Here is a 113053-nt window from a genome sequence, read left to right as displayed (position 1 = left end):
GCGTACCACTGCGGCGTGGGGGGGATTGGTGCTTGGCCGCTGCGCAACTCACGGCTGGCAGAGTCCTGGGCCGCCGGCCTACCACCTGCGGTGACGTGACCAGCCTCGGCAATCCGAAGGACCGAGAAAGCTCTCTGTCGACACCTTTCGTTCACCTAGTCCAGTTCATTCATTTCCTCTCTCATTCATTCATGGCGAGGCGCCCGAGGACAGATAGGGCGGCCCCTCCGGTTCTGCTGCTGCGCACCTACCCAGGACAACCTGGCTAACCCTAGGACAGGCCCCCAGGCTGACGGTTGTCCCAGATGGGCCAGAGCACATCGCTCCCACTTAGCCTTTCTTGGTTTTGAAACCGCGTGTTGCTAGCTAGTGTTGATTCAGGAAATAAGGTCATGATTGCCCTGCATAGATACAAAGGAAAGAAGTGATTTCTTCCGGCTCTCAATCGCATAAGGAGAAAAGACTGGCGTTCTAAAGGGAAGCTTTACCAAATGCGGAGGTGTAGTTTATTAACCTTACAGGATCTATGGAGGCGGGGTACTTGAGGATGGGGAGATGGGGTATGCATCTGGAACAGCAGGGCTTTTCTGATGTGGAAGCTACAACACTCTCTAGTCAGAGGAGGGAACTCCCCCAGGGATAGGACACCTCTACCCCTGAGGAAACTTGGCCAGGGCTATTTGGTTCTTTCAAGATCACTGTCTGGAAGCCTATTAAGCATTCAGGGTCAAACAAAGGAGGGAGAACTTTTCCCAGAACTGGTTTGAGGCCCAAGACTCACCTGTCTGACATAGAACAACTCAAAGGCTCTAAAAGTGCAGGGCGCGATGGAGAAGGCAAGGTTACCCTGTCTTTGAAGGGTGAAAAGGTCACTTGGCATTGCCCAGGACCTTGAAGCCTAGTAGCATCCACTACTCCGAATCTTCCCCTGGGGTGTCCTAGGAACCAGGAATGGAAAAGAAGGCAAACATTATCAACAGAAGTCTGCGAACAAACCGAGCTGCTGGTATACACAGTCAGCTAACCCACATTGAAGAATCCCTGCGCGTGAGCTACTTCTTTCTGTCTGCCTGGCGGGACAGGCATGCAACTCCTCAAATGCAGATGGGGGCAGAGACCAAGTTCCTGTCTGCAGCCCTTTCCAAGGGAGCCGGAGGAAGCCAGATGTTGACTCACACTGCAGGGGGCAGGGCAGCACCTCTGGTTCCTCTGACACTGACACCTCACCGCACTCCCCAGCACACACAAACACTGAGCAGAGCTGGGCCAAGCTGCACCCTGCACACACCCAAAAGAGACTTTTGTTTCCTCTCTCCCATTGACGTCAATGGTGGCTGCATTGTTCTGGAAACTAGAGTACACAGCTCATCCACCTGGCAGAGTCTCCTCCTTGCACAGCTTTTTCTTGTCTTGCTCCACATTTGGCCTGCAATGTAATGTCACAGTTCCTCCCTAAATTTAGCCTTTTCTATTTCCACCAGTAAATCTTTTAGAACGACATATAAATCAATTCTTTTGGAAACTCAATACTGTGGGGACTCTAGAACTCTTTGGAATCTAATTTGTCTTTGGTTTCTCATTCGGTTGGATTCTACTTTTTTTGTTGCTGGAAACTTTCATATACTCCACAAATATTTTTTAACACCTGAAATTGGAGAGAAATGCAAAAATGAATCTTCCTCCTCTTCTTCATCTTCCTCTTTCCTCCTCCTCCTCCTTCGTCTTCTATTTTTAAGACAGTGTCTTATTCCACACTAGCCTGAGTTATAGATTGTTGTGAGCTAGCATATGGGTGCTGGAGACCAAAACCTGAGCCGCTGTAAGAGCAATAAATAGTCTTAAAAGCTAAATTATCTCTTCAGCCCTGAAGACACAGTTTTAAAAGAAGCTTCCTCCCAGGCTAACACTATGTGCTATCATACCATGCAAGAAGAGCATCCGCTTCCCTGGTTATAAGGATAGCCAATGGGCTTGACTGAGATATGAGCTGTGTCTTTTGGTGGGGGATGGGTAGTCATGTGGATGACAGTTCTCAGAGCAGGTGCTGTAGATCAAGCCTGTGCCTTGGGAACTTGGGAAATGAATTGTGGATCAAGGTTTTCTGAGACTCTTTCCAGGGCTTGAGATTCTTTCCAGGGTTTTGTGGCCACTTGTACCCCTCACAGTTTTGAAGGAGGCCACAGGAAGACAGCCTGTCACAAGACAACTGTGTTCAGGGTGATGCACTACCTATGAGATAACACCCAATGTCCGAGACAATGCCCTGTATCATTTACTTTTATTTTCTTAAAATTTTTATGTGTATGTACATTTTGACTGCGTGTATGTCTGTACAGCATGTGTACATCTGGAACCCTCAGAGGTTCTACAACCTCCAAAAAATAACACCAACAGCCAAGGGCTAAGTGCTCAAACACCACAGCCAGTGGGAAATAAATCACATTCAAACTATAAAATGTCCTGTGTCTGAGACGATTGGTTCCTGGACCCAGAGTAGTCCCCCACATCCCAGGACGTCCTCTATACTCAAAGTGAAATCCTGCTATAATTTGGGTCTGGAATGTCCTCAAACACCTGTACATTAAAAAATCCTAGGTCACCAACATGATATTGCTGGGAAATGGTGAAACCTTGAAGGAGTGGGTCCTAGTAGGAGGTTTTGGGTCATTGGAGAAATGCCCTTAAAGGGACAGTGAAACAACTGCCTCTTAATCTTCCTCTCGCATCAGTCATGAAGTCAACTATTTCCCACATGCTGGTACAGTGATCACTTGCCCTTGCTATAGGCCAAATGCAGCAATGATAATCAATTATGAACTGAAGCCTTCGGGACTATGGGCCCAAATAACCTTTGTCTCTTTATAAGCCAACTGTCTTGTGAATTTCTTGCAGTGATGAAGCTAGCATACACTCTGTGTCCAAAGTGACACTGTAGCTAAGGTGAATGGCACACTTGAGGTGACCTGCATGTCTGAGGTGATCCTCTATATCTGAGGTGATTCTCCATATTTGAGGTGATCCTCTATATCTGAGGTGGTTCTCTATCATTGCGGTGATCTTCCATGTCTGAGGTGATCTTTATGTCTATGGTAATCTCCATGTCTAAGGTGATGCTCCATGTCTGAAGGGATCCTCCATGTCTGAGGTGATCCTCCATGACTGAAGTGATCCCCTATGTCTAAGGTGATCATATCTGAAGTGATACTCTATGTCTATGGTGATCCTTCATGACTGAGGTGATCCTCTATGACTAAGGTGATCATATCTGAGGTGATCCTCCATGTCTATGGTGATCCTCCATGTGTGAGGTGATCCTCCATGTCTATGGTGATCCTCCATGTCTGAGGTGATCCTCTATGTCTGAGGTGATCTCATTGTTTATTATCTTCATGTTTGAAGTGGTCTTCATACATCAGGGTCTTTTTCCCTTACAAGGAGAAGACTTTCCTATCAGTTAAGGGCTAATCTCATTGCTCTTCTAAGCCATAGGTTTCTCCTGGAAGTCCCTCTTGCTCTATCCTCTTCTATTCATGTATCCCCAAGAAAGTCACCTCAGTCTCCTTCTCGCATTGTTAGTGGCACCAAATGGCAGCTTCTCTGCTCTCCTCCCCTCCCCCAACAGATATCCTGGAGTAGCATCAGGAACTGAGGCCTTTCATGCCCTGAGGAAAATCAAAGTTAGTCACCAACAGGGTACTTGATCCTGGGTGACACAGAAGAAAGCAGGAGGCCGAGGCTGGAGATTCGTATTTCTCCATTGAGACTGCTGTGATCATTAGGGACACACCTTGACTGCACAAAACTGTGACTGCCCCATGTGACGGCACTAACATGTCGTCTCTTACTTAATCCTCACAGCTGTGTGAGGTGTATGCTTATCCCCACTGCTCCTCCATGCAAGGCACTCCCAACTCTCAATGTGACAGGGATCATGTCTCTGATAACCTTTGTCTGCAGCACCGGCTCATGATCACCCTCACTGCCCCACCCTTACAGAGCCTGGGAAAGGAAAAGGCACGGGTTATGAAGGACCAAAGTCCAAGCTCCAACGATCTGCCTCTGGAACATTCTCCCCAGCAGGAAGCTTCATTGTGATGCAGCTCACAACGTGTCCCCTGAATTCTTCTGCTTTCCTTGTAAACCTATAAAGGTTAGAGAGGAAGTTTTCCTCATGGGTTGTGACCCCTGACTCATCTCTCTAGCCATGTCAGGCTGGCATGAATCTTCTAGCAGGACGAGCTGCAGGGTCACTGTGAGCCTTGCCTGGTTCTCTGCTTACAAGCATACCCTTTAGTGAGGTCTTTTCCAAGCTCGCTGAGTACCGTGTGGTTTGGGGGTTGTCATCTTCTGCTGACTTCTTAAAGCCCAACATGGAAAAACACCACTAACTCTTCCCAGACCAAGGCTTGCAGAAAATAACAAATGGGTCTCACTGAGCTGCCCTCAAAAGAACACCAAAATGAAACACTGGAGATTAGACAGGCTTCTGTAAATATCTTTTTAACCAAGATCTCAGTCTGGAATTGAACCACTTACCATGCAAGGCTGATCTGTTTTCAATACTGCGACATAATATCTGAGAGAGGCTACTTTGTAAAGAAAAGAAGCTTATGTAACCCACAGATTTGGAGGCCGAAAGTCCAAGATCAGGTGGCCCTTGGATTATGGCTTTGGCAGGAACCTAGTATTGGACGGCACTGTGGCAGAAGCACACTGGAGAAGGAGAGATTACATCACCAGAAATGAAGACAGGGGGACAATAAAAAGCCATGGCGCTTACTCCAGAACTAACCAAATATGTCCCATGCACTCTATTTGGATCCTCTGCAGACTCAGTGATCTAAGGACCTCCCACTGCCTCCACCTCTTAAACAGTGCACAGCACCTCCTGATGTAACCACTCTGAGGACCTAGCTCCCTACCTAGCATGGAACGTTAAGGGATGAGCCACACTGTAAGACACAAAGCACACCCAAAGCACACCTGCCCCTGTGGGATCATAATCACCAGGGATCATTAAACTACTACGCCTTGCTGGTCAAATCTGGCTCAAGGCCAGCTTTGGCATAGCCTGCGAGTTGAAGGGAAAGGGGAGAGGGACGAAAGTCCCAGGATGCTACTGCGACCCTACAAAGAAAGCCCGTTAGCGGAGACTGTTTACTATCTGATCCTTCGCAGGAAAGGTTGTCTGATCTCTGTAATAACCGAGCAGTTGGTAACACTACAGTTATTAGACTTTTCACCTCTAGATGGCTGTAATGGGGGTGGGGCAAAGAGGGACTGAGGAGTGACAGTGGCAATAGCAGTGAAGAAGGTGGCTTGTGTCTGATGCTGGACCTGGACAAATGGGAAAGGAAAGGCCTTAGGACAGTTAATCTCCCATTTAAGACAAATTTTGAAAACCTTAGGGCTCTAAGGAAGCTCAGGAAATTTTAATCTCCTATAGTACTGGGTAGATTATTGGAAAATCAGACCTAGAACTAGGGGCCTGGGATTAGAGACCCAAATCCCAGCCCTGACTGGCATCCAGTGTTCAAATGAGGCCCTGACCTTGTGATATAGACCCTGTAGAGAGGTGGGCTAAGAGTCTCACCCCTTCAAGTCTCCTGAAGCCTCAATCCACCCCGAGCCATTGCTTCTCCAGAGGACACTGCTCTCGCCTGATCCTTCCAGCACAGCAGGTGCCTGTAGGGTGGTATTTGGCTTAAGGTTCTAACCTTCCTTCCCTCACCACTCAGGTTACAGGCCTCCAGCCAGGAGCAGTTCAGAGCCTTCCAGAGCTTAAGCTCTGCTCTGGCAGAAGCTTGTCCAGTAGCCATAGTGCTGCGGAGCAGGCTTCTCCTGGGCTGGGAGGCCTTGCAGGCACACATAAGGACAAGGGATCTTCACTGAGCCATGGGGGGCGGGGTAGGGGGAGGGCAGGGCTCAACCCGCATTTCCTTCGGCTCTCCTCTGAGTTGTGGAGTGTGCTGTCTGCAGTGTCTGGCAGAGGCACCAGGAACTAAGTTCCACTCACTTCTGATAGGACTCCAACAGAGTGGTTGGTAGTAAATGTTTAACAACTGGCTAGAGGGGAGGCAGAACAAGAAAGCCAAAGGTTTACAGCATGTATCTATTTCAATGGTGAAAGAAAAAGAAAGAAAGAAAGAAAGAAAGAAAGAAAGAAAGAAAGAAAGAAAGAAAGAAAGAAAGAAAAAAAGAAAGAAAGACCCATGATGGCCATATCTAAGCTGCCACTATGACCCATTAGCAAAGTGGTGACAATCAAAACCATACAGATGGAGAGACCCTCAGTCCCCAGCCCTGGCTCAGATCTGCATGGCCATCAGAGCACATCACTAACAAGTAATCTGTTCAGTTGCACTGAGGAACCAGCTTTCTCCGATTCATTAGCTACAAAGCAATCTTCCCAAGTTCTGTTAAGAAGAATGAAAGTGGGACCCTTGTCATGAAATTCTCTCAGTCAAGGGCTCCTCACCAGACACCTCTCAAGGTCATGGAGACCTTGTGCTCCTCAGACTCAGGCTTCTCTGGAATGCAGGCACAACAGCAGAACGATAGCTTTGAATGTGTGGCAGTGGCAAGGAGTGGATACCACTTCTGTCCTTGGGGGACACAATATATCCTCTCAACGCAACAGAGGCTGATGGAGCCCCTGTCTCAGGGCAGTGGTTCTGGGGGGTGCAGTGGGTTTTGATGGAAGCCATTGGCTGTTTCCTTTATCCACTTTCTGCACTTCCGACGCATTAGCTGAGTACCAAGAGTCACAAGTCTGGTCCAACCTAGCCATTCTGGCCTGGCCTCAGACGGTTGACCTTAGGGGTCAAAGATCAGGAGTCTTGGAACACCTTGTTCTGTTTGCCGTTCTAGGTGCCAAGAGAGCAAGGCTTGTGGAATGCCTCCACTTGGAACGCCTCCCTTGAAGGCTATATTGGGCTGAGAACCCCAGGTTTGACAGCTATTCTTCTAAAATGAATTTACCTTACAGTGAGGTGGGTGGGCCACCTGTCTCTGTGTGGTATACAGTTAAAAAGCAAACCAGAAAAAGAAACCCTAATTTTACATCCTTCCTCTGTAAAATACAAGGAAACATGATTTCTTCTTTATATTTTCTGGATTTTTAAAACCACAAACAAACAAACAAACAAACACCCCCCAAACTAAAAACCAACCAACCAAAACCAAAAAACCACTACCACAAAAACAACAAAACCCAAGCCCCAAATCAAAGCCTCTAGAATTGGTGAACATAGAATGATGGGCATGGGTTTAGGAAATCAAAATGTCAGATAAGAGAGACAACTCTATAAACAAAACCAGGAAGACCACATGGAGGTCCTGCAAAACAGTAAGGAAGGCATTGCTCTTCCTCCCAACTCACCCTGTGAAAACGCACATTTTCTAGCATAGGTATAAGGACAAATATTCAGTGCATAGTTAAGGATTGTGCTGGTTTAGAGCGGTGGCCGTGGGTTCTGCCCCAAGATCCATCACTTCACCAGCCCTGGGGAGGTGTCTGGGTTTCCAGTGCCAGGCGTGACTTCCCTCTTGTGGAGTGAGTCTTAAGGTCAATTAGAGAGCTGTCGATTATCATCCTAGTAATTAAGTTATATCACCTCGTTGCCAGTGGCTTTGTCTAGACTGAGCCAGGTGTCTCTAGGTTCTTAGTGTCTTATTCAGACAATTAAAAAAATAGAGTGAAGTACCAAGAAGTATTTAAAGAGACAGTAGAAAGTACTCTATGTGGGTACTAGAATGCCCAAAAGCAATGGCTATTGGCCCAGACTTCTTTTACGGGGCCTAAGAGAAGGAGGAAGAGGAGTAGGAGGAGGAGGAGTAGGAGGAGGAGGAGGAGGAGGAGGAGGAGTTGGCATCTGAAGGCTGTAGTGTGGGTGGTTCTTTTCGTTGACTGACAGGTTTAGATTATGTAAGTCTTTATTATACTTCTCCTTTCCCACAGTGCATATGGGGCTCCTTAATTCATTTTAAGGACAGAACCCCAATGACTTAAGTGCTAATCACTAGGCTTCAGTTTTTTATTTTATTTTGTTTTGTTTTGTTTTTTGATTGTGTGTGTGTGTGTGTGTTTGCCTGGTGTGTCTGTGCACAATGTGCATGCAATGCCCGTGGAGGACAGAAGAGGGCCTCAGATCCAAAAGGATTGGAGTTACAGACAGTTGTAGGCTACCATGTGGGTGCTAGGAACTGAATGTGGGTCCTCTACAAGAACAGCGAGTGCTCTTAACCATTTAGCCATCTCTCTACCCCACTGGGCCCGGCATCTTAAGCACCACATCCTCCCAGTGCCACTACACAGAGGGCCAAGCTTCTTACACAGGAGACCTTGGTGGGCATGCTCAGACCATAGCCAAACCACAGAACCATTGTATCAATGTGTGTGTGTGTGTGTGTCCTTTCTTTCTCTACTCTTTTCTTCCTATGTTTCCTGCTGCTTTTCAGCCTCTGCTCAGGTCAAAGGCCAGGTCATATTTATATAAACTCAGAGATGAACTCTCCTTTAAAATAGTCTGTGCTGGCTAGGATGGAACTTACCATGAAGTGGTGCTCACTTGGGCCTGCAAGTCTGGCTACTCTTGCTTGAAATTGTCCCTCTGTGGCTAGGGGGGTTTCTCTAGCCAAAGCTACCCCAGTGATACCTACAAGAGCCATCTCTGTCTATCCCTAGATATCCTGGCCTTTCAGATGTATTGCCCTGTGTGTGTGTGTGTGTGTGTGTGTGTGTGTGTGTGAGAGAGAGAGAGAGAGAGGGGAGGGGCAGGGAGAGCTAGCTAGCACGAGGACTCCAATCTCCACTATCATTAAATGACTGACCCACTTTCTGTAACAACGTTTTTGTAGCAATTCAACCCTTTGTTCCGTTTGTATAGGAGCCCTGTGGCTGGTCTCCAGCTGTTCTGGGTGTGTTTTAGCTCCACAGAGGAGTCTTTGGAGGTCAGAAGAAAGCTTTGGTGTGGCTCTCCAGTGACATCTCACCTTTTATCTTTCTGGAAAAAGTTGAAGACTGTGGCTTCTTTTTTTCAGATTTCAACGTCTCTGCAGGCACAAAGTCAACAGTGGACAATGGGAATACCTTGAAAGCAGAGCCCCCAGCTGCTAATGGGTTCTTTCTGGCCAGCTGGGAACCAGCTCCTGTCCCTACCCTATCCCCAGTGCAATCACCATGCAGACAGCAGGCTCATTCTCAAGCCCCGCATAGCCTACATCGACGACAAGGGGACTAATCAGGGTAGACCGAGTATTTGTGGAGAGCATTGTAAGTCTCACCAAGTTGAATGCTTTTGCTTTTTTGTGTTTGTTTGCTTATAACATTTCACCGCACTCAATAAAAGCAGCCGTTCCACGCTCCTCCTTCATGAGGACTCCCAAGAGTCCCAAGAATGAGCCTGGCCCCATTCAGCAGCTTCTTGCATGGTGCAGACCTGTTTTGTTTTGTTTTTCCCTCAATGCCAGCATTATGCCCCATCTGTCCTAAATTTATAACAATTGCAAAGCACAAATAAAATGTATCTGTTTGGCTCGAACAAAGAGAATGGCCTATATTGCTAAATGAATATTGAGAAAACATGCCTGACTCTCTGTCTCAGGAAAGACCAGATATGGGCATCGCTTCCCTCATTATGGGGTCATCTTGGGAGCGATGTTCCAACTGGTCAAGAGTCAATAACTTCTGGAAAGCCCAGGCTCTGGGGCCATACCTATCCAGTCCCAGACAAGACCTGCTGTCAGCTCTGACTGTTCTCCTCTACACAATAGAAATGATCCTGGCAGCTCTTTGGAGGGTTTGTGTGTGTGCCGCATGTGTGTATGTGTATTTGTATGAGTGTAGGTGTGCATGCACACATGGGCATGGGCATGCAGAGGCCAGAGGTTGACATCAAGTCTCTTCATCCGTCACTCTCCACTTTGTCTATCTAGCCAGGGTCTCTCACTAAACCTGGGGTTTTGCTGGTCCAGCTAGTGTAGCTAGCTGGTGGGTTCATAGCATCCCCTGCAGAAGGACCACCACCTCTGCTTCACGCTGGTGTGGATGCTGCGGGTCCAAACCTCTGGTCCTCACACCTGTACAGCAAGTGCTTCATCCACGGAGCATCTCTCCAACCTTGATTTTCTTTTTTTGTTTTTTGTTTTTTTTTTTTTTTTAATTAAAAAAAAAATCACCGAGCCAGATGGTGGTGTCATGTGCTTTCAATCCCAGCACTCCAGAGGCATAGGTAAACTGATCTCTGTGAGTTCAAAGCCAGCCTGTTCTAGTTCCAGGACATCCAGGGCTACATAAAGAAACCCTGTCTCAAAAAAAGAGAAAGTCACCGTGGTAAAACATAGCACGGACTTGAGCCCCCCTTCTTCTACTTTTTAAGCACAGAGCATTTTGTACAGCAGAGATTTGGTTCCACTAGCTGGGGACCAAACACTAACAGCATCCGCTGTCAGGACCGCCCACATTCAAACTACACCACCACCCTAAGGGATGAGAAGTGGAATCTCAGTATGGTTTGATTTGCTTTTCTTTCACATGTTTATGCGCGTGCGCAAGTGACGGTAAGCACTTGCCACGGGGCACATAGGGAGGTCACAGGGCGACTTCTGAGAGCCAGGTCTGTCCTTCCTTGTGAGCCCTTATTGAGGCAGAATTTGTCTTTCTTTTTGCTACTGTGCTGTCTACTCCTGACTAGTTGGCATAGGAGGTTCTTCTGTCTCTACTTCCTGTCTAGTCCTGGGAGTGGTGGGATGCATGCTCCCACATCTAGCTTTTTATGATGTTGCTGGGGCTCAAATTCAGGTTTTGAGGATTGTGCATGGTTCACCCATCAAATCATCTCCCGGCTCCTTGATTTGCATTTCCCTAGTTACTTAACCCTACCATCTTTTCATGGACTTGGTCACTTTTGCACGTCTTCTTCGGAGGAATGTCTATTTGCACCCTTTGCCTGTTGTTACCTGGGGTGCTTTCTTGACTTGTCTTATCCTGGGGTTCTGAGGATTAAATGAGACAATTCCTGACCTCCTTCTAGTGTGGCTTCTGGGACCCGGTGGCTACTGCCGGCCAGTAGTAAGAGCTGAAACTGCCTTTGTAGCAAACACTGCTCGACAAAATTGGAAGGCAGGAATTTCCAGTCAGTTCCTACCCCTGCTCACTCTACCTTTCCAGGGGGTCACATGCAGCTCAACTTTCATTTCCTACTTTTGGGGGTTCAGGTTAGCACTGCTTAGCTTGGCCTCTGCATATAACTGGGTCACACGGGGGAGCATGGAGTGTTAGTTCAAGGTCTCACTTACTAGAGACAGAACACATTGGGCCTCTCAAAAACACGGTTAAACTTTCTAAACAGTCTGAGAATACTTCAGCCTATTCCTCTGCTCAACACAGTATACATGTTTGATAAGAAAAAAAAAAGAAAAGGAAGAAATCAAACTAAAGAATTCCTGAATTGCTTGTCCCAGGAAGCTCATGGTGACTCCCATATCATCTGTCTCTGGAAGACCACTTACCCAGGAGAGATTTTTCATGACTCCCTTCCGATGGGGACTGTCCTCATCCCCACGCTCTGCTTCCAGGATGTGGGGTTGCCCAAGCATCCCTGGCCTCTCTTCTCTGGCCTACCTACAAGACTCCTTCTCCTTTCCTTTCATGCGTGGGCTGGGCTCTGAGGCTCCCAAAGAACCCTGTATATCAGTTCCAGATCATGCTCTAAATGCCCTTTCTCCAATGCTCTATTCTTGGAATCAAACCAGTGTCATTGCCGAATGGAAACAACACTGGCCCAGATGCAGGAAATGACCCCCCCACACACACACACACAGTATTCAGTGCAGATGCAAAGGCAGTGCTATGCCTAGGAAGGAAGCTAAAGTTCCATCTTTATCATAGCTGGTGGCCATTTGAGAATGCTCTGTCACCATGGTCAAGGTCTGTCCCGGAGCTGTCAGGTCTTAAAGGCTCCTACTTTGGTCAAAACTCACATCCAGCTGTCTGACCCATTCCTCTTTGTATTCTGTGGATCCTAGATGTGGTCCTGAGTGCCAATGGCCTGGCTCTTGCTCTCTGTGCAATACCAGCTGGATTACCAGCAGCCCCTGTAGTACTTCATCTAGACTCTGGGCCAAGAAGGTCCCTTGTCATCTGTTTTGACCCTTGTCATCTGTTACGTAGGAGATTGGGCTAGATTCTGGAATAACCATCTATTGCTCGCTGTCTTGAAGAAGGAAAAAGGCTGCCTGGGGTGGGACACCTCCAGAGGCCTGGCCTATTTGGGAGAATCAGGGACATTTGCCTAGATATTATTTTCCCAGTCAAAGGGCTATATTGCTTCTCCAGTTGGGAATGTGGCCTTGGAGGTGAGAATTAGGCCTTCCTGGAACTTCATTTCCCAGGAATTAATTTCTTATCTGATTCTCAGCCAGTTCTGTTCTTTGGCTGCAAGAGTCTATGCTGTCACTGAGGTCTCCAAACTCTCTGTAGGGAACATCCTCAGCAGAATGGGAGATTCCAAAGTCCTTCCAACTAGTGGAGATGGTGCCCCCTGCTGGTAAGCCAACCTAACCTCACCACAATGAAGGTTGCCTGTGGTCTTTACAGCAATGGGAGACTGTCTGGGCTCCCTTTCCTGCACCCTTGCTGAGTGAACTCTCAAGCCTCATTTTAGGGTCTGCTTTCTGAGACCACTTCTGGGTAGAAACTTCTGGAAAGTGTGCTTTAGTTCGACCAATTTCTTGAATACAGGCTGCCTGGGGCAGTAGAACTAAGAAAGAGAACTTTGGTCAGGTCTCCCCAGAGAGGAGAGACGACAGAGGCCCACACTCCTAGCAGCTCTGGGAGCAAGGGCTGTGATCTGACAGAGAATATGGTGACATGTACAGCATCTGTTAGGCCACTGTGTAAAACTTCTTCTTTCAGCCCCTCACCCATCTAGTCAGCTGACATGTCTAGGGTGCCCTAACGGGACATCCAGGGTCCCAGCTGCCACCTGGGAGCTTGCATTCTGGATAGATAGGACAGTACAGGTTGTGAGACAGCCAAGGCAGCTACTGGAGCATCTGGTCAAGGATGTCTGGGTGGGACCACGAGGTTAGCAGGGCTGAGTCGCAGGCATATGGGCGTGGAGGGTGTGTGTATCAAGGCAAGAGGGTCTGGGTAGCCAAGGTCCAGGCAAATGTGTAGGGTACATGGGAAGGCAGGAAGACTAGGAGCTCCCCATGGTGCCTGAGGTCCCTCAGGCCTTGGCATTGGCCTGGAATGCATCTTCTGATTCTTGCCTGCCAAGATTTCCTACTCTAGCAGAAACTGTCAAGTTCACGATGCCCTGATTGACCCGTATGTCTTGTCCTCTATAATTATCTGGAAGGGCAAATAGCGCTTAGTTAACCCGACTTTGGACACTGGCCTTCCAGACTTTTCTGGTAAGTGTTGGCTTAGGACTTAAGCAGCAGAAGGGTTTTTCCCTTTATTTGAGAAATAGGATAAAATGTCTTTGTCCCTTCCCCCCACAAAGCAAAGTGCTCTGGGATCATTAGTTTTAACTGTTTTCTGACACAGTCTACAGTTGTCTGGGAAGAGAGCATCAGCGTGGAATTGTTTAGATTAGGTTAGTCTGTGTGTGTGTGTGTGGGGGGGGTATCTTGATTACATTAGTTGATATAGGAAGAACCAGCCCATCATGGGTGGTACCATTCCATAGGCAAGGGATGATGTATAGGGGTAGAGAAATGAGTTGGGCAGGAGTCTGTGTGTATTAATCCTTGCTCTTTGCACCAGACTATGGACAGGTCACATCGAGTTACAGATGTGCAAACAGTTCTCTCAATCCTCTGTCACTATGATCTCACTGTGATAGACTATCACCTGGAGCTGTAAGCCAAATGAACTCTTTCTCCTGTGTCTTGCTTCTGTCTGAGTGTTTTATCATAGCAACAGAAAAAGAAACCCAGGCGTGTGCCAAAACAAATGATGCGTCTCCAAGGGTTTAAGCTACTCTATCAGATTCCCAGTCTTGGGCTCCTAGCAGCAGAGTCAGATGGCGCTACCCTGGGCCTTGACCCTTCCCTGGGCAGCTGGTGGGGGTGGGGTTTCCTTTCATGCTTCCACTTGCAGTGAGGTGGCAGGGCTCCCCCCAAGCATCGGAAGTGGAAATCCTTCACTACCTAGTAAGATGGCTGAGGACTTCAAAGGCCAGACTTGTTTGCTGCGGCACAGTGGAAGGCTACTGTTTCTGGTGACAGCTGTCTCCCGAATTCCAGGCTCTCTCCCGTGTTGGATAAACTTCAGACCCAGAAATGAACTTGAAAAAAGGCAGTCATCCCACAATGGGAAATCAGAGGGTCTGTGATCCCGTTTCCTACAAAGACATCCTTATTTATTTCTTGGCCCTCTCCGACAATTTCAGACTTCAAAACATTAATAGTTAATATTATTGTCTTAGTCTGAGTTTCTATTCCTGCACAACATGATCAAGAAGCAAGTTGGGGAGGAAAGGGTTTATTCAGCTTATACTTCTGTGTTGCTGTTCATCACCAAAGGAAGTCAGGACTGAAACTCAAGCAGGTCAGGGAGCAGGAGCTGATGCAGAGGCCATGGAGGGATGTTTCTTACTGGCTTGCTTCCCCTGGCTTGCTCAGCTTGCTCTCTTACAGAACCCAACCCCAGAGATGGTACCACCCACAAGGGGCCCTCCCTCCTTGATCACTAATTGAGAAAATACCCCACAGATGGATCTCATGGAGGCACTTCCCCAATGGAAGCTCCTTTCTCTGTGATAATTATAAAGAAAAAAATTGAAGCCGGGTGGTGGTGGCGCATGCCTGTAATCCCAGCACTCTGGGAGGCAGAGGCAGGCAGATTTCTGAGTTCGAGGCTAGCCTGGTCTACAGAGTGAGTTCCAGGACAGCCAGGGCTATACAGAGAAACCCTGTCTCGAAAAAACCAAATCCACAAAACAAAAAAAAACAAAAAAAAAAATGAAGGTATAATGAAGTATTTAGAACAATGGTCCTACAACCACAACACTGGGAAGTAATCTCCAAAAGCCTGAAACTACTGGACAGAGTTTTTCATTCATTCACTCACTCATTCATTCATTCATTCTGTCTGTCTGTCTGTCTGTCTGTCTCTCTCTCTCTCACACACACACATATGGGGGGGAGCATTACTGTGGCCACATTATATAAGGAACATTATAACTTTCCCTTTTTATTAAAACCATGGTACACTTCTAAATTATAGCCAGATTATTAAGAACCCTTTGAAAGAACATCTCTAATAATAATTTAACCACTATTCAACAAATAGCTACCATGTGCCTGTGAAGGTGAAGGTTGTCTGTGTGCTGTTTAGCTTTATGAGGTTCTTTTGTTTGTTTTTGTCAACTTGACACAAGCTAGAGTCACCTAAGAGGAAACCTCAACTGAGAAATGCCTTTTCAGATAGGCCTGTAGGCAAGTTTGTGTGTGTGTGTGTGGGGGCATTTTCTTGATTAATGATTGACATGAAAGGGCCCAGCCCATTATGGGCAGTGCCACCCCTGGGCAGGTAGTATATGAAAGGTAGTTGAGCCAGCCACAGAGAGCAAGGCAGTAAGCGACATTTCTCCATGGCTCTGCCTCAGTTCCTGCCTTCAGGTTCCTGCCTTGAGCTCCTGCCTTGACTTTCCCCAGTGGTGGACTTCCTCTCCAAGTTGCTTTTGGTCATGGCCTTTATCACAGTAAGGGAAAGCAAGCTGGGCCAAGCTCTGAAACCACTCTGGAGTTAAAGAACTCTGGCACGTGGGCATGCCTGTGAGGGAGTTTCTAGATCTAGTTGATGGAGGTGGGAAGACTGGCCCTGAATGTGGGCAGAAGCATCCCATACCCCTGGATCCTGGACTGAGTAAGGACGATGGCAGTGGAACAGCAGCATCTCTGCCCACATCCACCGTGGGCACAGTGTGAGCAGCTGCCTCGGGGCCCACACTGTCCTTGCCACGAGGGACAGCACGCTGAAAGAGCGAGCCAAAACGAACTCTCACTTTAAGTTGTTTGTGTCAGATGTTTCATGGCAACGTCAAGTATCTAAAGTGCCTTCGTGTGTCTGAGGTGTTGGGGTGCAGATTGAACAAAGCAAGCGGGCCTCCGTGTCCATGCAGTTAACTTTTTGGGGGCCACTGAGGAAGACAAAAAGCGAGTGCCAAGAGTATTGCCTTTCTGGGCAGTGATGGCGCACGCCTGTAATCCCAGCACTTGAGAGGCAGAGGCAGGTGGATTTCTGAGTTCAAGGCCAGCCTGGTCTACAGAGTGAGTTCCAGGACAGCCAGGGCTGTACAGAGAAACCCTGTCTTGAAAAACCAAAAAAAAAAAAAAAAAAAAAAAAAAAAAAAAAACAACAACCAAAAAAACAAAACAAAACCAAAAAAAACCCCCAAAAACAAAAAACAAACAAACAAACAAAAAAGCTAGTATTGCTTTGCATTATCTTCTTGTTAAGACATATTTTGCTGTAAAGCCACAGTGTCCAAATGTGATCTCCTTTTAAACAATATCTATCTATCTATCTATCTATCTATCTATCTATCTATCTATCTTCATCTATGGTGTTCTGCGGTAACAATATTTATTTAGTTATAAAGAGAATTTAATAACTTTTTGTTTAGCTTGTGTTGACTTAACATACACTGGAGTCACCTGAGGAGAGGAGATCTCAACTGAAGAACTGCCTCCATTAGACTAGACTATGGCATGTCTGCAGGGCGTTTACAGGATTCATGACTGACGGGCAGTGCCATTCCTGGACAAGTTGGTGTGGACTGTATAAAAAGCAAGCCGAGCAAGGCATGGAGGGCAAGCCAATACGAAGCGTCTTCTGTGACCCTGCTTCAGTTCTCATGCAAGCATTCTTAGAAGTCTGCCTTGTACAAAAAGAAACAGGTCCTCACACATCCGTATGTGTCTGTATACGCACGTACAGATATAAAAGACTGGCTCTTTGTTCTGCTGAAATGATGTTTTCAAACACGTGGTGAGATCCAGTGCTATCTCAGTAGAAGCTTCACTACAATATCTTTTGATTACTTGATTTAAATCTTCATTCAAAAATGAGTCTCCTCGTAAAAATATATCCTTCTTTTTGAAGTTTGACGATTCAACAGGTGGGTTGAATGTCATTGCTGCCCTGCTGTAAGTTTCAAAAAGTTCAACTGTAGATCTTCAGAGGGTGCCCCAGCAACCAGATGTGCTGCAAATCTTCACACAATGGGATGGTAATGTCTCTGAAGTGTGTGTAGCTCCCACCGTGCAGTGATCTGGCTCCTCCAGCTCAGCTGAAACACCCCGCTGCCCTGAGACTCATTATTAAGCAAGAGATCTGTTCTGGGAAAAGTCTGCATTGGTATCCTGGTAGTTGCTAAAAGGCCAGTGCTTGAACTTGGATGAACCTGCGTATAATGTGAAAAGTGTCTTGTAGAGGTGTGTGTAGCATTTCATCTGGTCAATATTTAAAACGCCATCTTGTCCAAAAAGAATATGTAAAGCAGTTTGAACACAGTGGAGATTTTCTTGATAACTTAGATCACCAGACTCAATGAGGGTTCAAAGAACCACTAATAGATCCTCAAAAAATTCAGCTCCACATTTATAAGATGTGCAAACTTGGCAAGACTTTCTAGAACTGCTGGCAGAAGAGATGACCTCTGGGCCTTCTTCAGTATTCTGAAGTAGGTCACAAACACAATGTTCAGAGTCTGTGCAGTTTCAGCTTTCCCTCAGCGCTCTCCAAAGTTTCAGCCTCCCGAACGAAGTTCCTGCTCCAGTTTCTCTTCTGCTTTCTCCCGCTTTCTTTGCTCGCTTGGTAGAGATTTCCTCTTTTCCTTGGAAGCCATGAGCCTTTTTGGTTTGTTAATGTCCTCTGTATCTTTTTTCACCTCTACTTCCTTGATCTGAAGGCACAAACATGCTTTTTTAGCATCTCTGGTCTACTAACTTTGTAATTTCTGCCTTTTATAAAACTGGAGATGATTTTAATTACACCAAGAAGCTTGCTCTCATTTATCCTGTTTAAAGAGTTTCTTTACTGCTTTGCAATGCACTTCAGATACTGGTTTTGACCCACCGTTCACTAGAGGGACAATCAGTACAATGATGTTGTGAAAGCTACACTGGGGCGGGGCGACCAGCGGCTCACACGGCTCGTCACGCCACCTCAGCCAGCCCTTGGTCAGCCTTTAAGGACGCCATGTTGTCCTTCCTCAGCTTCCTTTGCTTCCAGACTTCAACTATTCGCTCCAGATTTTCCAATAAACTTTGTATTGGCTGATCAGGCCTTCTTCAAATTCTCTTAACTTCGGGGATTTTTTAAGAATCTTGGTAGGTTTTCCTGCTTTGGTCAGGGACCGGATTTTATAGGAGGGAGTGATGTCCTTAAACAGCTCCATCAGTGAGATGATAACCAACTTTCAGACAGTGACAGTCACCTCAGAATCCTGCTCCATCAGCATGGACGCAACTCTTTCAGTTTTTTTTTTTAATATGACTTTCCGGATCTGATAGAATAGCAGGTGCCAAGGTTGCAATTTGTATTTTCTTGTCCTGTAGTTTCTTCTTTCTCTTGATCACATGCTCTTCCTCCTCCCCCTCCTCTTCTTCTCCCTCTTCTTCTTCTTCTTCTTCATCATCATCTTCTTCTTCTGCTTTATCATCATCTTCTTCTTCCTCTTCCTCTTCTTCTTCTTCCTCTTCCTCTTCTTCTTCCTCTTCCTCTTCTTCTTCTTCATCATCATCATCTTCTTCTTTTTCTTCTTTGCATTTATTTTTTCATTCTTTTTTATTGAAAAAGGAAGTAAAAACATTTTATGATAAAATTGAAAACTTGGAAAGCATTTCTAACAAAGTTGAAGAAATATATAGAAAAACACGTTAAAATTGACAATTTTCATGGAAAATTAAATAGTGAAATGGTAGACATAAAATACCTTGCTAAATTAATTGAAAAAGGAAGTAGAAATATTTTATGATAGAATTGAAGATTAACATGGAAAATATTTCTTTTTTATTTATTTATTTATTTATTTATTTATTTATTTGATTTTTTTTTTTTTTTTTTGATTTTGGTTTTTTCGAGACAGGGTTTCTCTGTTTAGCCCTGGCTGTCCTGAAACTCACTTTGTAGACCAGGCTGGCCTCGAACTCAGAAATCAGCCTGCCTCTGCCTCCCAGAGTGCTGGGATTACAGGCATGTGCCACCACTGCCTGGCTATGGAAAATATTTAGAATTTTTCTAAAAATTCTAGAATATACAGAATATACAGAAAATTGTAGAATATACAGAATAACATGTTAAAAATAGAAGATTATCATGGAAAATTAGATAAAATAGTAGGCATAAAATATTTCTAAGTTGATTGAAAGTGGAATTATAAACATTTTCTGATAAAATTGAAGATTTACATGAAAAATATTTCTGATGAAATTGAAGAAATATATAGAAAAACATGTTAAAATTGAAGATTATCATGGAAAGTTATACAGATAAAATGGTAGGCATAAAATATTTCTAAGTTGATTAAAAGTGGAATTATAAACATTTTCTGGTAAAATTGAAGATTTACATGGAAAATATCTCTGATAAAATTGAAGAAATATATAGAAAAACACATTAAGATTGACTATTTCATGGAAAATTATACAGATAAAATGGCAGACACAAAAATATTTCTAAGTTGATGCCAGGCAGTGGTGGCACATGCCTTTAATCCCAGCACTTGGAGGCAGAGGCAGGCAGATTTCTGAGTTTGAGGCCAGCCTGTTCTACAGAGTGAGTTCCAGGACAGCCCGAACTACACAGAGAAACTCTGTCTCAGAAAGGCAAAAAAAAAAAAAAAAAAAAAAAAAAAAAAAAAAAAAAAAAAAAAAAAAAAATTTCTAAGTTGATTCAAAGTGAAATTATAAACATTTTCTGATAAAATTGAAGATTTACATGGAAAATATTTCTGATAAAATTTTAAAAATATATAGAAAACATGTTAAAATTGAAGATTATCATGGAAAATAATACAGCTAAAATGGTAGACATAAAAAACATTACTAAATTAATTGAAAGGAATTACAAATATTTTCTGATAAAATCGAAGATTTACATGAGAAATGTTTCTGTTAATCTGTGTCTTTTTATTGGGCAATTGAGTCCATTGATGTTAAGAGATATTAAGGAATAGTGATTGTTGCTTCCTGTTATTTTTTATGTTATTTTTATGTTTGTGTGGTTACTTTCTTTTGGGTTTGTTAGAAAAAGATTACTTTCTTGCTTTTTCTAGGGTGTAGTTTCCCTCCTTGTCATTGGTGTTTTCTATATATTATCCTTTGTAGGACTGGATTTGTGGAAAGATATTGTGTAAATTTGGTTTTATCATGGACTATCTTGGTTTCTCCATCTATGGTGATTGAGAGTTTTGCTGGATATAGTAGTCTGGGCTGGCATTTGTGTTCTCTTAGGGTCTATATGAGATCTGCCCAGGATCTTCTAGCTTTCATCATCTCCAGTGAGAAGTCTGGTGTAATTCTGATAGTCTGCCTTTATACGTTACTTGACCTTTTTTCCTTACTGCTTTTACTATTTTTTTGTTTGTTTGTTTAGTGCATTTTGGTGTTTTGATTATTATATGCCAGAAGGACTTTCTGGTCTGATCCAGTCTGTTTGGAGTTCTGGAGGCCTCTTGTATGTTCATGAGCATCTCTTTCTTTAGGTTAGGGAAGTTTTTCTTGTATAATTTTGTTGAAGACATTTACTGGCCCTTTAAGTTGTAAATCCTCGCTCTCTTCTATAATATATATATATATATATATATATATATATATATATATATATATATATATATATATATAATCCTTAGGTTTGGTGTTCTCATTGTGTCCTGGATTTCCATGGGTTACAAGCTTTTTGCATTTTGCATTTTCCTTGATTGCTGAGTCAATGTTTTTTATGGTGTCTTCAGCACCTGAGATTCTTTCTTCTATCTCTTATATTCTGTTGTTATTATATATAATATAATATATAATATATTATTATATTCTATGACTCCTGGTTTCTTTCCAAGGTTTTCTGTCTCCAGAGTTGTCTCCCTTTGGATCACATGCTCTTCTAGGGTCAGCTCTTGCCTGGGGTCTTTAATGACCTCTTCCTCAACATCCAGCTCTTCTTCAGCCTCCTCTCCTTGCTGGATGTCAGCGACTGGCTTCTCCCGAGTCTGTGGGATTATGCCACGCTTATCCTTGGTAGGAAGCAGGTGAATCAGCTTCTTCTCTGGCCCAGTTTGCAGACGCCTTGGCACTTTTTCATAGTTCTCTATCACACTCTGATCCTTTCCTTTCTTGATGCGAATGGGTTCACTAGAAGAAAGATCTCTTGTGAAAAAAGGAGGCGAAAAGATGCTTTTTTTTTTTTTAGAAATAATTCATTTTTTAAAAAAGATTTATTTATTGTTATATGTAAGCACACTGTAGCTGCCTTCAGACACTCCAGAAGAGGGCATCAGATCTCATTACAGATGGTTGTGAATCACCATGTGGTTGCTGGGATTTGAACTTAGGACCTTTGAAAGAGCAGTCAGTGCTCTTAACTGCTGAGCCATCTCTCCAACTCGAAAAGATGCTTTTTGTCTTAATTCTTTCATCAGCTGTAAGTAATCCTCATCGTCACTCCTAAAGGAAGGGCTTCTTCCTCTTCTCTTCCTTCTCCATGCTTTTAACTAGCCGTTTGTTCTTTGGGTCCTTCCAAGGCAATGGGTTTTTTAGACACAGCATCTTTACAGCTTATCTTAGTATCCTCTGTTCTTTTCGGTACTCCTTGATAATACTTTGCTGTTTAAATTGCTTATTTTTTTCAGTTTGTTTTCACGTTTCACTTTACTAGTTTTTATCCACTTGAGAAAGCTTGGGACCTGCTTTTTATTTCTTCTTGCCTTCATTCTTAGGCCTGCAAGGAGTACCACGGACAAGATCACCCAGACAGAGTGACATACAAGAACCCGGTGGAAAAGACACACGTGCCCAAAGTGCAACAATATTTGCTTTTGAACCAGAACAATATTTAATTTTATTTTTTATATTTGTTTTTTGGTGGTGTTTGGAGACAGGGTTTCTCTGTGTAGCCCTGGGTGTCCTGGAACTCACTCTGTAGACCAGGCTGGCCTTGAACTCAGAAATCTGCCTGCCTCTGCCTCCCAAGTGCTGGGATTAAAGACGTGTGCCACCACTGCCCGGTTATTTTTATTATTTTTAATTATGGTAGATGCGTGTGTCTTCAGGTGGGCATGTGCCCATGAGTGCAGTTAGTCACGTAGGCCAGCGGCATTGGATCCCCGAGATCTGGAATTACAGGCTGATGTGAGCTATCTAACATAAGTGCTAGGAACTGGAAATGCAACAAATACTCTTAAACCCCTGAGTCGTCTCTCCAGGACAAACATGGTCTACTTTTGACATTCAGAAAATGACAAGGATGTATCTATATGAAGACCAAGAATACAAAAAGCCTAGGTGGGCTCATGTTGGTTGAGGTTGGCTCTTGACCAAAGAATGGAGGAACAGCCATGGCCTGGGTTGCTATGCCAACAGACCCATGTATCCCAGGCTGTGGTTTGTTTACTTTTGTTGATCAGCCCATGTGTCATTTATTTGCTATCCATCTCCCCATCTGGCTTCTACAAGGAACATGTGCATAGAAACAGCCACCGTGACCTTGGAACATGATCTGGAAAGTGGAAAGAGTGATCCCTCCACTGGCAAGTTTGGGCAAGTCTCAGAGACCATATCTGCATGGGCCCTGACACACAGCAAGGGCCAAATAAGCAGCGAGTATTTATTATGTGGTAGCCATTCATGCGTGAACCATGCCACAAATATTTGCTGAGTTCCTGAAGCATGGGCAGTGTGTCCTGTCCTAACCTCTGATGAGTGCCTTAAGGGCTGGGTCTTGTTACTGTTTGAAGCTCTGCCTTTTGCCAGGGTCCTGCCAAAGTCTCACTCTGTGTCCTGGAGGAGGTTGGCTCTGCTTTGCTGAACACACCTTTCCACTGTCTACCCAGTGCAAATGAGTTCCATGGGCTAGCTGTAGACCAGAGACAATGGGCCACACTGAGCCTATTAGGATGCTCTAGCTTGCAGAGTATGACAACCTGCAGAGCTGTTGCTATAACCAGGTTTGGGGGCTCAATTTTGCAAGCTAGGCATCTAAAGTCAAAGTGTTGATGGGTTGGTATAATTCTGAGGATGGTCTCCTTGTCATATCTATCTATCTATTTATCTATCTATCTATGTATCTATCTATCCATGTATGTATGTATGTATGTATCTATCTATCTATCTATCTATGTATCTATGTATCTACGTATCTATCTATCTATCTATCTATCTATCTATATCTACCTTCTTCCTTATATTATCATCAATGTGTGTGTGTGTGTGAATGTGTATGTTTGTGTGTCTGTCTGTCTGTCTATGTGTTTGTGTGCCTGTATCCATGACCTAATCTTAAGAGGACACCAATCAGACTAGATTTGGATTCAGGTCTACTCTAGTGACCATTTAATTATAATCAACTCTTAAAGTTCCTGTCTCCAAACTGAGGCACCTTCCAAGCCTTAAACAATGTAGTCGTTTCCACATCTTAATTTTTAAATCAAGCACGATCCCCCAAAGCCCTGCAATACCTGAGTACCAAGCGGGGGTCGTCAGAAGGGCAGAAAGCAGCCTTCATCCCTGAGCCATCTCTCACATGCCCACGGGTCAATCTGATCTAGGGACCTGAGGCTGAGGTTCCTTTCCAGATTACAGACTGCATCAACTTTACAATTAAAGCTAACCAGAGAGTAGTCAATCTAAGTAACTACTGACAGTTAAAGAGATAATAAGCAAAATATGATACAGAGGAATATTATTCTGCCATAGAACACGGAAATCAGCAATGAGCACAAACCTAAGAAAACATCCGGTTAAGTGAAATAAGTCAGGCATAGACAACAAATGTCACATGATCTCATTTACACAAGGAACTTAAAGTTGAACTCACAGAATCAGAGAGCAAACAGGTGCTGGTAGAGGCTATAGGAGGGGTCTGACTTTCCATTAAATAAGGTGAAAAGAGACTTCACATTTATTTTATAGTATAGTGGCTATAGATCATAACAACATGTTGCATATCAAATTATCGCTGAGAGACTAGATCTTAATAGCCTCATCATAAAAAAGGACACCTATGGGAGGCAGTGACATCGTGATTATCTGAATTGAAACATTTTACCATATACACAAATAACAAAATATTATATTGTACTTTACAAAGCTATATGGCTTTTATTTGTGAAATCTACCCTAGTAAACAAAAGAAAAAAATAAATGCATGAATGACATAGTAAAAAATAAAACAAACAAAATATTTGCATTGAGAGAAAAGTGGGTGGCCAACCCTACACTTCAGTCCTCCTAGGAAGGCTGGAAGCTTTCCCCTATCTAGCTCCTCTCCTCAGAAGAGAGTAGGTCTTTCCCTCCCCACCCCCCCTCCTTTTCCCCTTCCCCCTCCCTCCCCCTCCCTCTCCCCCTCCTCCCTTCCCTCCTCTCCCCTTTCTCCTCCTCCCCTCCCTCCCCTCTCTCCTTTCCCTTTTCTCCCTCTCCCCCTCCCTCATCTCCCCTTTCTCCTCCTCCCCCTCCCTCCCCTCCCTCCTCTCCCCTTTCTCCCTCCCCCTCCTTCCCCTCCCCCTCTCCCTGCTTCTCCCCCTCTGCCTCCCTCCAGCTTCCACAAGACTGTAGTGAATCTCAGTAATGGAGGTGTCAACATCTGGGACTAAGTTAGTAGTGGGGACCTTGCTTTGTACCCCCAACCTGGGAAGCGGGAGCTGCAGTGACAGGCTAGGTTTCTTACTTGTGAAAGATGCCTGCTTCTGCTGCAAGCTGTGCTCCATGCACACACTTTGGTTGTCACATCCAGGGCTTGGGGGCTTAGAGAACAAAAGCCGCAGGGTATTCAGTTTTGAATTTCAACTAAAAGAATGAAAAAAACCGTCAGCCATACATTTATGGTAACCTGTTTTATCTGAAATTCAGATGGATCCTGTAGGCTGTAGACAGACAGTACATAGGTTTATCTTCTCTGCATAACTCCTGCTCCCTTCCTTGCTACCCAAATCCAGGCCCTTGCCCAAGCCTGACCCACATCCTGGGCTCTCAGCAGATGTGAGTGAGGTTTAGTGTCCTCAGGTCTTTGTCTCTGGGAATGTTTGCTGCCCAGCTGGGGGAGGTAGGGCCTGGAAGCCACTTTGCTTTGTGGCTTCTGTTTCCTGGGGTGAGTCACAGCCATCCTTATTTCCTTCATTCACCCAGAAACTGCTCCTGTTGAAAGCCCCCCTCCCCCGTTGCCGGGCTTTTGAGTTAGAAACCCTTTTCCCATTCTGAGTTACCTTCTTCTATGAATGACTCTTGATAGGTCCCTGCCTCATCTCAGGGGGTGATTTAGGCTAGTAGCCCCTACTCTGCTGATCCCCCCAAGACTGCCTATCTCTGCATCCCTTCCCTGGGGAGGTCCTGGGTTCCAGATATCTTTCTTGAAGCCAGGAATTGGTTACATCTTCTGGGACCTGCTTTCTTGGTGACCAGAATGTTGCCCACTCTTTCTTCAGTATGGAGCGGTGGGCTGGACCAGAGGCAGGGGTGAGGCTCTGGAAGATGGAACTATACTCCTCCAAGTTGTCTCCCCTAGGTCAGTCCCCACACGAGGTTGGTTGACAATACTTCCTGTCCTGGATCTACTCAGAGACTTTGAAACCCAGATAGGCTGGAGGCCTTCTGGTGGCTGGCTCTCCTAAAGAGCAGCCAAAAACTGTACTCTGGGCCTCCACGGGGTGCGGTGGGGTGGGGGGTCTTGGGGTCCACTTACTGTCCTGCCCTCCACAAGCAGGGAGAGGATAAAGAATCACCTTCCCTTTGTTGTACGGCTTGGGCTCCAGGTCCTCTGTAGAATTCCCAAGGTCAGAGGTGCCTTCCAGGTGATACCTGTGCTCCTACCATCTGGTCCAGCATCACAGACAAGCCAGTTTCTGGCCCCAGCTTTCATTCCACACCTACATCAGGATTTTGCCCAGAGTGAACTTCCTAGGGAAGGAGCTAGGTGGGTCTGTTCTTAGGGGCAGTGTTTAGAGACAGGACCTCCGCTCTCTGAATTCTGCCCACCCAGAGACCAGCTCCAGCTACCCATGAGAGGGTTCTTAAAGAAGTCTCACGCCGGGCATGGTGTCTCACACCGGGCATGGTGGCGCATGCCTGTAATCCCAGCACTTGGGAGGCAGAGGCAAGCGGCTTTCTGAGTTCGAGGCCAGCCTGGTCTACAGAGTGAGTTCCAGAACAGCCAGGGCTACACAGAGAAACCCTGTCTCAAAAAAAAAAAAAAAATCCAAAACAAACAAACAAACAGACAAAAGTTTCTGGCTCTCAGGGTGTGGTCATGGTAGGCAGATCAGGGGCTACATTCTAGTTGACGTTCCACCAATTTGGAGGGAGGAAGTCCAGATCTCCAGCACAACAGCACCACCTGATCCTGAAAAGGCATCTCCTACATAGCCTCGGGTGGCGGTGCATGAGGAGGTGGTGGTGGTGGTGGTGGTGGTGGTGGTGGTGGTGGTGGTGGTGTGTGTGTAGCAGGAAGCTGCAGCATCCTAGCCTTAAGGGCCTAGCTACTTCTCAGCTTTGTGCCCGCCCTGGTAAACTAAGGGCACAGAAAATGTGGAAGAACACAAACCTTTCCCTTGGCATCATTTTTAAGATTACCTAAGGCAGGGGTTGCTGGGCAGAGAACCAGAATGAAGGGATGAAAGGAGTCAAGTCCGTTTTTCAAGTTTTTGTGAAGTGTTATTTTCCTGGTGGGCGTTACCTTAAACGCTCTCTTTAGAAACAAAGGGTCGCTCTTTTCTCACCCGGAACGGCCAAGTCTCCCGGGCAGTGTTGTGCAGCGCCCTGCAGTGCGCGGGGCTGGCGGAGCAGGTTCAGGTTCAGCTACAGAGGCGGAGCTCGCGTGTCCTCCTAGCAGCTAGAGAGGCCGGAGGGGATGGGCGGGACCGGGCGCGCGTCCGTTGCCAAGGCCGCGCGGCCCTAGAGACAGAGTGCTGGTGGCACGCGCAGGCGCGGTGGCGAGTTGCGGTGCACTGTGGGATGGGAGACCGGCGCGCCGGGACGGCGGGCATCTCGGGGCACCGGGCAGAGGCGCGGCGCGCGAGGAGGGGCGCGAGCGGTCGCGGGCGGCAGCGCCATGAACGCGGCAGTGGTGCGGCGGACGCAGGAGGCTCTGGGCAAGGTGATCCGGAGGCCGCCGCTCACCGAGAAGTTGCTCAACAAGCCACCGTTCCGCTACCTGCACGACATCATCACCGAGGTAGGCGCGGGCTGGTGTGGGTCAAATCAGGGTCCGGTTGAGGTGGGGTGAAGTTAGGGGTAAAGTGCGGGATGGGTTAAGGGTCCGGGTAGGAGCGGGACAGGTGGAGGGTTGGGGTAGGGTGTGGACAGGGTAAGGGTCGGTGTTGAAGGTTAGGATTAGGTGCGGGACCGAGTGAGTGTCGGGGTGAGAGTCCGGGCGGGGTGAGGGTCGAGGTAGGATGCGCGTCAGAGTAGGATTCGTTTTGGGGTGAGAGTCAGAATTAAGGTCGGGTCAAGGTGAGTGACCAGGTAACGTGAGGGTCGCGTTGAGGGACCGGGTAGTGTGAGGGGTGTTGTAAGATGCTCATCCGGGTTCGGGTCAGACTGAGGATTAGTCTCAGATGAAGATGAGGATCAGGGTCAATGGTGAGGTCTGTGTGACAGTCAGGATCCGAGTGCTGATTGGATTGAGAGTGAGGTGGTGGAGTGGAGGTGCAGGTCCTGGTGAGGTTAGGTTCCAGTTGGAGTCAGGGTAGTGTATCGGATCCTGGTCAAGTAGTTTGGGTGGAGATAGAAGGCCTGGGTCAGGAGATCCGTGAGTTAGGGGGTTGGAGCCAGAAGGAGAGGCTGGGAAGAGGTGAAGGCCAGGGCTGACATCGGTATATGAGGGTGAGCCCCGGGACAGGGCCTAGGCCCGGGATCTAGGCCCAGGGTCAAGTTGCTGGTAGGAGCTGGAGGTATGCTGGAGTTCTGGAATTGGGTTGTGCTTATACTTAAGGCCTGGGTAGGGTGGAGGTCCTTGTCTGGGGCCTGGTAAGAGCTTTCAAAGGCTAAGGTGCCTTCCATGTTAGGTTCCCAGGCCCACTAGGTCTTGGGACCTGGCTTACTTTACCACCTCTTTGAAGGAGTCTTTCTGTGCTCCCTCAAGAAACACTCATATTTCCCCCCCCCCAACCCCATCCCCACACTTACCATTGTGTGTCTTTAGAACATGTCTTCCATTTGTTAGTGAATCTCCTGGGAGCCAGTTGGATGAGGTAAATAACATTGTACAACAGTCACAATTGTGTGGAGTCTGTCAGGGCTCTTGGTAACCCCAGAGAGCCACTGCAGGGGGTGTGCACAGTTGGCATGGTACTCCAGAGGGTGCTGTGGAACTTGGCATGTGGTTGGGACTTAGAAGCCAGTCTCCAGAACTCAAAGTCTCCCCGGGTGTTGACCCTCAGACTTTCTTGTCTCAGTAGGTTGAGCACCTTCTACCTTCTCCTCACTCATTTGACCCTCCCACCTTAGCTTGTAGGTGGTGTCTTGGAACCGGGCCCTGTCTGTTCATCTTAGGTGTGTCCATGCTCTGGGACCCACCCACATCCCAAGGGGCTCTGCTGCCTGGTAGTCTCCTCTTCCAGACTGTGAGGCATTCGTAGCCTATCCTGGCAGGTCTGAGGAAGGGACTGGCTGTGTGGAGAGCCCTGTGAAGCAGGCAGTTGTCACTTTTCATCAGTGAAGGAGTCAAGAAGAGTTAGGCATCATGGCGCCGGCCTATCCCAGTGGAGACTGCTAAGTGTTTTTATTCTATTAGTACCCATGGCTTACTGGGAGTGCACCTCATCCTCAAACCACTCAGGATTGGAGTGGGGCCTGTGGGAGGGAAGAGAAATGTTGAACTGGGAGTTGACTGTTGACCAGGTAGACAGGTGAGTGAGGGCTGCTTTCCTTTTAGACTTTACTGAAGCCAGTGGTGAAGCCAGTCTGTTCTGGTCTGAACACAAGTACGTTAGCTGTCACCTCCTTGATGAGGGTGTCAGAGTTGACATACTTGGAAGTTTTTTCAGAGCAGAGGTAGAGAGCCTCTCCGATGGTTCTTTACTCTCCCTGAATATTGCATTCAAGTCTCTTTCGTGAGTTAGCCACAGCTGTTTCTTCATTAAGCCTCCATTCAGACATGAATGTCTCTTGTCACAGCTGCTGCTCACAGTTTAGACTGCCAGCATCCTGGGAAAACCTGAGCAAAGGCAGTGTCAGGAATGTCAGATCGGGATGCCCTGGTGGTCGTGTGCCAGCCAGCTCTCTCCTCAAAATGACCCAGCACAAACCCAGCCCAGCTCAGCTATGTGTCTCTCCTGTAGTTTGTTGTGAGAGGGACTCTTCTAGATTAATTAATAACTAGAACGATGCAGCCAAAGTAGCTGTAGCCCCATCCCAGAGGAGGTGACGTTCACGTGGGGATGTCTTGCTGCTGATGTTTTTAAAGCCTGCCTCCTGTACCCCTGGTAACATGTCACTATGTACTACAAGTCTGGTCACATGAGTCCTCTCTAAGCATCACAGTTACATTTTTGGTGTCTCCTCCCCACCCCCCCCCCCATTACCTGTCTTACTGATTTTTTAGTAATGTGCACTTTCGAGAATTCAGGACCCTGGCTGGATGTAGGGACGTGGAGGAACAGAAAATTATTGTCCTGTAGGGGTAACTAGGGCTATAGGTTACTTGGGGGAGGCACTGTGGGAAGACAAGAAATATGATTGGATGGGGGAACACTCCATTATGGTAGAAATGAGGGACTCTTCTGGAACGTCTGGTTCCAGATACCCAGGCTAAGTAGCTTCTTTTCTTTCTGGAGTTCATTCCCCTGGCTTGGTCTGAGTGCACTGGAGAAGGGTTGCGTGGCCAGGCCCTCTGCTGGATAAAAGCTGTTTGTGTCTCCTTGGAGTGCTTCGGTTTCTGGTCCTAAGTTGCAGCAAAGGGACTGAAGTCAGGGCATCGTGGCCTCAGGTTCAGGCTCCTGCCACCCCACGTGACTTTCATCCCTCCAATGGAAGCTGTGGGCCTGGACTGGGTGGTTTTCTTTGGTTTGATGTGTGCTTCCCAGCTCTTCCCTGCCAGTCCCTGGCCTCACTGGGCTGCTGTTCCAGCATCCCTTGACCCTCCCTTCCCTACTGTGAACCACTAGCATCTGCTCACTGATGGTAGTCTCATAGCTGGCTGTTCTCTGAGGCCCAGGCCCTGCATTTAGTAGGCATCAAACCATTTTTGAGGAAGGAGATGAAGCGATTAGAGCTGTAGGTGTGACTGGGTCCTGACCTCTCTTGAGAGCGGGGTTCAGTGGATGAGGTCAGTGAAGGGGCTTCGGAGTGAGGTGTGTTTGATGCTCCCTCTCTGTGTTTGGCAGGTGATTAGGATAACTGGCTTCATGAAGGGCCTCTACACAGATGCTGAGATGAAGTCAGAGAACGTCAAGGTAGGTCTGCTGTGCGTGCCCTGTCTCCTCATGCTTGCCTTGCAGAATAGAGCACATTTTACAGGCTGTACACTCCTGAGTGTGTGTGTGTGTGTGTGTGTGTGATGCCTACACTGCTAGGTGTGTGGGATGGAAGGCTGGCTGACTCCTCAGTTATGTGTACCCACTCTTGGTTCATTTTCTCAAGTGTGGCAACTGTGTGCTGTGCTAGACTTATTTACTGAACGGCAGAATGGGGGCTGAAGAGATAGCTGGTGAAGTGCTTGCCATGCAAACATGCAGACCTGAGTTAGAGGCCCCAGCACCCATGTGAGAAGCTGACTGGGACAGTGTGTACTGGTAATCCCAGAGCTGGAGAGTACTTGTTAACCAGATAGCCTAGGAAGTAGGTGCACTTTAGGACCTAGAGACCTTGTCTCAAAACACCAAATAGATGGTGTCCCGAGGAATGATTGATACCTAAAGTGGATCACTGGCCTTCACATAAACACACATATACATGTGTGCATGTGCAACAATCCCCACCTTTACAGCCACATGTATATGCACGCACATATATCTGTACACATATACATACAGAAATGTAAAAACAGCAATATTCCAGCCAGGCGTGGGCATGCATAGCTGTAAGCCCAACATGCAGCGGACTAAGCCCAGGGTTATCCTGCAAGACCAGGGCCAGCAGGGACTGCACAGGGAGTGCTTGGCCAGTCAAGGCTGCAAGACCCCAGTCAGAAAGCCACCGTAAATCAGGATCAGTGTCCAGGATGGGGGTGCACTAGCTCTCCAGAGACGGACGCATGAGAGTCTTGAGTTTGAAGCCAGCCTAGGCCACACAGACCATGTCTCAGAAACAAAAAGCCCCAAACGGATTGTTTTATAGGTTAATGCCATCCCATTAGTGGCATCGAAAGCTTGAATGAGTAATTTTTTTGGTAAGAAAATGGAAGTTCAGAAAGGTTGCGAAAAGTCAGAAATTCTGAATTTGTCATACATCTAAAAGTAGTTTTTCATATAAAAAGGCACCATTCTGGGCTTGTTGAATATACTGAGCCCATTGAATATATTGAATATTTTGGGCCTATTGAATATATTGTATATACAAACTCAAAGTATTTAAAATCATAATTTTATTTTAAAACATTTTTATTTTTTTTAAACTCTCACACATTTATGCAGTGTATTTGATCACATCCACCCACCAGTGCTTCCCTCCAACTTCTCTGGTGTTTCCTACACCATCTCCTACCCATGTTCTTGGCTTCCTTCTTAAAAAGAAAAGAAAACAAAACAAAACTATGTGTGCATGTCCATGTGTATGCTAATGTGTGAGTGCAGTGTCTGAGGAGTTCAACGTATGACATTATGTCCCCTGACCTAGAGTTATAGGTGCCTATGAGCCTGGTGTGGTGCTGAAACTTGGGTCCTCTGTGACAGCACCGTGCACTTTTAATTACCATAAGAGCCATTTATCCAACCCCAAAGTATTTATTTTAATGTTTATCTTCTATGTGGAAATATTTCAGGATAAAGATGCAAAAATTAGCTTCTTACAGAAGGCCATAGATGTGGTCATGATGGTGTCAGGAGAACCCTTGGCAGCAAAACCAGCTAGAATCGTGGCCGGGCACGAACCTGAAAGAACCAATGAGCTGCTTCAGTTGATTGGCAAGTGCTGCCTCAACAAGGTAGGTGGAGGCTGGCCCTGTGAAGTCCTTCCTGGTCGGCAGAGAGTCCTGGGCTGGCAGAGCAGGTGTGGAAGGCTCTCTCAGTTCACGTTTGTGAAGCTGGTGAGGCAGGGGTGTGAGTGGGTGGGACTGCTGTGGAGAGCTGCTCCGCCCCCTGGGGAGTGGCGAGGGATGCCGGAGCCAGAAGCTGCTTTTGAGGGGGCTTGAGGTGGTTTTCTGTTGTGTAAATCCAGATAACAGTTATCTCAGTCAATGTAAGTTTTGTAGTTATTATATGTATTGTAAACTAATAAATTTATTAGTGATGTGTGGCCATCACTGTGGTCCACTCTTCATTTGCAAAATTCACTTTTTGTACCCATCCCGTCCCCCTCCTCCCGCCCTAGTAACGACCTTCCCCTTTCCGCTGCTGCTGTATGGCTGTCCATGTAGGAGGCAGTATGGCACTAGCATGGATCCTCAGAGTTCACCACAGTGTATCAAGGGCCAGCTTTCTCCCTGCTTGGGCAGCGATACTCTGCTGTGTGTATAGACCACATTGTTTATCTATGTTGCCACTCAGCGCAGAGTGCCACTGTCCCTTTAGACCAGCTTCTAATTCTGTTGGTGTAAGCCCAGGAGTGCTGTGGCTGGGTCATGCTGATCAGTTGTGTGTGACATTGGGAGGAGCACCATGCTGTTTTCTGGAGCATAGCACACTCTGACATTGGGGAGCACCACGCTGTTTCCCGGAGCACAGCATACTCTGCATCCCCAGCAGTTCACAGGTTCCACCGCTCTCTCATCATAGTCACAATTTTAACATTTCTTTTGTGATAGCTGTACTAATTGATGTACGCTCATTACATCCTGGAATTCTGTTTGGTGACATTTGCAGTGCAGTGTGGGTCACTAGAGCCACATGCATGTCCACACTGACATTTGGATAGAAGGGTAGCAGGATCATAGCTTGGGTATCATTAGTAATGGCTCTCAAGCGTTGTGCTTTGTCACTAACATTTTTGCTTAATAGTTTATCTCCCAATGTGCCTCCTGATAGGAAGAACTCTGTTCTCTGAGCTGCCCTTGAGTGCCCTGTTCGCAGTGCTTGTCCTTGTTAACATCATTTCTCCTTCCCTGGCATGGCCAACCAGCTCTCCAGTGACGAGGCAGTGAAGAGAGTCTTAGCTGGGGAGAAGGGGGACTCGAGAGGGCGGGCCCAGCGGCCGTCGAAAGCACAAGAGCCCGACAACAAGGTTGTGAAGGAGGAAGAGTCCAGAATACACAGAGAGGTGAGCTGTAGGATGCACGCCTTTGACCCAGCGAGTCTGTGTAACTAAGGCCAGACATTAAAAGTGACGGCCATGACCGTGTGCTTTTTCTTCAGGATAAACGAAGCTCTGAGGTCAAGGAGAGAAGCGCAAGTGCCGAGCACAGACAGAAGGAGGAGCTGAAGGAGGACAGCAAGCCTCGGGAGAAGGACAGGGACAAGGAGAAGGCCAAGGAGGCCGACAGAGACCGGCACAGAGACCCTGACAGGGACAGAAACAGAGACGGAGAGCGAGAGAAGGCCAGAGCCCGGGCCAAGCAGGACAGGGACAGAAGCAACAAAGATCGGGACAGAGAGGCAGAGAGGGACAGGGAGAGGGACAGGAGGAGCGAGGGTGGGAAAGAAAAAGAGAGGGTGAAGGACCGAGACAGAGACCGAGACAGAGACAGAGACCGCGACCGCGACCGAGACCGCGAGAAGGGAAAAGACCGGGAACGGCGGAAGTCGAAGAATGGGGAGCACAGCCGGGATCCTGACCGGGAGAGAAGCAGAGATGCAGACAAGCTGGAGAAAAAGGCACGGTCACGGCTCAGACTCCCTTTTTTTCTTTTAGATTTATTTCATTACTTTTATGTTTGTGTGTGTGCTTGAATGAATGTATGTGCACCATGTATGTGCGGGAGGCTCTGGAGGCCAGAGGAGGCATTGCATCCCCTGGTGCTGCAGTTCAAGGAGGTCCTGAGCTACTGTGTGTGCTGGGAACTGAACACAGGCCCTCTGCAGCAGCAGCCAGTGCTCCTAAGCCTGGCCGTCCCTCCAGCCCCGAGGCTCGTTCATGGACAGTGTGCTGTGCTCTGTAAACTGGCAGCTGCCTGCCTTTGCTTTTTAAAATACTTTTTATTTTTTATTTTTTTTCTATTTGTTTGTATGTGTGAAAGTATGTCATGTATGCTAGAGGCACATGGGTGACTATGCATGCTAGTCACCCATGAGCTGTGTATGTGTGAATGGATGTCACACATGAGCTGTGTATGTGTGAATGGATGTCATGTATGCTAGAGGCACACGGGTGACTGAGCTGCCTGGTGTGGATCTGAGGACTGAACTCTGCTTTACAAGAGTTAGCAGGGACTCCAACCACAGCACCATCTCTCCAGCTCCTGAACCTGTTGTCTTACTTAGGGTTGCTGTTGCTGAGATAAAACGCCATGACCAAAATGCAAATTGAGGACGAGAGAGTTTATTTGGCTTACATTTCCGGATCACAGTCGTCCATCATTGGGGGAAGTTAGGACGGGAACTCAAGCAGGGCAGGAACCTGGAGGCAGGAGCTGATGCAGAGGCCATGGTGGGTGCTGCTTACAGGCTCGCTTCCCATGGCTTGCTCAGCCCTCTTTCTTATACAACCCTGGTGCCCAGGGATGGCACCACTCACAAAGTTCTGGGCCCTCGCCATTGATCACTAATTGAGAAAATGCCTTATAGCTGGGTCTTGTGGAGGTGTGTTCTCAACTGAGGCTCCTTCCTCTCTGATGACTTTAACTTGTGTCAAGTTGACACACAAAACCATCCAGGACATCTGTCATCCTTAAATAAGCTTTGGAAAACTTGGAATTGTGAATTGTGGCTGTGTTTGATTTCTTGAAGTAATAATCTAAGGAGAGAGCAGTTTCTTGCCAGGTGTCTCTTTGAAGAAATGTATGTAAACTGTACTTGTTGTTCTCTGTGGGTGCGTGAAGTGTGTGCAGGTGTGTGTGCAGGTGTGTGTGTGTGTGTGCTTGTGCATGTCACAGTATGGAGGCTAGGGGACGACTTTGTGGGGTTGGCTCTCTTTTAACCTGTCGACTGCGTTCTGAAGATCAAACTCACATTGCTGGGTTTGCATGAAAAATGCTTTTCATCTTGTTGGCCCAGTTCTTAAAAACTTTAAGTGTTTTTGTCACTTATTAATAGTGGCTCCACCATTTAACTCAGTATTCTTCAGTAAGTTTTCAAACATATTTAAAATATCCTCAAGCACACACTCTGATTGGTACTTATGCTCATGATTGAATTCCTGGACTAATAGAGAACTGGCACATAGGAGATATGTGGTAGACGTTAGGTGAAGACATAGGAGGCATGCAGTGGACGTTAGGTGAAGACATAGGAGGCATGCAGTGGACGTTAGGTGAAGACATAGGTATGCAGTGGACGTTAGGTGAAGACATAGGAGGCATGCAGTGGACGTTAGGTGAAGACATAGGAGGCATGCGGTGGACGTTAGGTGAAGACGTAGGAGGTATGCAGTGGACGTTAGGTGAAGACATAGGTATGCAGTGGACGTTAGGTGAAGACATAGGAGGCATGCGGTGGACGTTAGGTGAAGACGTAGGAGGTATGCAGTGGACGTTAGGTGAAGACATAGGTATGCAGTGGACGTTAGGTGAAGACATAGGAGGCATGCGGTGGACGTTAGGTGAAGACGTAGGAGGTATGCAGTGGATGTTAGGTGAAGACATAGGTATGCAGTAGACGTTAGGTGAAGACATAGGAGGTATGCAGTGGATGTTAGGTGAAGACGTAGGAGGTATGCAGTGGACATTAGGTGAAGACATAGGAGGTATGCAGTGGACGTTAGGTGAAGCAGACATCAAGCATCCAGGCAGTGGATGGTGCTGTTCCATGTCTCGGGTCTTTGAATGGTGTTGATCAATTGGTAGTGGCTATGAAGTGTCTAGAGTACTGGAAGGTGAGTCCAGCGAGGAGGCCGGCCAGGAACTGCTGTCACATCTGTCCTTAGAGAGAGGAGGCTGGCCAGACATCTTTGGTTCTCAAAGTTGACAGTTCCCTGCCAGGCCTCTAGAGAAAGTAGCTAGGAGCAGGAGCTTTCGCTGAGGCCTTGCTCTGACTTACTAGATGATTCAAAGGCCCTTCACCTGCTGTCATGTGTGCATTGTGTCATATTCCATATACACAGCTGGCATCAGCTGTGTATATGGGCTTCTTAGGGCACAGACATGACTGAGCTTATTAAGGATTAGAGCTCCTTTCAAAGGTCTTCACTCATTCTAAGTGTCAGAAGACTTTCACCTTCCTATAATTCCTGCAATGGCATTTCAGGTAAAATTAAGGTTGGCCAGGGATTCCTCTGGCTTCCCACTGCTTCCTGAGTCTGGTGACTTTGGGACCAGCCCTGTGGATGGGTGGCACACCAGCCACTTTTCCCATTGCTGTGAAAAATACCTAACAAGAAACCGTTTTCAGGATGGTTTCCTCTGGCTTGAGTTCCAGGGTGTACTCAGCTATGGTAAAGAGGGCGTGACAGCAGGCTCTAGAGATGTGGTTGAGAAGCAGCTCACCTCCTTTTGTTCTCTTTCTGGGACCCCAGCTCATGAACCAGTGCTCGCGACAGTTAGTATGTCTTCCCAGTTCATGTAAATCTGGATAATCCTTCATTGCATGTCCAGAGGTTCCTTTCCCAGGTGACTCTAGAGCCCAGTGGAGATCAGCCATCCTAGGTCCAGACTCCCTTTCCAGATAACCTGGTGGCCCAGTATGCACATAGCCTCCTAGAGGGCCTGAGAGCTGCCTGCTCTGCAGCTGCTGGCCAGAGGGCAGTCGAGATCTGGGCTGGTTCTAAACCCGACTGTGGCAGTCTCTTGCTCTGGGTTGCATCTTGGTGTGGATGTTAGTGAGAGGGGTGGGCTCTGTAGGATCAGCCATGAGGGTATCCTGTCCCTGCCTGTCTGTCCCTGCCTGTCTGTGACTGTCAGCATGTTCCCATCTTGAGGGATGGTGTAGTGAGATTGCTGTGGTTTCATTGGTAGTTATGTTTAGCATTCTGCCGGGCACTTGGGTGTTTGCTATTTAAGTCACATTTTAACCTCCCTCACACATCCCCGAGTAATGTACTCAGTGTTGTAATGTACCTGTGTCATAGTAACCTGCGTTCCTTCATGACTTTTGGAAATCATCTATATCTTATCATTGCCTCTTTTTAGTGACCTAAGAAAATAGTTTTCATTGAGCTGTGTTTTTAGAGGCACTAGTGTATTCTGGTGTATTTTAACTGTGAGGCAGTCCCTCATAGGGATAACCTTCCTCAGGCCTGACTCTAGATCAAGCCTCTCCACATCATGCTCACTGGAGCTGCAGCTGCTGTGAGTGGCTCACAGAGGAAGGCGGTTCCAGTGAGGACTGTTGGGTAAGAACCAAGAACATGATGGTTTTGTTTCAAAGGATAGGCTCCACAGACATGGGAAGTTCAGTTTGCTGAGGGCTCGGTGTAGTTCTGTCTGTCTGGATCTTCTAGTGAGCTCTGCGGGGCTGGGAAACCAACACTGAAGTTTACTGTGGCCAGAAGTTCCTGCAGGTGTGAGCTACTTCAAGACTCCTCACAAAGGACCCCCCTCCCCGCCCCCCCCCCCCCCCCAGTGTTTGCTAAGTCACTCCAACTCTTGCCAGTTCCCAGCCCTGCCCTCTTACTGTCTGTCTAGGACGAGCAGAGAGGGCCTCAAGCTGCCCTGTGGGCAGACAGGTGCAGGTGTGCATGCAGTGAGCAGGGCCCCGGGGTAGCTTAGAGCCTCGCGGCTGGCTCAGCCTTTGCTGGGCTGGCCACCTCCTCATTGCCCCTCTGTGAGGCTGGCCTGAACTCAGCAATCATGTTGGCCCGTTTCCATACCTTCACCTTGGACTTAGTGATGGCACTCTGTCTCCTTCTGTCCCGATCTTTCAGAGACCAGATTTAAGGAATAAGATGGTATTTACAGTACTCCTCTGGTTCCTGACAATGTTTTCACTTTTGCTATGAGGAATCCTTCCATTCCGAAGTTGCTCCATTACCAGGAGACACTCAGAAGTCAGGACTGGGCTTACAGTCACACCACCTTTCTCTTCTGATCTTGGGTGACCTGGCCCTACCTACTGGAGAGTGTTTCTAGATCTCCTGTAACTTTCTTGGAATACTCTTGGGACTTGTAGGCAGAATAACATGGCTATCAGACCTAGAGTGGCAGTGTACTCCTGTCTGAGAGATTATCTTGTTTGTCCCTTGATGATATGTACAGTATCTTAGTGGTTTTATTTCATTGTTAATATTACAGATTTTTAGCAGTTCTAAAGTGTAAAAAGGATTCTTCTTCTTTTATAGTCCTCAAGCTCAGGGGAGACATCTAAGAAGTCAGATGGATCTTTCAAAGATGTCAAAGCAGAGATGGAGGTACAGTTTAAAAAAACGGTTGGTCTGTCTGTCTCTCTGTCTGTCTGTCAGTCTCTGTTTGCTTTTCTGTTCTGTGATAAAACACTGACCAAACCAACTTAAGGGAGCTGAAGGTTCATTTGGCTTGTACTTCCATATCACAATCTGTCAAGGAAGTCTAGAGGCAGGAACCGGAACCAGACTATAAAGGAACACTGACTCTTGCCCTATTCTCAGGCTCTCAGTCAGCTGGGTTTCTATAGACTCCGCCTTCCTGCCAGAGGTGGCACTGCCCACATCAACCAGCAATCCAGAAAGTGCCCCACAGACATGCTTACAGACCACCTGATGGAGGTGATTTCTTTCTTTTCTTTTTGGAAACAGGATTTCTCTATGTAGCCCTGGCTGTCCAGGAACTTGCTCTGTAGACCAGGATAATCTCAAACTCAGAGACCAGCCCATCTCTGCTTCCTGAGTGCTGGGATTAAAGGTGTGCACCATCACATCTGCCTCTTGATGGAGGCAATTCTTTGTTTGATTTTTTTGGATTTGGTTTTTTTCGAGACAGGGTTTCTCTGTGTAGCCCTGGCTGTCCTGGGACTCACCCTGTAGACCAGGCTGGCCTCGAACTCAGAAATCCGTCTGCCTCCGCCTCCCAGAGTGCTGGGATTGCAGGCGTGCACCACCACCGCCTGGTGATGGAGGCAATTCTTAAATCAAGGGTTCCTTTTCTCTTGTTTCTCTAGTTTGTGGCAAGTTGGCAATAAAAGCCAGTATAGTGTGTGTATATGTGTGTGTGTGTGTGTGATGTATGTGTGTGTGCATGTGTGTGTACACCAATGCATGTGTGTGTGATATGTGTGTGAGTGTGAGATGTATGTGTGTGTATGTGTTGTGTGTGCATGTGTGTGTACATCAACGCATGTGTGTGCATGTGTGTGTACACCAATGCATGTGTGTATGTGTGTGTGATATATGTGTGTGTATGTGTATGATGTATGTGTGTGTGCACCAATACATGGGTGTATGTGTGTACAAATGCATGAGTGTATATGAATGCACATGTGTGTGTATGTTATGTATGTGTATGTAATATAAGTGTGTGTATGCGTGTATATGATGTGGGCGCGCGCGCGTGTGTGTGTGTGTGTGTGTGTGTGCATGTAAACATAGCCATTTGCCATGTTTGTGTGAAGATTGGAAGACATTCTTGGTGTCAGTCTTCCGCCTCCAGCTTAGTTGAGACAGGGTCTTTGTTGTTTTTCTGGTGTATACCCCAAGCTAACTGGCTCAAGTTTCCTGGAGTTCTCCTGTCTTCACCTCCCAGCTCTCTGTAGGAGTAGTGGAGTAATAGATACCTGTGCTGGGCTTCCAGCTCTTATGTGGATCTGGAGTTCCAAACTCAGGTCCTTAGGTTTACATGGTTTTTTAGTTACTTTCTGTTACTATGGTAAAAATCCCCTGACAAAAGAAACATAAGGGAGAAAGGGTTTAGTTCGGCTCACAGGCCATCAGCATGGTAGACAGTCACAGGCGCTGAGGGAACGGATCATAGTTTTCAGGTGAGTGAAATGGCTCTGTGAAGAATGGGAGCTGGGGTGTCTTTCCGTGTCATTGATCTAAGTCAGATCCCACAGACATCCCTAGGAGCCCATTTCCCAGATGACTGCACATGTATAAAGTTGGCAAATTGAGATAGCTGAAGGATCACTTGCAGCCAGAGTCCTCTTCCACAGCCCTGGAGAACAGTTTCCGAGCTGTCCTTTTCAGCTTGTGTTGTAGCTGTGAGTTCTCTCTCCTCTGGTCTGCTGGGAGGAGAGCTGTGCTCTGATATGTCTGCTTTTTCACCTTCTAGACAGGTTTGATGGTTTTCTCTGGGCATTTCCAGGGTCATGCACAGCTTTGGGTGACAAGCATATAAGTGTTTGTTATCTGGGGAGAGGGTGGGGTGGCTTCTGGGGAGAGCCAGGTGGGTCTGGGACTCCGTAATATATCTCCTATAGCTGGTATGATCATGGCTTTTAATATCCTAGAAGTTCTGACTTAAAGAGTTCTGTACAAATCCATTGTACTGACATCTTGATCAGTGATGGTCTGCATCTAAGATGGTGGCCCTCTAGGGCTATGTTGCTAAGTAACACTGTGGCATCTCAGTCTGTGCAAATGCTAAACCCTGAGGTATTGAGCCAGCAAGGAAATTACCTACCACATAGCACAGTTCAACAAGTGTCTTGTCTTTGAGCCATGGGACGGTGTAGCAGCTGTGCTCTGAATAGTCCTATCACTGTATCTCCCGGGAGTGGCACAGACAGATCTCACTGCAGGTCAAGGAGGGGAGGTGTCCTCTACCTCCCACCTCAGGTGGGGGTGTGGACACACCCACTGGTACAGTCCCTCAATCCGAAGGCTGTATCCTGTTCACACTCTTCCTGTAGAGCATGGGAAGTAAGTTCTGTTCGAACTGATGTGCACTGTGCCAACTAGCTCTTTGCCTTCTCTTTAAGGTTGACATTTCTGTGGGAGCACCCAGGTCCTCGACGTTAAAAGCATCAAAACGGCGATCCAAGAATTCGCTGGAAGGTACTGCCAAGCTGCCTGTGCACGTGGCTGCGATGTAGGCTGCTCTTTCTGGGTTTGGCCAGAGTGTCGTAGATGGGAACCCTGGGGAGCACAGCCCTGCCACACCTGGGGAGGAGTCAGCTCTGCAGCTGGAGATGGTGGCTTTTGCCCATGCTCACAGAGGGGCGTGTGTGTATGTGTGCAGGCTCAGCGCAGGAGAACCTGTTAAAACCTAAAGGGCGGATTGAACTTCCTTTTCAGAATTACTGGTCAGTCTTCTTGATCTCATTGATTCTTCCGCTCTGGTAGAAAGAGTTTGACCCTGTTGCAGATCAGACACGGAGAGCCCAGAGGCAGATGCCATAGCATTGAAAGACAGAATCCTATTGAGGGCTGAGCGCTCAGGACAGGGAGAGCCTTGGGGAGCCTCTGGCAGTCGCTAGTGTTGGAGGCTTACTAACGTCACTGAAGTGCAAAGTGGCTTTGGCTGAGCATTTAGTAGTTCTAGAAAAATCCCCTTCTTCCTAACCTGTGACATCATAAGCGGCAGGAGTATGGCTCCTGGGGTGGTTATGTCAGCAATCGCTTCTCGCCCAGCTCGTGGTGCTGTGGTGACATTTTGTGCCTTTTTGGCCTCTTTCTTTGTGCGCTGTCTGTGGGAGACGCCCACAAGAACAGTTGCTGACAAGAGTTGAGGGTGATGTTAGGCCTCAGCCACAGGGCTCTGTGGCCCCTCACCTAGTCCCTTCCCAGTGCTTCCGATCCCCATGGGAGTGATTCCTGGTGAGACAGCGCTTCCCTCTGATGCACCGATGCACCTGTTCCAGCGCCTGACTCTGGAGTACGGTGCAGGGTTTGTCTTCCTGCAGCCCTTGTTAGGATGTCTGCAGTGTTTAAGTGTTCTCCTCTGGTTTCTTCTGTCTCCATGGGTGTGGTTTTTTACCTGCCTGAGGGCTTAATTCTAGCTCCTTGTTGGTTGGGTGTTATGTCCAGAGGTCTGAGGCTGGTTTCATCAGGCATTTTTATTATTTAATCTTTTAATTTTTATTATTTAATATTTTAGATTGGTTTATGGTGTAGCTGAGGCTCTGGATTGCTGAGGGTGGCATCCTGAGTAACTGCCTTTCCTGGGCCTCCAGGACCCCATGTTTGTGTTAACTCCTGCCTCCTCCACTGTTCTTTTAAAAGAAGTTTTATTTAAACTGTTTTTTTTGTTTGTTTGGTTTGGTTTTAGAGACAAGGTCTTACTATGTAGCCCTTGCTAGCCTTGAATTCAGAGATACCTCTGTCTCTGTCCTCTAAGTACATACATTCAAGGTGTACCTGGGGTGTTTTATTTGTTTTTTCTTCCCAATAATTTTTTAAAAACTCATTTTATTACTCACACTTGCTCTTTCTCATACAGTGAGCAGGATGCCTTGCCAGGTCTTTATGACTTGAGTCAACTCTGAGTCAACTCTGACTTGAGTCAACTCTGCCTTCTGTAATTTGGGAAGTTGGCCGCCTGTGTGTGTGTGTGTGTGTGTGTGTGTGTGAGATATGCTGGTGTTGTCTTTTAGTTGAGGTGATTGTTGATACCTTGTGCTGTTTTAATTTTATTTTCCTCCTCAACCTGCTTTTTCTTGGTTGCTTTGTTTGAGACAGGGTCTTCCTGTGTAGCCAGCTTCAAACACTCTTTGGAGTTCAGCAGGCCTCGCCAACCTCCTGAGAGCTGGGATCACATGCGTACACTATCACATCCTTGCTTTCTAATATTTGCTAGTTTGTAGATGCTTATGTGTGTCTGTGTGTGTGTGTGTGCGTGGTGTGTGTGTGTGTGTGTGTGTGTGTGTGCACACGTGAGTGCATGTGAGAGACACTGTCTTTCTTTCCCTCTTCCTCTCCCTTCTCTGTGATCCTTCTTTCAGTGATACCCCAAGAGAATTCACCGTCAGGGACTTAGAAGAATTAAGACTATAAGTTTCACCGAGCTCTTCCTAGTCTCACTAAGCAGCCACTGGCTCACTGGAGGCCCTTTTCTCACTCAGCAAGGTTGGCACCGCACTAGACATTCTGCCTTTCTTGAGTGGGTCATCATTTGAACAAATGTCCTGATTCTGAGGTGCCTAAGACACAGGGTGTGGGTGTTTGGTTCACATCACGAGTCTTGCGACCACTATAAAGAATAGGGATTCTGACACGTGTGTCTGGTATGAACAGAACCCTAGACCCTTCTGGACTCCCTATAACACTTAGAAGACTTACAAGAGAATATTATACGTATGAACTCAGAAGCAGTTCACTATATCAGAACTTACTGAATTCATCTTAGTCCACTTGCTTGGTAAGTGCAGCATTTGTAACTTTAACACTTATTTCCGTTGTGCAATTTCATGTCAGGAAGAAGGGACTCTAGAGCCAATGAAAATAACCCTTCCCCTGAAAAAGAACATAAGGCTTCCTACCGTAAAGCTAAGAAGGACCATAGCATGAAGCAGCTTGGTAAGATCTCATGAGCAGTAGTGAGGCTGGGGAGTGTCTGAATGGAACTGACTAGTCATTGTCTGGTCCTTTGCTTCTGGGTGATCTCTGACTGTGGAGGGTGGCCACTCAGGGCTTGCCCCTTCATGACCTCAGGCCGCAGCCCCAGAGCGTCTCCCAGGCTGCAGTAGATGGGGCAGGACTGTGGGCTTCTGTCAGGGCTACCCCAGTGAGTGCCAGGCCCTACTCTAAGTTAGCCATGGGCTGAGGTTGCCCTTTTGAACCTTCCTCTCATTCCTGGGCAGAATTCAAAGTATAAAGAGACTGCTGGCATGTAAGCCTGTGTTCATGTTTCCTTTTGAAGGAAAATAAACCCAGGAGAAGTAGGAATGAGAGACTCAGGCAACAAGGTCCTCACTGAGTCAGGCATCGGCTCAGCTGCCTGGGGAGAGAGAGGCCTGGAGTAGGCTTGCCTGTATGTATGGCAGAAGCCCCGGTGTAGACTAGAGTGAGGAAGGGACAGTGGTTGGAGAAGGGACCATATCAGCTGGCAGGGCCCTGAGGAACTGTCTTCTTGGCTATGTGGGCAGCAGGCATGAGCGGAAGGCCCTGGTGGCGTTTTCACAGAGTGGAGATGAGATTTGGCTCTGGAAGGGACATGGAGGATGGAAGACTTTGAGTGCTTGTAGCACTGAGAGATGATGATGACCGAAGATAGAGAAGAAACAGCAGCTCAGCCCAGAGCCACGATGGGAACAGGGAGAGTTAGGTAGATTTGCTCTTACAGACAGTGGACTGGATGCCACCAGGTAGGAAAGAACGGACTCAAAGGGAAGAAGAGCCTTCTGGGAGACTTGGGGTGGAGGTGCTGGTTGGAGGGTTAGGTGTCAGTGCCAAGAGCTCTGGGACAGTTGAGTTTGAGATACATGGAACAAGTGGAGGTGTGCCTGTCTGTATGCATGTCAGGGAGAATCTTGGAAACAGGAGGCGAGAGCACAGGTGAACACTCAGTCTGCAGTAATGGTCACAGTGTGGCCTTTAGTTAGTCATAAACCCAGGTGCCTGGAGGAGCAGAGAGCCTACCAAGGCTCAGATTGGAAGGTGGGGGACAAGAGGAAAGTTGGAGAGGGTGTCCTGAATGCCAAAGGAAGGGCATGTTGGGGAGGAGAGGGGATCTTGTCCGGCCTTCTGAGGGGTGTCCTGGGCAGCTGAGCGTTGAGTACTGAGAGGGCAGGCAGTTTGTTGGTGACCCTGGTAGTAGGCCTCGTAAACATCCTAACTAAAGCAGCCCAAATACAAAACTCCTCACAGCATTTTAATCTGCTGTTAACTGTTTTATGTCAGGAAGGAAAGAGGATAATATTTCAGCTAAGATTTTAGACTCCATAGTGTCGGGACTAAATGACGAACCAGATCAGGAAACGACCACTTCAGAAATAGGTAAGAGAAATGCATCCTTCAGTTTGATTCCTCACGGGTATGATACGGAACCGTCCGTGTCAGTCTCTAAGAGAGAAGCTGTTCTTCAGTCTAAATTCTTCACCATTTTGATACAGAATATTTACATGTCAGTATAGTCATGGGTTTTTTGTACTCTAAACACTTTTTAAATGTTTGTCATATTTTTTCCCTGTATACTGAGGATCAGATATGACTTCCTGTTCAGTTTGGTTTGCTAAGTTATGTGATAATTTTACTAAATCAATCTTTAAGGAATCCCTCCTCCCACCCCATTTCTTTCTTTTTCTTTTCTTTCTCTCTTTTTTTTTTTTTTTTTTTTTTTTTTTTTTTTTTTTTTTTTTTGAGACAGCATCTCATTCTATAGCCCACGCTGGTCTCAAACTTACAGTAATCCTCCTGCCTCAGATGCTGAGATTGCAGGTATATGCCATGCCCCAGCTTGCCTTTCATATATTACAGGTACATAATAATTATACTGTTTCCAGGTACAATGTATATGCATAACATGTAAGGTGTATGTCAAGACAGTTTGTGCGTCTTGACACTGATATTCAATAAGCTTACGTGGATGGGTTACATTTTTATATCCCTATTGGCTCTCCTTTGTTTCATTATGAACTCTACCATCAAGGCTTTAAAAAGTGGGTCACTGAGATTTCAGCAGGTAAAGATACCTTTGGCCTGGCAATCTGAATGTGATCCCTGGAACCCACATTGTAGAAAGAGAAAATGACTCCCAGAAGTCAGTCCCTGGCCTTGGCATGTGTGCCATGGCCTACACAGACACGCATGTGCACACCAGACTATGACTATAAAATAGTCTGTAAGGCCTTAAAGAGCATGCCCATGGCTTGTGACACTCGGCCCAGTGAAAGCTGGCGAGGAAGAAGTGTGCAGGTTCACACTCACCCTCACTGTGGGGCACTGTTAAAGCGCTGCTTTAACCGCACTCTAGAAATAGAAGCTCAAGACTTTTCTGGGCTTCATCTGCCTTGTATGACCTGGGTTTGTAGAGTCTGCTTTTCTTTTGTGTGTATGGTCTATGTTTGTGCACATGAGTGCATGTTGAGGGCAGAGTCCACATATGGTATCTCCTGGAGTGTTTTATTCTGGGGAGAGCTTCTCCTGTCTGTTTAGTTGAGACTCCTCATCCAAGACCAGTGGGTGAGCCCCCACTCTTCTGGGGCTCCAGCCTTTTGGGGGGATGGATCCCCGAGCTGTGCTCTTAGGCCCTTGTGTTCCTCTTTGCATGTGGGCGTGGAGATACCTGCTCTGAGAGTGGGCAAGCCGTAATCTCTTTAGCTGACAGCTTAGTGGAACCATCGATATAAAATAAATTAAAATCACTCTTAGGCTTGTGTTGAATAGTTTATAAGCCTTGTCTACAGGTGGGAAAACATCAGTTCTGACCATAAGAAGTATATACTATACTGTTGAGTGTTTAGTAGATGAGATGCCCCTGTAGGGTGAGCAGAGTGTAACTCCCATATTGGCCTCTAGTGGGGTGATTAGGGTTAGGCTCCTGTGCTGTGGCTGGGCCATAGGACTGATACTGTGGGTTTAGGTAACCGTGGTGAGGAGCAGAACGTGGGCTCTGGAGTGCCCAGGCACCTCTTCCCTGAGCCTTCTGCCATTGAGTCCTGATTTTTTTTAAGTCTCAGCCAGGAACTAGCCCTGTCTGCACTCATGGTCAGTAGCACTGTCATGGTCATACAGCACAGTTGGTTTGGAGTTGAGAATTTACTGTCAGCTGTCAGTTCTTCAGTGTCTTACATGAGTATGGTTTCCAGATCCACTGTCCTTGTATCAGCTGAAGAGAGAAACCCATCACCTGTCTGCCTGTCTGTCTGTCTGTCTGTCTCTGCCCCTCCCTTCCTTCCTTTCTCTTCTTTTTCATTTTCTTTTTGAGATAGGGTCTCACTATGTAGCCCAGGCTGGCTGTGGATGCACCATCCTCTGCCTCTGTCTGCAGGCTCTGAGATAGCCAGTGCCATCCTGCCTGGCCTGTATTTTTAGAGAAAGCAGCCATCTGCCGGCTGACCAGTCCTGGACATGACGGGCGGGCACTACTGTGGGTTTGCCAGAGGAGAGTGTGTGGGTGTGTTTCCAGTGTGATGAGATCAGCAGGAGTCCACCCGTGTCTCCTCAGCCATGCACCTGCTTCCTGCATGCTACTCTGCTGTAATGTGCGCTTGGGCTGTGTTGTTTGCTGGTCTAGAGTTGGACGTTTCCTGGTTTTCCTGTGCTTCGAGCCATCCTTCCTTTTGCTCACTTTACCTCACTCATTTTGTTTAGTTGTCGTTACCTCACTCATTTTGTTTAGTTGTCGTTACCTCACTCATTTTGTTTAGTTGTTGTTACCTCACTCATTTTGTTTAGTTGTTGTTACCTCACTCATTTTGTTTAGTTGTTGTTACCTCACTCATTTTGTTTAGTTGTTGTTACCTCACTCATTTTGTTTAGTTGTTGTTACCTCACTCATTTTGTTTAGTTGTTGTTACCTCACTCATTTTGTTTAGTTGTTGTTATCAAAAATACAGCCACGTACAGCAGTGCAGTTCCCACTGCCCTGGCCCTGTGCTGCTTTACTTTTAGCTTTGGAGTTTTAAATGATTACAGCATACAATAAAAACATTAGATAATCTTCTATAAACAGTTCAACAGGCAGTTCCCAAGCCTCATACACCAGCATAGACATTCTCTACATAGCCACATTGGATGGAATTATTCTCTGTTTATTATTTGAAATCTAAACTGTGTTCTAATTATTTAAAAACTTACCCACTGTTTGAAAATGTGGTTGTGCCATCCGATTTGACAGTAGCCTGCCTTATGAGCTGACATCTGTGCGAAGCTCTAACACAGCACCAACATAGTAAAGACTGCTTCAGAATATGGGACAGTGTGGCTCAGGGGTGACGTGCTAGCTGTGGAGGCCTGACTGGAAGTTCAGCCCTCAGGACCTATGTATAGGCATAGAGCTGACTCCACGGCGTGGTCTCTGACTTCCACATGCTTGCTCGCACTCATGGGTCTCATCGCGTCACCCAGTAGCAGATGAAACCTACTTATAAACTCTAAAGAGGGCGAGCAGGAACCAGTCACCATAGGAGTGCTTGTTATCTCATCACAGGTGGGGGGGGGGCAGGAGGATCTGGGGTTCAAGGCCAGCCTGACTGCATGTTGTGTTTAGGAGCAACTTGGGCTACATCAAACAATGTCTTATAAACAAGACAACATAATCTCCCCCCTACCCCCCCAAACAAAAGTAGACAAAACTCAACAGAACAAGTCCAGTAGAGCTGGAGAAGGGTAAAATTGTGTGAATTATCTGAGCTCAGAGGTGCAGCTCAGAGGTAGGATGCTGGGTAGTCCACATACCACTCCCCCAAATCAATAAATTACTAAAGGCAGACAGACAGACAGAACAGAACAGACAGTGCGGTGGCTTCCCACGGACAGACAGTAGTTAGTTTGCACTTCCCAGGAGGGTGCTGGCTTTTGTAGAACAGAAATGCTTGCACTTGCACGGCTGCTGCGACAGCTTGGACTTGACACAAGGTCACATTCCAGCACAGCCTGCGGGAGGCTCGTGAAGGTAGCAGGCGGTAGATGCTCTGCCGTAGATGCTGGCCTTGCTCTTAGGTCTTAAGAGTTTCATGCTCATCCTTTGACTGTATTTTATAAAACATTTGCAGTACTTAGTTACTTCAGTAGACTGTTAGGCCAGTATTTTATAACTTGGAGGACATTTTCTTGATAAAACCACACACCACTACTTTCTTTAGCTCTTCCTAGCTCATTTAACAGTTAATGGCGGGTTGTGGTGTGAATTATTTCTTTGAATGGTTTTAAGAAGTTACATGGTTGGGTTTTCGGGACGCAGACTGTTTTCTTCCCTGGGCCCTTGAGTGACGAGTCACTTTTAGAGTTGAACCCACTGCCGTATGTAGCCTGCCCCATGAGTACTTCTTTTTCCCGTTTGCTCTTAATATTGGAAGTATTTTATTTCCCACACATTATGAACTTTTTTCCATTTTTGAGACTTGAGAGTTAGTAATCAGCAGAAAGAGTTTGGAACTCTTTAATGTATCAAGAGATGTGTACACGTCAAAAGAATTTTCATTTCTCTTTCTTTCCTGACATGCCAGGTGAGTGAGGCTTAGTTTAGGCCTGGCTGGTGGGAGCTGGTGTAAGTGGGTCTGGGGATGCAGGGCCCGTCTGTTTGGCTGGGGAGTTCCTGGTCTCAGCTGGCCTGAGGTCCTGGCCAGGTTCCTGGTGCTCTCCTCCTGCACCAGTCCTGGAGCCACACATTCTTACAAGCTGCCCTTGTCGTCATCCTTAGCATGTGTCAGTGTGGGAGAACACAGATGTGTAAGTGCTGGGCAGTCCTTTAGTCATAAGCCCTTCAGGGTGCAGTCTCGTGCCCAGCTTTGAACTCTTTACATCAGGATTCGAGAAGCCAATACTAACTGAACTAGTATTTCAGATGATAACTCAGCTAGTCTGTGGCGGGAGAGCACTGAGCCAGAGCCAGCAGTAAAGCAGAAAGGTAAGAAAAACCCCTTCGCAGCTCTTGGTGGGAGGAGACCCAGCAGCGACAGGAAGCCGGCTGCTGGGTGCCAGTGTCCTCTCGAGGGGCAGCCAGGGCTAAGTATACCCTGAGTGACAAGGGACTCACTCCTGTCTCTCCCAGAAAGACCATTGCTTGGAAGCACAGGCAAGACACTCTTAGGCCCTAGTGTGAAGTGTTGGCATTTGTGACCTTGGGGTGTCACAAATGATCTCTGAAATAGGTTCTAAGACCACCACTCAGAGCCCTGCAGGGCTGTCCTGCTCGGGGGCTTTAGACAGCCAAAAATGTACTGTCGTTGATCATCTGTGGTGGCTCCAGTCTCCGGATGAACATTTTCTTTGGCCTCTCTTCACCTTACAAAGGACTATGGTCGAACACCCTGAGGTATTCCCACAGCCCGGGAGCCTCCACAGGCCGGCCTTATGCTACTGAGTGTAGCCAGGTGAGGGATGATGTTTGTCAACTAGTTTAAATACAAAGTGTTGAGAGTTACTCTTTGTCAGGACCAAGGCCTGGAATGCATGGGAAGTAGGGTGGCAGGGGCTGCCTGTCCTGGACATGGGACAGGAGTGAGGTGAGGCTGCGGGCATGAGAAAAAAACATTAGATGGGAGATGCTGGAGGAGGGGTGGGGGACTGAGAGTGACCTGGGAAACAGGAGAGCCTCCTCCCAGCCTTCCTGGCTAGAGGGTGGCCCCGGTGAGGCTCACGACTGGCGTGGCATAGCAGGAGAATGAAAAGCAAACTGTGGGCATGGCAGGGCGAGCAGAGGGCGCAGCTGGGTCCTTCCAGACTTCTCGTGGTCATGTGGGCAGGGAGAGCAGAGGGCCTAGCCGGTCCTTCCGGATTGTGTTAGATTTCAGAAGGTCTGTGTTCACTGAGGCTTGAAGACCAGAATCGAGATGAACAGAGCCCAGCCCAACCTGCAGGAGACAGCAGGTCTATGGGCAACAAGGACCTGAGGATTCCCTTGTGCCCTCTTCCTGGGTTAAGAGGAGCCCCTCATGCTTGTTGCCTAGAGCACTGTTCTGGGTCCCTACCGCTGTCTCTGGTGCCCTGCAGTTTCATACTGACTTAGTGTCTAGTCCCTGACCAACTACCCTACTTTGTGTTGTGACATTGGGATTTCTTGGGGCCTGCAGAGAAAGGATCCTAGATCACTTTTCTTTTCTTTGGCCTCAAGAACTCCTGCCTCCCGCAGATTGCTCTGTGTAGGGGCTCTGCTGTGGTGCTCATGAGGGAATGCCCGGAGTTGTCCTGTGGCACAGGGCTGCTTGCATATGGAAACTTGAATGTGTACTGCTCTCTCTAGCAGGGGGCCCCTCCTCTCAGCATGTTGTCCTTTTGTAAACGCGTTCCTGGGTGTTAAGTGTGTCACAAGGATTTTGTACCTTCAGTTTTGTTGTCTGGGAGTGCTGGTGTTGGGACCCAAGGGACTTCTGGATGTTTGGCAGGCTGTGCCACTCCCATATCCCCAGCCTTCAGCTTTGACCTTGAATCTACCCTGTGGCACTTTTGACTGCATGGGCCTGTTTGTGAGCAGAGTGCAGCATGTGAGGAGAAGGCCCCTGGTGAAGGTGCAGTCCAGGCTGTGGGAAGCTGGTGGAGTAGTGGTGTCAGTTCTGGACGGGGGTGGGGGTGGGGGGATGGGGGAGTGGGGGGAGGGTGGGGGGTTGGGCAGGCTGGTCGTGCTGGCCCAGCATGCTCCTTGTGGCTTTGTAACTTCAGCATCATTTCACTTTGCTCTGTGGCCTAGAGTCCTTCACAGCCCTTTACTTTTTTCTGTCTTTTGTTTTCGTTTTATTTTTTGAGACAGGTTTCTCTGTGGGTAGCCCTGGCTGTCAGGGATGAGCCTGCCTCTGCCTCTCGAGTGCTGGTGTGGGCCACTGCGACCAGGCCACAGTCTCACTGTAATAGGCAGTGTTTATGGTTCAGGTTGACCATAACCCACTGGTGGTGGGATGCTAGAGAAAGGCCGGGGGATCCCTGTCCCTGGCAGCTGTATCTCCCGATTGCTCGGTGACTACCGTGCTGTGGTTCCCTTCCATAAAGGCTCATTTCCTGATGCTTCCTCTTCTTTTCTAGGTGACTCCCCCATCGACGCAGGTGAGAGCAGTTCTGACGTGGTGGTTCTTGTCATGCATGATGGCATGTCAAATGGGGTCTCAGCCCTGTGCTTTAAAAATGCCCTAGTGAAAGCCTTTTGCTTTAAAGAAATATACCTGAAGAATCTATTTTGCTGTATTTTAAGTTTCAATCTTGTATGTGGGTCATACACGTTTCTGTGTTTGAATTTTGAAAAGGCCACATTTCAGGGTTCTTTCTAGTGCATAATGTTTATTTCTAATGTTCAAATTCTAATTTATCTTTACTGTTTTCTGAAGTATTAATTTATTTTACTTTAAGTAGTAGAGTGAATTCTATTGTCTTAGTAATTTTGATTTGAGACTTGCTGGTTTAGTCTTTTTATTAAAATGAAAAAAGCCTGTGTTTTAGTCAGATGATCTTGCACACTTCCAGTCTCAGCACTGGGGAGGTAGGGTCAGGGAGACCTGCATGAGAGAGATCCAGGCCGGTCAGGGCTACATAGCAACTTTGTCTTAAAATTCAAACAAATTGGGCTGGAGAGATGGCTCAGCGATTAAGAGCGCTGACTGCTCTCCCGAAGGTCCTGAGTTCAAATCCCAGCAACCACATGGTGGTTCACAACCATCCATAATGAGATCCGATGGCCTCTTCTGGAGTGTCTGAAGACAGCTACAGTGTACTTACATATAGTAATAAAGAAATCTTTTTTTTTTTTTTAAAAACAAAACAAATTTATATATTGCCTATAAAAAGAATACAGCACCCAGTGTAATCATAGGTAATTTAGAAATGGAGTCCAGGAGGGCAAAGTGAAAGCATTTGATGAATGATCGGTGTTTTCATAACTGAAGCGCGCACACACCTGGGCCCGTGTGTGAGTGGCTGGGATTTGTCACTGTGCTGCATGGGGACGTACAGCATGGAAGTGGCTATAGCTTCTGAGTGGCTGCCACACTCGTGTGTGTGTGTGTGTGTGTGTGTGTGTGTGTGTGTTCCTTCCCTCAGGCTCAGCTGGATCACCCCTTATTCCTTGACTGGTCGACCAGTTTGTATTAGCAGAGCTTGAATGTGCCCATGTCCCCAAATGTCCACGTTTAGATATCTGACATCTGTCAGTTTTAACCTTACCAGTGATGGATGGAAAGTGTTCATTTACATTTTCAATCCTTTGATTGATGCCTTTTCAAATATTTGTATTTGAATTTGTTGATATTTATATTTGAGTAATTTATTTTTGTTACTATTGAATTCTTTTTGAATTGCTGATTGGATTGTCACTTGTTCAGAAGTTGAAGCTGGACCTAATGGCCAAGATAAACCAGAGGTGACAGAGAATGCCGAAGTCCCCAGTGAGCTTCCCTCCAGCCTCAGGTGTGTCCTCTGCGGGGTTCGGGAGTGTGTTCATGCCTAGGACAAGCCGTGTGGTGTCCAGCCATAGCATAGTGCCAATACCTAGTGCTAAGTTGCAAGGGATTATTTGTACAAAGTAAGCGAAAACTATTTGTATAGTTTTCTTGTACCTGAGTTAGAGCATTGTCCAGTCTGGGGAAGTTTCTAGTAATGGGAAGTTCTGTGGTACTCTGATGAATGGCAGCTGTGCTCGGTTAATGACACTGGTGTCCCTCTGCAGAGTGTTCGATGTCATGCCCACAGTGGCGTTGGAGTGAATACTAGTGCTGACTGACTGTCTTGTCTACTTCGAGATTTGTGTGTGTTTCATATTGTTTTTTTCCTTCCACTATTTCTCTAGAAGAATACCTCGGCCAGGGAGTGCACGGCCAGCACCTCCCAGGGTCAAACGACAAGAGAGCACAGAGACACTGGCGGGAGACAGGTGGGGCTGCCTGGCCAGGAGGTTATAGGCACACTGGAGCCATGTTTTTTAGTGCATGGGTCGTGGGATGCTGGGGTCTTGGGCCTGTGCTGAGACTTGGTACGGTGTAGTACTCAGTTAGTACTCAGCACTGAGAATGCTTGCTTTATAGAAAGATAGAGCTAGGTCACTGCCTTAAACCACAGAGCAGGATGCATTCCAGACTGGCAGAAGGGAGAAGTATGTGTGTTTATGTATAGGATACCTCAGAAGGATGGGCCATTGCTGTACTGTTTCCCTGACCTCTGTCTAGATAGAAAACTGCCAAAGCATAAAAAGGAAAAGAGTCGAAGGTGTAATTGTACTAAAGTGAAATGGCAGATACTCCAAGGCTGTAAACACCGCAGAGGTATTGCATATGTAGCTGGGCCTATAGAGCGCCCCAAGAAAGGGGGACATCCCAGGTCATGTGGCCTACAGGGTCCGCATGTGCCACCCTTGGTCTCCCTTAGAGCCAATGCCAGTGGACAGGGTGGCCCCAAGGGCCTTTGTGGAGCAGAAGTGCCAGCAAGACTGGGGTGCCCCGGGGCTCTGGGCAGCATGGAGGCTGTTGTGCGGGAGGTGATATTCTCTCTGTTCTGACTGTTCCCTGAGATTTCCCTTCACCTGTCTGGGGCAATGGCAGTCCAGCTCCTTTTTGAGAACTGTGGTGTTTCCAGATGCAAGGGGCTGACGACATCTGGTGGCTGGTGGGTCACTTCTAATGTAATGACTCTTGTTGCTTAGGTCAGGAAGTGGTAAAACTGTCTCCAGCGTGATCATCGACTCCCAGAACTCCGACAATGAGGACGACGAGCAGTTTGTGGTGGAAGCTGCCCCTCAGCTCTCGGAGATCGCAGAAATTGAAATGGTTAGTTCCCCGAGGCTCCTGTTCTTAGCAATGTGTGAACATGAGGACTTCAGCTTTTCAGTTTTGGAGACACAGTTTTCCTAATTTTTCAGTGAGCTGTCTAGTTTCTTTATGTTTTTGTTACTTATTTACTTATATTTAGAGGTGACAGAGGCATTGAACGTTCAGCTCCCCTGGTATTTTTCCTTTCCACTCAGGTGCCGTCAGGGGACCTGGAGGATGAGGAGAAGCATGGTGAGTATGGCCCTGCTCTTGTTAGTGTGTGCGTGGGCCTCTGAGTGTTCTCTGAAGATACAAGTGGCCATCCTGGCCGTCCTGTGCCTTGCCATACAGCCGGGTTCTAGGAGGGTCACTGTTGCCGCTGCCACAGAGGAGCCACAGAGGAGCCACGGAGGAGCCACGGGGCCAGAGATGAGAATGGGCTCCAGGCATGTGGTGTGTGGTCTGCCCAGGACACACGCATGACCATGAGAATAGAATTGTCACATAGCCCAGCTGCCCTAAACGCTCCATCCTCCTGCCTCAGCTTCCTGAACACTGGAATTATAGGCATATGCCACATCCAGCTCAGTTTTGGTTTTTTCATGTAAATATTCCTGTGACTTTAAGATTAAATGTTCACAGCCAGCTACATTAAGAGGTATACGTTTGTTTTGTTTTGTTTTGTTTTGTTTAAGGCAGGGTCCCATTGTGTGGCTCTAGCTAGCCTAGACTTCACTGTGGAGACCCACTTTTGACCATTCTCTGTCTTGTGAATGCTGAGATTATAAGTGTGCACCGCCCCACCTAGCGTTGAGGTGTAAGGCCTTGTTCTTTCTCCTTATATTCTCTATTCCTCTCCCTAATAGGTGCAGGAGAAAATATAAGTAATGATTCCATTTTAAAAATGTGTGTGTGTAAGAGAGAGTGAATGTGTATGTGTGTGTGTGAGAGACAGAGAGAGTGTGTGTATGTGTGTGTGTGTGTGTGTGAGAGTGTCTGTGTGAGTGTGTGAGAGTGTGTGTGTGAGTTTTTGTGTGTGTCTGTGTGTGTGGGAGTGTATGTGTGTTTGAGAGTGTGTGTGTGTGTGTGTGCGTGTGCATGTGCGTGGGTGCATGCATGCGTGTGCGCATGTGAATTTGATAGTCTGCTGGCTTACGTTCCAGCACAGAGGTAGTCTTGACCTCTCTTCCTAGTATGTTGTCTAGCATGTGACTGTGTCATAATTCATCCACTCAGTCTATCTAAAGCATGCTTGTGTAGAAGACAGTTTTAACTATAATATTTTATTCTTTGAGAATGTTATGAAATATATTTTGATCATATTTATGCCCTCCTATTCCTCCTCCCCAATCCTCCCTGCTCCTGCCCGTTCCTCCCTGCTCTTCCCTGCTCTTCCCTGCTCTTCCCCACTCCTCCCCACTCCTGCCTGCTCCTCCCCACTCCTGCCTGCTCTTCCCCACTCCTCCCCGCTCCTCCCCACTCCTGCTTGCTCCTCCCTGCTCTTCCCCATTCCTCCCTGCTCCTCCACTTCCTTTCAATTCTGTGTCTTTTTTTGTTTGTTTGTTTTTTGAATTTGACTTTTTCGAGACAGGGTTTCTCTGTGTAGCCCTGGCTGTCCTGGAACTCACTCTGTAGACCAGGCTGGCCTCGAACTCAGAGATCCACCTGCCTCTGCCTCCCAGAGTGCTGGGATTACAGGCGTGCGCCACCACCGCCCGGCTTCTGTGTCTTTTTTAAGAAAACAAAAAGCCTATCCACTTCAGTTATGCTGCCTGTATCTTCCTGGGTATAGGCTAGGGCCATCCACTGGGGCATGATTAACCTGGTGTGAGCCACACCCTTACAAAACATGTCTCTCCCTCCCCCAAAGCCATCGACTGTCCATAGCTCTTTAGCTCTGGTGAGCGCTCATGAGAGAGGGCAGCTCATACTAGAATGCTGACTGACATTGACACCTCTCCATTCCTCCCCATTATCTGCCTCTTGCAGTTGCCTTCACCCCTCTCCCCATAACGTCCCTAGGCCTGTGAGGGCAGGTGAGAGGTGCAGTGTAGATGTCCCGCTTGTGGCTGAGCTTCTGTTGACATTTCAGTTGTGAGTTGAACACCGACTCTTGTCTGATGAGCTCTGAGGGCAGCAGCACTAATCTGTGCATACCGAGATACAGATTGAGTGGGTAGTTTGATGCTATGTCCTTTTAGTAGAATAGAAGTTTTCTCTTGGGGCTGGCAAGCTCCCCAGGCATAAGTTTTGGGGCCAGTATGTTGGATTTTCCTTCTGTGAAATGGGCTTCAAACTCAGTCAGAAAGTGGCTGGCTGCCTGCATAACACTGGGGCTTCTGTCGCTCCCGTGAGTGCAACAGGCCACACTGGTCATTGTTGTAGTTCACAGGATTCAAGCTCTGTTACACTGTTGATAACACCACCCCCAGAAGCCTACATAGCATTGTAAAATGTTTTTTTTTAAAGATTTATTTATTTTATGTATGTGAGTACACTGTCACTGTCTTCAAACACACCAGAAGAGGGCATCAGATCCCATGATGGTTGTGAGTCACCATGTGGTTGCTGGGAATTGAACTCAGGACCTCTGGAAGAGCAGTCAGTGCTCTTAACCACTGAGCTATCTCTCTAGCTCCCAGTAAAATGGTATTTTTAAGAAAATGATTTTTTATAAGCTGTTTATACCATGGAAAACTCTAAAAGAAATATAGTATTCTTGCCCAATCTAAACGACGCATCAGCACTGTGAAACCATTATAATCACTCTGTTTGCTGTGCGTAGTTACATTTTGGGGTGTTAATCCACATTTCTTTTTAGCAGAAAATCTGTTTATTTCCCAAACTCCTATCTGTGACTCTGAGGTGAGCCTCTGCCAGCGGCAGGTGGCACTATGGTTTGTCCTATCGTCGAGAGGAAGGCGTTTTCATATAGAAAGAGAAAGGATGAGAATTCAGCATTTCTCTCATCTTGAGATGAGATCCAAGAATAATGAGTAGCATCTCGGGGCGGAGAATAAGCCTGAGCTGAGACCTACTGATCTTTAACAGGTGGCCTTGTGAAAAAGATCTTGGAGACGAAGAAGGATTATGAGAAATTGCAGCAGTCTTCCAAGCCTGGTGAGAAGGTAAGAGGCAGGCCTGACATGGAGAAGTGTGTTATTGGAGGCAAGCATTGGGAGTTTAAAAGACTCACACCATTGGGCGTTTGCTGGTTTTGCTTCCTTCTTGGTGGTTCAAGATGCAAGAACCCTTTAGATGTTACAGGGTTCATTGATTTACAATCAGTAATCCTGTTCACATACTTCAGTGCCGTTCCCTGTCATAGCAGAGGCATAGAGAGCCTGCAGCTCTGTCTGTGGGGTCTCCCGCTACCCAGGTCACCGGTGTGTGGGCAGCAGCTGCTCGGGAGGCTGCTGCGCCTTCATCACATAATTTCTCTCTGGCCTGGCCTGCTCATTTTTCCTGGCTGCTGTGCAGAGTGGACACACTGACAGTTGACCCTGGGTCACTGGGAATTAAGAGCTGGGAGTTTGTAGGCCTGAATCTTACTGTGAGTTCTGTGTGTGTCTTGCTCCTACGGCCTTTCTTACTGGTACTTTTTTAAAAACTGTTTCGATGTAGGTCCTGTCTGCCATCAGCCCCCAACAGGGTCAGAGGCAAACACATGAGGCTTCTACAAAAGAAGGGCTAAGTCATACTTAGTAGGAGGATAGGATATTGAGACATGGTGAATGAGTTTTGGTGGCTGTGGTGGTTTCAGTGAGAATGTCCCTTCTCAGATCTGACATTTGAGCACTTGGTCCTCAGTTGTTGGCCTGTTTGGGGGAGGTTTAGGAGGTGTGGGCTTGTCAGAGGAAGTGTGTTATGGGAGGCAAGCATTGGGAGTTTAAGAAACTCACACCATTGCGAGTTTGGGGTTTTGCTTCTTGCTTGGTGGTTCAAGATGTGAAGGTGGCTTCCTCCTCCTGCTGCTGCCATGCCTTCACAACATCATGGATGGTAACCCTGGACCTTTAAGCCCAAATAAATTACCTTCCTTGGTCCTGGCGTTTTGTTGCAGTGATGGAGAAGTGACTATTGGATGGTATGATTGTGACCAGCCTTCCCTCCTCAGAGTGTTCAGGTCGAGCTTGCTGGTGTGGCTGCCCAGCGTCACCTGTTCCTGTCCACGGCTTTGTTACTGTTGTGTTTCCAGGATACAGTGTATATACTGTATATAATGTTTGTTTATAATGTGGTTGCATACATGATATATATTTTGGGATCAAGCCTTGTATCTTATTCTGTAAATATATTTGCAGTCTGTTACTTGCCTGACTTTTTTTTAATCCTAAGAAAGTCCTATTTTTAATTTTTAAAATTGTTTTAAAATTACACTTTTGTTATGCAGACTTTAGCTCTTTTCTGCACACAGCACGGTGTGTCTGATGTCACACAGGTCATCACACAGACACAGGTGTGTCTGATGTCACACAGGTCATCACACAGACACAGGTGTGTCTGATGTCACACAGGTCATCACACAGACACAGGTGTGTCTGATGTCAGTTGTACCTGCTGTAAGGCAGTCATGTTGTTCTTTCTCATACCTGAAGCCATCTGCTTGCATCACTGTCAGGTGTCGGTCAGTCCAGACTCAGTACTGTGTGTGGCCATCCGGTTCTCTGCCCTTGCAGAGTCAGCTCCAGTGACAACCGTCCTTCTTACTCGGGGTGTGTCTGGCACCTTTGTGTTTCTCCTTGCTTTGAGCAGTTGCATTTGTGTATGTCTGGAAATGTCATTCCAGCCCCTCCCTTCCCCCTCTCCCATTCTCTATGCTGTCTCTGCCATTCCTGAATCTTGGGCTGATACACACAGTCCCTGCAGCACGATTGTACTTGTTATCTTTATGCCTTGTAAGTCTGAAAAGTCTGGTAATTTAGCCAAGATCTCTGCGAATTTAAGGCTGTCTTGATCTAGAGAGTGAATTCTGGAGCTGCCAGGGTTACACAGTGAGACCTTGTTAAAAAAAAAACAAGCAAATAAACAACAACAAAAAACAAAAACAAAACAAACAATACAAAGCTGAGCGGAAGCCTGCTATTTTCCATTCAGATTGCATTCGTTTCCTTGGTTTATTTCTTTATTTCTGTGATTACTTTCCACCTGATGTGTCTTCAAGTGCATCCCTGTGTCATCCATAGCCTTCTCATGTTATGTTTTAATTAAGGCAAATAGTCTGCAGTGCGTTCTGTTTAACTGACTTCCCTGAGAGAGTAGTTTCAGTTTCTTGATGATGATGGTTGCGCCACAGATTCTGACCTGGCCACTAGGTGGCGTGGTGTCGTCTTCCATGTCTCAACTCTCAGGGAGCGAATGCTCTAGAGCCTGGTCCTTTCTGATGGAACTCAGTCCAGACACAAGCTGGTTTTTGTCTTTGTTTTTGTTTTGTTGTTGTTGTTGGTTTTGTTGTGGCTTTGTTTTGGGTTTTGGCTCAGTTCATCTGTGGCTCTTATATTCTTTGAGTTGATTTAGGAACATTTCCTTGGGGAGAGAGGCAGAGGGGACATACTACTGTTTCCTCAATATACCTTAATAGCAATAATGTAGTAGTGGTAGTAGTTGTTGTTGTTGGCTGTGATTTGTTTCCTTCCCAAAAGCTTAAAGAAGAGGTCTGTTAGTTTGGGGGAATTTAGGTCGTTTTTTTTAAGGAAATAAGGTGATAACTTTTTTTTTTTTTTTTTTTTTTTTTTGGTTTTTCAAGACAGGGTTTCTCTGTATAGCTCCAGCTGTCCTGGAACTCACTGTGTAGACCAGGCTGGCCTCGAACTCAGAAATCCGCCTGCCTTTGCCTCCCAAGTTCTGGGATTAAAGACGTGCACCACCACCGCCCGGCAGCTTTTTGTTTTCAAGTGCAGAACATGGTCATAGTGCATTCTTACCTTGTCTGCATAGTCAGTCAGGGAAAGGGGAAGGGGCCTCAAAAGTTACACATGTGCAGGGCTCAGGCGAGTGCAGCTGCGGCCAGTTGTGTGTCTGAGGCCGAGAGAGATTAGTTGGTTTCTGATGAAAATGGCACTGGCATTGTTTCATTCACAAGTCATAGTAGTTGAAAAGCAAGGTCGTGGTGGGCAGGGCTGGAGTGGATGGTCCCCGTGCCTCTGTGAAGGACGGTGGGCGCAGAGGCTGCCCGTGACATCCAGCTGCTGAGACAGGATCCGGAGTGAGAGGGTGGTCTGTGTGGTTTCAATGATGCAATGAAAGGCTTCTACTTAAAAAAATCATGACCAAATCTTCCATCTCCTAAGCTATGCGGGGTGCACGCCTGTCATCCCAGTGCTCAGGAGGTAGAAACGGAAGGCTCAGAGTTCAAGGTCAGCCTTGGCTACATAGCAGGTTTGAAGCCACTTGAGACCCCCATCTCAGAACAAAACAAAACGTGGACCTACCAACCAAAGACTGGCAGGTGCTTCACACTCAGCCCCTGCCTTCCCATTGCATCATGGGCAATTGTCACTAGGCCTTTATGGTCTAGTCTGAGCTGAATGGCTTTTAAATGCAGGTGTCGCTAGCTTTCTCCAGTGTTACATGCCTTTTGTTGCTGTTATTGGTCAGGATTAAACCAAAGCCCTACTGTGTGTGCTGTGGTCCACCTCAGACACGCCTGTACGCGCACCCCCCCTCCCCCCCAGAGCTCACCCTTCCCTGGCACCAGCAGCCTGTGGTGTGTTTCCTCCAGAGACCCTGCCGCCATTCTCTCCCACTGGAGCCCTGCTTCAGGGATCTGCTCCTGCCCACTGTGCAGGCCCCGGGTTGCTATGTCACCACAGCATCTTGGTAATGTGTCCCGTGCTAGGCACTCTGCTTCCCACTAGGTAGTGGTGCTGGGACTGCATGTGGCAAGCCCCCTGCTTGTCTCCATTTCTAAGGCAGGGTTATAGTTGCGCACTACTGTGCCTGGCTGTTCCTTCCCTCCCTTAACAGAAGCATTTTATTTTGAGGTAATTGTGGATCCCTCTGAGCTGTGGAGAAGCACTGGAGATGGGCTTGAAATCCTTCCCTGCTTGCCTCTGGGGTTACCTCTACACCAGAGTTACTGACACTAGTAAAGTTAAGGTCTAGAACGTTTCAGCCATTAGACCCTTCTCGGTTCCCCCTTTAAACATAGCCTCTTCCTCCCACCTTTTGCTTCTGGCCATTACCGGTGTGCCCACTTTGGTAATTCTGTCTTCTCAAGCTTGTGTGTATATTATGGCCTAGGAGGGCTTTTTCCATTCTGATCCATAATTTCAGTTGTGATTTGTAATTCCCCAAGAGTTGCCCAGGAGACAAGTGAAGGGAGAAAGTTGTGTTTTGGCCACAGCTTACAGGGTTCCATCTGTGCTTAGCTCTGTTGCTCCGGGCCTCGGTGAGACCGAGTGAACATCGTGGTGGAGAGGGTGCAGCTAAGGATGAGAGGTTAGGGGCCAAATGCACCCTCAAAGGCAGCTCCCAGGGCCGGAGTGATGGAACTCTCCCAGTTAGACTCACTTCGGAAACAGCCCTTCTTCAGCTGGGACGTTGGGAGGATGAAGTGAGTGCCTTCGTTACCCAAGCCTTCCGCAGATGGTTTTAGACTCAAGCTGTAGCACTGGGAAGTCTTTAAAGACATCCCAAACGGTCTCCAGCAGTCACCGCTGGCCCAGTTTCTCCTGCCTGGCACCAGGCATTGCTGCCTGAATTGCATTTGGAACCACTAGGGCTCTTGGACTCACTTCCATGTGCTCACTGCTGACGGAATGCCACCTTGAGTCGCGTGTCTCTGTCTTTTGTGTCTCTTCTGATTGGTTTGTCTGCTTGCTGCTACTGAGCGTTGTGTTCTCTCTGAGTTCTGTTTTCTACACGTCTTTACGCAGTGTTTGATTTGCCAAGATCCCCTTTGTCGTCCCAGCTCCTTTTGAAGGACTCTGCAGAGTAAACATTGTCATTTCTGATAAGTTGATCATGTGTCCCTTCTGTGGGACCTGCTTGGGTGCTGTCTCTGACTTGTCTAGCTCAGTCCTAAACACTTTCTCTTCCTCCCTGCCATATCCAAAGGAGAGGTCACTCATCTTTGAGTCAGCATGGAAGAAGGAGAAGGACATCGTTTCCAAGGAGATAGAGAAGCTCCGTGTGTCCATCCAGACCCTGTGTAAGAGTGCCCTTCCCCTGGGGAAGATCATGGACTACATCCAGGAGGATGTCGACGCCATGCAGAATGAGCTGCAGCTGTGGCACAGTGAGAACAGGCAGCATGCTGAAGCCCTGAGCAAGGAGCAGAGGTGGGGGCAGCGGAAGGGGGAGGGGCAGCGGAAGGGGAGGGGCTGCAGATGGGGGAGGGGCTGCAGAAGAGAGAGGGGACCTGAGTGAGGTGTAGATGAACTCAGAATTGTAACTGAAAGGAATTATTAGAGAGGTACCTCCTGTTTGTAGAAGCATGTGACTATTAACTTATAGGTTTTTTTTCCCTCAGAACATGTGATTTGACTGAATGACACATCTGTAAGCCCATGTTACAGAAAAGCTGAGTTATAATTGGGTCTGTTCTTTCCTTCCCTACCCCTTCCCTTCCTTCCTTTCTTCCTTTTGATTTTTTGTTTTGTTTTGCGTTTTGTCTTTTGAGACAAGGTCTCACAGTTTAGCCTGGCTAGCCTGGTATTCACTTTGTAGACCAGGTTGGCCTTGAAATTACAGAGATCACCTGCCTTATGAACAATGTGATTTAAGGTGTGTCTCAGTATACCCAGCTGAAATTGTACTTTTTTTCCCATTTTTTTCAAAAATAATTTTATAGTAGAATTACATCCCTTTTCCTGTTACCCTTCCTCCTTCCAACCCTTCAAATTGATAGCATCTTTTTTATTATCATTGTTACAGACATGTACATGTATGTATGCACAAATATATAAATGCACCTCCTAAGTTCACTTTTGTAGTGTGTATATTGTTTCAGGACGGACTGATTTTTTATTGGATAACTAATTTGGGGACTCTTTCTTCCTAGTCTGTTATATTAAAAAGTCCCATACATTTTAAATATGCCTCACAACGGAACATAGGCAGTCACCACTGACACTGGTGCTGATGCAGCACGTACTGAGTTACCCAGCGAGCCTCCCCTGTAAAGCCCCATCCTGCTCTCATGCAGCAGAGGTTTGGGGTGGGGACTGACTGGCTCGTAGTGCTGTATTAATAGTCTATTTATAGGCCTTAAAAGCCTGAAGGGAGAGGTGATGTTTGGCTCCAGCATTTTGACGTGTATTCTGTGCTGGGCCCAGTGCTCAGCTCAGCAATGAAGAGGTCCCGTGACTCTGCTGAACACATGAGCCAGGACCTGGGCCGAGGGAGTCCATCTGCGCCCTGTGAGCCTTGTAGAGGCTGTCTCCCAGCACAGAGGCTCTGCTTCAGGCTGTGTCCAGTGCCTGTGGGACCTTGGCAGTCACCTCCTTGCTGCTTCTCGGTCTCTTTTGTGTATGTACTTTAAGGTCTTCAAGCCTGTTACGGAGGAGATATTAGCTCCTTTTCACCTTACTTTTTAAGGGAAATCTCACATGGGCGAGGGAAACAGCTCTGGTAGAGTGCCTGCCTAGCATCTGAAGCCCTGGGTTCTCTCCATGCTTCTGTAGGAAGTAAAGGAATAAGCCACCAGCACCTCAGGCCTGCCAGCTGTGAGTGCTGCCTGTCGCACCATTCTTAGGGTCTGACATCCGTTTCTTGGGTGAAGCCAGCCTTTTGCTGCTGCTGGCTTTCGGGCTGGAGTGAGAGGCAGACAAAACTGAAGAGACACTGGTTGTCTTCCCTCAGCATCACAGACAGTGCGGTGGAGCCCCTGAAGGCCGAGCTGTCAGAGCTGGAGCAGCAGATCAGAGACCAGCAGGACAAGATCTGTGCGGTGAAGGCCAACATCCTGAAGAATGAGGAGAAGATCCAGAAAATGGTGCACAGTATCAACCTGTCTTCCCGAAGGTGAACGGCCAGCCCTGCAGAGATGGAGCCATCTTCCTCCTGATGGACGAGGGGCAGGAACGGTCCCTCTGAGCCCCAGCCTGCTGAGAAAATGGCCTGCTGTGCCCTGACCCGGCTAAGGCCGGTCGGAGCTGTCGGTTTAGGCTTACACTTATTAAAAGGCTGTGTTCCTCCTTCCAGCTGCAGTACTCACTACTTCTAGCCTCCAGCTCGCCTTTGTGGGAGGGCTTAGTTCTTTGTGTTTTGGCAAATATGTTTTCTGCTGCAGCCTGTTTGACCCTGTACCCTAGTGTCCTAGCAGGTAAGTTGTCTCATCCTACTGAGCGAACAGCAGGCCTTTATTTCTGCCTTTGAGTCCCCCGGGACTTCATACTGTCACCGAGCAAAGGACAACTGTGTATTTTTTGGTGGGTATTTTATAAATAGAATGAGGCCCGAAGTGGTTAAATTGCCATTTTCATTACCCCTGAAGGGTGTCATGTGAGCCGTGTCCTTGTAGGGTGCCTGTCACCTGGGCAGGGTTGCCGCCCTCTCATTGCACAGGCTTTTCTCCACAGCCTCCCCATGACCCTGCTGTCTGCTTCTAGCCCTTAAGGAGAATTTAGCCCCGCCTTTATGGGCATTGTGTGAGGGACCTGCCATGGGACTCCGCCACAGCCTTCTGCCTCCAGCAGCTGCCAGCCTGCTCCTGATGGACAAGCAGTGCCCCAGGCCTCCTTAAGAGGACATTGTCACATGAAGGGGTGGTGGCATGGCCCTTTCTCCTCCATGAAGGCATGCTCCGAGAGCTGGGAGTGAGGAGAGACCGTGAGGAAGAGGATACACCAATTTACAATTTATGTTTGTTTTCCTTTTTTTAAAGATCCTTTTTTAAAAACAAAGGGTTTTTTTTAATGGTTTATATTCAGTTTTTCACCTACTGTAAATACTCATTAAGGCCTTGAATTATTGTATAAAGGATCTCACTGTGTTTGGAGATGTTCTTACTGGCATAAGGTCTGAGGTGGTCCTTCCATTTCTGGGTATTTATTATGTGCACTGCATCGGACCCTGGGACGTGGACTGCCTTAGCATGGGTTTGTGCCTAAAGACTTGGTGTACGGGGCCCAGCCAGTGTCTCGGTCAGGTTAAGGGAGCAGCGCAGCTCTCAGCTGGGGGCCTGGACAGTGTGGGGCGCCCTTCAGCCCCTTAGTGCCCCCTGCCTGCAGCCACACCATATCACCCTGCCCAACAGATGCTTCCAATAGTTTAGGGGAGGGAAGGATTGCTTGTCCACCATCCTTTTGTATGTTCACGACCTCTTTTCTACTGAATTAAATGACTTAGCCATAGCCCAAAGTGGACCCCGTATATACCAAGTTAATATATATACATATATATGTGTATATATCCTTTTATGAATTTGTATATATGAATAGAATTTTTATGTTGAGAAAATTGCATACATTGTGAGTAAAATTTTATATGCTGTAGTCTATCAGATTGTATCATAAAGTTTTATTTTTCTTTTATATGTAAATCATTAAAATAATCACCTATTTTTCCTATAAGTGTATGGATTGTCAAATTTAGTTGATATTGAAAAAAAGAAAACTTTTGGATTTCTAATTTTTCGAAATCTCTTCCTCCTCCTGTGACCAGCTGCCTCTCTTGCCTACTTGGCCTCCCATGAGCCTGCTCAGCCTTTGCCAGAGGCTTAAGATTTTTTTGTGAAGTTTCCGAAGGCCTGTATGTGTGCCTGTCTCTGCATCTTGGGATATACAAATTAAGCCCTGGTCTTCTTTGATATTTTGAGAGCATACAGGAGCAGGATTCCTAGTTGTCTCCTGGCTGTGGTTTCTGAGTTTCCTAGGAGTGCAGAGTCACACTTTAGGGATTTGACCTTAAAGATTCAGCTGACATTAATCTGTGCTTAGAGGATTGTATAGAAGGACCGGGGCGGGAGTGGTGTCTGTGTGTGTGTGTGTGTGTGTGTGTGTGTGTGTGTGTGTGTGAGAGAGAGAGAGAGAGAGAGAGAGAGAGAGAGAGAGAGAGAGAGAGAGATGGCACAGTCGGTAAAATGTTCACTGTGCAAGTGTGAGCATCTGAGTGGGAATACCTAGAACCCACATAAAACAACCAGATGTGGTGGCACACATCTGCCATAACAGAGCTCCTAATGGGAGGCAAGGCCAGGAGAACCGCCAGGAGCTGGACCACGAGCTGAGCTTGCTTCGGGTGGGGTGGAAGGTGAGGCCCGAGAGCCATGGTGGTGCTGACTTGCGCATGCGCGCCCGCCCTCATACACCCCGACACATGGTGAAAAGCAGCTCAGGCGGGCTCTCAGACTGGCACTGAGATAGTCATCCTGTTGGCCTTTCAGTGATCGACTTTACCCAGACGGCAGTGAGTAAAGTGAGAACAGAGGCACCCTTCCCTGCTGTGACTCCGATACAGTCCTCCAGTCCACGGAGTCGGAGTTCTGTGTGCAGGCATCTAGGCAGCGTTGGCAAAGGACTCTGGTCCTAACTGGTCTCCAAGCTGCCCTGAACCAGCCAAGTTCACCCTGGTTTTAATGTGCACAAATAAGCCAACCAAGCAAACAGAAAAACACTTAAGCTACGGGTTTTAAGCATTAAAGAGATTCAAGTAATTTCAAAACTTCCTATAAAGCCTCCACAGAGGTCCTGCAGCCTGCACTGCTGTGGCAGAAGCATCTCTTCAGGAGCTCCACAGGCCCTGTAAAACTCAAGGTCTCCTTATCCCTTATTTTTATTTTTAAACATGCCAAGGCATCCATCTTGCTGTTTAAATACTTGGACTTCTTAGTCCCAAGAAGGTTACAAGGTCTACAGAGAGAGGAAGCTTCTAGAGAGTGGGCATGGCCTCATGGCCGCTGGGCCCTGCCTATTTGCTACTTTCTTGACAGGAGTGATCCCAAATTTGAATTCTCCACTTCTTCCTTGTGTCTTACGTCTGTCTGTTCTGTAATTACTGGCCTGTCTGTCCTCTGGCTGCTCTGTTGTGTGTACCCAATCTGTCTCTAATGTGATCTGACAGCTCCTCACAGGGCTTAGCTCCCTATTTATTGAAAACAGTTATCAATACCACAGAGGCTAAGAAGTTGCTTTTTACGCTGTATACTGTATTCTAGCAGTTTCCATTCCTAGGACCAGTCAGCTATCTAATTCAGGAAACCAAACCATATAGGATATCTCTTCTTACTGTAGCTTGATTTTTTTCCCCTTCTGTGACATAAATATTCTGTGTCAGAGCAAACTTTGTATAGACAAATGGAACATCGAATTCATGACAAGGGATGGCCCAGTGGTCAGTGACAAGGGCTAGAGAGATGGCTCGGTGGTTAAGAGCATCTGCTGTTCCTGCAGAGGACTTGGGTGCAGGTCCCAGAGCCACATGGTGACTCACAAGCATCTGTTTCAGGGGACCCATGCTCTTCTTCTGAACTCCTTGGGCACACATTTGTACACAAGCACATAGGAAAACACTCATACACTTAAAATACATCTAAAAATATTTAAACATAAAAGGAAGACAAGGAGTTATCTGCCCTCCCAGGTCACAATTTTTATAATAATTTTATATGCTTGTAAGGACATGAACAAAGTAGTTTACTCATGTGTGGTATGCATGTGTATGTGGTATATACATGTGTGTACATGTGCCCCTCTGTTTACAGAGACCAGAGAAGGATATCAGGTGTTCTATACCTGCCTTACTTGTTAACACAGGGTCTCACAGAACTGGAAGTCATCTTTTTTTTTTCTTTTCCGGCTAGGCTGGCTGGCCAGCAAGACCCTGTCTGTGGTCCTCTTGTCTTTGTCCCTTCCCATCACCCCCACACTGAGGTTACAGTTCTGGGTGGCTGCGCCTGGCTTTTTCTGGGGATGCTGGGGACTCAAGCTCAGCTCTTCATGCCTGTATAACAGGCACCCTACCCACCGAGCCGCAGCTTCATTTTGTTTTAAGAATCTCCTCGGTGCGCTCAGGCTCAGGTCTTCTGTTGATCTGGATTGAGTGCGTTGGATGTCAGGCCCGTCCCGGAACCTGGAGAACCAAAGATACAAGAGGTTAGAAAGAATGGTTTGTAGCCATTGCGGTGTTGGTATTGGTTATATAAAAGAAGAAAAGTGGCATGCAAAGAAGACATGTTAATACAACATAATGCTAATATCAATACGATATACTAATATAATGTTAATGTAACATTGACTTGTGATGCTTTGAATCCACATAACACTAACAAAATGGGACTCCATCTCAAATCTGTCCTCTGCCACCCTCTATCAGAAGAGGTCTCGGTTGGGGAGAGGGCAGTGCCCAGAATGCAGCCATAAAAGCATTGCCCCCTTCACTCCCATTGGAACAAATCAGAATTACTGGGTGCAGAACCAGTCAAGGTCTCAGAGGGCAAAGGGCAGAGCACCCCAGGCCACCATACCACGGGCTCTGGGCTGTCAGCAGGCTGCTCTGGTCTTTGTGCTCTCAAGCTGGGATTTAAACTAAACAGATTTCCTCTAGGAAACGCACACACACAACCACGCTCTGCTAAAGCTGCTTTTATGGACATTTCCCCTCAGAAATAGTTCTCTCTGGAAAAATAAATTCACAGGATGTAATTAAAGCCATTATGTGCGTATGTTGGCTGAGCCTGCTCCTAAGTGCTTCAGCAAACGGGCCACCGGATCAAGACGTGAAGGCGGGCTTTGTTCCTGTCTGTCAACAATGATATTTATTAATTGCAGCACAGGGTGTTCTGAGCCTTTATGGTTTCAGAAATAGCCTTCTGCTGGTTCCCTGCCCAAGGTAGTGCCATTGATTCTGACCCCACTGTGGCCTTTGTAGGAATCTTGGCTTCCATAACAGCCTGCCTTTGGGCTGTGTCATTTGGCTTGGGGACTATGTAGAAATAAATTCTAAGTATGAAAAGAATTAACTTCTGAAAGAAAAAGTCCCCCAAAGAGTGCTTTTGGGTATCACAGCTATGAGCAGTTTCGTGCTGTGACTTCTTTGTCTTCTCCTGCCTTCCAAGTCCTTTGGGGGAGCCTTTCCTGCGTGTCTTTGTCCTGGTAGGGGATCCAACTGGATTTGGCCCAGAAGGGGAATCAGAGTGTTGCTTTCTGGGACAGTGTGGGCGTGGGTGAAAACATGAGGAGCTGGGTGGCCCGCTAGTGAGACCACAGAGCAGACTGTCACAGCTTTTGAGCTGGTGGCAAGATGACACTTTATGGGAGCATGCGTCTGAGCAAAAGCACTCACTGCACACCCAGAGAATGAAAGAATGAGAAAGGTTGTGTCCCACAGTTGCAGGTCTGACGGCACACGCCCGGTCACGGCATTTTCTGCCATTAGGCTCCACCTCCTGAGGGTCCCACCAACTTGCAAGAGCACCACAGACTGGACAGTCTTTAACATCTATGTCATTTGGGAATAAAGTATACTAGAGGTTTACCCTGCTCCAAGTGACTTCCATCTGAGGATCTTCACTGACATTTGCAAGATCCTTTGTGTAGTTGGTTTGCACGCACTCACGGGGTCGGGGATGGGGGTGGGGGTGGGGTGGGGTGGGGTGGGAGGTGTTCTCCTTGAGGCCTCTCTCCAGCAGTCTACTCTGATCCACAGGTTCCCAGGGACAGTGTTCCACTATGAGGGTCCCCGCTTTTCTGGATCTTGTTGGCTCTGGCTGTTGAGTGGCTTTGATCCACTTGTCCCCATAAGCCCAGGCAAGTGCTCATGAGAAACACACACTCATCCCAGGGGTGCGGGGGTGGGGGTGGGGCACGGTGTCTGCAGAAGATAGCTTCTGGGGCAGCTGTGAGGTGGGGTGGGGTGAGGAGATAAACGCCTCAGACCACATGGGTGGAGCAGGACTGGGAGCTCAGGGTCCTGCTGGTCAGATGGGAAACCAGGGGAACTGGAGAACAGGTTCCTGGGAGTGTGAGAGGGGGAGCTGGGGGTCTTCCCTAGTGAAGGGCCTCTGATGTCTGGCTAAGGGGCAGAGGCTGGCCTTAAGGGGTCACTACTAGCTTTGTGAGTCCAACTGGCAGAAACCAAACCTTCTGGGAGAGAAATGCCACGCGCATGGCATTGAGGAGGCATGGCGGGGGAGGGGGAGAGGTAAGGGTCCCCGCTTTCCCTTGTGAAACTGCAGTTCTGTGTTCTGGAGCCCCTCGGTCGCGTCGCAGACAAGCCTGCCGCGCTGGCATTGGCTCACTCATCGTTGGATCCTCCACTGTCTGAGTTCCTGTCGGAGTCCTCCTCCGCTCCGGGCTGAGACTGCCTCAGCTCCGTCTCTCTGTCCCAGTGCACAGAAAGCACCATGCCCAGGCAGGTGCCATCTCTGTCCAGGGAGCTCGTTCAGACTCCGCTCAGGTGAGGCCAGGATTCTTCCCCGCAGAGAAGAATTTCAGTGACAGTCAGTACACAGCAAGCTTCGAGTTTATTTAGAAAAAACTTGCCCACCAACGGAAACACGGGGATTAGAGAGATGCGGACTAAGACGGAGACTTAGAAGTGGAGAAGAGTGCTTGCTTTGGGGTAGGGGGACCTGAGTTTGGTTCCCAAGCACCCACATGAGGGGCTCTGCTACTCTAGCTCCAAGGGAACCGACGCCCTCTTCTGGCATCCTTGGGCACTGCACGTTTATGGCATATACAAACACATAAATCAACATTTTTTTTAAAGGAAAGAGGACAGTAGTACCCTCTGGCGTGGGCACAGGCTTCTCAAGACAGCCATGTTTCAGTGTCTTCATCTGTGCACACATTTTTGGCTTTTGAAATTAAATCATTTAAAGGGTTTAAATATTAAATAAAAATGTTTAAGCTAGGTGTCATGGTTCATCCCTGTAATCTCAGCACTTGAGAGACTGAGGCGGGAGATTTGCCATGAGCCTGAGACAATTAGAAACAAAGGAGGAGAGAGGAAGAGAGAGGGAAATAAGGAGGGAGAGGTTCTGAACTGACTAATTCAAGGAACTCCTATGCTGGGGCCCAAAGCTTTGTCACCAAAAGGGGCAGCTACCGGATGTCTTTCTGGAAAAGGTGAACTTCACAGTTCAGATTATTTATTGCAAGCTATATGTACACATGCACATTCCTGGCGTCTGCTCGTCGTTTCTTCAAATTGAAACAGGCAAGGGCGGAGAGCCACTGAGAATTTTTCTCTTTCCAGTAGTTGCCAGTTCCTGACCCTTCAGTAAAGCCGTAAACAGCAAGCCTTTGCTTCAGGTCGCAGCGGACCAGCTTTGGAGCTGTGACATCGGCGACAGGGCTGCTACCTTTGAAGGCGTGGGGCTGCCGTGATCTGAGCGCGCATAGCTTTTGGTTCCTAGCTTTGAAAGGCTGGGATCACATGGTCTAGTTATCAGGGCTTGAGCTCCTACGCTCTGAGGGCTGGAAGCCTGGCTTGCTCGGTTCAGCTGTGCAGGGCTGGCAGCACTGAGGGAGAGACCTCTGTTTGTGATTTTTATTTGACCCCTAAGCAAGTTGTTAAGGCAGGAATATCCACAGGCGCTGCTCATATAGTTCCAAGATTTTCTTGCATCCATTGGTAAAGGCACTCGTGGAATTTGGGGTCATTACCACCTCAATGAAGTGCCACTCCCCACCAGCTACAGTCACAGGGAAGGAACAGATGTGTGGAGGGATTGCCCCACTTGGGGTTTGCCAGCCGGATGTGGACTCTACCTCCCACTGCTTCACAAGTTGGTGCCGAGGCTTGGGCACCAATATCTGTGGAACAAGTTGGGGCTGGCAAAGGCGGTTCTGGGCAGAGCTCAGGTCTTCAGGACTCACTGGTGAGACCCAAAGAGTCTTTCTGCTTCCACCAAGGATGGAGAAGAGGGCAGGAGGCTTGTCTTGGAACAGGTCCCTCAACAATGCCCAGGGCTCAGGACCAGGAGAGATGTCCATTTTGGGCCCCCACTGACTGCAACTCAGTTCTCAGAGGCAGCTACATGAGCTGTGGGGGGTCAGCACACCTGATGTGTGAGGGGGGCAGCTGCGTCCTACCCCATATGCAGCTGGGGACTCGCCTTGTAACCCATGTCCCTGCTGTGTTTTGTGAAGGGCCTTTAGCTGCTTGCAGTGGGATAACAGGTATCTTGGCTCCTTCCTGGGTAGGGTCTCCTTCCTTCCTTCCTTCCTTCCTTCCTTCCTTCCTTCCTTCCTTCCTTCCTTCCTTCCTTCCTTCCTTCCCTCTTTCCTTCCTTCCTTTCCTTCCCTCCCTCTCTTCCTTCCTTCCCTCTTTCCTTCCTTCCTTTCTTTCCTTCCCTCCCTCTCTCCCTCCCTTCTTTCCTTCCTTCCCTCCCTCTTTCCTTCCTTCCTTCCCTCCTTCCTTCTGTCCCTCCTTCCTTCCTTCCTTCCTTCTTTCCTTCCTTCCCTCCCTCTCTTCCATCCTTCCTTTCTTTTCAAGAGAGGATTTCTCTGTGTAGCCCCGACTGTCCTAGAACTCTCTCTTTCTGTCCACCAGGCTGGCCTCAAACTCAGATCCACCTGCCTCTGCCTCTGGAGAGCTGGGATCAAAGGCGTGCGCCACCACTCTGAGTAAGTCTTTTAAGCTCAGAAAATCTGGAAGAAATGGGACTCTTTGGGAAACACATGCAGGGCTGGGGATCCTTGAGAAAAGGCCGGAGCCGGCCAGCTGCAGGTCTGGGGTACAGCTACAGCACTGATCAGGATTCTGTTCTTGGGGTGATGGTCAAGTCGGGCCAGTGAGAACGTGACCTTCCACTTGCCCTACTCCGGGCACTGAGGATGCTGCCATGTGATTAGGCAGTGGGGGACCACCTTCTCTGCTTCACTCTTTACAAGAGCAGATGGCCTCCCCAGGGAAGCAGCAGAGGCAGGTGACTGGCCGGAAGGGGGAGAAGGCAGGCTCTCCTCAGGCCCTCCCCTCCCCCACCTCCAAGCAAAGGCTGTGAAGAAATAGCAGCGACCTGGGCTCCCTAGGGCTAGGGAAGGCGGGCAGCACAGCTAAAGCTGGCTGCATGCTGTAGTGTAGTCGCCAGAAACTTTGACAGCCTGACTCAGGGGAGACCCTCCTGAACAAAATCTCTAATTTTTTTCATACACTGTATTTTGATCATATTTCCCTTCCCCCAACTCTTCCCAGATCTCCTCCCAGTCACTCAACTTCATGTTCTCTCCCTCCCTCCTTCCCTCTCCCCCCTCACCCTAAGCCAAAAGAACAACAAAAAAGTACACACAAAAAACCATACAGTCCAGAATCTCTTTAAAAGCAAAACAGCAACCACCACCACCACCACCACCACAACAACAAAACCCAAATTGTGTTGAGCATAGTGAGTGTCTCATGCCTTTAATCTCAGCACTCGGAAGGCAGAGGCAGGCTGATGATCTCTGTGCATCTGTAGCCTGGTCTACACAATGGGTTCTAGAACACTGAGAGCTACATAGTGAGCTCTTGACAATAATAATAATAATAGAAAGAATATAAAATTAGTCATCTTAACTTTATAGTTTAGCCACTTTATAGTTGTGACCATAAGTAAGCACAGTGTAATTAATCCCAAATACTTTCATCTTTCCAAAAAGGATATTGTTCCATTAAAATGACTAACTTCTGTGGCTGGAGAGATGGTGCACAGTGGAGCAGAGTTCAGTTCCCAGCATCCATCACCCAGCACCCAGCACCCAGTACCCAGCACCTAGCACCAGCTCACCACTGCCTGTCAGTCCAGCTCCAGGCTCTCTAATCCGTCTGTCCTCTGAGGACACCTGCACACACGGTGCTTCCAGCGTGCACGCACACACTTTAAATAAATAAACAAATCATCTTGCCAGGTGTGGGTGGTGTACTTGCCAGGACACACAGGCAGGGGGATCTCATCGAGTTAAGGCAAGACTCATTTACATATGAGGCCAGCTGAGGGCTGCATAGTAAGACCCTGTCTCTATTTGCCCCAACTCCCCCCCCCCAAAAAAAACTTTTAAAAACATACTCTCTTCCTATTCCTCCTGAGATAGGATAGAAGGGGAGATTATGGAGGTGTGAGGAGAAAGAGGGGTCCTTTACCCAGGAATTTGGTTGAAGCCTCTTGCCAACAGAGAAACAGGAATTCCAGCACAGTTAAATGCTCAAAGCCTTCCTTCCACTTAGACACCTGCAATTTTCCAGAACTGTCGCTAGAAACTTTTACAGAAAAAGGACATGCACAAAACTCGTGCACCTAGTGGCTCCTGGCTTTATCAGATTATAATTCCATTCAAGGTATGTCTGAAGCCACCCCATAATCTCATCCCCCACCCACACAGAGTTCCTGAACAACCTTTTGCCATATAAGTTGAGAGCCATCAAAATGGTGTATATCTAGCTAGTGCTAAGGACTGTGGCTCTCTTGAGGAGCTATACTTGGGCATGTATTTCTTAGTATCTCTCTTCTAAGTCTTGTGGTTAAAGTCTAATGTTAAAATATCTTAAATAAAATCTCAACATTGCTTCCATTAATCTTAGCAATTTTTTTTTTTCTGCGTCAAAGCCCTTAAGTCCAGTTTGGCCAGAGTTTTGGTCTCGACGAAGTTTTCAGGCTAGGGAGACATCATGGAGTTTAATCTCTGTCCCCTCACCAGTGACACTCCCTTTTCTGGTAGCAAATTGGCACCTAATATTCCACTATGTTTCTTCGAAGTTAATTCCTTTAGTGACCTTTTATGAGCAGAATCATGCAGTATTTGCTCTTTATTGCTGGCGTATTTCAGAGTATAGTGTCCTCTGGGGTTGGCCATACTGTAACCTGGGGCAGAGGCTTTTTAAGGCTATATGAATGGCCACGGCACCACATCTTGATGTATATTTATCCGTTCATACACATCTGGGTGGTTGAACACTTGAGGTATCCCAGCCTAGAGATGTGCAGCTGTGGAGCAGAGCCACAGGCTGGGCCACCTCTGGCTCTTTGCCTTGCAGCGTCATTGGTGTCACCTGTCCCTCATGCCAGTGGTGTTATCAAGACCAGACACCACTGCAAGAATCTCCCCTTCCCGTCAACACCCCCAGAGCCTGTGGCTCTGTTCCAGGTTGCCTCACACAGCCTCACAGACCTGCTCAACTGAGCCAGTCTGGGCACGAGGGTTTGCTGGGCACCTATAGTCGCTAACTCCCAGCTGGTGTGCCATGACCACACAAAGATGCAGACAAGTCACAGCCACGGTGCGGGAGACTGCGGCCTCGCCTCCGCCTTACAGGACGGCGGGGCGCTTCTGTCTCCTTAAGGCGCAGCCTCCCCGGTCCACTGGGGTCCTCCCCCTGCAAGGTACCTTCCCTAAGTTGTGTAGGGGAGAATGAAAGGACCCGACAGCGTCCATGCTTAAGAACTGTTTGAAACGCAATGCGCACGGTGTGACCAACGTAAAATCGGGAGTGCTAGGGGGAAAGCCACTCTGTCAACACGCCTTGACCAAGTTATAGACACTATTGGCTCCATGGAGACATTCTGGGCTGCCTTCATCTAACACAACTTTACAAGTCACCGACTCGGAAGGTACCGTTTGGAGTCTCAAGGAAAGGACAGCAGCGCAGCCCCACGTCACTCAACAACCTTCAGCCGCTGCGGGCAGCGGACAACAGTCCACAGGACCGTAACAGCCCCGCCCACGTTCCGCCCCCTGTGGGCGGGGACAGAATCTACCAACCAGGAGTTCCCGAGACAGGTCAAATAAGACTCCGCCCCCAGAAGTAAGGCGTTTCCCTAGATTCGCAGTTTCCTCTACTTCGCTGATCAGCAATCAAGTCCATTAGCCAGGCCGGAAGTGGAGACCCCAGCACCCTTCACGCGGAGCAGGAAGTACGAAAGGGAGGCGCAGACTCGCCGGAAGCCGAGCCCCGGACACGCCCACTTGCCGGAAGCGCCGGCGGTGTTTCTCCGACAGGGTTGCTCTTTGACAGGATTGCTGCGAAGGTGGACAGGCGGCGGGGTCAGGGCGGAGGCTGAGGACCTAGGAGGCATGGCGGAGGGCGGGAGCCCCGATGGGCGGGCCGGCCCGGGACCCGCAGGTAACGTGCGCGGCTAGGGGTGGTGGGGAGCCGGGGTGCGTCTTGGGGTCAGTCAGAGTGGTCCTCGGACGTCCGGGGCCCGAATCCTCGGGCCTTGTCGGCCAGATCCTAGGAGTCGTGGCCGAGGTCAGTAAGTGTGGATGTCAGGCTTCGCGAGGCCCCAGGCGCGCACCCCGGCTCTTGGCCTCTCGTGGACCGCCCTCCCACGGGGTTTCTTTCCGGTGGAGCTAGCCTTGTAACTGCCATTCTGTAAGCGGATCCCAGTCTGCGATGACCCTAGCTGTGCCATGGGGTACGGATCTTCTTCCAGGTATGAGCGCACTGGTCAGTGAAGGCCCTCAGAGGTCAGCCTTCGTGCGGACAGGTTCCCTTTCCCCACCCCGCCAGTCAGCCAATACCCGCTGGGTAGCCAATGGACAAACTTCCTCCGCCCCGCCTCCACCCACCTTAACGACAGTGCTATCCCCAGAGAGCTTGCTAGTGACACAGCTCTTACAGGGGGCGCTTGAGCCACCTGCAGAGAAAGGGTGACACTTGCCACCTGCCTTAAAGCATCTCCACTTTGCAGTGCTGCTACTGTGGAGCTAACAATCTCAGGAGAATTTCCTGGTACGAGATCCACCTTGGGGTCTTTCTGAACCTGCCGTGGGTGGGTGTGGTTAGGTATGTTTCTTCTCTGGTTTTGGAAAAGCACTTACTCTGTTCAATGAGCTCTCTTCGGTACACAAAAATCTCAGAAAGGCACAAGGTTGAAGCAGTCTTTTATCATTCCTCCCTCTATCAATTCAACAAACGTTTGTGGATGGTGTCCTATTGGCTTGACTCACCCGGGGCTATCAGGGTGACATATAAAAGCAAGACAAGACCTTTACAACCAAGAGCTTTGGTTGGTGCTGAATTTGATCTCAGTGACAGACAAGATTTTTGAGTGGCTTGACCTGTCATGGTGAAATGAGAGATGGGAGAAAGGTTGGTTAAAGAGCAGCTATTTATTAGTGTATAGAAGAGTCCTGTGGAAGAAAAAGTAGTTTTGCCCCCTGACACCAGTGCCCACTTTCCTGGCAGTTACACCATACATCCGAATCTTCCCCAACTTTGGCTTTGAAGTTTTGTACCTGTTGGTAACTGCTCTGTAAGTTACAGCGATTGAAGACCTAGAGTTGCCTTACGGAGCCACTTCCAGGCTTGATGCTCTTGCCTGTTGCTCTGCTGTGCATCTGGTTATGGGATCAGGGGGAACCATATAGGTGTTTGTGAACCTTGTGCTGCCTCTAGCCTTGGTCTTAGCCCAGTCAATGGATGTCCCGACCCTGGAGGGCAAGGATACCTAGTCATCGCCACCAGGTACCTATAGGAGAGTCTGTAGGGACTCAAAGGATATTGTATTCGAATATGAAAACAACTTCAGCATCTAGAAAAAGCCTGCATGTGAAGGGATATGCTTTTGAATTATGCTTGGTGACATCCTAGGACATCAGCACAGGGTGGGAGACTTGAAACTAAGCAGTTAGAATTTGTGCTGTTTTTCTTCACCTGTTTGTGTAATTTCTTTATAAAGCTTTTCAGTCTCCTGGAGTTAGCATGTGATGTGAGCAAAGATGAAGTATTTCCAAGTAGGTGATTAATTGTTCAACCACTCTCCACTGACTACGTGTCTCACTCTGATTTTATGCCTGTTTATTATAGTTAAGTTGTTTATATTAAGATTAAGATCTTCCTGGAGAATTGATTCTGCTTTCTGTTTTTTGTTTTCTTTCTAGTCTAGTGAGAGTTTTCTTATCTAGTATGGTAGGGTTCCTTCCACCCCTTATTCTTACTAAAACAACAACAAAAGCTATTTCCCTTTATGTATATCTACAAATACATTTTGAAATCATTTTGGTATATCTGATATCAAATTTCTGAAGAGACTGGCTACATTTTATTTATGGGGAACCCTGAGAATTTCACTAATATTGAATCTCATCTTAGTACATGGTACAGTCTTTCTAATCCTCTCTCTCTCTCATATATATATGCTGGACTTGTGTTTATGCGCATATATTTTAGTTTTCTATTTTATTGAGGTGGGATTTTTCTCTGTGTGTCTGAATGTATAAATGGAGCTCGGAGGTCAGCATTTGGTGTTTTTCTTACTCTACTCTATTTTTGAACCAAGGCCATCACTGTACATGGACTTAAGTATTTGCCAGCCTGCCCAGGATCCAGGCTCTGCCTCTCTCAGCCCCAGCAGATTTGCAGGAATGTGAACCTGGTCTTGGCTTTAAATGAGTGCTGGAGATCTGAGCTTCAGGGCTCATATTTGCATGGCACCTACCACCGACTGAGCCATCTCTCCAGGCTCTTGAAGTGTAATTCCTACACTAAGAAAGTATAAGCCTTTGAGGCTAATTCCTTGTTTCATTTTCATTGATACAATGAAACCCCTGAGATAGGCTGACTGTAGAGAAAAGAGGTGTGTTTAGTTCACAGTCTTGAAGGCAGGATACCATACACAGTGCAGGCTCTGATTTAGGCCTCTTGCCTCACCTTTGACTCCTCAAGGCCGACGGGAGGAGTGGGAACTGTGACCTCTTGGCTAAACAGGAAGCCGGAGACTAGGTGGGGTTGGTCTTTGCTCTTAGAATAACCCTCTGATAAGAACTAGCCACTGTCTCGGAAGAAAGTCTTCAGTCCAGCAGGAAGACACTTTCCCACTGACCCCGTGACTGTCTGGGATGCTGCACTGACTAAAAGTCTTTGCTGTGTCCCAGCACCAGCATGCGGGACTGCCCCGCTAACTCGTGAGCACTTGTGGGGACAGTAGGACTCTGCTGAACTGTCTCTTATCAAGACTGCCTTGTTACTGTTTTACAGAGCAGCATGGTGTGGAACTCATCCACCTTCCAGCAACCCTTGTATGGCCCTTGGCTTTTGGCCAACCAGCTGTCTTTGCAGTAAAAGAGATGACTGCTATCCTGCTATTCTCCCCTCAAATGCCCCAATTTAAAGATCATCTTACATGCATGGAATACATTAGAGTAATTTCATGCTGGGATTTTTTTTTTTTGGCATAATATTTCAAGCTTCAGTTTGTACTACTGTTTTGTTGTTCCTTTGTTCAACAGACCATCACATTTTTTTCTTTTCTTTTCTTTTTTCTTTTTTTAGGAAAAAAAAAAAAGTCTTATTAGGCTTGGTGTCAGGAATGTGCTAGTTTAAAAAGGGAAACTTTCCAGCTTTCTCTTATAAATTATTTCCTGGGCATTTGAGCATTCCTGTGTGGCGAGCAGGAGGGAGCCACTGCAGAAGGCATCCTGTTTGGTCGGCCTTGCCAATGTTTCCGCACGCTGACAGGAGCCCCTCTCTTCAGTGCAGGTCCTAATCTGAAGGAGTGGCTGAGGGAGCAGTTCTGTGACCATCCACTGGAGCACTGTGAAGATACGAGGCTCCATGATGCAGCCTATGTAGGGGACCTCCAGACCCTCAGGAACTTACTGCAAGAGGAGAGTTACCGCAGGTGAGCATCCCTGCCTGGCCTGGTCAGGCGTTGGCTTGTGGGCCTGCAGGAGGCTGAGGCTTGGGCTTTGGCTTGCAGAGCCAGACTCTGATGCTGCAGGGATGAAATTTGCTTTTAGAGGACAGACAAAAGGAGGAATTAAAGGTGGCCAGACACAGTGGGCAGGGGTTCCTGGAGCAAGTTGGCCTTTGATTGTCCTGGCAACTTGTCCTACGTGAGCATTAGTTTCCTCAGTGTTTATTTCTGAAGGCAGTATTGTTAGAGAGGTCCCTCTAACTCCCCCAAGACTCTTAAAAAAGATTTATTTTCTCTTTTATTTTACTTTATTTGAAACAGGGTTTCACTCTACAGCCTTGGCTGGGCCAGAACTCATTATGTATACCAGGCTGACCTCAAAGTCACAGAGGTCTTCCTGTCTCTATCTTCTGAGTTCTAGGATTAAAGATTTTCTCCACCATGCCTGGCTATTGTATTTACTTTAATTGTGTATATACCGGGGCTGTGGTGGGTATGAGCATGTAAATATAGGCCACAGAGACCAGAAGAGGTCATCCCTTGAAACTGGGATTACAGGTGGTTGTGAGCCACCTGATGTGGGTGCTTGGAATTGAACTCAGGTCCTCTAGGAGGGTAGTACATGCTCTTAGCCACTGAGCAGTCTCTTGAGCCAATCACTATAACTCTTTATCCTGAGTAGTTCTTTGTCTACAGCTACTTTATTGACATTCATTTGATCTTCTCTTCTTTGTTTCAGGTCTGTAGTGATCAGCCGTAGGCTGGCTGACTTCCCACTGCAGGGATGTGGTAGCTTCTAATCTCCTTTGTTTTCCTGTCCATAGCTTCTTGCCTCTTGATTGCCAAGCCCTTCCAGTCACTGAGTCCCGACTCTTCCTGGATAGCAGAGAGTCTTGAGTGCCGCCAGGAGCTGCTCCTTTCTTAGCTGTCCAGCGTCTTAGCAGTATTCCATCAGAGCATATGTTGTATTTAAAAAGCAAAGCCCAGGGCTGGAGAGATGATGTAGCCCTTAAAGAGTGCTTGTTGCCCTCACAGAGGACCCAGATTCCACTCCCAGCACTCACATGAGACATCTCTGTAGGCATGTGGTTCAAAAACATACATGCAGGAAATTCATACAGGAAATAAAATGAATGCATCTAATAAAGCCAAACAAAAATTTAAATTTAATATGACTCAAGCCCCTAAAACCTTAAGCATATGGGCACAGCAGTAGGTGGATTCAGTGTAGTGCCTGTAGTGCCCCCTCCTTCTCCCTGTCCCTCCTCTCTCTTCCTTCTTTTCTTGTTTCCTCCTCGCTCTTCCCCTCCCCTCCTCTTCTTACTTCTTTCTCTAGTCTCCTGAGTTCTAGATTATTGACCCTTGCTACCACACTGGCTTCTTTGTCCTTTGTTCCGTCCTTCTTTTCTTTCTTCCTTTCTTTTGTTTCTTTTTCTTTTGTTTGTTTGTTTTGGATTTTTTGAGACAGGGTTTCTTTGTGTAGCCTTGGCTGTTCTGGGACTAGCTCTGAAGGGCATGCTGACCTCAAACTTACAGAGATCCTCCTACTTCTCTATAGTGCCAGGATTAAAGGCGTGCACCACCACTGCTGGCCGTCCTTTTTTCTTAAACTTGAGGTTTATGAACCATCCTTTATATTTTGTACTGCTGAGCATTTCTCTGGTGCTTCTGGACTTTATTGACCCATATTAGCTCATGTGTGACTAGAGGAGGGACATCAGGGACTAGTTAGTGAGACACTGCCTACTGCATGTTCTTAGGTTCTGCCTCAGTGCAGAGGCTGAGGTGAAGAATACCTTGGTTGCTGACCTGAAGCGTCAGTGCACAGCACAAATAGTTATCTGGTGGTCATACTGCCCGGGAGCTGGACTGGACAGTTTGGCCCCACCCCTGGCTACGAATGCAGTCTCTGTAGCCTTACTGATCTCCTGGGCTCTCAGGTATTCTGGGTCAGGGTAAGAAGACATAGATTACTATTACTATCATCTTTATCAGGGGAGGATGCTAGCCTTGGACGTTTATAGGTAGTCACTAGTAAGAGACCATATATGACCCTGCCTGTCCTGGACTGTGTCCCTGAATGATCCATATGTGGTTTGTAGAGGTTGTGGAATGTGGGTTAGAAATCTAAGAAGTAGAAATCTCATTGTTAGTGCTGATTATACTACGGAAGCCTCAAGTTTTTTTTTGTCAGTGGCCCCTGAATGCCTGTCTTTCTGCTAAGCAGGGACAATTGTGAACATTTCAGAACACGGAAGCTGGAAATGTAGCTCAGAGCTAGAATATTTAGCATGTATAAGATCCTGGGTTTGATCCTCTGCACCATGAGATGGAAAATAAACACAGGGAAGGCATTTTAATCCTCAGGGTGAGCTACCTACATGGCTCTCTTCCTTGGGAGCCTCTGCTCAGGAGAGAGGAGGAGACCAGCTTGCTGCCTGGGGTGACTCTCACAAGCTCCCTGTGTTTCCATATAGCCGCATCAATGAGAAGTCTGTCTGGTGCTGTGGCTGGCTCCCCTGCACACCACTGAGAATTGCAGCCACCGCAGGCCATGGGAACTGTGTGGACTTCCTCATACGCAAAGGGGCGGAGGTGGACCTGGTGGATGTCAAAGGGCAGACTGCCCTGTATGTGGCTGTAGTGAACGGGCACCTGGAGAGCACTGAGATTCTTTTGGAAGCTGGTGCTGACCCCAATGGCAGCCGGCACCACCGCAGCACCCCTGTGTACCATGCCTCTCGTGTGGGTAGGGACGACATCCTGAAGGCTCTTATCAGGTCAGTACCGCCAGGGCCATGTCCTCGTCCCCTTGTTTCTGTACCTGCATTTTCTATGTATTTAAGAGATGGCTTCTTAGAGGCCTTGGAAGGCTGCCTTATGAGTGCTCCTGTGCTTTCAGACTGAGCAATGCCTTATGCTGCTGTTAGTTTTCTTTTGAGTTGGGTGCTTGTTTATTTGTTTCTTAACAGTGTAAACTTTCCATGTCATCCACCTTCATGTACAGCTTAGCTCATACCCTCTAAAGTTCCTTATTTAAATTTTTTAAAATATATGTGCATGCCTGCCCATATACTCATGCATAATTCCAGAGTATGCCTAGAGGTCAGGACAACCTGCAGGAGTTGGTTTTCTCTCCCCACTATGTGGGCTTCAGGGATGGAACTCAAATCAACACCCGATCCTTTGTCTCTATGGAAATGTTTTTAGTAGGATCAGTTAATGAAATTCATTTTGGTTCAGAAATCCTGAGGGCATTCAGTGAATGCATCTGAGCTGTAGGGAAGGAAGCAGGCACAATGACAGAAAGCACGTGTGATGAGGTCATAAAAAGAGAAACGGGTTTAGAGAGTGTGGCGCAGCGGTGATGGGGAAGGGGGGTGCCTAGGCGGGCCCATGCCCAGGCATCCCTTCCCCTGAGGGACCACACACACACAGACATGGTATAGAATAGAGTTTATTCATGGCAGAGGATGGGAGTTAATGGGGTAGTGGAGGTAGAGAGAGGCAGAGAGAGAGAGAGAGAGAGAGGTGGAGGAGTAGAGAGAGGGGGGAAGGGAGGAGAGCCCAAGAGGGGCAGAGAGGTGAGAGTGCCAAGAGGCAAGAGCTATGAGAGAGAGGAGGGGCAAGTAGCCCCTTTTATAGTGGGCCAGGTCTGTGGGGCGGGGCATACCTGGCTGTCATCAGGTAAGTGTGGGGTGGAGCTTAGACAGAATACTAACAACGTCAGCATGGATTATTTTATTTAAAAATTTTCTGTGTTCTCGACTCTATGATGATTGCCTTTTAGAAAATGGCTACTTGCTGGGTGTGGTGATGAGCACCTTTACCACACTGTGGAGGCAGAGGCAGGTAGAACTTTATGAGTTTGAAGCTAAATTGGCCTACTAGCAAGTTCTACGCCAGTCAGGGTACATAGTGAGAATGTCGCTAAAAAGAAGAAAAAAGCCAAGAACAAAAGAAGGAAAACAGGAACGATACTGTTAAATTACTTAACTGGTAATATTATCTAAATATAGCCCAAACCTGCCTGACAGCCCACCCGCTAGCCTGCCCGCCCACCTGCGCGCCCGCCCGCCCACCCACCCACCCGCTTGCCTGCCTGGCTGGCTCATATTTCTTGTTGGTATTCTTCTCATTTTTCATTATTGCAATTTCCTGCCTCCCCAACCCCCCAGTAAGGAACTTCCCCTTGTTGTTTGTTAGCTCCCCTGCTCTATATTGCTGTTTTAGGATAGAAGGTAAAAGGTAATGTTTCTGTGTGTTTGACAGTTATGTTGATTTGTTGAGCTGTTTGGGTTCCTTGTAGAGATAATAAAAGCAATAGAGGAATTTAGGAAATACTCACGGTTAAAATGAACTGGATCCCATCTAGGATATCCTTGTGAGTGTCAAAGGCTGTCTTCCCACAGCTCACTTGGTATCAGATTGTCATACTGTTTAAGATTATAAACAATTTGGAAGACATGTCTCCAATGAGGATGGAATGAATAATTGGTGTGAAATGGACTTCGCCTGTTGTTAATTACAAGTGTAGCAAGTGAAATGGAACACTGGTTTTCTGCTTGTAGAGTGCTCTCACTCACAGAGTCTTGGAGGGAGGGAGATGCCAAGGAAGGACAGTGGCTATCTTAGTCAGGGTTTCACTGCTGTGAACAGACGCCACGACCAAGGCAACTCTTATAAGGACAACATTTAATTGGGGCTGGCTTACAGGTTCAGAGGGTCAGCCCATTGTCATCAAGGTAGGAACATGGTAGCATCCAGGCAGGCATGGTGCAGGAGGAGCTGAGAGTTCTACATTTTCATCTGAAGGCTATCAGAATACTGACTTCTAGCAGCTAGGATGAGGTTTAAAGCCCACACCCACATGACACACCTACTCCAAAAGGGCCATGCCTACTCCAACAGGGAGTAGTGCCACTACCTAGGCTGAGAATAAACAATCACAGTGGCTTTGTGTGTCCTCAGGCCTAAGTTCCTTTGGACACCTGAAGTGCTATTGATGGGCTACAAAGCAGGACTGCTGGCTGAGACTGTGGTATCTGTGGTCTAGGCAGGAATGGCGTTTGTCCATCCTCTCTGGTCCCTGATTATTAGGTGCCCACATGTTGAATGCCCTCATCATTGTTTCCTGTGTGCTGTCACTTCCTGTTTCAAGTTAAATAATCAGGTGATGACACAGTTTGTGAGACAGAGCTACTGGGGACCAGAGAAGGCTTAAGTACACAGGTGGGAGATGACTGAGCTTGTGTGGACATGGGGATGGAGGTCAGAGGACAACTCAAAAGAAGTTGGTTCTCTTCTTCCAGTGTGGGTACAGGGACTGAACTTGGATTGTCAGTCTCAATGACAAGGGCCTTAATCCATTGAATCATTTCGCCAGCTGCAGACATCAAATTTGACCTAAATCATTTGATCTAGTTTCCATATGGTTTTATAGTTTATTTGTAAATTCTGATTTATTTGGGATTTATCTTGGTGTGTACTGTGATGAATAGACTTAACTTTATTTTTTCCCATCTGGATTTCCAGTTACCTTGAGGGGAAAATAGTATTAAAAAGTTCAAGACCACCCTTCTCCCTTAACATAGTTCCTTACTGTATATACTGATTTTCTGCTTGGAGTTCGGTGCGTTGAAAGGTGTTTTGTGAGTTTACATGGATCTGCTGGTCCATCCACGTTCTAGTGTTAGGTTGTTTTACAGATCTTCATAATAAGCCCTTGGTGGGGCTCTCTCCTCTGCATTGTTGCTTTGCTTTTTGATCTTGTTTGATCTTCCAAATGAACTTTAGAACCTACATATATACTTCCAGGGGTACTACATAATTGTAGTTAGCTTCAGTAGTTCAGGAACAGAATTTTCTTAAGATGTATTTATTTATCATACATAGGTAGACATTCCAGAAAAGGGCGTCAGATCTTATTACAGATGTTTGTGAACTACCGTGTGGTTGCTGGGATTTGAACTCAGGACCTTTAGAAGAGCAGTCAGAGCTCTTAACCGCTGAGCCATCTTGCCAGCCCCAGAATTTTCATTCATAAAATAACTTAGGGAAGGAAAATTGATGACATGCTGAGCCTTTTCTAGTATTTAAATTTTTTAATTATTTTTTCTTTATTGATATATTTTTTATTTACATTTCAAATGATTTCCCCTTTTCTGGGTCCCACTCCCTGCAACTCCCATAAGCCCTCTTCCCTCCCCCTGTTCCTCCATCTACCCCTTCCCACTTCCCTGTTCTGGTATTCCCCTATACTGTTGCACTGAGTTTCCAGAACCAGGGGTATTTAAATTTTTAAAAAGTCTTTATTTTTATTTTTTTTTGTTTTTCGGGACAGGGCTTCTCTGTGTGGCCCTGGCTGTCCTGGAACTCACTCTGTAGACCAGACTGGTCTCAAACTCAGAAATCTGCCTGCTTCTGCCTCCCAGGTGCTGGAATTAAAGGCATGCACCACCACTGCCGGGCTGTTAATGGAATTTCTAATATTAGAATTAGTTCTTAGGATAGTCACCAGTTTTTTCTATACTGCTTTTTAAATATATATTCAAATTTTCTTTGTAATAATAATTTTTTTGCTTATTGAGATTTTTGTTTTGTTTTTTTGTTTTGTTTTGTTTTGTTTTGTTTGAGACAGGATTTCTCTGTGTAACATTGGCTGTTTTAGAATTCTCTCTGGAGACCAGGTTGGCCTTGAACTCAGGGATTCAACTGTCTTTCCCTCCTAAGTGCTGCGATTAAAGGCATGGGCCTCCACACCTAGCACTTACTGAAAACATTTAAGTTGAATTGTGTTATTGTATTAGTTTTATAGTGAATTTGAAAGTGTTTCTTCACTTAATTGTGAAACTATATAGTGTTGCAGTTATTTTATTTTCAAAGTCTGAAAGACTTCCCTTTGGATTCATGTGTAGGAATGGATCCCATGTTTTACTTGTCACCTCCTTTTACTGGAATTATTGATAGGTTTAGCATCCTCCTTGGCATCTCTGGGAGATTCATTCTCTACTTGATAACAAGCTCTGAGATCCTTAAGTCTCTTCCATGCAAAAGTATAGCTTCTACATGTAGTCTTGGCACTTAGACAAGTTAAAACACAAGTCTACTATTGGTGCTGTGTAACTGCTATAATCTTTATCTAGGCAGGAAGGATAAGAAAGGGACTGTGGTGTTCCTTATAGGCTGTTTTCCTGAGTCTTTGGTTACAGTTACTGCAGATAGAGAAGACTGGCTATGTTTGTGACCTGTGTGTGACTGTAATGCCTCTTCCAGGGTAGCTGGGTAGTCTCTGTGGTCTGAGTTTGACCTATTATAACTTGTTCTTCTTTTCTTGTAGGTATGGGGCGGATGTTGATGTCAACCACCATCTGACTCCTGACACCCGCCCCCCTTTCTCCAGGCGGCTGACCTCCTTGGTGGTCTGTCCTCTGTACATCAGTGCTGCCTACCATAACCTTCAGTGCTTCCGGCTGCTCCTCCAGGCTGGGGCAAACCCTGACTTTAACTGCAATGGCCCTGTCAACACCCAGGAATTCTACAGGGGCTCCCCTGGGTGTGTCATGGATGCTGTCCTGCGCCATGGTTGTGAAGCAGCCTTCGTGAGCCTGCTGGTAGAGTTTGGAGCCAACCTGAACCTGGTGAAGTGGGAATCCCTGGGCCCAGAGGCAAGAGGCAGAAGAAAGATGGACCCTGAGGCCTTGCAGGTCTTTAAAGAGGCCAGAAGTAAGTGGCCTGAGCTCAGCTCTGTGTGTGGTCTGGGTTTGATTGAGCCAGTGACATGTAGTACTGATTAAAACAAAGATAAAACAGGCCCAGAGACGGCTCTTCTAGCCGCCTTGTTCCCAGAGGTCAGAACTGTCTGACTCCAAGTCTAGGAGGCCCTCCTCTGGCTTCTGCAGGCACTACATGCATGTGGTACCCAGACATACATGCATGTAAAACACCTGTATATATATAAATAAGTAAATCTTAAATAACAAGACAACTCTCCCTCCCCCAAAATTTTCCAGCTAAGCTCTGGATTAAAGCCCTCAGGACCAGCAGCTCTCCAGAGTGGTCATTCAGTGAGAGTGTATGTTCTCAGTGTGGGTGTGTGCGTGTGCATTCACTGCTCACCTTTATTTTGAGACAGGGTTTCTCACTAACCTGGGAGTTGCCAGGTAGACTTCGCTGACTGGCAGAACCCTGGGATCTGCTGTCTCCTTCCCCAGCGCTGGGATTACAGTGTGTGTCCCACTCTTGCTTTCTTTGGGAGGGTGAGGCCTTATGCTTGCCTGGCAAGCGCTTTACTAACTAAATTCCCTCCCTAGCCCCAGATGGTTATTTAGCAACTCCTGAATACCAAAAACCGATACTAAATATGTATATATGTAGACATAGGCTTTCAAAGTTCTTAGAATTATATTCTCTACCTTTTTGCTCTTCTTAGCTAATGGTTTCTTTGTAACATTTTTCCTTTTTTTTGAGACAGCATTTCTTGTCTAGCCCTGGCTATCATGGACCTTACTCTGTAGACCAGGATGGCACTAAACTCAGAGTTCCACTGCCTCTGTCTTCCGGAGTGCTGGTATCAAAGGCGTGCGCCACCACCTGGCTTTGTTTGTTTGTTTGTTTATTTCCTTAATTTGTTTTTTAGGTCATTGTATCAAGTGATGGGTTTCACCATGGCATTTAGACATATTTTTAATGTCTTATTTAAATGTTTATGGGGAAGCACGCACATGCCATAGCATGACAGTCGAGGTCAGAGGGTAACATGAAACAGTCCTCATGGGGTAGAGGTCAGAGGGTAACATGAAACAGTCCTCATAGGCTCTTCTGCCACATGGTCCCGTGGGTTAGGCTCAGGTGATCAAGCGTGGGGGCAGTGCACTTACCTGCTGAGCTGTCACGCTGGCCCATCACGGTCTCTTCACCCATGGGTCATTATGTTCTGTCTTCCTCATCTCTGCCTTCTTTGCCTGGCTTAGCCCCTGCCTTCCTCTTCATGTAATGACCAGAGCTACATGCTCATTTTTCAGAGTTCTTCTCTTCATTTTAAAACATTCTATTCAAATAGCAACGGGTTGAGTTGTGTGATAAATCCAGTTTTTGTTAAAATGAAATAGGGAGTTTGCTTGTTTGTGTGGAAGGATTTTGTCAAGGAATTAATCAATCAATGGCCACAGAGTTTGGAGTTTACTTGTGCTTGGATTTGCTGTCAATGCTGTCTCAACTGCAGAGATTAACCCCTTGTGTCTGTCTTATTTCCTGCCCGATGCCCACCCCTCACTTCTACCATCTTGTCAGAGGACATATGAGTTGATAGTCTTGTCCCTGGTCCCTTAATTCTCAAAGAACATTAATAGCAGTGTGTTTTTGTTAGCTCTACTCAAGTCAGGTCATGGAAACATGTTCCTGTTTAGCTTTTCTCCAAGGTGCTGGCAGAGTGCCACCCAGGTGGGAACCAGGCTGACAGAATGAAGCTGCCTGTGGTCATCTCTTCCTGAAGCAGGGGTTTAGCTGTGTGGCTTTGACCAGGAGCAGGGTCATCAGCCTGTTCTCTGAGTTCAAGTACTGTGCACTTGGTGCCCCTGGGCTTCATGATCTGCTGGGACAGAGCAAGAGTGAAGGTCATCTGCTCGCATTGTGGGGTCCTCCATGGGCATCAAGCATTGCAGAGGGAGGAGTGGCTATCAGATGGCAGATGCCCTGGCTAAGGTGCAGATAGCAAGCCTTCCAATAGCTTCCAGGGCCGCCTTCACCCAGATTAGGAAGGTGTTGTGGTATTAGTGCAGCCGTGTCCACAGTAGTCTCAGAGTAGCTTTGGGCCTTCAGAGCTATGAGAGAAGTAACCTTTCCCTTCCTCTTTCCCTTCACGCTCCCCAGGTATCCCCAGGACCTTGCTGAGTTTGTGCCGTGTGGCTGTGAGAAGAGCTCTTGGCAAATACCGACTACATCTGGTTCCCTCGCTGCCGCTGCCAGACCCCATAAAGAAGTTCCTGCTTTATGAGTAGTATTCCAATGCAGCGCTGACTGCAGTGTGGAAGCCAGTCATCTGCAGGGGAAACTGACACGAACTCTGGCGTCCTGGGAACCATGGCCTGTGCTGCCAACTTGGTCCTTGGCTGTCAGTGAAGAAGAAACGGCCGTGTTCTCTTGGACTGTGATTCCATCTCAGGTGCTTGGGCCATCGAATGCTCCTTGAGTCATTGTCAACTGAGAGGCGCATACAAGCTTAATTTTGTTCCTCTTCAGTCTCTCTGTTTTGGATTCTTTTCTGTGTGCAGTGTGGGCCGAGCCTGGTGATCGCCCCAGTGGGGAAGGCTTTTTTCTCCAGAGCTATGCATCTATTTATGTTCCTACTTTGCAATGTATTGTTCTTTTAAGGCTTGATATCCAAACAAAAAGAGCAGTTTGTTAAGAAAATATGTAGGGAGCAGGAATGTGGTTCACGCACTCGCTAGCCTCCTTTCCTGCCTGGGTTTGTCAGTACATGCTGCCGATGCTTGTCTGTATATGCTGCGGTGCACATCCCTTCTCATGGCTGCAGCTTTCTCTCTTGGGAGTTGTCCTCAGTCCAAGATGGCTTCTGGGTTGCTATCTTATTGCATGGAGGTCCCAGAACAGTGTTCACAGGCACTATCAGTTCTGCCTAGGGTTTTCTGATGTCTCACCCTGGGGATCTTCAGACAGTGATTACCTTTAGGAGACCCACCTGAAACTAACCACATTGCCTACATTCAGACCAGGGACCATCTTAATAGCACTCACTGCCAGTCCTTACAAGATAAGATGACACGGGGTGCTCTCTTCAGACCCTCCCATACAGGAAGTGGGAAATGTCTCAGTCACCTGGGTAGAGCTACAGCTTCTTGGTATCCTCCAGATAGGACATCTGGGTGTTGGGTGACTTTTCTCCCACTTTCTGGCCCAATGCCTTTCTGGGTGCTCCTAAAGGTCCTTCCCTGGCCTGCCCAGGGTTGTTGGTGAGTGAGAGAGAAGAACTTATTGCAGGTGTGTTTAGCTCTTGAGGTGTGAGAGTCATGAGCAGGTGGGTCAGGAACTACGGGCTTGAGCATCCTTAGGTTGTTCCTGTTACAGTGAAATCACCTTTTGTCATTTTGAATAATCCTTTTAGGATTATTGTGTGGATCTGTGATGATTATAGACTTGAGAATGTTTAGGGACAAGCAGATACTAAATCTGTTTAGATTTTGGCCATAAAAGGAATCTAACTTGTTTGTGTTTTAGCTGATCAGTCAGGCAGTTGTGGCCTTTGTATTCTGTGAATGGAGTTCCAAAACCCACCCCAGTGCCTCAGGAAGGCCCTGGGCAGTAACACAAGCTGGTCCAAATGTGCTACATGAGTTCTGGTGGGCCTTGCTCAGCCCTAGCCAGTGAGTCCTGGATCTGGAGCAGGAATGAGCTGACTGGAGCCTGTTCCTGTCTCCCCACAGCTGTTCTGTGGCTTGGCACAGATCTTTGCTTGGTCTGGAGTAGCTTCCTCTGTTCTACGCTTTTCAGAATCTCAGCACTGTGAGGTTCTTCTGCTTGTTCAAAACTTGCATCTGGCAACTCTGAATGTGACACAGCGTTGGCACTGACAGAAGACATTTTCCCTTGTCTCCAGTAGTGCTCTGAAAGCACTGCACATCATTACTGTCAAGGTGTGACACGAGGTGTGGGTGATGTGACCTTGGTGAGGACTGACCCTCTACTTAGCAGCCTCTGAGCTCTGTACCTGCATCCTCCCTAGCGTGGAGATGTGGTAGCTTGACTCACTGCCTCCTGGCTGAGCTGGCTCCAGCAGAGGAGCTCCATAGCGCACAGCAAGAAGCCTGAAGGCTGCCCCGGCTTGTCGGCGTGTCGGTGGGGTTGTGGCTGTTACTGGGGCAGCCACTTGATTTAAATGGAGGCTTGTGCATCCAATTTTGGCCAGGCAGGTTGGAACCAGTGCTGATTCTTCAGAATTTATCTTTTCAATGTTGGGCTTTTAGACATATGTCCAGAAACCTGCCAATGCAATGCCATATATTTTGTAACTATTTTCCTTGTGTGTCTGTCTGTCTCTCTATGTCTATGTATGTGTGTATTTATTTATTATTATTTATTTATTTATTTACTTATTTATTTATACCCTTCTTCCATAAGAGGACTTAAGGTGGAGAGTCTTGTTCTGTTTTGACAGTAGGTAAATTTAGGGAAAAATATTGATAAAGTAGGTAATTAATTTTCAAATGTTAACCAGTACTGTTGCCAGGCTTAAGGACCATCATTTCAAAGTTTCCCCTTTTCTCTTTCATGAATGAGTTTTTTTTTAGATAAAAATTTCCTGAGAGAATAAGTACTGACTATGGGCCTGAGCTGAGGGGAATTAAGTCTGAGGGCTGCCCTGGCCTGTGCTCAGCCAGTTCCTGGAGCAGTGGAGGCTCCACAGCAGACAGGAAGAGTTTCCTGCTGTGCCTTTCCGTGGGTGCTGGTGAGGTCCCGTGAAGAGCTGACACCTGAAGGAACTTTGTTTGGGAGTGGTCTCTGTCCTGAGAAAACTGCCTCTTAGAGGAAGTACACTTGAGGTGGTCGCTGTGCTGAGAGCCCAGTCTGGAGATGGGATTGAACTTGCGGGGCAGGTGACCATCTCGGCCCACAGGAGAGCCATGCAGGTGAAAGGGTAAGGACAGCTTGTAATGCCCGAGGAATCAGATTTCCTCAGCTGACTGGATTGTCTTTTATTCTTCTTTTATTTGTTCCCGACAAATGACAGACGGCTTGCTGGAGAAGGATGGTGTGGGGCTATGGCTTTGCATGTAAAACACTCTTGGTTGCAATCCACAGCAATGCTCTTTTCACGTTTGCTTGCTGCTGAAATCCTGCCACAATCTGATTGTAGCGGATGTTACATATTAATGAGGAAGTTTTGGATCCGAAATAGCCTGCCTGGTGGTGAAAGGCGGCATTGTGGCTCTCCCACTGCCTGGGGTAACCTCAAGGATCACTGTGTATGGCCTGAGAAGTCTAGACATGCTTTTGAAGGGCCTCTACCACCCCAGGTCAGTGAGGTCACCCTCAGAAAGTCAGTGTGACCTTTTTGGTAAGGCTTGCTTGTCCCTTACTCAGGCCTTGGGAACCAGTGGCACCTAGGATGCTGGTAATGTCACCAGTGGTGGTCTGCTGGTACCCGTGTCTCCTTGGTGCCTACACACCAGGCACTTGGAGACTAATCCTGACCTGCAGGGGTCTAATGACTTTCCATCAGCACAGAGCGGTTCCTGGAGGCGCCTCTGGACTTGGGGCGCTCCTTTCTTCCCCTTGCTCATTTTCACCTCATTGCCCTCCTTCCCATAGTTCCTTGGTGTGCAGTAAAGTAATGGGTACACGAACAGAACTGGTTAGGGATTCCTAGTCATCCCGGAAAAGTCCCGTAGATGGGCACACGCAAGCTTTGAAGTGGCAGGGATCTGTGGCATTTACTACACACTCCAGCCTGGCAAAGGGTGACGGAGTGAGGAGAACACGGGAACTGCTGTAGCCTTAACAGACACCTGGCACCCAGTGCTACTGATGTGCGGAACTCTTCTGCACTGGGGATCCAACCAGATCCTGTGCATGTGAGGCAAGCACTCTACCACTGAGCTGTATCCTTATTCCTTAGATAAACCAAGCAATTGAAGGATTGTTTGACATGAATCGAGATTGACATTTATGAACCTAGCTGTCTTGGATGTGCAATGTGACAGTTTGCATCTGACATCTTTCCAGCAGTGCCCTGTGCTCCCCTGCGGTGTCTGCACAGCATCCACTACTTGTGTTGGTATTGGGCATGTGTAGTGTATCATGCCATAGGACCTGTGTGCTTGTGCTGAAGACATGCTCACTGCAACCCTCCACTTCCTGTTTGAGGGTGAAGGAGTGCTTGTCGGCAGTGGCCAGGACTGACTGTTTTCGCTCTTGTGCCTAGTTAAGAGATTTCAAAAGGTCAATGACATTTTTATACATTGTTATAATAAATGCTTTATTGCCCTCTGATTTCCTTTCCACATGCCTTAATTTTGTGGCCTGTGTCTCATTGGATAGAATCTTCCTCTCTGTGCAGTTTTTTATACATTAGTTCATTCATTCATTCATTCATTCATTCTGTGTGATGTGTGTGTCCTCTTGTACCTGCATTCCCATGTAAGCTGTGGTGTGAATGTGGAGATCAAAGGACAATGTTTGGGAGTTGGTTCTCTTCTTCTACCATATGGGTTCCAGGGATTGAACTCGGTCACATGGTAGAAAGTGCCTTTACCGCCTGAGCCGTCTTACAGCCTCCACCTGCAGCTGTGTGCACAGTTCAGGTGGGAGGGGCTGGCTCCTGGATAGCTTCCTATGGCCGGAGGGAAGGTTCTGAAGCGGGAGTCTATAGCTGTTCAGGGTTCTTGGGGCTTCAGGGAGAAACCTTTACTTTTGCCCAGGATTAAACTATCTAGCGTTGCCTGGCTCACCTGGTGCCTCTGGCTCCAGGACTGAAGAAAGTTGCTTCTCGCAGCTTCCCACCCAGTAACATTGCACAGCATTCTGTGTGTGGGGACATGAGGGTCACTGCCATTTGAGCCCCATGTGATATGTGACTTATTTCGCCAGTCGAGGGTGAGATCTGGCAACTTGGGATAAGCCTGGAGTGACTGAACTGAATAAAGGTATTTCTTCATCTCGAGTGTCTGCCTCCCTAGCTCTGTGTGCTGTGCCCCTTCTGCCTCAGAGGTTGCTTCCATCCTTACCCATGGCGTACGACAAAAGGAAGGCAGGTGTCCTCAGCCCCTCCCATTTGTGTGGCAGAGGCCACCCGTCCATCACTCTCCATCCATCTCCGTCCTCCATGCAGAACTCTGTATTTTTGAGACAGACTCTCCTGCATCCTTGAAGACCTTGGACTCCGCAGGCGTGCACACTGTGCCTGGTGTCATAATGGCACTCTGTTTAGTTTGGAGCGGGACACTTTGGTTTCACCAGTGAAAGCTGCAGGATTCAGTCACTTGTGTGACTCAGTGTGACCATTTGCCATTGGCTTTTGACATGGCAGAGCCTTTCAGAGAACGGATGAATGATAACTCAGAACAACCTGAGAAGACAATGCTGTAAGAAGGACAAGGGGACAGAGAAGCCACGCTCCTGGAGGTCTGCGGTGGAAGGTTCTGGTGCCTCTGGAAGTATCTGAGGAAAAGAGTGAGACCAGCAGGACTTCTAAGAAGCAGGCAGCTCCTGCCCACCACACACGAGGCAGTCAAACCACTGTGGCTCTGTGGAAGACAACATTGAGCCTTTAGGCTGCACGACTTTCTGTAGAAAGTGCAGCCACAAGATGTTTCTCTGAAAATCCACCTCAGCTCCAAAGGAAAGACTGAAAGATATCAATGCAGTCTGTGGCCAAGGAGATGATCAAACATGTCCTCCGGAGGATCCCAAGTGAGAGACTCCTGAGGACATGGACTTCAGTGTCCAGGTTACCAGGGAAAGCTTGTGCTAATGTTGGAGGTCACTGGGATTTCAGAGCACTGGAGAAGTGACAGGGGTGACAGTGGCCTTGAGCAAGCACTGGCGAGGTTCAGTGGGGGACCTAATTTCAGAAGGGAAATTATTTCCAGATCAATTAAAAGTCACTCTGAAAGACTTAATGAACTCTAAAAGTTTAGGAAAGTACTTGAGGATATACTTGAAAATGAGGGAGTAAGCCAAGAAGGAAGGAGGCTTACGGTAGAAATTGAGGTCCAACATAGAGGTAAGGTACCAGGCATGGGATGTTTGCTGAGGCTTCAGATCAAACACTGAGCAGCACCAGTTACATCTGAATACCTGACAAAAGATTTAGAAACGAGCTGGGTTCAAAGTACTGATAAGTATCATGAGTGAAAACTAGTTGAGCAAGAAAAAGTTGACAATAAAAATCCTATGTCAGTTGTGACGAGCGTGTAAGTGTTCTTGAGGGAACTAGTAAACAGCGGTACCACCAAGTCTAGCCATGTCAGAATGGAGGCAGTGGGAGCTAATCAGCCCCCATTATCCACAGGGAGGGCTGAGCAGGAAATACACCCTAAAAGGAGAAAGGCTAGAAATTAGTATGGTGTCTTAAGGGGACGTGTCTCTCCCCCCAGCAAGCCTCTTGGATGTGCCTGTGGGGAAGGAAGGTGCGGTGCTGTTAAACTTGAGAGAAATGGTTGGATTTGCAGGCTAGCTGCTAAGAAGCTCTTTATGGGAGCGGCTTGGTGTGTGTGGGTGTCAGCAGTACTCTCTGGGTATTTCTGAGCCCTCCATGGGGAAGCCAGCTGAGCTGTCCCCGCCCTCTGGGAGCTGAGCCCCCACTGGGTTGCAGGACTGTAGTAGCCACAGCCACTGGGATGGCCTGAGGAAGTCGGGATGGCCTGAGGAAGTCGGGATGGCAAGTCAGAGCCAGGAAAGGAAGGTACTACCCCGTCAAGTGTAACTCTGGCGCCCTCTGCTGGCTGACAGAGCCTAACCTTGCTGCAAGCAGGCAAGGGAAGCATCTAGGACGCCAGCAGGACAATGCAAGGTGAAGTTAAAGCAGAGATGCTTCATGCTGGCATTTAGTGCAAGAAAGCTTGTGTTAAGTCAACGCATCCCTGATGTTTAACATAGGACAAAGACAGGAGAAAAGAACCGTACTCTGGCCTGCCTGACTGATAAGCACAGTGGTTAGCAGCATGCTAAGCACAATGCAGATGATGAACACTCCATGGGATGACAGAGAAAGCACTGGGTTAAGGAGAGCACCTTCACAGCCAGGGGTCTTGTCTTGGCCGGTTACACGAATCACATCCCCCCCCCCCTGCATTGTTGAGCTAGTGTTTATTATGTTCCTGTGGACTTACACTGTGTCCTTCTCTTTTTCACGGACAGGGTATCAGGGTCTTAAAGATGCTTTTACCTCCAGGAACTGTCTCAGAGTCCATTCCTCTGGGAAGCCACCTGGGTTGGGTTTGAAGCCTGCCCTTTCGAGGCCCTGGGTGGGAGCGTGTCTTTGACTCACAATGTTATTACTGTTCTTCTAGCAGCTGCTGAGGTCCTCCAAGCTTGCTTTCCTCAGGGATTTCTCTCTTAGACCCCAACAAAACTGTGCTTGAGTTAAAAGTTCATAACCTAGATGCTTCTGCTGGGGCCCAGCTGGACTTGCAGGCTAGCTGCAAAGAAACCCCAGTGACTGCCCTCAACTCTATCCCCGAGTCCTAAGCGCCACCGTAGCGTGGTCTGGAGTCAGCTTTGAGCCTACACTGCCAGGCTTCCGTTCTGACTTGACCACTCACAAGGAGGATCTGTTGGATGTTCTTCTGCAAAGTGGAGTGCAAAACTGCCTATCCAAAGGAGCTAATTAAGAAAATTGGGTGGGGTGGGGGGGCAGATGTGGTAGCTGATGCTGGTAACTCTAGAACATGTAGGATGGAAGCAGGGGGATACCTCGAGGCTAGCCTGGGCTATATTGGAAGACCCTGCAGAAAAAGAGAGGGGGAAGAGGGAGAGGTATCTATATGATAGGAAGTAGGTGAGCAGCTTATGTCTGGTGTGAACTCCCACCATATGCATGATTATCTGAGATTGGTGCTGAGTCAGGGCTTCCAAGCTAGCTTTGAGACCAGGTCTTCAAACACCATGGTGGGACCTTGGAAGAGCAAAGGGGTATCTGAGCTTGTCTCTGCATCTACAAACTGGGCCTTTAGGATGATGTCTGGTCAACCCTCTGGATCCATGGAGTTTTGGGTCCAAGACCCCCAAACTAGGAAACTAAACCCCCAGGGTGTTAAGTCTTGATATAAAAGGTTTTTTTTTTTTTAACTCAAAAGGCAGGGTCTTACTCTATAATCCTGGCTGGACTGGAATAAGCTGGTAGATCAGGCTTGCCTCAAACTTATGGCAATTCTCCTGCCTCTGCTTCCTGCATGCTGAGATCACAGGTATGCACCATCATACCTAGATAAGGTGGCAATATTTGCATGTAACTTAATATACCTCCTTTATCTTTAAAAACCCATAGTTACAATACCTAAACACCTAATATGATACAAATGGTCCCAGCACTTTCATACTCTGTCGTTTAGGGAGAAATGACAAGAGAAATGTTTACCTGTTTAGCACAGATAAAGTTTTATTTCCTGAGTATTTTTGATCCATGGTTGGCTGAATCTGTGGATATATCACGCATGGACATGAGCTGCCAACTGATGCCTCTTGTGGTGTGCTGGGACAGATTAACAACAGGGCAGGTCCAATGCTCAGCAGAACGTGTGGCCCATGATTGAGATATCCAGAATGCTTGACCAGGCGGTGTTCCCTGGCACAGCAAAGTGACATAATGCACACAGTAGCACTGTGTGTCTCTTAGTGAGTCCCCAGTTCTGGGTGGTGATGATACGAAGGACTCATTGTCTTGTAACATAACCAGAGGATATGCCCTAGGGACTTGGAAGCACTTGGTACTTTCTGGTGAGATTGGCGGGGATCCAGGCCTGACAGAACGAGGCTCTCAGTGCTACTCTTGGTTTCCCATAGAAAGCTGCAGTGCACATGTGAGTCCTGAACACCTATCATAGAGACCTCCAGTCCTCCACAGGTCTGTGGTTTGCTCTCTTAATTCCAGATTGTTGCAAAGGGTTACCCGATCCCCATACTCTGATGTTAGGCCGCCAGTTCCTCTTAACATCTCCTTTTGGAGCTACAAACTGAACACCCCTGATGTGAAAATCCAACATCCAAATGCTCCCATGACTGCAACTCAACGCTACAAGAGTTCCCATATCATAAAAGCTTGATTCTTCGCTTCTAGCAAAGCATTTTTACAAATATCAACTAACATTACTGTCAGATTGAGTACATTCACAAGGTGTTTGCGGGATGTAAAGGAATTTTACATTTAGATTTTATTCCATTTCCAAGATACCTTCTCATTATTTCTATGTATTTCCAAAACAGGAGAAAAAAATTAAAGTCTGCAGCATGTCTGGCTCCAAGCACTTTGGATAAGAGACCCTGGACCCCATCTCTCTGCCTGTAGAATAAGGGGCTGTCTCCGCTGGCGGTTTCTGCTCTGTCTGGCTCCTCCCAGCCCAACTGGAAGGCACAAGCTTCGCAGAGGCAGAAGGCAGAACACTGCCTTCCCTTTAGATTTTGCATTGGGGTGGCACATTGGGGGTAGGGATGGTGGTGGTGGTGGGGACAGTGACCAGCCCTAGTGTGAGGTTTTGTTTGGCCCTGGGTGGCCACCATATGCCCTGCCCTCTGGTGCCTGGATTCAGCAATGTCCTTAAGCGGAAGAGGAAGCCATTCTTTGGGACTTTTTGTAGGCTAAATCAGCCTAGCAGCTGGTGTTCCCCATAGAAGGCAGTGCCTGTAGTAAGGGAAAAGGCATGTTTCCCCATGTTTCCTCACCCACCCCTACAGAGCCAGCTTACTGTAGACACTCCATAAATGCCAGACTGGCTGACAGAAAGAATGAATGAATGAATAAGTAAATAAATGATATGCTTTGACAATAGTGAATTCATTTTGAAGGTTGAATTGGGTTTTTGGAGGACCATCTGTTGAGGCCCTGGGATACTGGTGTCTTACCATGGGCCTCGGAGGCTCCCAAGGTGACCTTCTCTCTCCCAGATCCTGGATCTGAGGTCTGGCTTCACACCCAGCAGCCTGAGAGGGGCCTCTCGGAAAACAGTGCATTCATGCTTTTGAAATCCCAAGCGGGCTGTGCATGCTGTCTCAGAAGGAGTGACTGTGGTCCTGAGCCAAGTTGTGGTGAGCAGTAGACTCTGAGCTCCCTTCAAGGGACCCTGGGGTCAGCTGGGAGGGGTCTTACTCCACCCAAGAGCTCACATTTCAGGGCTTGTGAAATGCAATGGGAATTCCAGGTGTGTGAGAACAAGTTGTATTTGCTTTGAGAAACTTTGTGGGGGAGTTCTGCCAAGTCCCCCTACCTCCACTCACACCCACGGCTGCATTCACTTGGGAAGGCACATAGCCCTATCCTGGCAAATGCATCCCTGGCTACTAGGATCCTCTCTTCTCGACATGGTTTCTGGGGGCTACTTCCTTTCCTATGTCTCTTCCGCACGTTGGTGACAGCTGCTCTCCAGTGCTCCTTGAGGCCTGGGATCCAAGATCAAGTTCCACCTTAAGACTGGAGTATACATTGACCACTCATCTGCCTCGAGGGCTGGGCTGGGTGTTGTGTGAATGTGTGTGGGGCAGAGGCTTGGCTGCAGAATGCTGGTCTCAAGCAGTGGGTCTCTGCCTGACAAACCTTTTGTTTCCTCTTAAAGATCTTGAGGACCAGATTGGTGATACCCACTTATGAACTAAAACTTTGAAACCCACCCCCCCCCCAGAGCATCCTAATACTAGTATCTTCTGCTGTCCCCATTGGTATAACAGAACAATGGAAGTTTATTTCCCAGGGTTAGAAAGGCAGAGAAGTCAGATCAAGGTGCCCACAGTTTTGGAGTCTACAGAGAGCCTTGTCTCTGCTTCTATGATGGTGCTTAGATTGCTGTATCTCCATATGGTAGAATCAGCAGAGAGTGAGAGATTCAGGCTAGTTCTTACAAGGGTGGATGGAGCACTCCTGCCTTAATCACCTCCTATAGAATCCCACTGGGTCTTAGGTTCCATCATGTGACTCTCTGAGAAGCATCCTCCCATCTACCACTGTACCGTGGCACTGAGACACTTCTGAGGGTAACTACTTATTGCCAGGACTGATGGCTTCGGATGACAGAGTCCCTTGGCAGACTCTTGGAAGGAGGAGCTCTCAGGAGTTGCTTCCTCTAACTGGAGGGAACCCTGTGTCACAGACTCTGAGGGACCTGCATCCCACAGGGCTGCCAGCCTGTGGATACCCTGTGTATAGTCTGCTCCCTCAGTAAGTATCAGGTAAACAGAGAACGGTTTCAGTATGACTGTCCTCTATGCAATGTTTAAATGAAGCCAATCCAGTCTCTGATGTTTTTATTGTCTAAATCTGGCGGACCCATTTGGCACAAGCTTGAGATTGAAATTCAAAGTTTTATGAGTGTATGATGCGCTCTGTGGGAAATCTAACTTACAAATAAGGATGGGGAGTATTTTGAAAAGCAGAGTGATCGGGCGCTGTTGGTTTTCTTGATGAGACTGAATGAGCCGTTTCTAAATTAGCTTCAAACAGCCTAATGAGACCCAGCAGTTTCCCAGCTGCTCAATATCTTGCCGATGGGAACCTTGAGATGTGTTTCACGTGTGAAAAACATGAAGGTTAGCAAAAGACTCCCCTAAAGCCTGGGTTTTACTGACTGGTTTTTAAAAAATACTTTATTTTATGTGCGTGAGTGTGTGTGTGTACACCATATATGTGCCGGAGTTCCATGGTGGTCAGAAGAAGGCTTTGGATCCCCTGAACTAGAGTTACAAGCGAGCCACTTTTTGGGTTCTGGGAACCAAACCTGAGTCTTCTGCAAGAGCAGTAAGTGCTGTTGACTGTCTAGCCATCTCTTCAACCCTCTTAGACTGGTATTTTTTATCTGTTCCACCATTTTCTTCCTGTTACTCCAAGATGCCCTCCCTTGGGAGGGTCTTGATTTCTCCTTCATTCCCCCCTTAAAAAATGTGTGTGTGTGAGTGTGTGAGTGTGTGTGTATGTGTATGTATGTGTGTCTGTGTGTGTATGTGTATGTGTGTGTGAGAGTATGTGAGTGTGTGTATGTATATGTGTATGTAAGTGTTGAATGTACTTGTTAGTGTCACATGGGCACAATTAAGCACGTATATGTGGAGGTCAGAGGTCAACACTAGGCATATTCCTCTCTTTACCTTTATTTAGTTCTAGGATTAATGAACCCAGGTCCTCTGGGAGCAGGCAGGGCCCCTAACTTCTAAGCTATCTCCACCACTCTTCTATCTTTCATTTTTTGAGACTGAACTTGAAGCGCATCCGTTTGGCTCTATGATTGCCTGATGAACATCAGTGACCTCCGTCTCTGTCCCCTCAGTGCTGAGGTCACCAGGGCACATCATCACCTCTGGCCGTTAGTGTGTACGTGGGATCTGAGCTCAGGTGGCTTTCGTGGCTGGCACTTCACTTCCTCTAACAACAGGCTGTGACCTGGAATTGTTACCCAAATTACTGTTTTTGTTCTGTTGTTTCTGGTCAGTGTGTGTGTGTGTGTCTCCTCCCCCCACACCCCCAGCAACAGAAATGAAACTATGCCAATAAGCTTGCGCTCTGAAGAGACACCTCTAACATGGCAACTCTTATAAAGGAAACACCATTTAATTGGGGCTGGCGTACATTTCAGAGGGTTAGTTCATTATCCTCCTGGCAGGAAGCATGGGCGGCGCGCCGGCAGACGCGGTGCTGGAGAAGGAGATTAGAGTTCTACATCTCGAACTCCAGCCATCAGAAGCCACTGTGAACCACACTGGGTGTAACTTGAGCATTTATGACCTCAAAGCCCACACCCCATGGTGACACACTTCCTCCAACAAGGCCACACCTCCTAATAGTGCCGACTCCCCATGAGCCACAGTAGTCCCACTATGGGCCAAGCATTCGAGCACATGAGTCTGTGGGGACCATGCCTATCTAAATACCGCAGCTCCCTTTTTTGGTCCATCTTGCACAATTTCCTTTGAGCACCTGTTCAATCTCTTCCCTACTCCTTTGTCTCCCCAGAACTCAGAGGAACTGAAATGTGGAGTCCTGGTTCTGATCTCACAGATCTGAGCTCCGCTGGTTTTCCTGCCTTTCTGTTTCCCTCTGTTGTTCTCTCTCTCTCTCTCTCTCTCTCTCTCTGTTCTTTCCCCCATTTACCTTTTTTCCTCTGCTCTCAGTTCTCTGCAGAGCCTTTCTAGTGAGTTTGCCTCTTTTATTTGGTGTAGCTTTTCTTAGTTACAATGTTTCCATTTGTTTCTTTTTCTCTTGTTCTAAGTCTTGGCGGAGTATTTCCGGTTCCTTTGATGAGGGCTGCCCTAGGATTCTCACTGTTTGTTTCCTATGTCAGTCTTTATTGACCTGTTTCTGACTCAAGCCAAGATGCCTCTGTTTCTTGCTGTGATGGCGCTTTTCAACTGCGTTTAGGTGTCCTGATCTTGTTCTAGTTTAGCAGGCTTCTTCTGACGCCTCACTGTCTGAAAAGGGAATGTGGGATGGAGAAGCATGTCTCGTCACCCTGGCTGTACGGTTGGTAGGGCTTCCCTGACATCACCCTGGAACTAAGCGTGGTAGTTGGTACTTGGTAGTCGGTAGGGCTACTTTTCTTTGTCTTGCTCAGAGGGATTCCCGTGCCCAGCAATACCCTCTCAGGGACACTCAGGGGACCATGGACTTCAAGTTTTGTCTGTTAATCTCCATAGAGCATGGGATGCAAAGCCAAAACTGTAATCTATAGAGCCAGGTGGGCAAGGAGGGGAGGTTGTAGACCTGGCTGCAGGGCCGAAGCCCTACAGGGCATTGTGGTGAAGGTTCTGGCCACATTGTTCTGTGTAGGGTGAGGCCTACTGCAGACAGAGAGCCTGCCAGACAGGTTCTGAGTGTGGAGCTAGCCCAGCCTCTGCTCTGGATGCGGTTTCCTCCTTTGCAGATCAAGGATGAGGACCGATGTCTCTGCAGGGTGACCCTGCTGCTCTGGGGTTCCATGCTTATCTGCAGTGGGGAAAGACAAGGTCTTAGGGAGATTAGAGTTACTCTGAATATTGGGCTAGAGTGGGGAATTTTAATCCATTTGTCTTGAGTGGGGCAGGATGAAATCTGTGGGACACCAGAGATTGTGTGGTGCACCAGAGAGACACATTCTATCTCATGAAACTCTACCATGAACATTTCCTCCAGAGGCCCTTAAAACTGTAGTCAGCTTTGCCGGTCACTCAGTCCCCCACAAAGCCCAGGGCACCCAACACTGCCCTGTCATGGGCATGTTGGAGACAGGCTGGCCCAGGGTGAGGCTGCACCTCCACCTTTGGTGCTAACTTGTTCCCAGACAGGCCCATTGAAGAAATGGAGCTCCTGCTATTTCACAGACTCAGAGTAGACTCCACCCATTCCAGGGCTCTAAGGCAAGGTTTCTCAACCTGTGGGTCAAGACCCCTTTGGGGGTCATGTATCAGAAATCCTGTATATCTTATATTTATGTTATGATTCATAACAGTAGCATATATATATATATATATATATATATATATATATATATATATATATATATATATGTGTGTGTGTGTGTGTGTGTGTTATGAAGTAGCTATAACATAATTTTATAGTTGGGGGTCACCACAACATGAGGAACTGTATCAAAGGGTTGCAGAATTAAGAGGATTGAGAACCACTACTCTAGGAGAATTGGGCATTATCTTTTGATGTCCCAGGAGTCCAGAGAGAAGTGATGGTCGCTGTGGAGTGACACTGGTGTTGGACAGGAGGAAAGTTTGGAGTCTGGAAGAGATTTTGAATGTCTTCACTTACCTTAGAAAAGTTTCATAGGCAGGTAGGGGCCATCAGAAAGATGCCTATGCTGGTCATGGTAGCTCATACCTGTAATACTAGCAATTACAAAACTAAGGCAGGAGGATGTCTGTGAGTTCAAGGCTAGCTTGGACTATAAAACAAGATTCAATTTCATCACCCACTAGCAACCTCCACTCCCCAAACCAAAGCCAAAACAAAGAAACAAACAAATAAAATCCCAAACTCCCAAACAAAAAACAAACAGGAAGTCTGGATTGCCCTGAAGAAACACATGCCAATATACAAGCCAAATCTCCTGTGTCCGCTATCTGCATCCCCAGACCCCACCTGAATTGGCCCTGTCAGGTCAGGACTAGCCCAGGCTACCCAAGAAGTCCTGGGACATCCCTGATGGCAGCCTCCCTTGCCCAGCCCAGAGCAAGGAATAAATGGCTCCGGCTGTCGGTCCTCTGATGGAGGGCCTCTGAGCAGCCACAAGGCGGAGATGGTCCCTCAGTCAGTCAGGGCTTGGAGGGTCTTAGCTGCAGGATGCAGGAGCCAAGCAGGGCAGGTTGGGAGGAGGCAGGGAGGAGGCTGGGAATGGGCCAAGGAGATTTGTGCCTCGTGTCTGAGACAGCCTTGGGAAATGAAAAATTCCACTTCGACCTCTGAGCGATTTAATCCCTACTTCGACCAGGGTGCCAGCAAGTTAAAGGTGAGCCTCATTCTGAGTTTTATTGTTCAGATGTTGGCTCTTCTATGTAATTTGGCCTGATGTGGGGCTGGGAAAATGCATTGTCTTATTTCACCCTTGACATTTTTATTATAAGGAATTTTCAAATCTGTGGGAAAGACTGCTCGGGCTGTTTCCTTGGGAAGTACTTAAGGAACGAGTTAGCTACCGAACAGGACAAGAGCAGCAGCATGGGGGTTGGAGAACACATACGCCTACACAGCCCAGCACATGTTTCTCCCTGTTTTTTACAACATAGTTCTCAAGGTAATAGTGCATTCCCCATGGCTAGATTTCCCCCCATTAATCAGTTGTGAATGGCGCCCTCTATTTCTTCACAGAGAGAGGAGCCTGCCCTGGGCTTTGTGATCATTTGACTATTTCCCTTCTTTCCTCTGGGTTTGTAGAGAGGAAACCAAGGCCTATCTTATTGCTCAGGCCTGTCTCAAAGCAGAAAGGCATTCACGCGTTCCCTCAACAGGGATTTCTTGAGCCTGCTTGCTGGCACCTGGCTTCTTCTCTCTCGAGGTTTCCCAGGGGTTCCCTGAGCAAAGGCTGCTGGCCAGTGAACCATCTCTCCAGGCTTTCGAGAGGGCTTCTGTGGGACGCTGCACTTGCCTGATGGACGTTTGACATCTGGGAGTGGGTCCTGAGGAAGGAGCAGATGTGGAGAGACCTATGGTGACATGCACTAGCACTTTGAGGGGACAAAGAGGTAGTGAGTATGCCAGATACAGAGGAACAAGGGAGGTCAGAGTGGCCAGCAGGCAAAGGCCAAAGAACATCCTTGGTCAGGTCAATACTTTGTGAGCCTGGAGAATCCACATGACTGTCTGGCAGGGATTGCCACGGTACTCAGAACGGGACTTGAATTTCGGAAAGCACCCCTGTCTGCAGGAGTGGCTCTAGTGCTTGGGAGAGGCCAGCAGTTTGGTTATTGCCGCAGTTTGGTTGACCTGGCCATGGTGACGGTGACGATGCTGGTGTTGGTGGATGATGGAGATGATGGGAGTAGGGCTGACACCAGGCTGTTTATGAAGGGAGGTGCTCTGGGCCTGGATGGCCAGAGATGATAGCGAGGAAGAGGAGGGTGTCAGGGTGAGGCCTAGACTCTTACTTTGTGCTGCTGGATAGGAGGGTGTTTTGTTCAAGGAGATGCTAGGCAGCTTGGTCTTAGAGATGTTGAATTTAAGGTGTGGTAAGACACACAGGATAAAATATGGGGTAAGTTAAGAAGATCTGGTGCTCAGAGGTGGGGTCTGGCTCCTCCCCTTTCATCTGTTCTTAGGTCATATGATAGCCACATACTCCATTAAACCCTAAAACAAAATCTTCCAATAAACAAACAAACAAACAAACAGATAAATAAATAAACTGTACCCCTTGCTACCGTTTGAATGGGGCCCTTTATTCCCTTGTGGCAGAATATTTACATCACCCACAAACTCCCACTAAAAACCTAGTCACCAGCGTGATGGTATTAGAAAGCGGAGCCCTGGGCACTGACAAAGCCATGAGGTAGACCCCAGGTGCCTTGCATCTCCCATCGAGTAAGCACACCACCAGAAGACAGAGCCCATGAACGTGAGGGCAAGCTCTGTCCGGATGCTGAATCTGCCACGAACTAGCACCTTCCTGGACCGTCAGAGGCGGTTCATGTTGCTCCTACGCCCCTCCCCCGACCCTGACACCCCACTTGTTAGAATTTAGCAGGAACAGACACCGATGTTCCTTCACCCACACCCACTTTTCTCTTTCCTCCCAAGCATGGGGTCAAGCATCTCCAAGTTTGTTGTCTCCGGAGGCCGTTCCGCTCCATCTTTGTGTCCGTGATACTGAGGGTGGCAGCTCTCTATCTGCCTTGTGCCTTGTGGGCAGCGGTGGCCCAGACAGAGCACACTCACCCTGAAACCAGAACAAGTCACCGGCCTGAAGGTGTTCTCAAGTCCAGCCAAAGAAACGTGAGAAGTGTCTTGGCTGCTCTTGAGGCTAAGGGATGCTCTTGCCTCAGAGCTCCTGCTGCCTCTGCCCCTTGGGCCATCTTGCTCTTTGTGGTGAAGGGTTCCACGCAGCCTCCTTGTCAGCAGGATGTGAAGACTCAAGTTGCCACCTTTTCTTAAATGCCAAATCTCCCCATCATCTTATACTGGGGATGCTTCTGTTCAGACACATTTCTCAACAGCTTTCTGGGTCATAAGTGAATCTCAGTGGGGTACTCTGTTAGGACCATGCACACACATCTGTCCGAAAGTCCTTGCTTTTTTCCACGTTTGCCTGCCATCGCCTGTGTCTGTGTATGTAGTGAGGCCGGAGTATGCAGTGTGTGAGCATGCAGGAGGTCAGGGGTCAATGTTGTGTCTTCCTCCATTGTTCTTCCATTTATGTTTTTTTGACACAGAGTGGTTCATAAGCCTGGAACTCACTCCTCGGCTAGGACTGCCTGACCAGTGAGCCCTTAGGGTCCCACCATGCCTTCCTTCCAACACTGAGATTACAGGCTGGGACCGCCTGCTTGTCTGGAGTGATGGGAATTCAAATTCAGGTTTTCATGCTTGCATGGTAAATGCTTGACCCATGGAGACATCTCTCCAGGCTGTCTTTGCTGCTTGCTCCCTGTTCCCTCTTTTCTCTCCTCTCCTTTTCTCTCCCCATCTCCTCTCCCCTCTCCCCCTCTCCCCTCCTCTCCTCTCCCCTCCCTCCTTCTCTCTCTCTCCTCTCTCTCTCTTTCTCCCCACTGCGCACAGTGCATGTATGTGCTGCATGTATGTGTTCATGTGTATGAATATGGGCATGTATGTGCCACAACACACGTGTGAAGGTCAGAGGACAATCCTGTTTGAGACTGGGTGTCTTGGTTGCTGTACCACTGCATGTGCCTGACTGGCTGACCTGTGAGCTTTAGGGAATTCTGTCTCTGCTGCTGGGTCTGATCACAGGGTCACTGGGGTTGAGGACACTTATTATCACACCTGGCTTTATGTGGGTTCTGGGGACTTTAACTTAGGTTTTCACAGCTACGTACCACGTGCTGTATCCACCGAGCCATCTCTCCAGCTCCTCTTGTTCTGTGAAATTTTCTCCAGATTTTTTCTTCAAGTATTTCTGTCCTCCTAACTATACCCAGTCTGCCTGGCAAGTCAGGCACTGGGCTGAATTCATTTATTTTGAATAAGTTCTTTTCACAGGTCCCCCGTGTTTTTAGCTTGATAAGGTGCTCTCTACCTACCTTTCCGTCCCTGCAAAGTCCACCCAGCTGGAGATGTTTTAAGTTCCCATTACTCCAAAGTCTTCCCTAAGTCTCCTGCATTTGGCATCTCCCCGAAAGATAATCAGTTATTAAAATCCACACGGCCACAGATTAGTTTTATCTGTGTTTGAATTTTCTAGTCATTGATTCTACTCTTTCTACCGGTTCTGCTCATCCTGCCTCTCCATACAGATCTCTACGGCTAGCTGCCTTTGCCCCCATATTATTTGTCACTTTTTGTTGTTGGGCATTTATTTTTCTAAATGACCTTGCAACCAGTATATATAACAATTGAAAGAAAAAGATTTAGTCTTGTGTGTATGGTCTTTTGCCTGCATGTTTATCTATGCGCCAGGTGTATGCAGTACCCACAGAGGCCAGAAGAGGGCACAGAATCCCTTGGAACTAGATGCTTCTTAGCTGCCACGTGAGTAACAGCAAGTGAACCTCTCTGTAAGGGCAGCCAGTACTCTTTACTGCCGAGCCATCATCTCGCCAATCCATGTGGTGATTTTAACTATGTTGGGCACTGAAGTTGTATTTTTTTTTTTTTTTGAGCTCTGAATGATGTTATTAAACATCACTTCCTAAAGTGTTCACTTTTGCTCATTACAGACGGATTGATGAGCATTGATTAAACCGAGAAGGTAATGAACTAAAAGGGGAGGTCCAGCCTCCACCGGGCACCTCTGTTCCTTGATGATCCATCTTTGCTCTCAATGCTCCCTGGTGCCCTAACCCAGTCCCTCTGCAGCAGAGAGGCACGGGCAGGGTTCTAGGTGGCCTTCCCAGACACCCGACTTTCGCCCTCTCTCCCTAGGGCAAACTGGCCATCGCCTCGAGGAGGGAAGCAACACAGCTCAGTTGTGCTTAGTTTCATGAACTTCATTTGGTTCTGGTGTGCACAGCTCTTGGCTGACTTAAGAGCCCTGAACTCCATTTTGTTCCCTCAGCAGGGAGACAGAAGAAACTGCTTGTGTCCTCCCTGGGAATCAGCTGAACCTTCCCAGGAGGCAGGGGAAGAGGGTAGTCTCGAGTTGGTACTGATATAGCCCTCCCTTTGCCCCAGAGTATGTTTGGGAGAAGAGTGGGGTGGTGTCTGGCACCCATGTGACTGCTCCTCCCATCATCTTTGGTTTGTTGTGCATTTTCGGAGGCTGGGATACATCTTCTAGAATAGTGGTATTTAGCCCCTACCATCACCCCTCAGGCCTAGGGCTCCCCCCATTTCGAGCTTCCTGGAGTCTATGTGGGATATAGGAAATCTACTTCCACCCTCCGCATATGATAACATGGCTACCAGGGGTTATGTTCCCTTCCTGTCCTGTGTGAGCATACAGATCCCCTGACTAAGAATCTAGAAGTTTCTTAGTGCATCCTGAAGGTGTAGACCTAGCTGACAGGTCTGTGTTCTCACATCCAGTACCTAGAACTTCTACCAAATGCCCCTCACTCCTGACTCCCACCTCAGTCTCTGGGAGAGGGGATGATGGTGTGTGTCCTCCTTCCATTTTTCCAACAGCCTGGGGCTTCCTTTCCTCTCAGAGCTTCGTGTCTCTGTCTTGTAAATAGAAAGGTTGGCGTGGATAGCTCTCTCCCCGAACGCCCTGTTGCTGTGGACTGGACACGGTTCCCAGAAAACTCGGAAGTCCTGGCCCTCAATGTGACTGAATTTGGAGACGGGCCCTGAGGGATTTACTGAGGCTGAGTGAGATCATTAGGGTGGACCCTGATCCACCGGGCTGGTGACATCAGAAAAGGAAGAGGCACCAGGGAGAAGCTGTGTGAGGGCCGAGTGGGTGTCAACCTCGGAAGCCAGAAGCTTGCTCTCAGTGGCTGGCCACATAGCATGATGGTCTTGCACTCCCAGTCCCCGGAGCTGGGAGAGAATAACTTCACATTGTACCTCAATCTCGTATGAGGGTATGTTGTTAGGGAAGCCTGGGCTAACACCTCTCATTGGGCACTGACCCCACCCCAAGAGAGTTGCTTCTGGTACCTACTTCACCCTCTGCTGGGGAGGCCACACATGCTTCCCTGGTTTGGTTTTTTTTTTAATTTATTAAGAACATGGCTTTGGTTCATGCATGCCAGGTAAGCTCTCTGCCAGCAAGCTACACGACAACCCTTTTCATTAGACTCAGGTTCTCACTTAGTTGTCGTGCCAACGAGAAAATGTCTCCATCAGATTGGCCTGTAGGCAAATCCGTGGTAGCGTTTTCTCGGTTGATTGATATGGGCGGCCTCAGCCCAGTGCGGGCACTGCCATGCCGAGGCTGGCAGTCTCGGGCTATGTTAGAAAGCAAACTGAGCAAGCTGGAGATGCAGGCAGTAGAGCAGCCTGTGGCTCGCTCTGCTTTGGTTCCGGCCTTGCTTTCCCCTAATGAGGGACTGTGACTCAGACATGTAAGCCAAATGAACCCTTCGCTCCCCGGCTGCTTTCAGTCATGGTCTTTACCTCAGCTGCTGCACAATAACCAGGGGAGCTGCCCAAGCTGCCCTCAGATGTGAGTCTCTCTCCTCAGCCCCCTGAGTGGCTGAGAATACGGGTGTGCGCCGCCATGCCCTGCTCTTTTTCATTTTTTGAGATGTTGTCTATGTGGTACTAGGGACTGAACCCAGAGCCTCTTGTATAGGAGTGGCTATATTTCCAGTCTTCCTGGCTTAAACTTTTCTTTTTATCTTAAAAAGCATATCTAGTCCTAGTCTTCTACCTACAAAGACTTCTCAAATAAGATCTATCTATCTATATACACATATATGTATGTATATATGTATACATGTACATATATGTATATAATCTGTATATACACATATGCATACACATGTGTATATATATACATATATGTACTTATGTATATATGTATGTATATCTCATATATACCATATATATATATATATATATATATATATATATATATATTACAGCCCTCTCATCCATACACCCCATACCCTCCACACTACCCCCACAATCATGCATACTACAAACATTCATCAAGTCTCATATCCTCCCCACTTCATACCATATGTGCTACATACACAATGTACTCCATACTCTTGACAGTTCCCTCTACATACACTATACATACCCCCTATATGTACATCATAAGCCACACCACATCTCACACACACACAATACATACACACACACACACACACTATACATACACACATGGGATTTATCATAATCAGTATACCACACTTATACCAACCAAAGTTACTCACTCCTAAATCACACATAACATTTACTATAACACTATATACCATACATATTACATACAAAGCATAGCCCACAGACCACATACCATATATACTACACACCCTACAGTTACATATGACCATTCCTTATTCATACACTATAAATAGCATAAACTACCCCATGACCCCCATTCCCAGCATATATCACATATGCTTCTTAAATTATCACATGCCTCATACCATATATATCACATATGCCATGTACCACACATGAATACAAGTCTTGTGGAGCATACATATTCACTCATATTACACATACCATATAACACACTGACCTACACATACTGCACACACCAATTTTACACACCATATGTACCATATGCACCATACCTCATGCACTATATGCACACTATATACCCTATATGACACAGTTATACACACCATATCACACCACATATATCACATATCTCATATATACCCGCATACACCCCCACCCTATACCATAGCCCCACTTATCCAACGCTTTACACAAGCACACCCAACCCTACGTGTATATTCCTGGAGCTGAGGCTTGGCTTGTATGTTTGGGAGATAACTGAACTTTGCTTTCATTGCTAGAATCTCAGGTGTGGGAACTGGAGATGGAGCCTGGTCTCCTACACCTCCCTTCCCATGCAGGAATGCCCACTGCTGAAGGACTTGGTAGATTCCTATGGTGTGTTGACAGTGTCTTCCAATGGCTGTGCTGGTGCCAACCTGGGTTACCCATGAGCATGGTAGATGATGCCGTCCTAGGGCTGAGTGGGACTTGAATCAGCTTGCTGTCCCTGAGGAGAGCAAGGAGATGGGGATCTGGAGCTGAGGCACAGATTCTGTTTGTACCTCCAGTGAGTGGTACTTTGGGTAACATCTGCAGGAAGCTGATAGGATGGCACAGATGCTGTGGGAGCTGGTGGGGAGACAGTGTGCCCTATCCTGCTGGACAGACAATAGAAGTGGGTTTTTGTTGTTGGCCCTGCAGGGTAGAGATGCTCAGTCACATACCTGATGAATTCTGACTCTCTTTGATTCTAATGTTCTGGGGCCTGTGGACCTCAAGGAAACCCTGAGCCCCATAATGGAGGTGATCTTTGAATACTAGGATTTTTCCAGAACAACGTAGAAAGTTGGACTTGAGGGAGGGTGGACAGATGGTGGCTTGTATAAAAGGCATGTGGTTTATGGTTCACGTTTAATGATATCATCCTGGATAAGGTCTGAGTCAGCTTTTAGCTGGCACAGGTTCCTAAACATTGCTCAGTGGGCCGGGGCCTCCTTCCCATGATGCTCCACATCCCACAAAAGACTGTCCAAAAGTTGCTTCTCATTAGCC

At 47.5% G+C, this 113053-nt stretch overlaps 2 protein-coding genes and 1 pseudogene across 8 annotated transcripts; 2 read left to right on the top strand and 1 right to left on the bottom strand.

Annotated features, from left to right (window-relative positions):
• Positions 1-16541: 16541 nt before the first annotated feature.
• LOC127692606 (nucleolar complex protein 3 homolog) lies at positions 16542-21944 on the bottom strand (annotated as a pseudogene).
• Positions 21945-27159: 5215 nt separating this feature from the next.
• Positions 27160-66088, top strand: Traf3ip1 (TRAF3 interacting protein 1). 5 transcript variants are annotated; one of them, XM_052192721.1, is made up of 16 exons: positions 27160-27394; positions 30546-30614; positions 32141-32302; positions 33436-33573; positions 33669-34127; positions 38683-38751; positions 41235-41310; positions 49700-49762; positions 51871-51891; positions 53160-53244; positions 53624-53707; positions 54473-54596; positions 54794-54830; positions 57630-57706; positions 62637-62860; positions 64383-66088. In XM_052192721.1, the coding sequence occupies exons 1-16, from the start codon at positions 27272-27274 to the stop codon at positions 64546-64548; spliced, it is 1977 nt and encodes a 658-aa protein (XP_052048681.1). In that variant the 5' UTR covers positions 27160-27271; the 3' UTR covers positions 64549-66088. The 5 variants fall into 5 exon arrangements, with proteins under 5 accessions (XP_052048681.1, XP_052048680.1, XP_052048682.1 ...); XM_052192720.1 differs by lacking the exon at positions 49700-49762 and adding an exon at positions 45094-45189; XM_052192722.1 differs by lacking the exons at positions 38683-38751; positions 49700-49762 and adding an exon at positions 45094-45189.
• A 10217-nt stretch (positions 66089-76305) lies between these two features.
• Asb1 (ankyrin repeat and SOCS box containing 1) lies at positions 76306-94750 on the top strand. Of its 3 annotated transcripts, none has more exons than XM_052193797.1 (5): positions 76306-76559; positions 79917-80058; positions 82551-82853; positions 87413-87798; positions 89944-94750. In XM_052193797.1, the coding sequence occupies exons 1-5, from the start codon at positions 76511-76513 to the stop codon at positions 90069-90071; spliced, it is 1008 nt and encodes a 335-aa protein (XP_052049757.1). In that variant the 5' UTR covers positions 76306-76510; the 3' UTR covers positions 90072-94750. The 3 variants fall into 3 exon arrangements, with proteins under 3 accessions (XP_052049757.1, XP_052049758.1, XP_052049760.1); XM_052193798.1 differs by lacking the exon at positions 76306-76559 and adding an exon at positions 76738-76869; XM_052193800.1 differs by lacking the exon at positions 76306-76559 and adding an exon at positions 76759-76869 and having other exon boundaries at positions 79912-80058.
• The last annotated feature ends 18303 nt before the right edge of the window (positions 94751-113053 follow it).

Source organism: Apodemus sylvaticus, chromosome 9, assembly GCF_947179515.1.
Source record: "Apodemus sylvaticus chromosome 9, mApoSyl1.1, whole genome shotgun sequence".
In the NCBI taxonomy this organism is placed as follows: domain Eukaryota; kingdom Metazoa; phylum Chordata; class Mammalia; order Rodentia; family Muridae; genus Apodemus; species Apodemus sylvaticus.
Note: the sequence above shows the minus strand (reverse complement) of the source record. Positions and strands in the feature narration are given on the sequence as shown.

What these genes read in the sequence shown, in the direction of transcription:
- Asb1 (XM_052193797.1), top strand. Translation starts at nt 76,511, where the DNA reads ATGGCGGAGGGCGGGAGCCCCGATGGGCGGGCCGGCCCGGGACCCGCA. An exon ending in GGCCGGCCCGGGACCCGCAG is followed by an intron (nt 76,560 to 79,916) that starts GTAACGTGCGCG and finishes TCTTCAGTGCAG; the next exon opens with GTCCTAATCTGAAGGAGTGG. An exon ending in GGTCTTTAAAGAGGCCAGAA is followed by an intron (nt 87,799 to 89,943) that starts GTAAGTGGCCTG and finishes CACGCTCCCCAG; the next exon opens with GTATCCCCAGGACCTTGCTG.
- Traf3ip1 (XM_052192720.1), top strand. Translation starts at nt 27,272, where the DNA reads ATGAACGCGGCAGTGGTGCGGCGGACGCAGGAGGCTCTGGGCAAGGTG. An exon ending in TGCACGACATCATCACCGAG is followed by an intron (nt 27,395 to 30,545) that starts GTAGGCGCGGGC and finishes TGTGTTTGGCAG; the next exon opens with GTGATTAGGATAACTGGCTT. An exon ending in TGACTCCCCCATCGACGCAG is followed by an intron (nt 51,892 to 53,159) that starts GTGAGAGCAGTT and finishes TCACTTGTTCAG; the next exon opens with AAGTTGAAGCTGGACCTAAT.